The sequence below is a fragment of the Panthera tigris genome, chromosome C1, assembly GCF_018350195.1.
Source record: "Panthera tigris isolate Pti1 chromosome C1, P.tigris_Pti1_mat1.1, whole genome shotgun sequence".
In the NCBI taxonomy this organism is placed as follows: Eukaryota; Metazoa; Chordata; class Mammalia; order Carnivora; family Felidae; genus Panthera; species Panthera tigris.
In genome coordinates, this window is record NC_056667.1 from 201,539,261 (window position 1) to 201,650,776 (window position 111,516).

Below are 111,516 nucleotides of genomic sequence, written 5' to 3' on the forward strand. Positions count from 1 at the left end.
GTATTGGGCCATATTCTTCTTTTTACAGCCTGGCCGCATCTACTATGTAGAAGATGTTCAGTTAACACTTGTGCATTGGCCTGGATATCAAGTAGCAGCCAATTCTGGAAAGTTCTCTAACTCTCCAGTGAGTCCTCAACCCAGGAATCATTGACAAGGTCTACATGAGATCACTCTAGGAGAAAACAAAACAAAACAAAACAAAACAAAACAAAGCCAAAAACAAAACCAAAAAAAACAAAAAACAAAAAAACCCCAAAAAACAAAAAACAAATTTTGAGCCTGCAGAATTTCCTTTTCCTTTTTTTAAAAATTTGTTTTCCTTTTACCTTTTAACCCCAACTCCCCCAAATGTGTCAAAACTGTCAACAAGAGATTCCAATCTGTTCGTTATTTAACTATGCAAAGAATATTTTTGAACCCCACTACTGCTCCCGTACTCTAGTGCAAAAAAAGACACAATTTCTGTCCCGTGGAATTTACATGCTAGTGGGGGAGGTGAAATGTCAATCAAAAAATCAAACAAGTAAGTGCTGACTTGTATCTCTGACGAGTGTGATGAAGGATGTCACGAGATGCTGACAGGCAGGTCTGACCTACTCAGAGAAGTAGGTGGGGCAGCCTGTTTTCAGGACCTGGGGCGGGAGGAGGGGGAGGATTCAGGCCCAGAGGGGGAGTCTGTGAGTCCTTGAGGTGGTGAGTAGCCTTCGATCATCGAGCCTGTTTATAGGAAAGCGACAGAGGGACCACGGGCCGGGTAGCTTGTTTGCCGAAGAGTGCGTCACGCCTGGATGCAGCCGTCCGTCCGTCTCCCGGGTCCGGTCCAGGGATGACGTCGACCGGGTGCAAGCCCAAAATAGCCGGCTCCGCCCCCATCTCCCGGCAGCCCCTGCAGCAGCCCCCCGCCTCCCCGCCCCCTGGGTGACAGGCCGAGCCGGCCTCCTCTGGGTCTCTAGTAGTTTCCGAGCCGCTGACGCATGCTTGCGCGCACAGCTGGGCCGGGCGCGTCCTACGCAGCAGCCGCGAGCCCGGCGGCCGGTGCCAGACGGTTCCGGCGGGGGGCAGGGGCGGGGCGCTGCAGGAGGCCAGGGACTCCCGGCGGAGGAGGTGCGGGCGGGGGGCCCCGGGTCAGGCTGGGAGGCCCCGGTCCGGGCTGCTGGAGTCAGGGGGCTGCGATAGGGCTCCCGGGGCCTGGGCGCCGAGATAGCCCGTGGCACCGGCCTGCGGGGGGCCGATAAGGCAGCCCGAGGGAGCCTCGTCACCGGCCCCGAGCAGAACCCAGTGGGCTCCGCTTCCCGGCTGGGAGCTGTTCCCGCTCCCTCGGGGGGTCTCCAGCCCCAGGGAGGGGCCCTCGGTTCTTTCTGCCTGACTCCTCCTCCTCTCCTGCAGCCCCGAGGAGGAGAGGCCCATCTGACTACTGACGAGTTGCCATGGCATCCTACTACGATATCCTAGACGTGCCGCGAAGTGCGTCCGCTGATGACATCAAGAAGGCGTAAGTGCCTCCGCTGCGCATCAGAAAGTCTCTCACCGCCGCCCCCCCAAACCCCAACACCGCCATGGGGTCCTTCAGGAGCCTTGCCGCGAGAGAGCTAGGGCCTTAGAAAGGATTGGGGGAGGGTTCCCTCTATAGTGAGGAAGAAGACCCCTGGAAGAGTAGGGGAAAGCCCTTAGCAAGAAGTTCTGCTGGGAGCTGCATTGTGGGGCCCTCTCCAGTGGATCCCGCCTCCCCCCTCCCTCCTACCCCAGTCCCGGCCCCTGGGGGTCGGCTTTGTCAGGATACCTGCAGGATTCACAGGTCCAAGCCCTGTGACCAGGAGGGGCTCGTACCCTCCATGGCAACACATATTTCTAACTTCTGCAGCCCTAGTGCGCTCCAGGGAGGGGTTAGGACTGGGGCTTTCTCAGGCTTACATGATCATCTGCTGCTACTACAGCCCCTAGCACTGGCTGCAGAGGGGAGGGAGAGAGAGAGGGACTCCTTAAAACGTGGCAGCAGAGGCGGCCCCGGGCTGCCGGGGTGGACACTATCTGAGTGGGGAAAGGACGGTGGCGGACTAATGGGCGAAATGGGCCGTTCTGTTCCATGGTGGGAAGTGCTTGCTTTTGTCCTCTGACCCACCCCTCTGAAACCACTTCCTGCAGGTATCGGAAGAAGGCTCTACAGTGGCACCCAGACAAGAACCCGGATAATAAAGAATTTGCTGAGAGGAAGTTCAAGGAGGTGGCCGAGGCATATGAAGTGCTGTCAGACAGTAAGGGCCAGGGGCAGGGCACCCCCATTTCACGCCCCATCCTGCTGCTTCCCAAAGCCATGCTGCCACCTCCTGTCTCCTCTGTGCCTTTTCCAACCTGGCATCTAAGTGTCCCCCCGCCACCTCCCTGTGGGGACTCGGGGACTTTTTTCTTTTTTGCTTCAATTCAAGTGAGCACCTGCTACGTTCAAAGCACCCTTTTATTCTTTCCCTGATGCCCTGTGCTCAGTGTGTGCTCCCCAGGGTCTGATAGCTGCAGGATGGGTCTTGACAAAGGGAAGGGAGCAGGGCAGGTAACCTACGTGTGCCGAACCTCCTTTGTGCCAAGCACCGGTGGGTGTGATCTCCAGGAGTCCTCATAGCCATCCTGTGAGGCAGGATCTATCACCCCCACTCTACAGGCAAGGAAACTGAGGCTGAGAGAGGTGAAGTAATTTACGCCAGGTCACACAGAGCTGGAATATGAATCCAGGTCTGTCTTTTATTTATTTCTTCATTCAAAAAATATTCATTGAGTGTTTATGGTGCTGGGTCCTTGCTGGGTACTGGGGGACCATGGAGGACGAGCAGACACTGTTCTCGTCCTGATGGGTTTATTCCATTTTGGTCCAGAAGACCGACATTAACCAAGGAAGTACACAGACAAGAGTATTCTGAAGGAAAGTAGCAGGGTGATGTTGATAGGGATTAATGGGCACCATTTTTTGTTACAGTGGTCACAGAAGGTCTCTCTGAGGAGGTGACATTTAGGCTAAGCCCTGATTAATACCAACAGTAGTAATTATTAGCTAGCATTTATTGAACACTTACTGAGTTATCAGGCACTGTGCTAAGCAGTTTATGTGGATTATCTTATTTAATCCTTGCAATGACCCTGTGAGGTGGGTGCTGTTATTGTGTCCATTTTACAGATGAGAAGGAGCCACTGTGTGAAGAGCAGGCATTGCTAAAACCTATAGCCCGCGTCCCCTGTGTGCCCTGCTGCGTCCTTAGCGTCAGTCACTGGGCAGACCTCACAGGGTCCCAGTCTGGAAGGGGAGGCCATCATCCCAGAGGGAGGGAGAAATGATCTGGTCTCTTTTTCCAGAGCATAAGCGGGAGATCTACGACCGTTATGGCCGGGAAGGGCTGACTGGGGCAGGTAGGTGGAGTGGGGGTGGGGAGGGATGAACGCGGCTCATGGAAGAGAGAGGGAGGGCAGGTTATTGCAGTGGATGGTCTCTTGAGGCCCCTGGTCATGCCTTCAGTGGGGTCCCTTGGCTCAGGGTGAGATGCTTGCTCTGAGCCCCCTCCCCATCTTGCCTCTCCTCCAGGAGCTGGCCCATCTCGAGCGGAACCTGGTGGTGGTGGGCCCGGCTTCACCTTCACCTTCCGCAGCCCCGAGGAGGTCTTCCGGGAGTTCTTCGGGAGCGGAGACCCTTTTGCGGAGCTCTTTGGTGAGTGGGCTCGGGAGGCCTCTTACCGGCCCGGCTCCTGCTCTAGGCCTGTCGTCCATCAGCCGGGAGGCCCTGAGGCAGGAGGCTGAAGGGGAAGCAGAATTCCGCAGACAGAAGATTTTGTGGAGGTGGATCCAGTGACAGCTGGGACAGAACCTTACACAGGCCTGAACCCACAGAGACTCGCCTTATTAAATGATAGTAACAATAATACATTGTTAGGCTTGCACAATAGCAACCATGAAAGCAAGACTCAAAGCACCATGTGACAATAATAATGACATCACAAACAACAGATACCATTTTTTGAATGATTAACATGAACCCTGTGAGTTGGATCATTTTCTCTCCACTTACAGCTAAGAAAACAAAGGTACTTTCAGATAACTTGCTTGGAGTCACACAGCAAAGGGGACAGCCAGGACTCATAGCCAGGTCTGCCCGACTTCACACCATGCTTACCTGCCTATATGGAAGGAACTGGCTGTCCCCCCTTCCGCTTTCCCGTCCCTCCTTCCTTCCTTTATTTTTTACTGTGGACAGAATTTGCCAGGGGTCTTTTCCATATATGATATTAAAAAGAAATTTAATTTGTAAACAAGTCCAATCAAAAAAGAAAAACGATCAGAAAGGCTTATCAGGTTACATTTCTAGACTGACAGGGTTCACACAATTTGGGGGACAAGTCTCTTTGCCGATTAGTAATCTGCTTGCTCATTGCAGATGACCTGGGCCCCTTCTCAGAGCTTCAGAGCCGGGGTTCCCGACACTCGGGCCCCTTCTTCACCTTCTCTTCCTCCTTCCCTGGGCACTCGGGTAAGTGCTTTCCCTTCCCTGTTTTGCAAGCTCTGGGCCCTGGAACCCCTCATCCCGGCTCCCAGCTCATGCGTGAGAGAGAGGCTCAAGCCTCTCTCCTGCGTGTCTGGAGCCCTGCCTTCTGTCAGTTCTGCGGGGAGACCCCACAAAGGCTTCTGGCCCATGGTGACTGCGGCATGCCAGCTCCGTCCTCCCTCTGACAACCTCTCCGCCTCCTCCTTTGTCTCCATACCAGATTTCTCCTCCTCATCTTTCTCCTTCAGTCCTGGGGCTGGTGCTTTTCGCTCTGTTTCTACGTCTACCACCTTTGTCCAAGGACACCGCATCACGACACGCAGGTGAGGGCTCCTTTGGGACCATACTGGGCATAGGGGTGAGGGGGTGAGGGGTGAAGGGGGGCGGCATACAACTAGAATGTCAGCTTCTTGTGGGCAGAGTCTGTCCTGTCCACTGTGGCATCCCAGGGTGTGGAAGGCACCTGCGGGATTCGTGCATGCTTGCTGACCGAACTGGGCCGTCTCTCACAGAATCATGGAGAACGGGCAGGAACGGGTGGAAGTGGAAGAAGACGGGCAGCTGAAGTCAGTCACAATCAATGGTGAGGAGCGGCTCCGCCACCCAGTCCCTGGCAGGAAGCCCCAGCCCCAGCCCCAGGCCCCAGATCCCCCTTCCCAAACTGCTCCTCTCCAAACTCCTTTGGGGCAGGGAAGGAATGGCGGCCACATTCCAGACTGGCAAAATCAGAGAGGGGGGTCCTGGGAAAGGGGCTGGGGCAGGGAACCGAGGAGTCTCAGAGGGCCAGCTAATGACCATCGTCGTTAGTGGGCGCATGGTGTTTGTAGAACATTTGACTATTTTTTAAAAATGTTTATTTATTTTTGAGAGAGAGAGAGAGAGACAGAGAGAGAGAGGCAAGCGGATAGAGGATCTGAAGCAGGCTCTGCACTGACAGCAGAGAGCCTGATGCGGGGCTCAAGCTCACGAACTGTGAGACCACGACCTGAGTGGAAGTTGGACACTTAACCGACCGAGCCACCCAGGCATCCCAGCATGTTTTTAAAGTTATTTATGTATTTGTTTATTTACTTATTTATTTAGAGAGAGCAAGTGGGGCAGGGACAGAAAGAGAGGGAGAGAGAGAATCCCAAACAGGCTCCACAGTGTCCGTGCAGAGCCCAGTGTGGAGCCTGAACCCATGAACCATTTGATCATGACCCGAGCCGAAGTTGGACACTTAACCGACTGAGCCACCCAGGCGCCCCAACATTTGACAATTTTGAAAGGACTTGTGCACATAACATGACCTCTGTTGAGACAGCCAGGGGGAAAGCAGGGCTATTGGTACTCGCCCTACTTTTCTTTATTTTGTTTTGTTTTGTTTTCACCCTATTTTTCGTGGAAGGAGACTGAACCTCAGCATGGTTCAATGACCCTGACTCCCAAATAGCCCCAAGCCCCAGGCTTTGTCCTACCTAGTAAGGGGTAAAGCCAGGCGTGACACTCAGAACGCAGGATTCCTGGGGTGGAACTCTTCCCACAGGAATGGGTTGGTCACCACAGCTCTGCTTCCATAGCTCTGCGAGCCCCGTGTGCTAAGTATGCTTCAAGGGCTGTCTTATTTAGTCATCTGAACGATTTGACAATGCAGACAGTGTCATCATTTCCATTTTATAGATGAGGAAAGGGAGGTTTAGGGAGGTTGAGTAACTGGCCCCGGGCAAGGAGACTGTTCGGACCTGTTGGAGCTGAGTACCTGCCGGTGCGCATGATCACCATGCTAAGTGCCAAAACGCATGCGGGCCGGTTCCAAAGGAGGGGCTGGAAGTGGTCAGAGTTGCTGCTGCCTGAGGCAGCCTGGCAGGGTTCCCCTGGCCTGGGTCGCAAGCGGCTGTGATTCCTGCAGGTGTCCCAGACGACCTGGCACTGGGCTTGGAGCTGAGCCGGCGTGAGCAGCAACAGTCTGTCACCTCCAGGTCCGGGGGCACACAGGTCCGGCAGACCCCTGTCTCCCGCCCCTCTGACAGCGACCTCTCTGAGGATGATGAAGATCTGCAGCTCGCCATGGCCTACAGCCTGTCAGAGATGGAGGCAGCTGGGAAGAAACCGGCAGGTGGGCGGGGGGCGCAGCGTCGACGGCAGGGGCGGCCCAAGGCTCAGGACCAAGATCCCGGCATGGGGGGGGCTCCTGAGGCTGCCAGGGGGGACGCGACCAAACCCAGCCCGTCCCCGGAGGAGAAGGCCTCTCGCTGCCTCATCCTCTGATCACCAGGCCCAGACCGTCCTGATTCGGGGCCACCAGGGGTCCTGCTCACTGTTGGGAGCAGAGGGGCACGGCCTGGGTTGCCGGAGCCCTTCTCCAACTGCGTGCTCCCCCCGCAGGTCTCCCTCCCACGTCCACCCGCACTGCGGGGTGGACTCGGGATTTGCTCCGCTCAGCCTACAGCTGATAGGTCCCTGGCACAGCCCAGGGTGGGGGGGCCTCCGGGCAGTGGGAGGGCCTCCCAGGAGCCAGGATGCACTTATTCCTACTAGATGGGGAGTTTCTAAAGGGCATTAGTGGTGTGGGTCGGGCCTCTTGTGCCCAGGTCTTCTGCCACCTGTGTTGCTGATGACTTCAAGGAAGGAGGACTTGGCCTGGGGTTCTCTGAGCCGGAGTCGGCAGCTACACCGGGGAGTCTTCCTGTGCTCCCTGTCCAGCTGCAGACACCCCACCCTGGTTTCTGTGCAGCGTTGAGCTCTGACGTCTCTGTTGCTTCCCTTCTGGTGCTGCTGCTCCTCCCTCGCTCTCTTCTCTCTGCACTTCCCCGCGGGCCGCATCGCTTGCTTTCATGCCATCTGGCTAGGACTCCCTTCTTCCTTCCCCAAGAAAGCCTCAGTGTGACCAGGAAGATGCTGTGGCCGGTAGGGCCATAAGGTCTTCTGGGGAGGCTAGCTGGGTGGGGCGGGAGCCTCTCGTCCAGAATCGGAACTGGAGCCCACTCCTCCTCCCTTCCTCTTGCTGCCTCAGCCTGCCCCAGGGCCTCGGGACTAGGCAGAGGTGAGGCCGCTATCCCTGGAGAGGTGGGATAAGGCCAGGGTGCCCCAGGAGGGAGGCCTAGGAGGGGACTGTGCCCCGTCCTGCTTCACCATGCATCAGGGCTCAGGGAGGAGCCACAGGGCTAGCCCAGGTTTGCATGCTTGGCCCCATCCTCCACGGCTTGCTGCTCACCATCTCTCCTGTCACCCCGCCCCCGCTCTCTCTTCAGATGTGTTCTGAGCTGGATGTCCCGGATCCAGAGCTGCTGCACAGTTCCAACAGGACAGCGCCCTCCCCTGTGCACTAGGAGGGGACCCTCCATTCCTCTCTCTCGCCCATGCTGAGCGTAGAGCTGGGCCTGGGTGGTGGGTGGGGGGCCGGGTGGGGAGGCATCCATAGTCTTAGCCTGTGAATTCTTCCCTGGGTGTTTGGTGCTGTCTTTGGGGGACTACAAGTCCCAGAATGCAATGCACCCTGCCTCATTTCTGACAGATCATCTGGGGGAAGCGGTGCGTGGTTGTGGAGCTGTGCATCTTGGGACATGTAGTTCTAGCCCAGGTCGGCTTGTCACTTGCTGTGAGATGGGGAGATCTTGTCATCTGATTTGACTCTGGCCGGGGTGGCAGGAATGTGGATGAAGGGGTAATGGACCAAGCTTCGGTTCCCCTGACACCTCTTGCTGGCACCGGGCTTACAGCCTACAAATCAAAGCGCTGCGGCATCTGGAAGAGGCTCTTTCCCTGTGGGCAGTCCTGGGTTCCAAGGAATAAGCCCCAAGCCCGGGTAGGATCGACAAGCGGGCCATGACCCCAGAAGGCTGATAGATGGGTGTGGGCAGGCAGAGAGCTTGGAAGGGAAGGAGTGTGAGTGAGTGTGTGTGTGTGTGTGTGTGCACGCACACGCATGGCCAGGATTGGTGTGTGTGGCGCTCTGGGCATGTTGCTGCTTGTATGGCTTCTTTGGCCTCTGACCCTGCTGCCCATCCTTTTTCTCCCAACACAAACGAGCTGCCTCTCCTCCTCCCTGCCTGGGGAGCCCAGGGGCCAGGGAGGGGAGCGGTGGAGCCAGAGTGCTAACCCTGTGACATTGTATCTCAGAGACCTATCAAAGCCAGCTGGGCTGAGCTCAGACAGAGGGAGAAACACTGGAAGTCAATAAAGCTGTTTTGAGAGCTCAGTGCTGTGCTGTGTTCCTGTGTTCTTCCTTTCCAGGGTGGCCCCAAAGGGACCCTAGGGACCAGAGGGTAACATGCCGCCCCCCCTCCCCCCACCAACCCGCCCCATTGCCCAAACACCTAGAGGTCACAAGCCTTCCTAGCTGACAGCAGAAGTCCCTCTTTGACCAGGCTGCCCTTCCCCCGTACACTGTCGAATCTCCAGAAATGCTCACATTCTTCTGCCCTTGCACTTGTGGCCCTGTAAGTGGCTTTCCCCAGGCAGCTGTTGCTTCCCCTTAGCAGGGACCTGCCACCCAATGTGCTGCAGCACAGCCAGGACCAGACTAAGCTATAGCTGCAAGTATGTGGATGGCAGAAAGTAGCGAAACACGTCGTGATAACTTGCAATAACACACTCCTGAGGCCCATAGACTGAGCCCTGCCGGGTTCCCTTACCTCAAGGCCAGTGGCCAGTCTCAAAGGCCTGCCTTTCCCACATGGAGTGGCCCAAGTCCACCTCACCCAGAGTCCAGGCCCCCCAAACTCATCAGGGCCTAGGGAGGACAAAGCCAGGGATCTCCGCCTCCCTCCTCCCCAGACAACTTCGGTGATGCCCTTCCAGCCATGGCACAAGCAGCTTTCCCTTGTCAAGCAGAGCAGTGTGGCTCCCCAGCGACCCTCTCTCATCCCAGGAAAAGTGCATTGCTTCCTGTTCAGTTGCCAAAGGGCTTATGCTGTATTTTCCTCAAAGCAAGGAAGCCACCTGCCCTGAAGGAGGAATTTAAAACCCCTATCTCGAAAGAGCGAATCTGCTGGAAGTTTGACCAATAGCTGTTTTGCCCATTTCTATCTAGTCTTTGAGACTGGAGTTGAGCCTCAGCAGAGCACAGGTGAGGTGTAGGGGGCGCTGCGGTCTGCCTGCTGGTCCCTTTGCTCGCTGTGCAGGGCAGATATACGCCCGTGTTTCCTGTGAGGGGAGACAGCTTTGGCAAGGTTAAGAGGCCTTAATTCCCAAGTAGCTCCAGGCCCAAGGCTCTTTTTGCCTCATTTCTATGTCCACCACCTTTGTCCAAGGATGCCTCCTGACATGCAGGTGAGGGGTCCTCTGGAACGTACAGAGAGAAGGGTTGGGGGCAGGTGGAGAAAGGGAGAAAGTGCTCCCTGCCCCCAGGTGAATGCCTGTAGTGATGTCTCATAAGCCTGGTCTACAAGCTGCTATCCAGAGTTCAGCTACTTTTGCTTAAGTTGTGCTGGCACTTTGCCCGTACCACCTCACCCAGTCCTAACCTCAGTCCTGCACGACGTACATCTTCCTGAGGCTGAAGGGAACAAAGCAGCTGTTCTAGAATTAAGAGAGGCAGTAAAGAGGTTAAGCATGCCCGGGTTCGACTGCAAACTCCACTATATACAATTTGCATTTCCTTGGGAGAGTTTCCTTCAGGGCTAGTGACTGAAGATTCAACAAGCTGGCGTATGTGAGCGCCTTGGAGAGAGGCTGCCAGCCACATGGGAAGCACAGCACAGAGAACTGCTTCCTTCCTGGCCACCATTCAGGGCTTGAGAGCCAGGCTCTGCAGCCTGGCTCACCCATCACTATCCGCATCTCCTGCGAAATGCAGCAGGGCCCAGCTCCCCACTGAGGCCGGAGCCGGAGTCTGGAAGCAGAGCCTCCGGAAAAGCGTAGGAGTCCAGGTTGCAGCTGCACACACGACACACTAACTTTATTTCACGTTGATACAAAAGTAGATTTTTCTAGAAATGTTCTCTTGTGCCAGAGGGAGAGAGTTGAGTGGCACGTGGCAGGAGGGCGGGGGAGGAGGCCTGAGGGAAGCAGGGAGGGCGGGGGCCAGAGCAGGGGCGTCACAGAGGTAGGGGAGCAGGCAGCAGGGGCTGGGAAAGCAGGAAGGGCTGGGGGTGGCGGCCCTTCGCCCGGTTCTGTCCACACAGACATAGTGGGAGCTTCCAGAACAGGAGATGGGGCCAGGGAACTCAGGCAGAAGACTCTGGGTGGAATTGCTGCCCATGACTCTCCTCGGCTCCTGGCTGTCTGCCAGCTCCCCCCATGGGACATCTGGGCTCTGACATGTGAGAGGCTCCCACTCCCCCTTCCTGACACTCCTCTTGGATGGCTGGCCATCCCCAAGAGGGACCAAGGTCGTGGGGCTGGGGAGTGAGGAGTGGGTACACAGATGGATGCTCACATAGGCAAAGAGGGAGCAGAGGCTGGTTGCCCCCTGAGGGGCCCCAGGGGTCTCACTGGGGCAGCGCCTTGAGGATGGCGTTCACCTCCTCCGCCACAGCAGTCAGAGCAAATTCAAACTGGTCCTGGGGAAGGGCAGTGGGAGGATGGTGACGGGGAGCACCGACCTCTGCTTGTGCACCAGGGGCGCTTTTGGGAGGGGGTGCTGGGGAGGTCACTTGGGAGAAGGGGGATTCCTCCTGGGGAAGGCTGGCAGCTACGGTCAAGGCAAAGAGGAACAGTCACCTTAGAGCGGACGAGGCCGGGCCGTTGGTCACGGACATGCTCCAGGGTGGCAGCGATGTCAATCTCCTTTACTCCTGGAGGTGGGAGAGGAGGTTGTCCAGAGGAGGATAGGACCCAGAACGCCTGGAGCATCCTGGGTCGGGAGGCTTGGAGGATTGGGCAAAGCCTGGGGGTGTAACAACCTGTCCCTCCTAGAGCTCCTGTGAGCCTGGGTTCTGGAAAGTCTGATCAGGGGCTGGACTGCAGGTACCGTGGGGAAGGTCCTCACCTTTTGCCATGCGGTTCAGTACCATGTCAATGAGGATGTAAGTGCCAGTCCTCCCTGCACCGTCGCTGAAACAGGAGAGGATGACAGGCTCAGCTCAGGACCCGGCAGAAAAGGGGAAGGGGCAGAGGAGACGGGAGGCTTAAGGTGGCGAAGACACTGGTGGAGCCATTAGGGTCGGCTCGAGGACGGCGTAAGTGAGCTAAGGAGGCAGCAGTCATAGCCCCTTGGCCCTGGGAACTGGGACTTGAGTGCGGAGCCTGTGACCCATGGGGTGTCATTTGGGTAGTGGGCCAACCTAAGAGGAGATCCCCGGCTCAGTCTTAAGGTGAAGGCAGCAGGAGGGGATGGGACCGCCCCTTCCAGCCTCTGGCCAGGCTTTTGTTCAGCAAACTTTTTGTGTCAATGGCCAGACGGTACACGTTCTCCTTTGTGGGCCAAGTACAGTCTCTGTCATACATTCCTTTTTTTTTTTTTTCCCCTTCAACCATTTAAAAATGTGAACACCAGGGGCGCCTGTGTGGCTCAGTCGGTTAAGTGGCCGACTTTGGCTCAGGTCATGATCTTGCGGTCCGTGAGTTCGAGCCCCGCGTCGGGCTCTGTGCCGGCAGCTCAGAGCCTGGAGCCTGTTTCAGATTCTGTGTCTCCCTCTCTCTGACCCTCCCCCGTTCATGCTCTGTCTCTCTCTGTCTCAAAAATAAATGTTAAAAAAAAAATTAAAAAAAAAATGTGAACACCATAGTTAGCTCATGGGCCATTAAAACACACACACATACACACACACAGATAGTGGGACATCTGGGTGGCTCAGTCAGTTAAGTGTCCAACTCTTGGTTTTGGCTCAGGTGATGATCTCATGGTTCATGAGATCAAGCCCCGCATCGGGATCTGTGCTGACAGCGCAGAGCCTGCTTGCTATTCTCTCTCTCGCTCTCTCTCTCTCTCTCTCTCTCTGCCCCTCCCCCTCCAAATACATACATACACACATACATAAAACTAAAAAAAAAAAAACAAAAAACAAACAGATGGTATGTTGAACTTGGCCCATGGGCTTTAGTTTGCCAGCATCAAGGCAGGCAGCATGCATAGGAGATGTACCCGGGGACAGAGAGAGGGCAGGAATCATGAGTGCCCCCACCTCAGAGCCCTCTGGCCTGGGCTGTCCTGTCCCCTTTCCTCCCCACCTCTGCCCACAGCCCCTCTTCACGCACCTGCAGTGCACAATGATGGGGCAGGAGCGGCCCCGGTAGCACTTGTTCACTTTCCTGCAACAAGAAATGGGTGTGAGGGTGAGGGGTACCAGCACCCACCTGTGGGCCTCTCTTTCTTCCTTTTCTCCCCACATGCCCAGGGCAGAGGAGGGAAGAGGGCTGGAGAAATGAGTCAGGGCTGGAGGCAAAGAACCAGAGATGGTGTGGGTGGCACTGGGCTTGCCCTGTCACTTCATGAGCTAGGTGCCCACGCTGTGCCCCTGGAACAACAACTAATTTAACCTCTTTGAGCCTCAGGTTTCTTACCTGCGAAACGAGGGCGATAATAATAGTAACCTTCTTAGATTTCTCACCGTGATTACATGAGATAATTCGTGTACAGAATTAAGTGTAAGGTTTGACATACAGTAGGTGCTCGATAAATGCAGTACCGTTAATGATAATACATATTAATAGTGACCTCTGCCAGAAGTCCAGGGAGAACAGGCTTTCTGGTGACTTCAAGGGTGGCAATCTTGTCACATTCCTGCTCTGCCCCTCCTTTACCACTGTTCAGGTTGTTCCCCTCTCCACTCAGGCTCCTTGGAGTCCTTACTAGCAGTGAGGTCAGGCAGACCTAGGCACAAAGCTCTTTTGGCCAGGGGAGGACCACTTCTCAGCTCTGAACATTATGTTGCTGTCTGTCTCCCTGAATCAGCCTCATCTCAGCACAGGTGTTTTGTGGTTGGGTCGTATTTAGACTTGGGGTCCACTTGGACCCCAGACTCTTTTCTGCTACCCTGATTGCTGCTCTCTCAGGAGGGAACAGGGGGTTTGTCCCTTCCTCAGTGGTCCAGGCTAACCTGCCCTTGTCCCTTATGACTTTTCTGCTTTGAGAGTCACCTGCAGAAGCCTGATACCCCCAACGGGCCAGGGCTAGGGAGGATCTCCTTAGGGGATATTAGATTGTTTCAGGGGAAACTTGGAACTTAATGGCCTTCCCGTCTGATTCCCCCAGGCTTGTAAGGGCCAGGTGACTTCGAATGGTTTTACAGGAGTCCATATGGTTTTCTAGCAAATTGGCTCATGTGTTAGAGAGCTGGGGTTGAACAGAAGTTGCCGAAGTAGTTCCCAATCATTTAATAAGAATGACCATGAATTGCATCTAGAATTAATCGAGCCCTCGCTGTATGCCAGGCACGTAGATTTTTTTACAGACTTTATCCCATTGACTCGTGTAACAACTCCCTAAGTATGGGTCATCATCCTCATTTCACAGGTAAGGAAACAGGGAGATCAAGGAACTTGCTCAGGGTCACTTTTAGCACTTCAAAAAAATATATTTTGCCTTTCCTCTGGTGGACCTTCACTGAACCATACTGATTAAGCAGCAATTTGTTCTGGCTGTCTAATGCCAACTGAAACTGAGTTTACATAATTCTGGCCTGAAGCAAAGAAATGTAACCTTGTAACTTACCTGTGCAGTCTTAAAAAAACGGTCCATGCACATAAGGAGTTTTTAAATGAGGAAAACAGGAAATAGCTCTATTACCCCTGGCACTGCTTTTGAGACACCTGTGCCTCAGGCATCAGGGAGCCCAGGTAGAAACCATTATCCTGAGGCTCAGAAACTATCCTCAGCTTCCCACCCCTGCTCAGCACCTGCAGACCACAAGGGGGGGGGGAGGGGGGCAGCAGTGTGGGCGAGGCCCCACTAGGGGCAACACACTCCTTCCTCAGCCACCTGTCTGGGGAGTGGAAGACTGGATGCTGGAGGACTGGCCTGGTGGTGGTTTTGTTGTCAGAACTGGGTAAGTCCCCTAGTTAGCTTCCTGTCCCAGCCCCCACCGGCTCCACGGAGTCCCCAGGAATCCGGAGATCCTCTGCAAGGCCTTTGATGGTGTTTGTCTCCTCTGAGTCAACCCCCCCCTCCGCCAGCCCCCAGCTCTCCCAGCAGCCTTCAGGGGGCCCCTGGGCCCACAAGTCCTGATCGGATTGTCCTGTCCATGCAGCGGCCACACCTGCCAATGATCACTTTTGTGACTATGCAACTGGAGAGCGAATACTAGCTGCAGATCACAAAAATGACACTGGCAGCCGTGAGAGGGAGAGAGACAGAGGAGGAGGGGGGAAGAAGGACAGAGTGGGGAGACAGACAGAGGGAGGGTGAGAGAGAGATGGCAGGGAGGTGGAGAAAGGGAACGGAGGACAGAACAGGGGAGAGGTGCAGGGAGAGAGATGTGGAGATAAAAAAGTGGGACACACTCAGCCAGTGAGAGAGACCAAGAGATGAGGGGAGAGGCAGAGTGAGGAGACAGAGAAAGGAAAAGAAGGAAAGAGAGATGGGGAGAAAGAAAAACAGAAGCAAAGAAACAGCAAGTGATAAAGAAGGGGAGATGGGCAGGAGGGAGTGAGAGAGGAGAGGAGAGGGGACACACGGAATGTGCTGGAGCTCTGAAAGAGCAGCACAGGAGAGGCAAGGAGGCGGGCACCAAGTAGAGGGAGAGAGGGCGAGAGGGAGGGAGCTTGGACTAAGGTGAATCTGGGGGGAGGGGCGGGGGGGGGGTAATGGAGAAGGAGCCAGACCTGGGGAGGTAGGGAGAGAAAGGGGCGAGGGGGACACAGCCAGCAGAACGAGAGCGAGAGCGAGCAGAAACGGAGCAGGACCACAGGGGTGGAGGGATGTGCACAGACAGACAGAGCATCAGTCCGGGTTGGGGGGTCTGGATGGCGGCGGCTGGAGGTCAGAGGCGGAGGCTCCAGGTCAGGCTAGAGCGCCCCTCCCCCGCCCCCCCCCCCCCCGAACCCCCCGAACCCCTTGCTGCCGTGCGGACGGCTCTCTCGCCGGCTCCTCCGAGCCTCTCTTGGGGCCGCGCCTCCGCGCAGGCTCAGGACGCTCACCTGCGGAAGTCCAGCAGCGGCCGGGTGGACGCCGGAGTGCCCTCTGCCGGCCAGCTGAGGAAGTGGAACTGCGTGAGCGTGCGCGTCTCCTGGGTCTGCACGTTCTTCAGGTAGAAACTGCGCACCAGGAAGTCCTCGCACCAGATGTGCTCCGACACCAGGTTCACCTGCCCGCGAGGGAACCCAGGCCTGAGCACGGCAGGGCCCCTCCAAATCCTCCCGGCTTCCCAGGCCGGTTCAAATTCTAAATCCTCCAAGAAGCTTACCCGACTGCCTGCTCCAACTGTCCCAGCTGTCCCCAAGCCCCCTAGTCGTCTGCGTCTCTTATCTGCCGCTCAGGACAACCGGTGGTTTTTCCACCTAGACACAACTATTGCGGGCTTCTTGAGGTCAGAGCTTCTCCTTCCTCTTCCTCACAGAGTCTAGCAAAGTGTCTGTGCTACACACACCACAAAGCTTGATGGACTTCTATAGTTTTATTCTTTCTCTTTAACCATGAGCAACACCAATTTTTAAAAAGTTTAGAAAAGACTGCCGAGTGCTCATCTGATGATGGAATACCTACTCTCTGGGTTCAGGGCTCACCTGGTGATGAGAAGCTTCTAGTGTGCTCTTACTGACTCTTGTTTTACAGGAGGGGCACCTTCCATGTGCCAGGAACCTGTTCCTCTTTCCTCGCCTGGCTTTGCCTCTACCCAGTTCCCCCCCTACCTCGCCTCTCTCCTAAGGAAAAAGTTTGTGTCTGCCTTCTATGGGCAACCTATGTGACTGATGGTATTTCTTTCTTGGCTTTGGCTTCCGGGAAACTCAGAGCTAAGTGAGGCTCAATTAAAGTAGGTCTTAATGTTGGTCTTTGGTTTTATCTTCCCTGTCTCATATACTCTTGACTCTTAGTTGCTTACCTCAGTTTTGGTGGCTTTATGGGTTCGTTTCTGTACCTTTCACCTTCGGTCCCTATAAATGCTTTCTGGCCCTAGACTGGACACATACGTGTAGATGTACATGTATGTGTGAATGTGTGTGTGTGCATATGGATGTTTATATGCATATACGTTCATACATGTATGACTGGTTCTCCACCCACTCTCTCCATTCCCACTGTCCCCTGGCTATGGGGGCCTTGCTGACCTCATATACGTGGTAGAGGGAGGACCCCTCATCTGGCCAGTAGCGGTCACACTGCTTGACAGCATCCTCCACCAGTGGGGTCAGCATGACGATGACAGTGCAGCCACTCTCCCACACCATCTAGGGACAGAGACTCCACTCTAACGTCTCTGGGCCCCGGCTGGCCCCAGCTGCCCTCAAAGGCCACTGGTCCCTGGAGAAGCCCTCCTTCCAAGAACTTACCTGCCAGAAGTCTGCGATGGTATGGGACAGCGGGCCCTGTGTGGCTATGTAGGCTGGCATTCGAGGGTCGTGCTCAATCTGGGGCAGGGAAGACACATCATGAGCCAGAATGGGACATGCTCCTGGTGAGAGGCTTGGTCCAAGGGAGCAGGCCAGGATGTGGGTGAGCTTGAGAAACCCCCATTTCCAAGCCAGGATACCCGGCTTCACAATTCCAGGGCCTCAGGTAGGGTGGGTGGTGACCAGAGGTAATGGAGTTCATGCAGGCAGGATAAAAATGGGGCAGAGGAGGGGGCTGGAGCTGGGGCCACTTACAATGGGGCTGGCGTTGATGTAATCACTCCGAGAAGGGCTGCTCTCCACCTTCAGCTTGATGCGAGCGTGATCATCTGCACAGACCCCACGTCTCACCTCAGGTGCCCCTCGGTCATTGGGGTGCCGGTCCCTCTGCCACTTGACCTGAGCCAGGTAGCCAGCCCCTCCCCCAAGCCCTCCAGAGTTCCCAGCAGAGAGAGGGCTGGGCCAGGCTGGCCAGCAGGACTCACAGGGCAGAAAGTCAGGGTGGCGGTTCTTTTTGATGTTTCCCTCCCCCTGGGCGGTGGCACAGGTGTTGGGCTCTGCCTGGTAGGCACACAGGGCCTGCCACTCCTTGGCCAAGCGGTCCCGGTTCCGCAGATGGTCCTCCATGTACGCCTACGGGGATAGCACAGCCTGGCTCCGGCCCACACCCTCAGCCCTGCCTCTCCCACCATCCTGTCCCTTCACCGGCTCTGGGCCCGGGCCCAGTCCTGACCAGAATCATGTGCCCTGTGGAGATGTCCATGTTGGCCTGGGCGGGTTCCTCGCACCAGGATGGCGTGCTGCTGTGGGAGCTGGGGCTGGCCTGGGCCGCATCACTAAACTGGGAGGACACGCTGCTCACGCGAGAAGGTTCCGGCGGGCCCTCCGCCCGGTTGAACAGGGACTTTGTGGCCATGTGCTGGCGGCACAGGTCCTGCAGAAGAAAAATCAGGCAGGGTCCCAGGCCCCTTGAACCCTTTTCAGCAGAGTCCTGGGTTCAATTCTAGGCTTATCCTTGATTGATTTTATAGGAAATCCTTCTCCTGTGGGGTAGGCTTTTCTGCCCTGGACCTCATCCTTTTCAAGGGTGTTCTGTTTGGGGGGTGCCTGTGAGAACTTCAGATATTAGAGGGGAATCCCAGAACCCCAGAATTGTTGCATTGGGAAGAACTTTAGGAACCTTCTCCCAATTCCCATCCGTTCGAAATGCCCCCACAATACCCCAGCTTGGGCTTCTGTAGCCCCTGCCTGGATATTCCCAAGGATGTGTGCTCACTCCCCATCCAACACCCCACCCTCACCCCATGTGCGACCCAGACTCCCAAGCCCCTTCCATTTCCCTGTCATCAACCAGCTTTTGGGGCTGCACACCTGGTACTCAAAGGTAGTGTCACCATGGGCTCCCTCGGGCCCCAGGGCTGCCAGGCGCTCCTTGTCCCGCTGCCGTGCATGCTGCCGCACACACAAAGCCACTGCCAGAGCCACCAGCAGCCCGGCCACACCCGCCAGGGCCACCAGAGTGAGTAGCACGGAGCGCATGGGAGAGGTGCTGTGGGCCGGCCGGGGAAGGACTGCGGCCGCCTCCTCCCTCTGTGGGAACAAGGCTAGAATCAAGGGAAGTGGCGGCAGGGGAGAGGTAGGAGCCGTTCCTCAGCCCTGTCCTCCCCTGCCACACTCCCTGCTAGGGTGTCCCCTGGGGCAAAGCTGAGAGGGCAGGGCATGGTGGCACAGGCAGAAGGTTTCAAATAGACCCCAGGTCCTCCTTCTCAGTCCCCATCAGACCAGCTCAACCACACTGCACTGCCTGAAACTTACTGGATGACCCCCCACCCCCCACCCCAGGAGTTTTTGCATTTAAACAATGGATGTAGAGAAGTTTGGAGACACAGCTTGGAATCGAATAGTAGAATGGGAGGCATCAGTGTTGGATGCAGAATAGAAATCTATTTTGAGTTTAGGGGTGCCTGGGTGGCTCAGTTGGTTAAGCGTCTGACTCTTGATTTCAACTCAGGTCGTGATCTCATGGATTGTGAGATCGAGCCCAGTGTTGGGCTCAGTGCTGACAGCGTGGAGCCTGCTTGGGATTCTCTCTCCCTCTCTCTCTGCCCCTCCTCTGCTCACACTCTCTCTCAAAATATTAACTATAATTAAAATCTATAAATTATATGTTTTATAATTATATTTGAATTTAATGTCATTTATGCATAGGATCTTCCCTTAAAATTTAGAGATTTTGTTCCAGAAGGCTATGGACATCTCAGGTCGTTACTCCAAGCAGGAGTATGGAAGGCTGGTCCAGCAATAGGGGCTGGGGGTCGCGGGAAGAGCCGCCACTGGGGCCATCTGCTGGCCAGAAAGGAAACTGCAAGGGGGAGGGCTGCTTTGGCAAAGCCAGCGGGCCAGCCAGGTACAGGAGTTTCAGCTCTGGTTCTCCTGCCAAGTTTGCCCCCATCTCTTGCGGGCAACGTCAGCCCTCTGGGGTGTCAGCTGATTCTTCAGTTCTCATACCTGTCCCACTCCTGTCTGCAAGATCTGGAGCCCTGTCTGTGCTTCCAGTTCTGATTTCACCAGCCCTGCAGGGAAGATGTAGGTCAGACTCTCTCCAGCCACATGTGGTCCCCACCCCCTGTCATGCTATGCTAGGTGGCAGGCAGGGCCTGTGTGCGCTGGAAATATTTCAAGGTGGGGGCATCAGCCACAGGCCTAGGAATGTCCTACTAGGGCTGGGGCTGGGACCAGGCAGTATTTACCAGCTTGCTGGGTAACATCAGCCAAAGACAGGTTCTGTTCATTATGTCGGATGCGGAAGGTGAGGGCCGGTCCCACCACACTGCCAAACAGGAGCTATATTACTGCCTCACCCACCACAGACCCCAGACTGTAACAGAGAGGCCAACTCTGGCCCTCTCCCCATGAAAAAAGGAAGCTGAGGCTGAACAGAGATGCCCTATAGGGATGTTTGAGGCCCAAGAAATGCTGGAGGAGGCCAGCATCCAGTGTGTGTGTGTGTGTGTGTGTGTGTGTGTGTGTGTGTGTGGCAGGGGTGCCTGCCTTGGCCACTCACCAAGACTTCGTCTTCCCTTCCTTCCCTGAGTCCCACCAGCCACCTCTCCCCTCAAGCTACCTTCTAGATACCAGATACCAGCCCCACCTGATGTTGATGAAGCTGCCCGAGGACACGTGAACATGCTCAGCTAGGATCTCCAGCAGCTTCACTCCTGCAGCCAGACTCAGGGGCCTGGAGGCAGGGAGCGAGCAGAGAAAGGAAAGCGGGGATCCTTTTAGCCACTTCCTTGAAACAAGCCACCTCCAAGGATGCAGAGCAGCTCACTCCCCACTCCAACCCCCATCCAGTTCACATCTGGATTTCTGCTCTCTGTTTCCATCCAGGCAGGCCAACCCACCCCCTCCCCCTCCGGGAGGGTAGACTAGAAATCTTCCCCAGGCTGAAGCCCTTACTTCTGGTCAGTGACAATGTAGCCGTACTCCTCTGCTGATGGCTGAGCTGAGGGCGGCCTCACCACTGTGGGCTGGCTCTGGCCCAGGGAACTTTTCTTCTCCAGCAGGACCGGTGTGGCAGGGTGGCCAATAGCTTTGGGGGGCTCAGAGGATCCAGAGATCAGCACCTGCTGGGCTTTACTGGAAGTGGGGCTGGCAGTGGGGTATCCAGGAAGGGAGGGTGTGGGGGGCGGAGGCTCCACTGTGTGTCCACCCTGCACCTGCTTTTCCACTGTCTGTTTAGAAGAGAGGATAGAGGGGCACCTGGGTGGCTCAGTCGGTCAAGCGTCTGACTTTGGCTCAGGTCATGATCTCACAGTTTGTGAGTTCAAGCCCTGCATCAGGCTCTCTGCTGTCAGCACAGAGCCCGTTTAAGATCCTCTGTCCCCCCTCTCTCTCTGCCCACCCCTCTCTTTCTCCCTCAAAAACAAATAAGCATTAAAAAAAAAGAGAGAGGATAGAGGTATGATCTCTGGACAGTAGAGGGGATAGGGGAATGGGGGTCCACATCCCAACTCTGAGGTCCCTAAAGAGGACCTCTGGACTTGTTTCTTTCTACCCCCCAGGGCCCAGGGCAACACTGGGCACAGAGAGGTTACCCAGAAAAGTGACTCAGGTGGATGAATGGATGAATAAAGGATTGAATGAGTGCAGCGTGGTCAGTAATGGTCTGCAAGATGGGGCTGGAGTGGGGAGAGCCTCTGGAGTGAGGGAAGGTGGCGTTAGGAGAGAGGTGAACAGGCTGGTGATAGGTTTTAGACTTCTGTGTAGCCACAAAATCGCAGAAGTCCAACATGTGAGAGAGAGCTCTTCAGGCTACAGGGGGGCTAGGAGCATGCATGCTTGCAACTCCCCCTTCGCCTAGGGATCCTCAGAGCAGGGCCTGAAATGACTACAGTGAAAAAAAGCAGCGAGTCGAGAATTCCAGTTTCTAGACCCAGCTCTGCCATCAACCTAAAGTGAGATCTTAGGCAATGACTTGCAGTCCCTGGGCCTGGGTCCCCCCCTGCTCCCCGCCGCCCCAAATGAAGAGGTGTGGAGGACACAGATTTGGGTCCCGATGCTGAAGTTTAGATTTTGACAAGGGGGTTTGCTGGCAGGGGCTCTGTGGGCCAGGGAGGTGCCACAAACTCACTTTCTTGTTGTCAGCTCCGACATTTACAGCCCCTCCTGTAGAGACAGGAAAAACAAGACTTTGGGCAAAGGGTCAAGGCCAAGGCCAAGGTCCACACAACATGGGCGGGAGAGAGGGCCAGGGGCCCCGAGCCTGCTGTGGCCTCTTTTCCCTCAGTCAGTGACCCAGCCCTGTCTTTGGTCTGATCCTAAGCGTGGCCTCAAGCCTGTTTGCTTCTACCTTATAATTGTTTTCTCAGCTTCTCCCTGTGTTATTGGCTGCACCTCTCAAAACTATTCTTTATTCAGTCCTCCCCCTACCCATCAATTATTGGCTTCACCTTTGCATTGGCCTCTCCCTTCCTTAGAGGCTGTTATCATCCACCCACCTTCCTTGGTGCCTAGTGATCCCTGCTCATACCCCCTGTTGGCTTCTTCCATTACTCCCACCCTGCAGTTCTTTCCTGCTCTAACTCAGCTTACCACCCCACTCCCTTGCTTCCTGCTCTTGGCAGGCAATGACCCTGTGCTTGTGTCTCAAAAGAACTCCCTTCCCTGACCCTGACCCTGACCCTTCCTCTCTAGGCTGCTCCATGTGGTCTTGAGAGATGGGGGCAAGACGCCATCATGGAGCTGGTAGTTGCTAGTTTCTCTGCCTGGACACTCACCCAGATTTCGTCCTGAGCCCTTGGGCAGCAGCTGCAGCAGGGTTGAGAGGCTGGAGAGCTGCTCAGGGGTCAGCTGACGCAGCTCCACCCCATAGCCCGCCAGCACAGATGCCAGTCTCTGCAGAGTCACATCTGCTGGGAGCAAGACGCAGAGCTTATGGCGAGAGGGTGGTGGTGACATGAACTTGTGGGATGTGTTGGGGGTGGGGGAGGGAACTAGCACATTTAAGAGCTTCTTTTCAAACACCAGGAAACTGATGCCCTCCACCTTCCAGCCCTTGTCCACACTTTGGGGGGAAAGGCCTTCCTAGGGCCAAGACCAGACTTCAGGCCCACCATGGACATCGTGACTCTCCAGCTGAAGGGAGTTATGTCAGCTCCACCCCCTACAGTATCCCCACTGCCCACCTAGTGCCTGGCAGAGATTAGGTTGTCAGTGGACATTAATTAAATGTATGAATGACTTTAAGGGCAGATTAATGAATGCATGGATAGTTAGGAAGGAGACCCCGAATGCAGCGCCCACAGGAGGGGAATGGATGCTGAGAACTCCATTACCTGGCTGCTCTGCTGGAGAAGGAAGCTTCTCCCTGTGACCTTCTAGCCCTTCTTCCTCGTAGCCCTCTGAAGAATCCTTTGGCCGGCTGCTGCCCCCTTGCTCTGGCAGCCTCGGTGCCCTGGCCCTGCTGGGCACTGGCAGCTCCTGGGCCAGGTAGAAAAGCCCTGATTCCTGGAAAAGCTGACCAGGTGAAGGCCCTGGAGGGTCCCCGTAGGAGTGGTCAGAGTGAGCCCCAAACATGCCCTTGGAGGCAGTTCTGCTGAAGAGGGCAGAAGGTTCGGCCTTGGGTATGGGGCCGACACTGACCATCCCGGGTGAGCTCTCTGAGCCCCGAGAGCCATCGCGGGAGCCAAACTGTGGGGAAATCAGAGATCCAGGTGAGAGCAGATGTCAGGGCTCGGGGATAGGTGTTGGGGTGGGGCCGGTGTTTAAAGCTCACCTGATGAAACAGGTAGGGCTGCAGCAGGGCAGGTTCATAGCTCAGGGCAGGGTGGGGGGCCTGCGGGGGTAGCAGCAGATGCTCCAAGAGGGGGGGCAGCAGTTCAGCCTGCAGAGAGGACAGTGGAGAGCCCACCCCCCCACCACTGCCACCCACTGGAGGTTGAGGAAGCCGGTGCTGGGCAGCAGGGGTGGAGCCAGTAGGGATGCCCTGTAAAAGCAGCTCCCCAGCAGAACCAGGTCTCCTGGGCACCAAGCCAGATCTGGGGAAGAAAGCAAAGTGTATGTGTGTGTGTTGGTTGCACGGGGCAAGAGTGTACAGAGCATACAGGACACAGAGATGGTGGGACCAGACAGGCTCAGCAGTTTACAGTAAACCTGACCTCTTAAAAAAAAATGAAGTAGTCTCAGGGAAAGAGACAGTAGCATGGGGAAGGACCAGAGGGCCAAGCCTGGGTATAGATCATTGCCTCCCGGGTAAGCATGCCTGGGTCCCCGAAACACAGCGGCAGAGGTTAGGGAAGAGTGAGGCAGGGGATGGAAAAGGAGAGAACGGGTACAGGGGAAGGCAGCCAGGTACCTCTCTAGATAAACTGGGGCTACAGTTTGCCTCGTTTCCCCTATATTCATAGGCCCACACCTGGCCTTCAAACACTCAGTACTGTGCCCCTCGACTCTACCCTCCCACCCCACTCTGCCTTTTTTCTCCTGGTATCATCACTTGAGCCCCACGACCCTCATTTACTTTCCTCTGCTTTGCAGGGTCTGAACAATGCTTTCATAGGCCCTAACCACAAAAAGATGATGATCTTTCCACATATCATTCCACATAGCAATGAAATGGAACATTAAACAACTTCAGTACGACAAAACTCGTATTTGTCCCATGCTGACCCTTTGATGCTTCTTTTAAATTATGAAATGTCCAAGTTTTCAAAAATATTTTTTTGCTGTTTTGCTGGATCCCCGGGGATGAGCTCAGCTCCTACTAAGCATGTGAACACGCCAGATGACCACTCCTGAACCTCTTTTACTTGTGCCTTAGGCTGCTGACGTTGGTGGCCACTTCCCTCTGTCCATTAGGAAGACCACAGGCCCACCAGCCTTTCTGTGCTCGAGGTGTTGAGAAAAGATGCCTACCTGTCCCTTGGACGGGGCTCTGGGGGGCGAAGCCTGGGGATGCGCTCCATCTCCTGGGAGATCACATACTGGGTGAGGTCATCGTGCCAGGACAATCCTGCCAGGGGACAGGATAGGGTGAGGTTGGCTCGGGACAGTCTGAGCGCCCAGTAACGGTGAAAATCAAACCCGCACTCCCTACCCGGCAGTGTACTGAGTTTGGTAGAGCAGAGGGGCAGTGGAGGTGCTCCAGAGACTTGGTGGCTGATCTGAGCTGCCCTCTTCCCAGTCTCCGGTACAGATTTGGGAGTCAGACTGCCTCCAGTGAAACTAAGTTTGCCACTTACTCATTGTGTGACTTGGGGCAAATTGCTGAACCTGTCTGAGCCTCAATTCTCTCTTCTGTAAAATGGGGGTTTATACCTCCTAAGACTGTGATAATTAAAATAACCTAATGTAAAATGGTATGAACTGTACCTGTCACGTTGTGAAGTTTAAACAGCTTCTCTTATTATTGCCATCATTATCACTCCTATTCTTATTTTTGTTGACCCTGAACCTTGCTTTTCTTTATTTGTAAGGTGGGAAAAAGACATACTTCATGGGGCTGTTGTGAAGATCAAGTGCAATCAGGGAAATGAAAGTGCTCAGAAAACTCCAAAGCACTGCACACGTTTTAAACCTTCACCACCACCCCCGCCTCCACCACCACCATCAATTATCTTGTGCTGACGCAGATCTCCTGTCTGACTCTTGCCTTTCATGAAACTGCTTTCAGGAAAGGTCAGTCACCTATTCTAAAGGAATAATCTCCCACTCTCTACTCCCATTCCTTCTTCCTTGCTTCTGAATTAATAGTCTGCTCTTAACTCATATTCTAGGATCTACTAGCATCGATACTTGCCTTCTTGCCTATGAACATTAGATAGCTCATCCTATTTAGGGCCAATCCCTCCAAGTTAGGCACTAGATTTCATCCCCTACTATCTACTCAAGAACATCTTCTCTGCAATTTCCCCCTATTTCCTATATGATCATTTTTCTCTGCTCTCTACTGAATTATTCTCTTTAGCCTACAAACATGATGGAGCTCCTTTCAACTTAAAAAGTTACTGCATGACCCCACATTCCTCTCCAGCTCTCACTCCATTTCTTTCCTTTTCTTTGCAGCAAGACTCCTTGAAAATGTTATCTGTGCTGGCTGTATCCAATTCTTTTCCTCTCATTCCCTTTGAATCCACTCTATTCAGGATTTTATTCCCACCTATTCTACCAAAACTATTTTCATCAAAATCGCCAGTGACTTCTGCATATCTAAAGCCAGTGGCCAGTTCTCAGATCTCATCCCATTTCATCTGTCATCATTATTTGATACCATTGATGGCTCCTTCCTCTGCAATACACTTCCACTTGGCTTCTAGAACACGAGACATTCTTGTTTTTCCTCCTACCTCATTGGTTCCCCTTTCTCCGTCTCCTTTGTTGGTTCCTCTCCTTGTCCTGGTCCTCTTAATATTATAATTCTCTAGGCCTCTTCTTCATATACACTAAAGCCTTTGCTTATCTCATCTACATCATGGGTTTAATTGCAATTTATATCTCCACTCCGGAATACTCCATATTTCAAAACCCAACCTCATACTCTCAACTTCCCACTGTACTTGAATGAACGTCTTTTTTTTCATTTTTTATTTATTTTAGAGAGACAGAGAGAGAGTGAGAGTGAGAGAGAGAATCCTTAGCAGGCCCTGCACTCAGCACAGAGCCTGACATGGGGCTTGAGCCCGCAACCCTGGGATCATGACCTGAGCCGAAATTAAGAGTCAGATGATTAACTGACTGAGCCACCCAGGTGCCCCTTGAAAGAACATCTTAAATTCCTCCCTGCAACCACCTGGTCCATGCAACATTCATCTCTTACATGAGTCACTGTGGTAGCTTTTAATGATCTCCCTGCTTCTACCCTAGACTCCCTTTAGTCTATTCTCAACAACAGCAGGCATGGCCCTTTTAAGGTAGACGTGAGATTATGCACCTCTAGGCTCAAAACCTTGTGATGGGTTCCTCTTTTACTTAGAGTAAAGACAACAGTTTTCTTATAAGGCCCTACAATGATCTGCATCTCTTCCCCCAATACCTATCTGACTGCACCTTCCACTTTCCCTATCACTCCTCTATAGCCACACCATAAAGGTGTTCTCCATGATGTTCCTCAAACTCATGCTCCTGCTTTAGTAAAGGCTTTTGTTCTAGCTGTTTGATCAGCTTGAAACACTGCCCCCAGATAACCTTCTGGAAAACACCTCCACTGCCTTGATGTCTTTGTTCAAATTTCATAGTCTCAAAAAAGTCTACCTTGACTACCCAGGTTGATGCTGAAGCTTCCTACCCGACCATTTCTGACCTCTTTATCATGCTGTAATATTTGTAATTTTTTCCATGTCACTTATCACCTTAAAACATGCTATATGTTTTCTAATTTATATATTGCATTCCCTCCCTAAATTCCAAAATGTAAGCCCCAATACACACAGATCTTTGTCTGTTTTATTCCCTGATACATCCCAAGCACCTAAAACTAAGCTTATATGGTAAATCCTCAATAAATAGTTGTTGAACGAGTGAATTTTATGAGTGGAGTGATCTGGCCGAGCACTCCAGGATTCATGGTTCTGGAGCACTCAGTTCCAGGGACTGCTCTGGCCCTAGGGAGACGGATGCTGGTCTCTTCCAGTGGCTCCTTCTAGAAGCCTCCTCTAGACTCTTCCAAAGAGTCTGAGTGTGGACAGCCCGCCTCTATGGCTCCACTCCCCACTACTGTCTTGCTCCCTTCTCTAGCAAGGTCTGGGAAGGTGAGGCTCCAGAAGTAGGTGTGAAAAGAATGTTTCATAAAGAGAAACCCTTGAGTCAGGTGCACGCTCACTTCCCCACCCTATACAACCAAGTTTCCAAGGCCTCTCTTTCAGTGCAGCTAGACCTCACCTTGGGACATGAGCTGTCGGAGCACACTTTGTAAGCGCTGAAGAACTGGGGAGGTGACTTGCAAAAGGGGCCGGGCTTGCCCCACTCCCACCTGGCATTGTCCAAACAAGCCATCTAAGAGCACAAAAGTGGTGTCAGTAGGGGGCTTGGACAAGAGGCTTTCTAAAGTCCAGGTTGCAAATGGGCACTATCCTCTCCATCTCCTCTCTTGGCTTCAGAACCCTGCTCCTTCAGGCCCTTCCCACTTCTCCCCACGACTAGTACCACTTCCCACCCCCCCGACCTCCCCCACACTTCTTTCTTGTTGTGTTCCCCATCTTGTAAATCCTATGCCTGAGCCTCACTCACCCTGAATACAGACTTCAAGGTGAGAGCAGAGTCTGCGGTCAAACAGACAGCCTGTAGGGGGAAAGGTGAGCTGCTCAGACATCCACACACATAGAATGGTCAGAGGATGAACAGGCTGGGAAAGGGGGAAGGAGATGGGGTCCATTCTTTCATTCAAAGAAAGGATTGAAGCTGGGAGGAGAGTAGGGAAGAGGCCTAGAATTCTTAACAGAAGGAAGCACAGGATCTGACTTTGGATTTTAAGGATCTGAGAGCCTGGATAGTTTCCCTAAAAACCTCAGTTTGCTTAACTGGGTGATGGGGAGAAGCCTTCCAGGTGCATGGGGGTAGTAGAGGATCATATACTTCTACTCTCATAGAATTACTACGAGGACATTTTTGGCCAAATTCTGAGAAGGGACTTTCCTCCCCAAATCTCCCAAAGCATCCTAACTATGATAAGTTGGGACTCAGAAGTGATGGAAACCCTAGCACACCTTCCCTCCGTGTGGGAAAAGGGTAAGGGTGGGGTGTCTCTAGGGCAATGCTCCCCACACTGTTCCTGAGGTCAGCGGCCCCAGAGCCGCTGGCGCTGTCCACGGTGCTGAAGATCTGAGCCTGAGGCTGCCGAGGGCTAGCCTGGAAGCAGTTATGGGAGAGGGAGGGGAGCTAGGGTCAGGAATCTCCACAGACCTGACCCCTCCACCGTTCTAGACTTCATTTGCCACCCTACCAACCCACAGTACCACAGGAAGTACCCTGTATTGGCCTCCAAACCAGGTGGGGAAGGAGGGCGTCAGTGAGGCTGCGCCCCTTCCCCCACGCGCCCCACCACCCCACCCTCCCCCGGCCCATGAGTCAGCGCTGACTGTCTCTGTCCGCTCAGATGTGAGTCAGCATCAGCCTGGCTGTGGGGAGGGGGACAGGAAAGGACCCCTCTCCCTTCACCCTCTTTTGCCGCCTCCCCTAGCTGTCTTCCTCTTATTGGAGATTCGATCGCAGCAATCTGCCTCTCTGGGCTTAAAGAGAAACCCTGGTCCCTCCTTGGGTCTGATCCTCTTCTGGGAGCTGGGATCCCGATGCTCTTGACCCTGATTCCTACCGCCCGAACATCAGCGCTGCCTCTTCCCACCCCTATCCCCTACCCCCAATCCCTGAGCGCCAGTCACCACTTCTTTGGCGCCTCGGCGCGACTTGCTTCTCTCGTGGTCTTGTAGCCCGTCTCTAAATCCTTCTGTCCATATGCACCCCCATTCCTCCTCCCAAACCCGCAATCTTTCCCGGAGTCTGTTTCTCTTAGGTCCCGCCCCCGTATTCCCAGCCCCACCTCCAGCCCTACGCCCCTTTCCTCTCAGTCGCCCTCTCATCTTCCCCATCTCACAGTGCTTCCCCCTACCCTACTCCAGACATCACACATTCTACCTGAGCTTCCTACCTTCTCCCCACCCCCCACCGAGTTTTGCTCCCGGCACCATACTTCCCCCGCCCTCCCCCCCCCCCCCCCATTTCCTCCTGACCGTGGGCACTAATGGCGCTGCAGCCTCCCGGGCGGCTGCTCAGCAGCAGGAGGCAGACGAGCACCCGGAGACCCCCGGATCCCCCGGGACCCCCAGGCCGCCGCGGGCGCCGCATCCTTCGGGGCTCGGCGCGCTCGCTCCCCTGCCACAACCGCAGCAACGCCGGCCGGAGCCAGCCAGAGGGGCCGAGGCGGGGCCTGCCACTCCCCACCCACCTACGAGGCGGGGTCTAGACGCCCCTCTCGCGGCAACTCCGCCAACCCTGGGCGGGTGGTGACGACATCTCCACCCCCGGCTCTTACGCTTACTTGCGTCAGGCGTGGCGTAAGAGCTCTGCCTTAGAGGGGTGCCGACCCGCCCCACGTCTCCTCTGCCAAATAGTAGGTGCTTCACTAGAATTCCCACTTGGCCCCACCCCCTTTTGACCTTTGCTTCTCCCCAAGGACTACCGCCTCTATCACCCAGTCCCAGGGTTGGAGAAAAAGGTTAAGTTAGGTGGGGACCAGGAAATACATGTGAGTCGGTTAGTATAAATCCTAAAATGAGCATAAAAGTGAGTAGAATAGGTACTGTTACGCGTCTCAATTAATGGTACTGGTATCCTTAACAGCAGGGATGGTTATATGTGTGTGCCTGGATTCCGGTTCTAGCAATGCCACCTACTGCGAGTATAACTTTGGGCAAGCTGCTTAACCTCTCTGCGCCCAAGTTTCCTGACGTGTAAAAAAAGAGGTGCCAATAATTCTTACCTCGCAAGGTGGTTGTGAGGATTACACGAGTTAACGCATGTGGGTCACTTAGAACAAGGACTGCACTGGCATATACTAAACGCATGACGCATATTCTCTTTAGTTATTAGCCCTGACTCCCCTTTCTTTCTCCTTTCTTCCTTTCTTTCTTTCTCTACCTGCAAAATATATCTCCTATCTACTCCTTTCCTCCCTACTCACTACTTTATCTAAGTCACGGTGCTTTTTCATCACTAATATTATTGTAATCATCTAACTAGTCTCTTGTTTTCACTCTTCTCGCCCAATAAGGTAGGGAGTGAGCTTTCTAAAGTTCAGATTGGATCACTTTATTCTCTTACTTTTCAGGGAAAATTTTCCAAAATACAAGAAAAGATAGTGGTGCATAGTAAATACTCAATATACACATCATCTAGACTTAACAGTGACTGCTGTTTTGCCAGATGTGTTTCTTTTTAGTATTTAAGAGTCAATGATAGACATCATATTTCCCTTATAAATATCTCATTATGTATCTCCAGGAAATAAGGGTATTTCCCACATAATCCAAATGCCTTTATGACATCTAACAGAATTTACAGTAATTCTCTAATATCATTTAATGCTCAGTTTATATTCAAAAATTCAAATTGTTTCCAAAAAATGCCTTTTTCCATCTGTTTTGTTCAAAATAGGAGTCAAAGACCACCATTGCATTTGGTTTGTCTCTTAATTCTCTTTAAATTAACACAGACACGCCCCTCCCCCATTTTTGACTATGTCTTGTTGGATAGACCCGGTTAGTTTTTATTTACAACTCCCCGCCTTCTATATTTGTCTGATTGTTTCCTCATGATAGATCTCCCTGTATTTGCCCTGTATCTATCCTGTGTATCCCCTGCATTTACTGTAAACTAGAAGTTATATCTAATGTCTTGATTGGATCAGGTTAATTTTTTAAACATTTTTAACTTATTTTGAGAGAGAGGGTGGGAGCAGGAAAGGGGCAGAGAAAGAGGGAGAGAGAGAATCCCAAGTAGGCTCTGTGCTGTCAGCATAGAGCCCAATGCAGGGGCTGGAGATCAGGAACCATGAGATCATGATCTGAGCCAAAATCAGGAGTCTATGACTTAACCAACTGGGCCACCTGGGCGCCCCTACCCTGAAATACAATTCCAACTGGAAATACAATTCCAGCTGGAAATGTAGCATACATTCTTATTTTTTTGGTTTACCAATTTGGAGCATAATGAATTTTGGGTGTAGTAGCTACCTTCGACAGTGACAAATAAATTTTTAAGAAACATCCTAATGACTTTTCTTGTTTGAGCATTACTATGGGAAGTATGGGTTTTCATACAGTCAATGAGCATCAATCAATTGCAGTAATCATTCTTTTTTTATATTCAAATTGCCCCAGAATAAGTAAATGAAAGCTCCTTTAAACTGGTTTGGTGTCTTTTTGAAACATCCCACTAATAACTGAAAGTTCTCTTACTTTCTATCATTCCAAGATGTACCAAGTTCATGTTTTTTATTCCCTGCCCTAGACGTGAAAGCAGCCATTCTTCCAAAGATACTTGGTAGCTTTTAATAAGGACCGATTTTAGAGACCACAATCTGGCTGGGTATTTTTTAATGTTTTTATTTATTTATTTATTTATTTATTTATTTATTTAGAGAGCAGGAGAGGGGCAAAGAGAGAGAAGGAGAGAGAGAATCTCAACCAAGCTCCATGCTGGGCATGGATTCCGGGCTCAATATCACGACCGAGAGATCATGACCTGGAGCCGAAATCAAGAGTTAGACGCATAACCGACTGAGCCACACGGGGTGGCTGGAGCCTGGGAGCCACCCAGGCTCCCCCACGATCTGGGTTTCCAGGGTGATAATGGAGGAGTGCCTGGGTGGCTCAGTCCGTTAAGAGTCCAACTTCAGCTCAGGTCATGATCTCATGGTTTGTGCTGATAGCTCAGAGCTTGGAGCCTGCTTGGATTTTGTGTCTCTATCTCTCTCTCTGCCCCTCCCCTGCTTGCACTCTGTCTCTCTCTCTCTCAAAAATAAATAAACATTGAAAAAAAGGGTGATAATGGAAACTGAAGTGATATTGCTTTTAGGCCCTTTCAGTGCACAGAGCTAGAATATTAAGATACATGCACACACAAACCCACAGTCACACATACTGATATTTCCAATTTAAAAAGTTTTTTATTTGAGAGAGAGAGAGAGAGAGAGAGAAGAGAGCGAGAATCTCAAGGAGGCTCCACACTAATCAAGGAGCCTGATGCAGGACTTCATCTAACGACCCTGGGATCATGACCTAAGCCAAAATCCAGAGTCAGGTGCACAACTGACTGAGCCACCCAGGCACCCCAACCAATTAAAATTTAACTGTGATTTTTATTGCACTCTTGATTTTGTACTGGTATCTCTTTATTCTCACACTGAAAACTTTGGTTTCTTATAGCATTAATATAATCACTTATATGTGTAATCTTTACAATATACATACAATAATTTACAAATAATAATATAAACATTACTCAACTAATAAAACTATAAGGACATCTAAGATGTGTGGTAGTTTATTTTGTCCTTGGATTATAACCCCTCGGGGTATACCATCAAAATACTGCTTCCTAAAGTCACTTGAAATAGTTCTTTGTGTAGTCATTTTTAGCAATTTGATATACAGTTTGGTTTGTTTCAGTTTGTTTTCAATTTTAGGGTTTTTTTTTACTTTATATATAATTTTAGTTTTTGAATATGTAAAATATTTACATTTTTCAGCAATCAAAACTATATAATAAAATATACTCGGGGAATTCTCCTCACCTTCCACAATTCCTCCTGCCATCTTTATCACTTCACTCATTTATTTCCTTTTTAAAAACTTTGTAAATTGTGAAATAAAACAAACAGAAAAATACATAAAGCCAAAATGAACAACTTAACAAATTGTCACAAAATGAACACCCATGTAACCCAAGTCAAGAAATAGAACATTTCTAGCACCCTAAAAACCTTGTGTTTCCCAGTCATTACTCTTCCAAAGGTAGCCATTATTCATTCTCTTTTTGACCATGTTTCTTTGCTTTTATTTACAATTTTAACCTAAGAATGCATAGTTGGGTCATGAAAGTATAAAGAAAAGTAAATATACATAGATTTTGGATTATCCCCAGTCTTGGGTTATCATGAATAGTGTGACTGTGTATATACCATTGTACATGCTTCCTGTTGCATGTATGTGCCAGGGGGAATGGACAGCCTGTAACAACCTCACAGGGAGGAAGCTGGGGAAAAAGAACTTTTATTCTCACTCTCCTTATTCCCTCCCTCTGATCTCTCCTAGTATTCCCATTGTCCTAACCAGAATCCAGGGGAAGAGGGAGCTCATTGAAATAGTACATACAGGTTAGCCTCCTGAGACAGAAAATAGGGTGAAGGTAGAGAGTATATCCTAGTAGCAAACTTTAAGTATCAGCTCACTTGATCCCCTTTTCTCTCTCTCCCTCCCCCTCTCTCTTTTTGAGAAATCATCTGAAGTATAATTGTTACTCTTTTAGAGGTAACCCATCTTTGATTGTCAACAGTTTTAATGCGTTGTGATTTGAGAGACATTTCTTTCCATTTATTCACCCTGAGATTCAGTTTCTTGAATACCTGGCCTGATGTCTTTCATCAATTTTGAGGCATTCTCAGACATTATCATCTTAAAAATTTTTTTTAATGTTTTTATTTATTTATTTATTTATTTATTTATTTATTTTTTCAACGCTTTTTATTTATTTTTGGGACAGAGAGAGACAGAGCATGAACGGGGGAGGGGCAGAGAGAGAGGGAGACACAGAATCAGAAACAGGCTCCAGGCTCCGAGCCATCAGCCCAGAGCCTGACGCGGGGCTCGAAATCACAGACCGAGAGATCGTGACCTGGCTGAAGTCGGATGCTTAACCGACGGCGCCACCCAGGCGCCCCTGTTCTTATTTATTTTTGAGGCAGAGACAGAGCATGAGCAGGGGAGGGGCAGAGAGAGGGGGAGACACAGAATCCGAAGCAGGATCCAGGCTCCGAGCTGTCAGCACAGAGCCTGATGCAGGGCTCGAACTCATGGACTGTGAGATCATGACCTGAGCTGAAGTCGGACACTCAACCAACTGAGCCACCCAGGCACCCCGACATTGTCATCTTAAATATTGATTCTACCCCATTTCCTTGTTCCCTTCCTTCTGGAACTCCAAGTCAATGTGTGTTAGACTGTCATGTAGTATCTTTTATGGTTCTACCACATCTTTTGTATCTTCCATTCTTTTGTCTATACTTCATTCTGGATATTTTCTTTTGAACTACAGTCCAGTTTATTAATTTTCTCTTCACGTGTGTACAGTCTAATGCTTTGAACTTGTCCAGAAACTATGGTACACTCAGTCAAAGTAAATCTGAAGAGTTTAATGAAAGAACTACCTATAAAGGTATGGACAGGTAAAGAAATGTAGACCTTTGTCAACTCACAGCCAGACAGTGATTGGAGTCAATCACTGTGGCTAATATAGTGATACCCATATCTGTCTATTGGTTCAGTGGCATGAGGAACCCAAAGTGACTGAGTGGTAGTCTCAGCTTCCAGTTCAACTATGACTATGACTATGACTATGACTATGACTATGGGAAAACATTCCTCTCTTGGGCACTAGGACCTGAAAACTCATTATTCAGAAGATGGGAAGCACAGGTTCCTTCAGATATTTTTAGGTATAATAGTGAGGGGGCCACTCTGACCTTTACTTCTTAGTCCCAAAACTCTTGGGGATGGATAAAACAATCATTCCATAAGTTCACTAATGGTGAGTGAACATTATCAGAAGTATTGAGGACAGAAAAGGCAAATCCATATCCAGAATATAATTCACTGCCATTTTTCCTTTTTCTTTTTAAAAACTGTTTATTTGTTTATTTTTAAGAAAGAGAGAGAGAGGGGGAGAGAGAGAGAGAGAGAGAGAGAGAGCAAACAGGGGAGGGGAAAGAGAAGGAGCAGAGAGAGAGAGGGAGAGAGAGCATCCTAAGCAGGCTCCTCTCTGTCAGCTCAGAGCCTGATGTGGGGCTTGAATCTACGAACCAAGAGATCATGACCTGAGCTGAAATCAAGAGTTGGACACTTAACTGACTGAGCCACCCAGGCACCCCTCTTTTTCCTTCCTTCATTCCTTCCTTCCTTCCTTCCTCCTTCCTTCCATTTTTTCTTCTTTCTTTCTTTCTTCTTTCTTTCTTTCTTTCTTTCTTTCTTTCTTTCTTTCTTCTTGACAGAAAGAGAGTATGAGTGGGGGAGAGGGACAGAGGGAGAGAGAGAGAGAGAGAGAGAGAGAGAGAGAGAGAGAGAATCTTAAGCATACTTCATGATCCTGGGATCATGACCTGAGCTGAAATCAAGAGTTGAATGCTCAACCAACTAAACCACCCAGGTGTTCCTCACTGCCTTTTTTCATGGTGAAAGAGGTTCAAAATAAAAATCTGTCACCAGGTGTGCCATTTTGGGAGCTCAACATTATCCTTTGCTGTAAGCAAATTGGTATTCAGGTGGGCTGTAACCGTACCATTCAGGAGGAGGAAATTCATGTTGGTAAGCCCATGCATTTCCTGCCCCACATCCATTGATATGTGGACCCATTAAGAAAGCACCAGGGGGCCTGGGGAAAGAGGATGAATGTTATCCACAGAATTGGTCATTTCATAACCTCATTACTGACAATCTTTCCTACAGTCTACTTCTTCTCATGATTATTTACACAGGAAACCACGACTGTCTGTCTTCACACTGTTCCTCCCAAGTGAACCCTCTCAGACTTTCTGGTCACAGATTTTCATATCTTGTTCTATTCAAATCCCAGATCAGCTAACCAACCTGTTATTCATGAATACTGTTATCAGTATAGACGAATACTTCAATTTTTTTCCTCTTCAATTCTGAGTGGACCACCAGATCTACCAACAAAACTTCCCACAGAAAGGATTGCTCTTCACCAATGTAATTCACAGACACTTCTGAATTGTGCTGTCATGTAGCACCCTTCCATTTCTAACTGTTGACTGCATTTTGTGCAAACATGTATAAATTGTCTCTGTGCTTTCCCCCCACTCTATTAGGCAGTCATAGAGAATTCCCCAGAAGGCTGTAATAAGGTTGTGGGAAAGGCAGTGAAGCAAGGAATCTGGGCTATCTTTTCATGTAACTTGTTTAATCCATATCTTCTTGGGCCCAGTCGTGTATACACCATTTCTATTTAACAGTAAAACGCTGTGATGAACCTCCAATTTTATGGTTTACTGGATCAGATAATACCCAATGCATAATTACTGGTTGTCCCATGGCCAGGTGTTCAGTATTCCAGGGCCTGGTAAGAAACTAAGCTGCTTTTCAAATGGAGAATAGCTGATGGCCTAAAAGGGCACAGCTTTCCTTTAAAATCCTAGGGATCTACATTATAATAATCTTACTGGGGCTTGCCAGAAGATTCACGTGATGTCTCCGTCTACTACAGACACTTCCGTTGCTCCTGAGGCCACTGGTCATAATTATCAAGTGAAAGGACTACTTGCATTGCCACTCGGAATTCCTGCAGAATGTTCCCTTGTTTCAGGCCATACGAAAGCCTGATGGGTTAGAGTTGAAATGTGTTTTCTGTTGCCTCAAATGCCAAAGAGGCCCATTCTTCCACAAAGAGTATTGTCTCTTTTTTATTGCAAGAGTCTCACTTTAGAGAGGGCATCTCGACATGCCACAGACAATTGGACCCTAGAAACTTCATTAATGTGGCAGGACTCTGAGCTTTCTTGAGGTCCTTCTTCCATGCATGTGTCTTATGACATCTAGGGTTCATGCTACCTTCTGCTCATCATATTCAGTTGCCACAATATCATCAAAATAATGGACCAGTGTGATTTCCTGTTTCCTCTGACATGTTGGATTGTCCGGAGGGCTCCTCATGCTTTTTGTGTTGATTTGTGGTTTTGAGGATGTGTTTGTAACCTGTAATGAGCACTGGCTTCAGGTCAGAATTAAACAAAATTCTTATTTGCATTACCAGAAACCCCAGCATTATGAAATATATCTGGGAACTGGCTGTCCTACAACTGGAGGGCTGTTGGACTTTTTTGAGTTTCTTTACCTAGTCTCTTCTTGTGGAATCAAAACTGAAGAGTGCCCATGGAGTATTCTCACTGAAAGTTCAATCACTTACAAGCCAGCATATTTAAATATCACTGGTTACCTCCCAATATCATGCTATAATCAAAGAAGATTTTAATTCACTTTGGTGCAGAATGAGATAAAGAATAATAGTACTACATATGGAGAAACATCCCAAGGGCCAGTGGGACAGGAAAAGTCAATATCACCTTGAATGGAAAATGTGGAGACTCATCCACGACTGTCTTTTGGGTATAGTTTTCCCCTTTTGGACCACATAAATTTTATCCTTCCCTGTTAAGGGTAGGAATTAAACTATAAATTCTAGATGGTGAGGTAACCTTATTGGCCTTGGCACAGTGACTGTCTGTGGTTTGCACTGCCTATTAGAAGCTGCACTAGTGCCCAAGGATATCATCTTTTACCAATTCATAAACGATATCTTTAAATGAAGAACTTGCTCCAATGTCTGCATTTGTGAACTCATTGGGTAGGGGAAAAAAAGAGCTTCTCTAGATTTTAAATTTATAATAAAGGCCTATTTAAAAGGCAAAACAACAACAACAAATTATAGACCAGTGTGATTTTCTGTGGGCCATCAAGTAAAAAATATCTCTCCAAGCCACACTTTTAAAGAGAACAGACTTGCCTTGTTTCTTCTTTACTTTTTAAAACGTGTGACTACTAGAAAATTATATTTTTAGTTTTATTTTTTTTGAAAAATTTAAATTGCGTATATAATTATAAATTATATTTCTACCAGACAACACTGACTTAGGAAATTCATCCTTTTCCATTCTTATCAGAGAAGACAGCTGGGAGAAGTTGGCATTCACATGACAGAGATAATAGTATATCCTAAAACGGTCTTTCTTGAGCTCAAAGAGTTTATAGATATTCTTTTTGTTTGTTTTTGAGAGAGAATGAATGGGGGAGGGTCAGAGAGAGAGGGAGACACAGAATCCGAAGCTGGCTCCAGGCTCTGAGCTGTCAGCACAGAGCCCAACGCAGGCTCGAACTCACAGACCATGAGATCATGACCTGAGCCGAAGTCGGACGCTTAACTGAGCCGCCCAGGTGCCCCAAGTTTGTAGATATTCTTAATTTAAGATATCAAATGTACCGTCTTTTCCTTTATTTATTGCACTTTTGTTTCCTCCTTAAGAAGTCATTTCCAACTATTAGGACATGAAGTTATTCTTGTGCTATCCTCTAAATGCTTTATCTACAAAGTTTTGCAGAATAGAAGTTCAGAGAAGTGAAATAAAACCACCAAATGGCTTTAAGCTATAGAATAAGTTTCATTATTTAATTGTTCACATTGACCTATAATACACCTGGATTCTATTTGTGTGTACATTTTAAGTTAAAGTGACAAAGGTGAATTTTTCTTGCAAGGGTACTCCATTGTTTCTGAACTATTTATTGAAAATATTACCTTCTGTCTGCAGGGCCACCTTTATTATAAATAGAGTATCCACATTGTTGTGGACCTATTTCTGGGCACTTTGTTTCATAGATCTACCTGTATATCCTCACATCAACACCACACTTCCTTAATTACTATAGCTTCTTCATACTAAGTATTGATAGCAGGGAGAGCAAATCATCCATTTCAGAAACATCTTTTCTCCTATTCACTTCTTACATTTTTTACTTTGAGAGGCTCCTAGTTATTGTTTTTTATTATTGAAGTATAACATATCCAATAAAGTATATAAACTTATGTTTATTGCCATATGATTATTAGTATATGCACACATATACTTAGAGAAATCAAATACTGATACCTGCCCACTTGTTTACACTTGTGAGTATCCAGTGAGTGTGAGAATATTTGAGAAGCATAAAGCTCTGCAAATAGGATATTCTGGTGTTCAGTTGGGCTGAACCTAGTTGGTCAGATTACCCACTCCCTTTTAAGATTTTCAGGTGTCAGGAGGAAACTGGCAGGAGCCATCAAAATGTTTAACGTGTGCACACTTTGGTTATAGCACTTCTCTGTTGATTCTTGGGAGCAGGGTGATTGGGAGATGGCTGGCAGGAGTGGTAATGCTGGAGATGGAGACCCTCATAAAACAGCAGGGTCCAGGCCTGTCTGACATGGAAGGATATGCAACTAGACCACACAGTGCAGGCAGGCGTGGGTGGGGAAGGCTGCATTCCAGCTGTGGTCCCACCTCCACTTTCTCCACTTCAGGAATGGTCATTGGAGGGAAGACAAGACAGCATTCCACCAGCACCAAGGAGCTGTGCTCTTTTTCACTGCACCCTTGTTCTGGTCCACCCCTACTCTTCCACTTCAGAGGCTCTGGCTGTGTCCAGACCCCACCCCCCCACCTCAAGACAAATCACAGAAAGAGTTTGCACAAAAGTCCACTTTAATGATCCACATTTGGGTCATCCTAGAACTGCCCCTCTGGAGGGCAGAGGGCACTGGGGCAGAGAGGCTTCATATGAGGTCTCAATCAGCAACAAGGTTGTGGCCCACAGTGGGGGGTGGCTCAAAGAAGTCCTAAAACAAGAAGAAACAAAGGATTGGAATCAGTATGTGGGAAGGTGGCCTCTTCCTCACCTACTTTCCCTCACAAAATGCTTCAATAACAGCCTGATTTGAGTAAGCTACAATTACTCAGCCCACCCATTGTCTGTCCTTCTGGCTCCCACAAAGAGTTCTCCAGCTCTCCCATGCTTTTCCCTGGGGCTCTGGGCTGGGGAAGAATGGCAGTACCTTGTTTGCATTTACAGAAACACCATGGCAACCATCCTTTGCAAATGGATCTGTCACCTAGCTCTGGATGCCTTGACCCAGCAACCAATCCAGACTTAGGAAGACCAGCTGCTCTCTGATGGAATGGGGACTGGTTTCCTAGGAGAGTATGCAGGGCTGGAAGCTCCCTGTGGTGCAGGCTTCTTGCAGGCTCTCAGTTTCTATGCTTGCTCTTCTCACAGCCTATACCCCAACATCACAAGAGTGGCCTTTTGAAATCATGTATCACATTATGATTGTTTAGGGCTTCCTTAAAACTTCCCAGTTAACTTGCCACTACATTTAAAATAAAATCCATGAGTCCCTATATGGCCAGTCCTGGGCTTACTTCTCCAACCTAATCTTCTGCCACTGACTTTTCCACCTGTTCCTTTAACCTGAATGGTATACTTGCTTCAGGACATTTGTCACTGCTCTCTGCCTGGGATGACCATCCTTTATACCTTCCTCTGGCTGCCACCTTCTTGTAATTTAGGTCTTAGTCCAAAAAAAAAAAAAAAAAGACTTTTGTTAATGTGGAGGAGTTGGACATTGGGAACAGCCCAATTCTCACTGCAGTCCCTGAGAGGAAGGGCAGGGGATGTGCCCCTGTGAAATGTCTGGGAATCAGGAGCCCTGGGTCCAGTCTTGGCTTTGCCATGAACCTACTATGTAACTGTGAGTAAATCCCTTGACCAGCCTGGGCCCCAATGTCTTATCTATAAAGATAGATGGGAGTGCTAGATGGGTGTTTTTAATCTGGATTCTGAAGAGTTTAAGCATCTCAAAGAGATAACCCAGAGCCTTGCCCAGGTGACTTGCCCAGGCCACAGGGTAGAGCAAGGAGGGGAAGGAGTGCTGAATGTGAAGGCCTCTGGACTACCTCTCCCATTTATCCAAAGGAGCCTTGCTATCCCTTGCTGTATGCAAAGGAGTATATGGAGAGAAAAAAAGGACTTTTTAATTGTTTTTAATTTGGCAATTTTAGGGGTGCCTGGCTGGCTTAGTCAATAGAGCATGCGACTCTTGATCTCAGGTTCATGAATTTGAGCTCTGCATTGGGCATAGAACTCACTATAAATAGATAGATAGATAGATAGATAGATAGACAGATAAACTTGGCAATAAACTTTGCAATTTTCAATGCTTATTTTATTTTGTTTTTTAATGTTTATTTATTTTTGAGAGATGAGAAAGAGAGAGAAAGAGTGAGAGCACAGTGAGGGAGGGGCAGAGAGAGACACAGAGAGACAGAGGATTGATCTGAAGCAGGCTCTGTTGTGACAGCAGTGAGCCCTACATGGGGCTTGAACTTAATGAACTACGAGATCATGACCTGAGTCAAATTCAGGCCCTTAACTGACTGAGACACCCAGGTGCCCCTCAATGCCTATTTTAGACTCAATGCCTATGCACAAACTATAGATAATTTCTTCTTTAGAGGCTTCCACATCTGCCCTCCCAACCTCTCATACTGATACCCCCAGGTGTTTCTGTGAGAGAGAAGGAGGGTGGGGGTACCTTTCGATTGGGAAAGGAAAGACCTTCAGCTTATCTGTTCACACCTCAATATTCATTCCCTTCATAGCTGCCTCCCTCATTTCAACAGGTTCTTGGTGATTCCAAACTCCTGAGAAAGTCAATCCCTTACCTTGACAGGGTTGGTCACCTCTCGTTTCAGGGTCTTCAGATCCACTTTGGAGGTAAAACATTGATCCCTGTTCACTTTGGCCATTGGGCTCTGGGAGGGGGGAAGCCAGAAATCAAGAAGAAGGCAGAAAAGGATGACAGGGCTCCAGAAGGGAAAGGGCAGGATCCAAAGTCAGGGATTTAAAATGCTTGAGAAGACACATAAGTCTTACCTTGGGGAATAGGAGTCAAAGTTTCTCCTCTTGCTTGCCCCTAGAAGAGACAGGGATGACAGATGGGAGGTAGGCCTGCTAACATCCATCTCTCCCTTTGCAGATATCACTAATGGCTAATGGAGCTGTTTTTTGTGGAGCCTAGACAAAACATCCAGATCATTCTCATAGTCCTGCCAGCAGCTCTTACCTGCAGTTTTAATATCTGTTCTCTCCCTGCTGTCTGTCTGCTAGATGTGTGGATCAACCATAGGCCTTTCATACCTTATCCCAGTGGTTTTGGTGGGAAAGGTTGCCTATCCATGCCTCAGATATGGATCTTGGGGGTAGAATCTGCTGATGTGCCCCATCTTCTGGGTCATCACACCCTGGGTGATGTCATCCTTCCAGAACAAACCTGCAGGGTGAAAGGATGTGGTGAATTGACACCTGGGACACTGACAGCTCAGAGCCTGAAGCCTGCTTTGATTCTGTGTCTCCCTCTGTCTCTGCCCCTCCCCTGCTTGTGCTGTGTCTCTCTCTCTCAAAAATAAATAAACATTAAATTTAGAAAAAAAAAGTTGCTTAGCATAGTGCCTGGTGTGCAATAAATTTTCAACTAGGATTATATTCTGTTTGCTGGTTCATTTGATGCTATTGTGAGGATTAAAAGAGATTAGGGATGTAAAGAGTGCTTAGAAAACTCTTAGGAAGCGATTCCCAAACTTTAGTGTGCATCGGAACTTCCTTGTTAAAACACAAATTACTGTTTCCCACCCCCAGAGTTCTTGATTCAGTAGATCTGGGGTGAAGCTCAAGAATTAGCATTTCTAACAAGTTCTTTGGTGGTGCTGATGCTCCTGGTCCTGGGATGCACTTTGAGAACAGCTGCTCTAAGGCATTACACGCATATTAGACATCAGCAGTAGTACCAATCATATGAATTCAAGGTAGATTTCCTATCTGACCCTCCCCCATTCATTAAATTCTGCTCTAAGGAAGCATCAGCCATCTGTCTCCAAGGGACTTTCCACTCCCTTTCATTCCTCCTCTCTACTAGTCATCCATTTGCTCTGCTTCCTACTCAGAGGCTGAGGGTGTGTGTGTGTTCTGGCTGAGAACTTAAGGATTCCTGGCTATGGAAAAACTCAGATAGCACTATGGGTTGGAGCTCATCAGAAGGAGTTGGATGCTGGCTTCTTCTAGAAGCCTCTGCTGGGTTCTTCCAGGGTGATCAAGGTCAAACAGTCCACCTATCCACCCCCATTGCAGTCATACCCCCTTCTCCATGAGGTGAGCATGACAGGAAAGTTTCAAGTAGAGAAATCTGACAAAGAAAGCCCATCCACAGATCAAACAGCCCCTCACTCACCCACCCCAATTTTCTGATCAGGCTCCAGCCTCTCTTCCCAGCCCGTACTCACTTAGGGGCACAATCTGCTGGAGTACAACTTACAAGTGCTGGAAGACTACAGAGACAAATCCCTTGGAGGGGCCAGAGCTGCCCCACTCCCACTTGGCCCTGACCATCTAAGGGCAGAATGGTGGAATCAGCAAGAGAGCTTGGCCAGAAGCTTTTTAAATCCCAGTTGAAGAAAAGCAGCTGTCTTTCACTATCACCCCTGGGTTCCCTGGTCTCTGTTCCTCTCACCAGACCCTTCTTCCTTACAAATCCTCCTTCTTTTCATTTTTCCCTCCCCCCCCCCATCACCACCTGCCCTGTTCTTCAGCACCTGCACCTCATTCTCCCTTGATGCCATTTTCCAGGTAAGAGCTTGCAAGCAAAGCAGCCTGTGGAGGATGAACTAAGAAGACACTCAGAAAGCTACACACCTGGAATGGATAATCAGGTGATAAGTGGGGCATGGGAAGCAGGTGAGCTGCATCTCAAAGAAGGCCTGAAATCCTGGAGGGGATTAGAACGGAGGCCTGGAATCCTTAGAGGAAGGAAGTATTGGTAAGTACAGGATTTGTGTGTCTGGATCCTTGTCCAGAAAACCAGTTTGTCTAACTGCATAGGAGAAGGACAGGGTGTGGGGGAGAACAATCCCTAATGCTATAACACTTTCATTATTCCGGGTAGACGGGGTAGAGTTGGCAAAGTCCATTTTTTTTTATGTAATGGAATTACCATGAGTCATTACGGACAGGCATTAAAAAGGAATTGTCCTCTGGAATCAAATGGATCCCCATACCAATTCCCTGCCTTTAGGAAGGAGTAGAACCTCCAGCAGCCTACTGAGAAAGATAAGAACTTCTTCTGGAAGGGGAGATCATTGTCTGAGGCATTGATCCCAGGACTGATAGGAAAACTGGTGACCTGGACACCCTCTGCCAGAACCCACAAAGCACCTGGCGCTGTCCGTGGTGCTGAGGGGGTGGCCGAAACCTGGCTAGGAAGAGGCGTCTGAGCGGCAAAGAGGGCGAGGCATCCCTACAAGAACGTCCCCCCCGCCGCCCCCCGCCCCTCCACCACCACCACACACACACTCCTCCAGTCAACCGCCACCAGGCCTCCTCCCACAGTTCTTCACGAGTCCTCCGCATTGGCCTCTAAATCCAAGAATCGGGCGGGGAAAGTTGGCGTCAGACTAGGAGTTTGCGCCCTCTTCCCCACGCTCTTGGCACTGGAATCCTCGAGTCTGCGCAGTCAGTCTCTGGCTGGTCAGACGTGAGTCAGCGCTGGTCTCCCCCGAGGGCGCTGAGTGGAGGGAGAGGAAGAAGGATGGGCCTTTTCCCCTCCATTCTCTTTTACCCAGCCTAGCCTTCTCCTTCTTATCAGAAATTAGATCGCAGACGCCAGGCTCTGAGGGCTTATGATGAATCCCTGGCTCGTTTCTCGGCTCAGCTTTCCCTCTGGAGTCAGGACGCCCGTACCCGTGGGTCCCTGCTCCTATTGTCCAGAGATCCTGCCTATCCCTCAGCTCCTGGCATCTCTCTTCCTTGGTCCCTTGGTGCGTCTTCTCCTGTACCGGCATAGGCGGGGCTTACTTCCCTCTGCCCACTTATTTTCCCGTTCTCCTTCACAATCTTCCCTGAGTTCGCTTCTCTTAGGTCCAGATCCCACATGCGGAGCCCCACCCCAAGGCTGCGTCTCTTTCTACGAGACGCTCCCACATTTGTCTCTTTTCACGTTCTCAGACACATACTCATACTTTTCCTCCTAAGTTCCTAACCTTGAGGCCCCCGACCCACTTCTCTCAGGATCGCTCTCTGGCCTGCCCTTCCCCACCCCCTCCCCCAGGTTTCCTCCTGACCGTGGCCACTAATGTCGCTGCAGCCCCCTGGGCGGCTGTTCAGCAGCACGAAGCAGAGGAGTAGCGGAAGCCCCCCAGAACCCCTAGGCCACAGTAGGTGCTGCATTCTCCCGGGATCAGCGCGTTCACTCCCCTCCTAAGTTGCAGAGAAAGTAGAGACAGCAGCAGGAGGGGCTAAACTGGACTGTAGCTTCCCACTCGCAGCGAGGGTTGGATCTGCACAACCCTCCCTTGGCAGCTTGGCCAATCGCGGGCGGACCCTGTTCCCTGCGGACGTGTAGCCAACTCCTCCCCTTGTTTGTTTGTTTGTTTTTTTACCGCCCCCAGAACCATCCTAACTCATCCCCAGTTTCCTATATAACCACAATACCAGACATCTGTGGTAGGCTAAATAATGGTCCCTAAATATGTCCATGTCAGAGTCTCTTGGAGCCTCTGAATGTTATATGGTAAAAGGGACTTTGCAGTGTGATTAACCTTAGAAGGTGATTAACCTCAGATGAGATTATCTTTGGATTTTCCAGGTGTGCCCTGTATAATTACAAGAGTCTTTGTAAGAGAGGAGAGTCAGTAGTGGGAGATGTGACATTGGGAGAGGTTTGGATAGATGTCAGGAAGAAGCCACAAGCCAAGGAATGCAAACAGCCTCTAGAAGCTGAAAAAGGCGGGAAAATGGATTCTTCCTTTAAGACTCCCGAAGGAACACAGCCCTGCTGACATCTTGATTTTAGACTTCTGACTTCCAGACAGTGAGTTTAACAAATTTGTGTAGTTTTAAGCCACTAAGTTTGAAGTGATTTGTTATAGCAGCAATTGGATAAGAACATAACAACTAAACGTGTTTATAATTCCCTAATACTCACAGTTCTCTGGTACTTCTAGATACAACTCATTTATCAGATAAATGGTTTGTGAATATTTTCTCCAACTCTGAGCATTTCATTTTAATTTTCTTACTGTGTCTTTTGAAGAGCAAAATATTTTCATTTTGAGGAAGTACAATTTATTAATTTTATCTTTTTATGGCAAATGCTTTCTGCTTCTTAAAAATGTTTCACAACCCAAACCTACCAAGATTTTTCTCCTGTTTTCTTCACAACATTTGGTTGTACTCCTTCATCGAGTCAGTCAGAAAGCATTTCCTCTTTTGCTATTCTGTGAAAGGCTTTGTACATGATTGATATTACTTCTTCAAGCATTTGGGCTCAGAGTTTCTTTGTGAGAAAGTTTTATTACAATTTAATTTCTTCAACTATTCAAGATACCCTATTTCTTTTCATGTCTGTTTTGGAAACTTAAATTTTTCAAGAAATTTGTCCATGACATTTAAGTTATCACATATTATTTCCCTTTATTTTCTTTGGGTCTCATTTCATTTATTTTTCGAACTTCCTGAGTTGATAGTTTATCATTGATTTACATGTTTTCTTTTTTTTTTAATTTTTAAAAATGTTTTATTTATTTTTGAGACAGAGAGAGACAGAGCATGAGCAGGGGAAGGGCAGAGAGAGGGAGCGAGGCACAGAATTTGAAGCGGGCTCCAGGCTCTCAGCTGTCAGCACAGTGGCCAATGGCGGGGCTCGAACTCATGAACCAGGAGATCATGACCTGAGCGGAAGTCGCACGCTCAACCGACTGAGCCACCCAGGTGCCCCACATGTTTTCTTCTGCACAGTAAATGCATGTACAGCTACACATTTCCCTCTAAGCATGACTTTTTTGTGTTTTAATTATCAAGTGGTTAATATTTTCTAATTTTTCTTGTAACTTCTTAGACCCATGGATCATTTGGAAGGATGTTGCAATTAGGGACTTTTTAGGTTTTTTTTCTTTATTTATATTTTCTTTATTTTTTTATTAATTTTTTTTAATGTTCACATATTTTTGAGGAAGAGAGAGAGAGAGAGAGAGACAGAATGTGAGCAGGGGAGGGGCAGAGAGAGGGAGACAGAGCTGTCACAGCTGCGACAGCTGTGTGTTGTCAGCACAGAGTCTGATGCCGGGCTTGAACTCGCAAACCATGAGATCATGACCTGAGCCGAAGTCTGTCGTCCAACTGACTGAGCCACCCAGGCTCCCCTGTCATTATATTTAAAGTATATGTCTTATAAACAAGATATAGTTTGATTCTGTTTTGTTTTGTTGTGTTTGTAAATCCAGACTGGCAATCTCCATCTTTTGATTGGATTGTTTAATAGTTCCTTACATTTAATGTAATTATTGATATGTTTGGGATTAGTTCTGCTACCTTGTTATTTGTTTTTTATTTGTCTTACCCATTTTTCCATTGTTTCTCCTCTCCTTTCTTTTGGAATAATCAAGTAATTTTTAGTATTCAACTTTATTGACTTTTTAGCTATTCATCTTTATATTGTATTGTTTTTTAAAGTTTATTTATTTATTTTGAGAGAGAGAGAAAGAGAGTGAGCAGGGGAGGGGCAGAGAGAAAGGGAGAGAGAAACCCAAGCAGGCTCTGCACTGTCAGCACAGAGCCTGAAGTGTGGCTTGAACTCATGAACTATGAGAAGCCTAGTTAAAGCGGGAGCATTTTAGTTCTGTTCTTAATCCTAGGCTGTATCCCTTAGTGCTGTGACATTGTGCTTACACGTAGAATTTGGTCCTTTTGGGATTTTACTGAAAACCCCAAGGCGTTTACCAAGACCTTCTACTTTCATGGGTCCTGAACCCCACATTTGGTCTCCTTAACACACTGTGGCAGCTTCCAAAATCCCTGCTCAGATATTTGACTTTTCCACTAGATTCCTTGAAATTTCTTCCTGAACATGTGCCATTTAAAAGGTAGCTAAGGGGGCGCCTGGGTGGCTCAGTCGGTTAAGCGGCCGACTTCGGCTCAGGTCATGATCTCACGGTCCGTGAGTTCGAGCCCCGCGTCAGGCTCTGTGCTGACAGCTCAGAGCCTAGAGCCTGTTTCAGATTCTGTGTCTCCCTCTCTCTGACCCTCCCCTGTTCATGCTCTGTCTCTCTCTGTCTCAAAAATAAATAAACGTTAAAAAAAAATTTTAAAGGTAGCTAAGTATTTGAAGGAAATTTGTATGTGGATTTTGGGGTTCACCTCTCTGTAGCTCACTCAGTTCTCAGATTTCTTCCTCGTTTCCAGCTGCTCTGTCATTTCTGTGTTCCAGCCTGTGTTTCAGAGGCCCGTCAGACTGCCACTTTCCTGCCCATGCTCTATTTCCCTATGTGCTATAGGGAAACATGAAGTGTCCTTAGGAGGAAAGCCTGTTAAATGTGGGACTCACCTGTGGACTCTGTTTTTTTTCAAGGATTATATTCCCTCTAGTTTTTCTTGCTTTTGGTTGGTCTCCATGCTTTCAAACGCTTATTTTTATATTTCGTCTCGAGTACATATGTTCAATGTTAGAGACTAACACAAACTATTTTGTCATACCAGGAGCTGGAAGTTTATGTGGTTATCACGGACTTGGGTTATACATGATATTTGAAAATTATTTACAGAAATAATTTGAGGCCTAAGAGCAAATGAGTATGAATCTGCTTTGAGAAATATAATGCTGTAGGAAAACAGAACATACTGGTCTTTGGGTGGGTTGAACAGAGGTCACTCAGCTTTTCTCCCTTCTAAGATTTCAAACTACCAGGGAAATTGGAGGCGGCCTTAATGCTGGGAGTAGTAACCTCAGAAAACAAAGCAGGTTCTCAGGCCTATTGGACCTGGAGTTCAAAGGAGGAAGTTCCTTTTCCAAGGGGAAAATAACCACCAGAAAGGGTGGTGGGTGGGTGAGGAATGACTGCAGTTCAGGTGTGGTTCTACTCTACCTTGCAGTCATGTTATGAATGATGACTAGAAGGAGAAAGGAACCAAAAGCCAGGCCGCCACCCCCACCACGAATATCTTCTCTATTCTGGCCCTCCATATTTTCCTTCAGAGGCTCTGGTTGGAGCCCACAGAAAAGTTTTGATGAAAACGCACTTTAAAAATCCCAAAACGGGTTGTCCTAGACCTGCCCTTCTAGATGCCAATGCAGGGTGTAGGGATGGGGATACCTTAATCAGCTACAAAGTTTTGCTCAGAGGAGGAAGAAGTTTAAAAAGCTCTAAAGTGGAAGGAAACATGGGATTTGCAATTTGTGTGGATATATGCTGGAGGACTCCCCCATCTACAGCATAAAACATCTCCCCCCTCCCAATAAATAATAAGCTCTAATAGTAGTCCTGATTTGGGCAAGTCCTAAGGCATAGTGACTTAGCAACTGCCTGACAGCTGGCCTCCCCTTGGGTCCAGTATCTGATCTTCTCTTCCCTCCCCTCATTTCCCCATAGCTTTAGAGTTACTCAAAGACCCTGACTTGGAGAAGAGCGGCAGATTCTTTTATGCATACTTTAGCACCATGGCAACCAGTTCTCATTGTGGGGATTAGTCATTTAGGGCTGCTGATGTCACCACAGCGACCAATCCAGGCAGATGAAGCATGGTTACCATGGTGACAGGAGGCCGGAGCTGTTTCCTTGGAGACCATAAGGGTCTGGATTCTGCCTGAAGTTCAGGCTGTCTCTGGGTAGAGTACATGGCCAGCTAGAGATACTCAGCTCTATGCAATGCCCAGTCCAAGCTACCAGTGTCCTCCTGGACAAAAACAATACTTCTTAACAGGCCTGTCTTTTCCACTCTTGTCCTCTATCAATACGTTATCCAGCAGTAGTAGGGTGGTCTTTTAAAATTGTACATCACATCATTCTATTCATTTCCTTAAAATCCCTAGTGATTTTCTTCTGTCCTTTGTTTTTTTTTTTAAGTTTATTTATTTATTTGTGGTGGCAGGAAGGGGAGGAGGCAGAGGGACAGGGAGAAAGAGAATCCCTGAAGGCCGAGTCTGCCTTCAGTGCAGAACCCAGCTTGAGACTCAATCCCATAAACTGTGAGATTATGACCTCAGCTGAAATCAAGAGTTCAACGCTTAACCAACTGAGCCACCCAGGAGACCGTCTTTTGCCCTTTGTATAAGATCTAGACTCTTTACTACTAGCTGAAAAGCCCCAAATGGTCAGTTTTGGGTCTACTTCTCCAACTGCATTTCTTACCACTAGCTGTTCTGTTTGTTCCTCTAATGTGCTATTTTAGAACCAAAAATATCCAATAACCAAAATAAAAACTTGCTGGATGGGCTCAATAACAGAATAGGAATACAGAAGAAAGTATCTGTTAACTTGAAGATGGACCAATAGAAGTGATCCAATCAGAACAACAGAGACAAAAACATTGGAGAAAAAAGTAAACAGAGCCTCAGCGACCTGTGGGACAATACTAAAAGTCTAACATTCATGTCATTGGAGTCCCAGAAGGAGAAGGGTAGTAAATTAAAAATATTTGAAGAAATAATGGCTGAAAACTTCCCAAATTTGTCATAAGCCACAAACCTACAGATCCAATAAGTTCAGTGAACTTCAAATGAAACCAGTAACCAAGGGGTTAATGGGGCAGATAAGCACAGCTGCAACTTTTTAGCCCAAATCTGCTTGTTCTCAGAATGCTGTCCACCACCATGGTTCTATAAGATGATACAAGGATATTCTGACACCATGATAACCAAGTGTTGATTTAGTTTTGCAAAGACTCAAGGTTTAACCAAGAAGCTGGCCAGAGCCAGTCAGGATTAGCGGCCACCTCTTTGAAATGAGAGAGCAAAATGAAATTAATTGTCTCGTACTTAGTAACTTCCTTTATTATTTTTCTTTTCCAAGTTTTTATTTAAATCCCAGCTAGTTAACATACAATGAATATTAGTTTAAGGTGTAGGATTTAGTGACTCATCACTTACATACAACACCCAGTGCTCATTGCAAGTGTCCTCTTTAATCCCCATCGTCTATTTAAACCATCCCCCCTACCACCTCCCCTCCAGTGACCCACAGTTTATTCACTATAGTTAAAACTCTGTTTTCTGGTTTGCCTCTGTCTTCCCCCCCGCCCCCAATGTTCAACTGTTTTGTTTCTTAAATTCCATATATGAGTTAAATCATATGGTATTTATCTTTCTCTGACTGACTTATTTCACTTTGTACAATATTCTCTAACTTCCTTTATTTTTGAGTCATGAAGCCTTTCTCTCCTTTACCCAGACCCCTTTCCACTTGCCTTTAAAAATCCCTGACCCTTGGGGCACCTGAGTGGCTCAGTTGGTCAAACGTCTGACTTCAGCTCGGGTCATGGTCTTGCAGTCTGTGAGTTTGAGCCCCACATCAGGCTATGTGCTGACAGCTCAGATCCTGGAGTCTGCTTCGGATTCGTGTCTTCCTCTCTCTCTGCCCCTCCCATACTCACACTCTGTCTCTCTCTCTGTCAAAAATAAAATTTAAAAACATAAAAAAATTTTTTTTTTAAATCCCTGGTCCTTCCCCTCTGAGGAGGCAAATTTGACTATGCCCTTTCATCTCTTAATTTGGCTGCCTCTTGAATAAACCCTTTCCTTGCTACAAACTTGATGTCTCAGTGATTGGCCTTTACCTGCATCAGGCAGATGAACTGGAGTTTGTTTACACAAACAAGATAAGCTTGAAAAAATCCATGCCTTGACACATCATAATCAAACTTCTAAAAACTAAAAACAAAGACAAAATCTGGAAAAAAGCCAGAGAAAAACAACTCATCACTTATAGGAGAACAATAATCCAAATGATTGTGGATTTTTCATTATGATCTATGGGGGACAGAAGGAAATGGAATGACATTTTAAAAGTAGTGAAAGAGGGGCGCCTGGGTGGCGCAGTCGGTTAAGCGTCCGACTTCAGCCAGGTCACGATCTCGCGGTCCGTGAGTTCGAGCCCCGCGTCGGGCTCTGGGCTGATGGCTCGGAGCCTGGAGCCTGTTTCCGATTCTGTGTCTCCCTCTCTCTCTGCCCCTCCCCCGTTCATGCTCTGTCTCTCTCTGTCCCAAAAATAAATAAATAAAAAAAAAACGTTGAAAAAAAAAAATTAAAAGTAGTGAAAGAAAAGAGCTGTCAACCCAGTATTCTATACCAAGCAAAATATACTTCAGGAACGAAGGTGAAACAAAGATGGAGAAAAACTAATTTGTAGCCAGCAGACCTGCTCTAAAGAATTGCTAAAGGAAATTCTTCAGATAAAAAGGAAATGATTTCAGAAGGAAATCCAGAACATCAAGAATGGAGACAGTAATCAAAATGGGAACTATCTGGGTAAATATATTCTTCTCCTTTTGAATTACTTGCAATATGTTTGATGGTTCAAAGCAAAAGTTATTAACAGTGTCTGATAGAGTTTCAAATGTATGTGGATGTAACTGATTCTAATCGACAGCTGCAACATAAAAGCCAGAGAGGGAAGGAACATATGCTAGTAAGATCTCTGCATTTGGCTCAAAATGGTAAGATCATAAGCAGACTGTGAAAAGTTAAATGTGTATACTCAGATCCTTAGAGCAACCACTTGAAAAGTATAGAAAGATAATGAAAAATACAATTGCTAAATTAAAATAGAATATTGAAAAGTGTTTCAATAACCCCAAATAAGGAAGGAAAGAATGCACACAATTATGGAGGCTGAGAAATCCCATGGTTTGCTGTCTGCAAGCAGAGAACCAGGAAACCTGGTGGTGTAATTTAGTTTGAGTCCCAAGACTTGAGAACCAGGTGAGCTGATGATATGAGTTCCAATCTGAGTCCTGATGTCCAGGGGCAGGAGAAGACATATGTCCTAGCTCAAGCAGAGAGCAGAGTCATCCTCCCTCCACCTTTTTGTTCTGTTTGGGTCCTCCATAGATTGGATGATGCCCACCCGTGTTAATGAGGACATCTTCTTTGCTCAATCTACTAATTCAAATGCTGTTCTCTTTCAGAGACATCCTCATAGATGCACTCAGATATAATGTTTTACCATCTATCTAAGAACCCCTTTGCCAGTCAAATTGACACATAAAATTAACCATCACAATGGGCAACTGGGAATGAACCCTGTTGGGGACCCCTGAGGATCTGTGTAGAACTTGTCTCAGATTTACCCCACCAGGGATGGATCTGCAGGAATATATATCTACTAAACTCAATCCTTAACTGCCTCTGGGAGTGTTAATTCCCAGACATCTCAGAGTTGTCTTGAGCACAGGTAGGCAAGTTTCTCTAGCATTCCAGAATACCCACAGGACAAGAAGTAGAGTGTCAGCTTGAGGTGAGAAGCTGTCAGCTTGTATAGATACTGTCTACCTGCAGTTCACAGATGAACTCAGAGATGGGGCAGGGGATATGAAGCAGGGCATCTGCATGGTGTGCTACACAGGTGTTCAATAAATATCTATTGCATGAATATGTTATATGTATGTCTTACTTCCCTAAGCTTCAGTTGCCTTGAGGCAGGAACCATGAATTGTGGTGGCCAGACACAGTGAATGTATGATGAGGAAAAGTAGGGTAGGTGGTAGGGGTCAATCTAGCTAATAAAAACTAGGTATAGGGGTGCCTGGCTATCTCAGTTGGTTAAGCATCTGACTTCAGCTCAGGTCATGATCTCAGAGTTTGTGGGTTCGAGCCCTGCATCGGGCTTCGTGCTAACAGCATGCAGCCTGCTTGGCATTCTCTCTCTTTCTCTCTCTCGGCCCCTCCCCTGATCATGTTCTCTCTCTTTCACTCTCAAAATAAATAAATAAAGTCAAAAAAAAACTAGGCATAGATAAATATGTTGAGTATTATGTTTAGTTATGTCCTTAGATGCACAGATGCAGGGGATAGGACATGCATTGGAAGCATGAGTAAGCCTGTATTGCCAGAGGAGGGTGTCTTAGTTTCCCTGGGTTCTGTAAGTAAGCAGATCCAATGGTCTGAATGTTTGTGTGCCCCCAAAATTAATATGTTGAAATCCTAACCCTCAAGGTGATAAGAAAGTATTTGGAAGTGGGGCCTTTGTGAAGTGATTAGGTCTTAAGGATGGACCTCTCATGAATGGGATTAGTACCCTTATAAAAGAAATCCCAGACAGATCTGTCCCTCTTCCACCATGTGAGTACACAGTGAAAGACATTGTCTGTGAACCAGGAAGCAGGTCTTCACCAGACACCGATTCTGCCAGCTCCTCATTGGCTTCCCAGCCTCTAGAACTGTGAGAGGGGCACCTGGATGGCTCAGTCGGTTGAGCATCCAACTTTGGCTCAGGTCATGATCTCATGCTTAATGAGTTTGAGCCTTTCATCGGGCTCTCTGCTATGATGAGAGAGAGAGAGAGAGAGAGAGAAGTTAAATGTATATACTCAGATCCCCAGAGCAATCACTTAAAAAGTACAGAAAGATAATAAAAAACACAATTGTTACATTAAAATAGAATACTGGAAAGTGTTTCAATAACCCCAAATAAGGATGGAAAGGATGCACACAATATGGAGGCTAAGAAATACCTAACATTCCAGAGGTATTTTTGAAACCTTAACCCTCAAGGGCTTAAGGAAAAGAAAGAAAGAAAAGAAAGAAAGAAAGAAAGAAAGAAAGAAAGAAAGAAAGAAAGAAAGAAAGAAAATTCATTTATTACATTATTTATAAACATTAAAAAATTAAATTTAAACATTTAAAAAATTAAAACTGTGAGAAATGAATTTCTGTTGTTGATAAACCACACAGTTTACAGTATTTTGTTACAGCAGCCTGAACACACTAAGACAGTAGGATTGGCACCTTCCCCTGTGTTCCCATTTGTGAGGATCAAATGAGCTAGGCACTGTGAGAAATACAAAGCTTGAGGCATGAGATGTCTGGAGTTCGGTTGGATTGAGCGACGGTGGCTGGTCCCCCTCTCCCCAGGGCAAAGTGACCACAGGGTATCAGAGCGTTAAATGTGCAAAGCATTTAGTCACAGAATTCTGTGTGGGTTCTTGGGTTTGGGGCTGGCGTAACTGCTCTGTAGGGGACCCCAATGCTCAGATGGTGCCATGAACCTCAAAGGCAGACCAAGGTCCCAGGCCTTGCAGACCCAAGGTCTGGAAGGAAGATTTTCCTTCCATGAATGGAAGATACATTTGAAGATACATTTGAAGATACATTTGATACACCAAGAAGATACATTTGAAGGCTGCGGGTGGGGATGGCTGTGAGTCCATCTGCCTTAGAAGTAATCCGTAGGGGGAGGAAGGGATCAGAACCCATGCACTGGGTGCAACCAGGGCTGTGTTCTCTGAACCCCATACCCCAACTTTTCCTGTGTTCCGATCCTAGCTCTCTCACCTCAGAGACTCCTGTCAGGTTCAAACCCTCCCCATCCTGCCTCCAGACAAGTCTGTAGGAAGAGTTTGCTTGAAAATCAGCTTTAATGATCCAGATCCAAATTTGGGTCAGCCTGAAAATGCCCTTCTTCTTCTTCTTCTTTTTTTTTATTTTTTATTTTATTTTATTTTTAAATGTTTTTATTTATTTTTTAGAGAGAGAGAGAGAGAGACTGAGCATGAGCAGGGGAGGGGCAGAGAGAAAGGGAGACACAGAATCCGAAGCAGGCTCCAGGCTCTGAGTTGTCAGCAGAGAGCCCAATGCAGGGCTTGAACTCACAAACCGTGAGATTATGACCTGAGCCGAAGTCAGATGCTTAACCAACTGAGCCATCCAGGTGCCCCTTCTTTTTTTTTTTTTTTTAAGTTTATTTATTTTGAGAGAGAGAGACAGCATGAGCAGGGCAGGGGCAGAGAGAAAGGGAGAGAGAGAATCCCAAGCAGGCTCCACACTGTCAGCACAGAGCCCCACATGGGGCTCAAACCCACGAACCATGAGATCATGGCCTGAGCTGAAATCAAGAGTCAGGGGCTTAACCGACTGAGCCGCCCAGGTGCCCCCTGAAATTGCCCTTCTTGAGAGCACCAGGAAGGTGTGGGGGATGGAAGTTTTCCCCCTCAGGTCTTAATCAGCTGCGAGGTTGTGACTTGTGACTCAGACTAGGGAATAGCTCAAAGACATCCTAAAATGGGAAGAAACAAGGAATTTTTAATGAATATACTGACTTCCGTCCCCATCCCTCCCCACCAAATTCGGAGCAAGTCTCCATAGCAGTCTTAGTGTGAATAAGCCTTGAGACAAGGGACTCAGGCACTGTCAGACTACAGGCCTTTCCCTGGTCCCTATCTCTAATTCTATCTCCTTCAAGGGACTTTCCATTAGACACAGGGCTGGTTGGTCCCCTGAGCCTGAAGGAGAATGGCAGTTCCTTGTTTGCACACTTGATAGAACCATGGCAACCAGTCCCCATCACAGGGTCAGTCACAGGACCAGAGATGTGGTCCAGCAACCAATCCAAGCTAAGGAGGCCTGGCTGCCATGGTGACAGAGATGGGGACCAGTTTTTTTGAAAGGGGTAAAAGGCTAGAGCACTTCTGAGGTGCAGGCTGCCTCTGGATGGAGTCCAGCTAAGAGGTTCCCAGCAACGCTGCCCTGATCTTCGTCTAAGGTACCACCAGATCCCACCTGGACAACTCAGTAGCCCCAGACAGTTCTACTTGGTTCTACTCTTGTCCATTTTATAATCCATTTTCCAGCAGCGTCACTATGTCTTTATAGAATGTTAATCATATCGCCTTTCTCTTGCTGATGATTTCCCACTACACTTTGAACAAAACCCAAACCCGTCTATAGACCTGAGTAGTCCTGGGCCTATTCTGCTGCCATAAGCCTTTCTGTTTGTTCTCCTAAGGAGCCCTGCAATCTCACCTGAGGGCAGTTGTATTTGTAATTCTCTCTGCCTTGGGGATTCTTCCTCCAGATCTTCCCCCGGCTGCTTCCAGGATGTCTTTTAGGTCAAAGTTCTAATGTCACCTCCTCAGGCTATCCTCAGTGTGGAGAAGTCTCATGTGTCAAGCAGCCCAATCTCTATGGGGGCCCCGGAGAGGAAGGGTGGGGCTGCGGTGGGGGAAGGTTAGTGGGGGGACCTGGTCTGGCCCTGCTCTATGCCTGCCCACTCAGTTTCTCAGCTGTAAAGATGGATGGATAACTAAGAGGTGGGCAGTTTTCTACCTGGGCTCCAGAGAGCTCAAGGGTCCAAGGGGATGCCCGAGAACCTTCCCAGGTGACTTCCTCCACACCACTGAGAAGAGCAAGGGGGAGGCTGAATGTGAGGCGCTCTGGGTACTCCTCTCCCATTTAAGGATCTTCATATCTATGTTTATATGTGTATGTATAAATGTGTGTGTGTGTGTGTGTGTGTGTGTGTGTGTGTATACCGAAAGAGAGAGAGAGGGAGAAATGTATACAGATATACGGCTATGGATGGATGGGCAAGGTGAGGATTTAGAGTAATGTCATACGCAAGATTTTCTTAGAAAACCAGGGAGCCCATATATATTTTTTAAGTTGTGAAACCTCTCAAGTAGATTTCTGCAGGCCCTTCAAGCTCTGTGACTGTGCTTGATCTTACAAAGCAAGAGTCCACTGCAGGCCCCCAGCCCCTTGCAATCCCTAGTTGCTGAAATCGGTGAAAAGCTGTCTGTGAGAGAGAAAGTGGGGGCGCCCTCCAGTGGGCAAAGGGAGAATTTCCCCTCAATCCAGCAACCGCTGGCATTTTTCGTATATTGTCTTTGATCCACACAGCAACACCAGAAGGGTCGTCTTTATTACCATTCCCATTTTACAGATGTGGAAGAAGGGACTTGAAGAGCCTAGGTAATGTGTCCAAGGTCACGGCTGGGCAGTGGCAGGGTGAAGATTGGGCTGGCTCTGTTCTTTTCCATCCTCCAGGCCCTCTCTTCCAGAAGGTTCTCCATCAGTCTCAGTGAAATCATTCCTTATCAACCAATGTCTATCCCCTCCTTCACCCTGTCACCCTCTGTAAACAGGCCCTTGGTGGGCTCAGAGTTCCTGGACAAGGGCAGGCCCTCACCTGCAGTGGGGCCTTGCTGTGGTTGGTCATCTCTTGCTTGGTTCAGGACCTCCAAAACCATTCTAGAGTTCAAGCATTGTTCCTTGTTCACCTTGGTCACTGGGCTCTGAGGGGAAGGAAAACAGGAGTCAAGGGTGAAGAGAAAATGGCGAAAAGGCCCAGAGGAAAAGAGATGATATCCAAATGAAGAATTTCAAAATCCCCGAGGGACTCTCACCTTAGGGAACAACAATTAGAGTTTCCCTTTGCACCTGTCTCTAGAAGGTGAAGACCAAGCCAGGGATAACACATAGTAGCCATGCGTCCCAATTCCCTCCCTTTGTGGACATCACTAAGGTATCATGGGATTGCTTCTGGCTGAAACCAGACAGGCTCTCTCTTCATTCTACTCGCTGGGCTTCTGACAGCTCCTACTGGCATCCCTGACACTCCTTCCCTTCCCAGTTGCTCTGTCTACCAGACACGTGCAGTGTGGACAGACCACAGGCCTCACACACCTCAGCATGGTGGTTTTGGTGGGAAAGGCTGTCTACCCATCCCTCATGTAGGTCTCTGAGGCGTGGAGCCTGGGCATGTGCTCCATCTTCTGGGTCTTTACATCTTGAGTGACATCATCCTTCCAGAACAGTCCTGCAGAAAGAAAGGGAGGAGCGTGAGTTGACATTTGGGACAGTTGGATTGGCCTACCCCAGAAACCAGAGAGCAACTGGAATTTCTGCTTTCCATAAAGTACGTAAGGGCCACGGGGCACTGGAGGGATCCAGAGACGGTCTGGGGTACAGGGCTTTGCCTTCTGCCCACCTCGGCACTGGAATCCCTGCTCTTACTGGTTCTGTGACCCCTAACTTAACTTAATTAACTGGGAACTTAATTAAATTGGCCGAGCTTCAGTTTTCTCATCCATGAAATGATGAACCATTGTTGAGAGAATTACAGGAGGTAATCCATGTAAGTTTCTTAGCACAGTGCTTGGTGAGCGATAAGTAGCCAAATGTGAATTTAACAATCGTGCTGTTATGAGGACCAAATGGAAGTGGAGGGCATACGCAGTGTTTCTAAAACTCTAAGGCATTGCTCGCACATCATACGCTATGATCATTAATAGCAGTGATTCGAACTCCAAGCAGATCTCCCTTCTGAACCCTGCAATCATGAAACCCTGCTTTCAAGGAGGATCAGAAACGTTTCCCCTCCCATTCTGCACCCCCATCTGTCATGCTTCTATTTGCCATACACTCTGAGCTGTCTACTCCCCCAATTCAAAATCTGGAATATGTGTACGGGAGGGAGAGGTTCTGACTGGGGACCCCATGATTCCTGGCCTTGAGCACTCGGATAGCACAGGGCAGGGGGGCATAGGGCTAGTCCCAAGGAGATGGATGTTGAACTCTTCCCGGGACTTCTCATTGCCTCTACTGTGCTCCTCTAAAGAAGGTAAGTAAGGGGTGCCTGGGTGGCTCAGTCAGTTGAGTGTCTGACTTTGGCTCAGGTCATGATCTTACGGTTTGGTTTGTGAGTTCGAGCCCAACATTGGTGGGGCAGGACCCGATGCACTGACATCTGTCAGCACAGAGCCCACTTCGGATCCTCTGTCTCTCCCCACCCCCACCTCCCCACTTGCGCACGCTCTCTCTCAAAAATAACAAATATTTTTTAAAAATAAAGAGAAGACAAGTGACAACAGCTTCCCCACAAAGGCTGGGAGACCACCACCCATCTTGCTCAGGGTCTGAGCAGGTGAGGCTCCAGAGGTGAGGATGAAGAGAAAAGTTCAGGCAGAGAAATCTGTGGAAGGAGCTTTTAATGTCAAGGTGGGGATCCCACAGCCCAGCCTCTCTCTTCCAGCTCTTCTGGTCTCACCTTGAGGCATGAGCCACTGAAGCACATCTTGCCAGTATCGGAAGACCAGCTTGACGACTCCTTGCCGGGACCTGGGTGGCTGCATGCCCACCTGGGGCTGTCCCTCTAAGGGTACAGAATGGCATTAGCAGGGAGCTTGGCCGAAAGCCTTCAAGAGGGCCTGGTTGCAGAAGAGCAGTACCCTCTCCACCATCAAGCTCAGATCCCTCCCCCTCCTTCCCAGTTATCAGCTCTCCCTCCATCACACCTTTTCCTCTTTACCCTCTGGGTCTCACTCACCCTTGGCACAGACTTCCAGGTAAGAGCAGAGTCTTCGGGCAAAGAGACAGCCTGTGGATGGACAGGTGAGCAGAGCCTCAGAGGGCTACAAAACTTGGACAGACAGGCGGACAGCGTAGGGATGGGGGAAGAAGTTTGCTTCCTGGGTGGAGAGCTGGAAAGACTTCCAGAATCCTTGGAAGTATAAAGCCTGGGGGCTGGGTTCAGACTGTTAAGCCTTGGGATCCCAGGTTCTTATCCTGAAAGCCACAGTATACCCAGCTACACAATGTGAGGAATAACTTTTCTACCATACAGACCCCTCCTCAGTCCAGGTAGATGGGGTAGGAGCGGGGGGAAGTCCAGGAGATGAAAGGGTTCAGGCATCTGCACAGGGCCTGACTCCCCTCCGCGCCCTTCCAGCACTCTGCAGAGCCCCAGGCCCGCGGGAAGCCCTCTGCATTGGTCTCCAAGTTCAAGGACGCGGAGGACAAGTGGAGAGGGAGGCACACGGCTGTGGGGAAGGCTAGGCGTCCTCCCGCAGATCCCCGCCCCCCCCCCCCAACCTACCTCCCCAGGGAGGAGGGTAAGCCCAGGCACCTGGCTCCAGTCAGGCCTCATCCCGAGGTCAAGACTGGATGCCTGCGGCCAGGCTCCTTCCGTCTACCCCTCAGCGCTGGGTACCTCCACCCTAGCCCTCCGCGTGCTTTTCCTCCCGTGGCTTCGTGGCCGGGATCTGTCACCTCCATTCCTCCTGCTGCACCCCTAATCTCCCCTGGGGCCCACTTCTCTTCCGTCCTACCGCCACCTTCCGATTTTTAACCGCCCCCCCCCTCCCGTCCCCGCCCGTGCTTGCTGACTTTACCCACCCGACACGGTTCGCCCTGCTTCGTGCACCAACCGCTCCCGCAGCCCCCACTTCCCAGACCTTCCCCCAGCTTTCCTCCTGACCGTGGGGACTAATGGCGTCCCAGCCCCCAGGGCAGCTGCTCAACAGCAGGAAGCAAAGCATCAGACGCATCCCCGCAGGTCCCCGGGCCCCCCGCGCCCGCCGCGCCCGCTGCTGCATGGTTGCTCTGGCGCGCCGGCTCCACCGCTCCAACCGCCGCGGCCAAGGCCAGACCCCAGCGACAACTGCGAGCGCCCCTCTCCGGCAGCTCGGCCAATGGCAGCGGCTGGTGACGAGGCCCCCAACCCGGCTCTTCCCCGTCTTGGCAACAGAGTTCTGCTATTAACAGTTGAATATTCATGTTTTCTGCCCATTTCTTCACTGGATTATTTGTTTTTCGGGTGTGGAGTTTGGTGAGCTCTTTATAGATTTTGGATACTAGCCCTTGTCGGATATGTCATTTGCAAATATCTTTTCCCATTGGTTGCCTTTTAGTTTTGTTGATTGTTTCCTTTGCAGTGCAGAAGCTTTTTATCTTGATGAGGTCCCAATAATTCAATTTTGCTTTTAATTCCCTTGCCTTTGGAGATGTGTCAAGTAAGAAATTGCTGCGGCTGAGGTCAGAGAGGTTTTTTCCTGCTTTCTCCTCTAGGGTTTTGATAGTTTCCTGTCTCGCATTCAGGTCCTTTATCCATTTTGAGTTTATTTTTGTGAATGGTGTAAGAAAGTGGTCTAATTTCATTCTTCTGCACGTTGCTGTCCAGTTCTCCCAGCACCATTTGTTAAAGAGACTGTCTTTTTTCCATTGGATAGTCTTTCCTGCTTTGTCAAAGATTAGTTGGCAATACTTTTGTGGGTCTAATTCTGGGGTTTCTATTCTATCCCATTTGTCTATGTATCTGTTTTTGTGCCAAAACCATGCTGTCTTGATGATTACAGCTTTGTAGTGGAGGCTAAAGTCTGGGATTGTGATGCCTCCTGCTTTGGTCTTCTTCAAAATTACTTTGGCTATTCGGGGCCTTTTGTGGTTCCATATGAATTTTAAGATTGCTTGTTCTAGTTTCAAGAAGAATGCTGGTGCAATTTTGATTGGGATTGCATTGAATGTGTAGATAGCTTTGGGTAGTATTGACATTTTAACAATATTTATTCTTCCATTCCATTAGCATGGAATGTTTTTCCATTTCTTTATATCTTCTTCAATTTCCTTCATAAGCTTTCTATAGTTTTCGGCATACAGATCTTTTATGTCTTTGGTTAGGTTTATTCCTAGGTATTTTATGATTCTGGGTGCATTTATGAATGGGATCAGTTTCTTCATTTGTCTTTCTGTTGCTTCATTATTAGTGTATAAGAATGCAACTGATTTCTGTACATTGATTTTGTATCCCATGACTTTGCTGAATTCATGTATCAGTTCTAGCAGACTTTTGGTGGAGTCTGTCGGGTTTTCCATGTATAATATCATGTCATCTGCAAAAAGTGAAAGCTTGATATCAGCTTTGCAAATTTTGATGCCTTTGATTTCCTTTTGTTGTCTGATTGCTGATGCTAGAACTTCCAACACTATGTTAAACAATAGCGGTGAGAGTGGACATCCCTGTCGTGTTCCTGATCTCCGGGGGAAAGCTCTCAGTTTTTCCCCATTGAGAATGATATCAGCTGTGGGTTTCTCATAAATGGCTTTTATGATGTTTAAGTATGTTCCTTCTGTCCCGACTTTCTCAAGGGTTTTTATTCAGAAATAATGCTGAATTTTGTCAAATGCCTTTTCTGCATCAATTGACAGGATCATATGGTTCTTTTCTTTTTTTTTTTCTTTTATTAATGTGATGTATCACATTGATTGATTTGCGAATGTTGAACCAGCCTTGCAGCGCAGGAATGAATCCCACTTGATCATGGTGAATAATTCTTTTTATATGCTGTTGAATTTGATTTGCTAGTATCTTATTGAGAATTTTTGCATCCATATTCATCAGGGATATTGGCCTCTGGTTCTCTTTTTTTGCTGGGTCTCTGTCTGGTTTAGGAATCAAAGTAATGCTGGCTTCATAGAATGAGTCTGGAAGTTTTCCTTCCCTTTCTATTTTTTGGAACAGCTTGAGAAGGATAGGTATTATCTCTGCTTTAAATGTCTGGTAGAATTCCCCAGGGAAGCCATCTGGTCCTGGACTCTTATTTGTTGGGAGATCTTTGATAACTGATTCAATTTCTTCGCTGGTTATGGGTTTGTTCAAGTTTTCTATTTCTTCCTGTTTGAGTTTGGGAAGTGTGTGGGTGCTTAGGAATTTGTCCATTTCTTCCAGGTTGTCCAGTTTGTTGGCATATAATTTTTCATAGTATTCCCTGATAATTGCTTGTATTTTTGAGGGATTAATTGTAATAATTCTATTTTCATTCATGATTTTATCTAGTTGGGTCATCTCCCTTTTCTTTTTGAGAAGCCTGGCTAGAGGTTTATCAATTTTGTTTATTTTTTCAAAAAACCAACTCTTGCTTTCATTGATCTGCTCTACAGTTTTTTTAGATTCCATATTGTTTATTTCTGCTCTGATCTTTATTATTTCTCTTCTTCTCCTGGGTTTGGGGTGTCTTTGCTGTTCTGCATCTGTTTCCTTTAGGTGTGCTGTTGGATTTTGTATTTGGGATTTTTCTTGTTTCTTGAGATAGGCCTGAATAGACACTTCTCTAAGGAAGACATCCAGATGGCCAATAGGCACATGAAAAGATGCTCAACGTCACTCCTCATCAGGGAAATACAAATCAAAACCACACTCAGATACCACCTCACGCCAGTCAGAGTGGCCAAAATGAACAAATCAGGAGACTATAGATGCTGGCGAGGATGTGGAGAAAATGGGAACCCTCTTGTACTGTTGGTGGGAATGCACACTGGTGCAGCCACTCTGGAAAACAGTGTGGAGGTTCCTCAAAAAATTAAAAACAGATCTACCCTGTGATCCAGCAATAGCACTGCTAGGAATTGACCCAAGGGATAGAGGAGTGCTGATGCATAGGGGCACTTGTACCCCAACGTTCATAGCAGCACTTTCAACAATAGCCAAATTATGGAAAGAGCCTAAATGTCCATCCACTGATGAATGGATAAAGAAATTGTGGTTTATATACACAATGGAATACTACTTGGCAAGGAGAAAGAATTAAATCTGGCCTTTTGTAGCAATGTGGATGGAACTGGAGAGTGTTGTGCTAAGTGAAATAAGTCATACAGAGAAAGACAGATACCACATGTTTTCACTCTTATGTGGATCCTGAGAAACTTAACAGAAGACCATGAGGGAGGGGAAGGGAAAAAAAAAGAGAGGAAGGGAGCCAAATCATAAGAGACTCTTAAAAACTGAGAATAAACTGAGGGTTGATGGGAGGTGGGAGGGAGGGGAAAGTGGGTGATGGGCATTGAGGAGGGCACCTGCTGGGATGAGCACTGGGTGTTGTATGGAAACCAATGTGACAATAAATTTCGTATTTAAAAAAAAAGAAAGCAGGAAGAGAAAACTAATTCATCACCTACAAAGGATCCTTCCTAAAATGAAGACCTGATTTCCCTTGGGGTGCCTGGGTGGCTCAGTAGGTTGGGCACTGAGTTCAGCTCAGGTCAGGGTCTCATGGCTTGTGGATTTGAGCCCCATATCAGGCTCTGCACTGACAGTGTGGAGCCTGCTTGGGATTTTCTCTCTTTCCCTCTCTCTGTGCCCCTCCCCCACTACCAATTTCTCTCAAAAATAAAGAACTTAAAAAAAGTTATTAAAAAAACACTAAAAACAAACAAACAAACAAACAAACAAAAAAACACAGTTGAATAGCTGAATATACTTGACCCTTCCTCTAGAATCTCTTCTGGACACTCCCATCCTCCCATCCTCCCATCCTCCCATCCTCCCCCCCCCCCCCAGAAGCACAACCTCCATCTCCTTGTCTCCAAGTGTTAAAGATGTGGGGAGGGGGCAGGGGGTGCTGGAAATCCTGTGTAATTGCAAATCTGTAACCAGCACCTGGGCATAGTTCTTGAGAAGTAGGGTCCCCTACGTGGGTACTTCGTAAGGTGGTGTGCTGGAGTAAGATCGCCTAGGGTCAAATCCAAGTATGGGCAGTAGCCCTTTAACTTCTCTGGGCTCTAGTTCATCTCTAAGAGGAAGGTGATAATAGTATCTAGCTCACAGTCTTCCTAGAAGGATTAATTAGTTTAATATCCCGTGAAGCATTTAGAAGTATGACCGGACTGGCACATAGTAAGTACTCAATTAACATTAGCCACGACTGTTCTCCCATTCTGCCTTTCTGTCATTGCTCCATGCCACCACCATTGTCCAAACCACCATCATCTCCTACCTGCTACTGAGATTGCATCTCATCTGGTTGCTTGGGGTAACTGATAGATTATGGTGTGTTCCAGAAGCCTAGAAGAGGGTCTGGCACAGTCACTTGCAGGTGCTCAATAAATATATGTTTGAATATGTGTTGTTCCACTCTTGCCTCCCGATAATCTCTTTTATAAGCACCCGGAGGAGCTTTCTAAAATAGAAATTGAAGGATGTTTCTCCATTGCTTACCCCTCTTCCATGGCTCTCCTACGCTTTAGATGAACTGCTGAACCGCCTATAAGGTGTGCATGACCTAGTCCCATCTTCCTATCCAATCTATTTCCTTCTCTCCTCTTCCTCTCGGTGTTCCAGCCACACCAGCTTCCCCTCCGTTTGTGAACCCCTGAGCTCTTCTCACAGACTGTTTCCTCCTCTGCCGCCCTTATGGTCGTCTCTTTGTTTCGGTATAAACACCACCCTTTCAGAGATGCGTTTCACCGCTTCACTTTCCTCACAACACTTACCACAATTTATAATGACTTGTTCCTTCGTTTACTTGTTTATTTTTTAAGTTTATTTTTTATTTATTTTTGAGAGAGACAGAGACCACGTGAGTGGGGGAGGGGCAGAGAGAGAAGGAGAGAAAGAATCCCAAGCAGGCTCTGCGCTGTCAGCACAGAGCCTGATCTGGGGTCTGAACTCATGAAACTGTGAGATCATGACCTGAGCCAAAACCAAAAGTTGGATGCTTAACCGACCGAGCCATCCAGGTGCCCCTACTTGTTTATTTCTGCCTCTTCACTGGACTGTAAGTTGCTGGGGAGAGGGGGAGGAGGGACCTGTCTGTTTCATTTACTGTCACACCCCCAGTGTCTAGCTCCAGACCTATCTCAGAGTGGATGCTCAATACATATTTGTTGAACAAATGAAAGAGGCTCTGGGTCCAGAGACAGGTATGAAACCTCTTTGCCTCAGTGTTCTTATCTGTTAGATGGGCATCCTATGAAGAAGACTGTGAGAATGAAATGGTGACAATGGATGAGAACAGCATCATGCTATACAAACACATTGGGCATTGAATTCTGCTCCACCTCAGCTTCAGCCTCCCTGGGATTCTCAGATCACAGCCCAAGCCCGATGGCTGGGCGGAAAACTTTGAAACCCAGAAGGGGAGGTCTGGTAGAGTATTAGGAGCAGAACCCAGGAGTCCTGCTTCACAGCTCATCGGGAGATGGGATGAGAGAGCCCAGCTAGTCCCAGAGCACAGAAGCTGCTCATCCTGATTGGGAGAGAGGGAGCCCCAAGGCAGCCTCACCAAAGCCGGGCTAAGGCTGGACTCAGCCTTGGAGGCTCCCCAGTAGCTTTTGTCTAGGGGTTACTTTGGGGTGAGGGTGGGGGGGGAGGCAATGAGTGAGGCATGGGCTTCCATTACTGTGCCTCCTCTTGGGTATCCAGGGAAGGAGATATTATCATTGTGTTGAAGTCTGCAAGACCTGGACCACAACCCTTGGTCAGGCAACAGTGTCTTCCCTCCAGGACATAATCATCCTTTGTGGGAATCTCCTGGAAAATGAGGCTGTGCACTAAAGGAGCAAAGGAAGGGCAGTCTCCAATCCCTGGAAGCTGAATTCCGTGGAGAGCAGCGCCCCCTGGGGGATGCAGGGGGAGCAGCGCCCCCTGGGGGATGCAGGGGAGGGGGATTTTCCTGGAAAGCGGGACTGACCTCCTCTATTCTCTGCCCAGGGCCAGTCCTGAGCTTCTCAGGTGTATTAGGCAAGAAGGGAACATTTCTTTACATCTAATAACCCAACCATCTTAGAGGCAACTCTTCTATTTAGAATGCATCTAATGCCACCTTTTGTGTTTGGAGGACTTTATGATTTTTTCCCCCACTTTTTGATGAGTATATTTAAGTGATGATTGTGAAAAGTGATACAGATAAACACAAGTGGTTAAGATATAAAGGTGAGGCTCAACAATTAGAGTGTGAACAATCATGTCATACTCTCCAGGCCACAGAACACTGCCAGTACCCCAGAAATACCTCCTTGTCCTTTCCAGATTTCAGCCCTTCTTCTCCCCACAGTTAATCACTCTCTGACTTTGTGGGCATAACTCCCTTCCTTATCTTTGTTGTGCAACGTAAGTGAGTACACATTTCTAAAGAGTAGTTTTTAGAAATGTAATTATACAGTGTACTAGCTTCCTAGGGCTCCTGCAACCAATCACATGCTTGGTGGCTTAAAACAAAAAGGTATTCTCTCCAGGTGCCTCGGTGGCTCAGTTGGTTAAGTGTCCAACTTTTTTTTTTTAATTTTTTTTAACGTTTATTTTTGAGACAGAGAGAGAGCATGAACGGGGGAGGGTCAGAGAGAGGGAGACATAGAATCTGAAACAGGCTCCAGGCTCTGAGCTGTCAGCACAGAGCCCGACGCGGGGCTCGAACTCACGGACCGTGAAATCATGACCTGAGCCGAAGTTGGCCGCTCAACCGACTGAGCCACCCAGGCGCCCCAAGTGTCCAACTTTTGACTTCAGCTCAGGTCATGATCTCACAGTTCCTGGGTTTGAGCCCTGTGTTGGGATCTGTGTTGATGGTACAGAGCCTGCTTGGGATTCTCTCTCTCTCTCTCTCTCTCTCTCTCTCTCTCTCTCTCTCTTTCTCTCCCTCTCTCGAAATCAATAAACTTAAAAAATGTTATCGAAAATGTATTGTGTCACACTTCTGGAGGTCAGAAGTCCAAAATCAAGGTATTGGCAGGGCAGTGCTTCCTCCAAAGGCTCTAGGGAGGATCCTTGTTTGCTGGACTAGCTTCTGGGGACTCGAGTTCTTTGGCTTGTGACAGCGTCTCCGCCTCCATCCCTGTGTCTGTGTCCACATCTCCCTCTCTTTTCTCTTATAAAGACACTAGTCATTGGATTTAGAGCCCACCTGAAATCCACAATTTCATCTTGAGATCTTTAACTAATTACATCTGTAAGACCCTCTTTCCAAATTAGTACAGGGAGGCAGCAATTTTGGAGATATGCTATTCAAGTCACTAAATGACAATATATATTATTTTGTGTTGGCTGCTTTTGTTCAACATTATATTTTATTTTTTAAAGTAATCTCGATGCCCAATGTGGGGCTTGAACTCACGATCCCGAGATCAAGAGTCGCATGCTCTACTGATTGAGCCAGCCAGGTACCCCAACATTATATTTTCAAGACTGACCCATATCATTTTTTAATAAATGTTTATTTTTGAGAGAGAGAGAGAGAGCAGAGGGAGAAGCAAAGAGACAGGGGGACAGAGGATCCGAAGCTGGGTCTGTGCTGACAACACAGATTTGAGCCCCGTAAACTCACAAGCCGTGAGATCATGACCTGAGTAAAGTTGCAGGCTTAACTGTGCCACCCAGGTGCCCCAACTTACCCGTATCATTGAATGAAACAGTATTGTATTCATTTTCATTGCGGTTGTAGTCTTCCATTGTGTGATAACATTACATTACAGTTCAGAGTAGGGCATACTATAAAGCCAAGAAACCTCTAGCTCCAGGGATCCTTGTCTTCCCAGACCACTTCCAAGGTTCTGGGAGGAGCCTTAGCAATGTGTTCACATGATCGAATGTTTGTGTATGGTTTGTAAAAATTAATTTGTTGTACTATATATTCATATTCTAGTTACACATTTTTCTTGCCTGATTGCCCTGGGTAGAAGCTCTAGTATAATGCTGACTAAAACTGGTGAGCGTAGACATCCTTGTCTTGTTTCTGATCCTTAGGGGGATAGCTTTCAGTCTTTCATCATTGAGTATGATGTTTATCTGTTGGTTTTTCATGGATACCCTTTATCAAAGTAAGGAAGTTCCCTTCTATTTCTGGGCGTTAAATGTTTTTTTTTAATCATGAAAGAATGTTGGATTTTGTCAAATGCTTTTTCTGCATCTGAGACGATCATGTGGTTCTTGCCCTTTATTCTATTAATGTGGCATATTACATTGATCGGTTTTCGTAAGTTGAACCAAGCCTGCCTTCCTGGGATAAGTCCCACTGTGTCATGGTGTATAGTCCTTTTTACTTGCTGCTGGATTCAGTTTGGTATTCTGTTGAGAATTTTTGTATCTAAATTCATAAAGAGTGAATTTCTTTCCTTTTCATGTGATGTCTTTGGTGTTGATATCAGGGTAATGACTGATGTTCTCTCATTTTTTGGAAGAGTTTGTGAACAATTGGTGTTACTTCTTCCTTAAATGTCTTCGTTCTTGTGAGATATTTGCTTTCGTACTAAATTCTTATTTGTAATTTTGTATGCTTCTACTCAAAGAGGGTCCCCAAATTGTATGTTTCAGCCCCCACAAACCTGTGACCTCTACCAGAGTCTACTGTGTTGTGTATGGACCTTGGGTTGTTTCTGGTTTGGGAATCTTGTGAACAGTTGCTGTGAATACTCTTGTACATCTCCTGGTGCACACGCAGATGCTTTTGATGCCAGCAGGCTAGGTCCAGGGACCAGCCAAGAGGGTCCCTAGCTGTGTGGAGGATACAAATCAAATGCAAGCCCGCAGGAGGTGAAAGCAGAATTCACTGTAGAGAGTGTAGGTATAGACAAAGTGTCTGGGAGATCTCAGTAAGGAAAGGAGAGAAAGTCTCCCCTTTGCTTAGGATCTGGGGTTTTTATTGAGGATTGAGGTCTGGAGTATGTGTCCTCTCAGGCTTCCAGGAACCAGGTAGAACAAAGGGCCCAGGTGTTCTTAGTGTTGAGATGTCTATCATTGGTGGTCTGGAATACACATACGATAGCTTCCTCCGGTCATTTTCATCTGGCCTTTCCTTAGCTGTTATCTATTCTAAAGAAATCATCACCTCTTTGTTCCCTTCCAAGGAGGACATATGCGTTTTGCATTTCAAGGCATAAAGTGGGTGTGCATGATTTCATCTTGAGATCTTTAACTAATTACATCTGCAAGACCCGCTTTCCAAATTAGGACACATTCTAAGGTTCCAGGGAGGCACCGATTTTGGGGATATGCCATTCAAGTCACTAAATTACGATATATATTATTTTGTGCTGACTGCTTTTGTTCAACATTATATTTTATTTTTTAAAGTAATCTCGATACCCAATGTGGGGCTCGAACTCATGATCCCGAGATCAAGAGTCGCATGCTCTACTGATTGAGCCAGCCAGGTACCCCAACATTATATTTTCAAGACTGACTCATATCATTTTTTAAAAATGTTTATTTTTGAGAGAGAGAGAGCAGGGGGAGGGGCAAAGAGACAGGGGGACAGAGGATCTGAAGCTGGATCTGTGCTGACAGCAGAGAGCCCAGTGCGGGGCTCAAACTCATAATAGCAGGAAAAGAAGATTTTTATGGAGCCCTTTGGCTTCCAGTCTCATTCTTACTGAGGGTGTCTGCTGGAGTGAAATAGCTGGGCCAGTGAGGATAATGCCAAACTGACGTCCTGAACTGTTGTCAACTTACATTCCCACTAACATTGTACAACTGTTCCCATAGGTCCACATCCTCACCAACACTTGGTATTGTCAGATTTTAAAATTTTATCTATCATAATGGGTGTGTAGCAAGGTCTTATCACGGTTTTAATTTATATTAGATTAAACCATATGAAATGACCATTTTTCAGTCAAAATGGTCAAACACAAACAATGTCATGATTCAGCCAAGTTCCTCTGATGACTGACGAAGTAGGGCATGTTTTCATATATTTAATGGCCATTTAGATTCCCTCATTTATGAAGTGCCTGTTTAAGTAATTTGCCCATTCTTTTAGATGTCTGACTTTTCTTATTGACTGTAGGTCTTATATACTCTGAATATGAGCTCTATGTCAATTACATGTGTTACAAACAACCTTTCTAATCCTTTTAGAGAGGTCTTAATTTCCAAGAGGCCAAATATGTCAATACTTTCCTCTATGTTTAGTGTTCTTTGTATCCTACTTAAATCTTCTCCTAACCAAGGTCATATTCTCCTCTAATATTTTCTAAAAGCTTTATGATCTTGCCATCTACATTTAGATTCAAAATCCATTTGTAATTGATTTTGCGTGTTGTGGGAGGTAGGGCTCCAACTTAATTTTTCCATATGGATATCCAATTTCCATAGCACAATTTATTGAAAAGATCATCTCAATTGCCCCTTTCCTCATAAATCAAGTAACAGCTATTCACTTGTCTTTATTGGTTCTATTGGTCAGTCGACCCTTGAAACAATAATATACTCTCTTAATCACTACAGTTTTGCAATCAGCTTTAACTGAAAAGGTGATTGTCTTCTTCAAGTATGTTAGCAATTTCCATATATATTATAGAATCAATTTGTCAACTTCCACAAAATAAGAAAAGCAGGGAGGAGCAAACCCGTTAACATTGTTATCAGGATTGCACTGAATCTATCAATTTGGGGGATAACCAGTATTTTAAAAATATTTTCACATCCACAAATAATACCTATCTTGCAAATTATTTGGACCTCCTTTCATAGAATTCTTTTCTGTAGAAATCATGCATACTTTTTAAAAAAATGTTTATTTTTGAGAGAGAGACAGAGCACAAGTGGGGGAGGGACAGAGAGAGAGAGAGGGAGACACAGAATCTAAAGGGGGCTCCAGGCTCTGAGCTGTCAGCACGGAGCCTGATGCGGGGCTTGAACCCACGAACCGTGAGACCATGACCTGAGCCGAAGTCGGATGCTTAACCGACTGAGCCACCCAGGGACCCCCATGCTCACTTTTTATATTTATTCATAGGTACTTGATTATTACGCTTTGTAGAAGTTGTTCTAAAATTTTCATTTTCAAACTATTCGTTGCTGGCCTAAAGAAATAATTTCTGTATATTGATTTTTCAGCCAGCTACCTTGATAAACTCTATTAATTCAAATAAATAATATAGCTTTTGAATTTTCTATGTAACAAATCATATCAAAAGGAACTTTACTCCTCCCCTTTCAGTGTTTCCTTTATCCTTTGTCTTCACCATATCACCCAAACTAAGGATTAACAGTGCAGTGTTAACTAAAAATGGAAAACCAAGCATCCTTGTCTTATTCTCCCTCTCCAAGGAATTCTGTTTAGGCTCTCCCAGCAGCAGACCTGAGACCAGGATCCAAGTGCAAGGAGTTTATTTGGAAGGTGGAGGTAAACACTGGCAGGGGCGTGGAGGTGTGAGACAAGGAAGGGAGGGTGGACGATAAAGGGGTATGTTATCAAACTTAATTCTGGAGCTTGGTTCTGCTGCAGAGTCCCATGCTACCCATGTCCAAGTGATCTCCCAGGATGTGAGGGAGCTGGAGTTTTCTTCTAGCCTTGGCCTTCTGGTTGGAGCTGTTCTGGGGTGGGGAGAATTCATTCCCTGGCACTTCCAAAGGTCATGAATGGAAAACTGTAGTCGAGCAGCAAAAGCCAGCCCCCAGGCAAAGGAGTGTAGCTGTAAGCAGTTGGAAGTTGGGACAAGTCTACTGAAGTGATCAAAGTGAGGGACAGAGGGGGGGTTGCTAACGGTGTCTTCTACCAACGCCTTCCGTGTTTTACTATGACAAACAGCACTGGCAGTCCCCATAGGAGACCAGCAGCTGCCTAAGTCCAGAACACGTCCTCCAAAAATCACCCAGTTCATCCAAAAGAAGGAAATAAAAATACTCGTATCTCGGGGCGCCTGGGTGGCCCAGTCGGTTAAGCGTCCGACTCTTGATTCAGGTCATGATCTCAGTTTCTTGAGTACGAGCTCCATGTGGGGCTCTGCACTGACAGCACAGAACCTGCTTAGGATTCCCTCTGACCCTCCCCTGCTCACACTGTCTCTCTGAAAAAAACTTAAAAAAAAAACAACCACCAAACTACTTGTATTTCACGGTTACAGCATACTGAGAAAATACTAGACTTCGGTGATAAAGGGCTGCCACCTGGTCTCAGCGATTCTGAGATCCTATGATCACATCAACACCAGGGAACTCAGTTCCAAAGCAGCGTTCTACCGTCAACCCGGCCTCCAAAGGACTGGGCTCGGCCAGCGAGAGGCTTGTATTGGTGACCGTGCCACATGCCAGGGTCTGTCACCAGCACACTTAGCGCTAACAAATACGACTGCTGGCGCTTAGGAAAAAAGCCACAAGATAGGCAAACTTAAGACAAAGAAGGGGAATGAACAAATACAAGGAAAGGAGCAGGAGGAGGAGGAGGAGGAAGAGGAAGAAGAGGAAGAAAAAGAGGAAAAAAGGAAACAGGAAAAGAGAGGAGAGATAAATGATGGAGGGAAATTACTAACTAGAGGAAAAACATTTAATTTAAGAGATTGATTATAAAAATTCATAAGAGGCTGAGAGGAGCGGAGAGGGGGACAGCCTGGGCTGCCCAGGGCAGCTCTGGGGTCCCATGCTGAGCGTGGAGCCCCACAGCACGGAGATGGGCTCCTGGACTCTTGCGGTAATGGAAGATCATTGAGGCTGCTTCCCAGAAGGGAGGAGTAGGGATGGGAGAAGAACCTTCCAATTGTGGACCCACCTACCTGTCACCCACTTCAGGCACGGGCTTAAGGAAAAGAGATTCGAGATCAGGCCTCCAGCTCCCAGGAGCTGCGCCCCCACCCCCACCTGCCCCCTACCTCCCCCTCTGTTCTGCTTCTAGTGGCTCAAGCCAGATTCAACTCCCACGCCTCCAGCCTTCAAATGAGCACAACAGAATGCATCTGAGTGAAAAATCCACTTTAATAATCCAGCTTCAGCTCAGCTGACAACTTCTCAAGTGCAAGAGAAGTCTTTCCAAGAGGCCTCAATCCACTAAGAGGTTACGGCTCAGAGAAGGGAACAGCTCAAAGAAGCCCTAAAATGGAGAGCAACAAGGGATTTGGAATCAGTGCAGACCAGATGGGGGGGGCCCTGCTCCCGCCAACACAGGCCCAGCCAGAGAGACACAGGTCCTTGACCCACACATGACAACTGCCCCCGTCTTCCCATCTCTCGTCCCCACTCTATCCTCTCATTATCCTCTGGGGGCTGATCGGGGCCCCTGTGTCTCAAGAAGAATGGGCACCCTTCCTTTCCTACAGGGTAGCATGGAGCCCCAGAAACCAATCCAGGCACCAGAGGAGGAGCCCAGCCACCATGATGATGGATGAGGTGGGAGTCACCTTGAAGAGGGTGAGGGTCTGGAGCACTCCTGAGGTGCAGGCGGTCTCCCGGATGGAGTGCATGGCCAGCTGGGGGCTGCCTAAATCCAGTACTCGCAGCCCCAGCCGAGAAGCCAAGATAGGTCCAATGGTGGTTCCACAGGGAGAGTCATTCCGCACCATGAGATCCTACAGAGAGGAGGACAGGTTCATGAACAACAGGTAGTGTCTGCTCATTAAGCCCAAACAGGAAGTCATCTTAGAACTGCAGGACTGAAAGGGGCCCTGGCAGAGGGCCCACTTCTGCCCCCTCAGAGAGTAGATGTGACCAGAATAAAGATAGCCTACATTAAATGGCAAGCCCAAAGGACAGTATATTCTGAATTGGTCCTACTCTCTCCATCTGAACTACTGCCACCCTAATTCCAGCCACCTTCCCTTCCATTACGATTCCTTCCTCCACATAGCAGGCAGGGGAATTAAAAAAACAAAATGTACCCTTTATATCAACCTCTTGCTTAGCACACACTCACTTCCTGTACCCATACACACACAAAGAACAATCACTCTGTAGTTTTAGTGTTTTTAGAAATATTGCTATTGGCATTCTGAGTTTCTTTACATTCTGATAAAATTAAATTAAATAAGAAGGGGCACGTGGTCAGTTCAGTCAGTTAAACATCCGACTTTGGCTCAGGTCATGCATGATCTCATGGTTTGTGAGTTCGAGCCCCGCATCGGGCTGTCTGCTGGGAGCAGAGCCTGTTTCTGATCCTCTGTTCCCCCCTCTTCTCTCTGCCCCTTCCCTGCTCACACTGTCTCTCTCAAAAATAAACAAACATTTAAAAAAATAAATAAGAAAATCATAGGGGCGCCTGGGTGGCGCAGTCGGTTAAGCGTCCGACTTCAGCCAGGTCACGATCTCGCGGTCCGTGAGTTCGAGCCCCGCGTCAGGCTCTGGGCTGATGGCTCGGAGCCTGGAGCCTGCTTCCGATTCTGTGTCTCCCTCTCTCTCTGCCCCTCCCCCATTCATGCTCTGTCTCTCTCTGTCCCAAAAATAAATAAAAAACGTTGGAAAAAAAAAAAAAAAAGAAAATCATAATATGTTCAAAATTAAGATTTTTAGTATAAGGGAAAACAGGATTATAAAATCAGATAAATTAAGCAGTAACTATTACTTCTTACACAAGTATAGTATTAATTCATGGTTTGCAAAAAATATGTATATCTTTCTAACTATGTCTACAGAAATGACCCCAAAGCACCCCCCCCCCCCCCACTCCTCAAGAACAATGGACACTCATGGTGCCAGACAATGGTCTCTAAAACCATCATCCATGTCTGGGGAGAGAAATGAACAAGATGAGCCTGCAATTTCTTGTTATGCAAAAAGCAAGACAACTTTCGAGAGTCCTGTCAAAGGACACATGTCAACAGGGTTCCCACTGGTCAAAGTTATGATAATCCGAGGGTGAAAGTAAATGGCTACAGGGGCGCCTGGGTGGCTCGGTCGGTTAAGCGTCTGACTTTGGCTCAGGTCATGATCTCACGGTCCGTGAGTTCGAGCCCCGTGTCAGGCTCTGTGCTGACTACTCAGAGCCTGGAGCCTGTTTCAGATTCTATGTCTCCCTCTCTCTCTGCCCCTCCCCTGTTCACGCTCTGTCTCTCTCTGTCTCAAAAATAAACGTTAAAAAAAATTTGAAAAAAAAAAAAAAAAAGAAAGTAAATGGCTACAGTGCTTCCGGTCACAACGAACCAATGAAACCCTTGATTTAATGACACAAACGGAAAAGGAAAAAAGCCCCTTATCTGTCACCATGTAAGGTGGCTATTAACACAGCTCACCTTGAAAACTGATTAGTAAAGGGAAAGAATTAGCATTTATCCCATCTTTCCACCAGAAACCCTATTGCATGATAACCAAATAGCCCTGGCTGACGGGGAGAAAAGTTCTGCTTCCCAGAACAGCAGCTAATCTATGCAGAAGGGATTATGCGTAGAAAAGGGATGAATTGGGGGAATGAATTTAGTGATTTCAGCAAGGATTATTGACTGGTGTCAAAACCATCATGTGTCTGGTTGTCAGGGATCTCATCACTTGCACAGGGTACTGTCCAGCCAAAGGAGGAAAACCCCATATGACAGAGGGGAAGGAGGGCACCCCAACGCACTGCATCACTAAGGGTGGGGCGCCCAGATAACACAAGTATGATGCAACATGAGGGACCCACCAGTCATGACTTCTGGCTAAAAATGTGTCATCTGCTAAGTCTTTAGGTATGAATTCCAATCGACAGGAAATGCAGGACCTACAGGCACCAGCTAAACACCACCAAGAGGAAGCAATCAGACAAATTCAGCAAGTGGGAAATCCTGTGGGATGATGAGCCTTGTTTCTTCAACAATATTTTATTTTTTTAAGTCAATGTTATTTTAAAAGGGGGGTGGTGAGGGCTGCACTACGTTATGAGACATTTAAGCAACATATCAACCAGATATAATGCGGTCCTGAACTGGATACTAAGGTGGGACAAATGTCTGTAAAGAATATTTGGGGGAAAGGTGCCAGGGTGGCTCAATTGGTTAAGTCTCCGACTTCAGCTCAGGTCATGATCTCATGAGTTTGTGAGTCTGAGCCCTACATCGGGCTCTGCACTGACAGTGTGGAGCCTGCTTGGGATTCTCTCTGCCCCTCCCCCACTTGAGCTCCCTCTCCCTCTCTCAAAACAAAGAATATTTTGGGGATAACTAGGGAAAACTGAAAATGATCTGGAGGTGACTGGCTGGTTCAGTTGGTAGAGCATGTGACTCTTTATCTTGGGGTCGTGAATTTATTATTTTTTTAATTAAAAATTTTTTAGTGTTTTTTTATTTATTTTTGAGAGACAGAACATGAGCAGGGGAGGGGCAGAGAGAGAGGAAGACACAGAATCTGAAGCAGGCTCCAGGCTCTGAACTGTTAGCACAGATCTTGAAGTGGGGCTCGAACCCACGAACTGTGAGATCATGACCTGAGCTGAGGTCAGACGCTTAACCGATTGAGCCACCCAGGGGCCCCTCGGGGTCGTGAATTTAAGCACACTGGGTGTAAAGCTTACTTTTAAAAAAATGATCTGTGCATTAGATACAAATTTATTGAAACAAAAATTTACTGAAATGAAAAGGTAAAGAATACGGAGTGAAGAGAAAACAAGAAATATATCCAATACGATTCCATTTTGTAAAAAAAAATGTTTTAAGTATACGCATAGAAAAAAATCTAGAAGAATATACACAAATCTCTGTGGATTAACATTTTGTTTCTTTTTGTATTTCCTAATTTTCTGAAGGACACATGTCCTGCTTCTGCCGTAAGTTATTAAAGAAAATTCCTCCAATGTCGTCTCACTGCCTTAGAAGAAAATGCAAACCCCCTTCCATGGCCTAGAAGGCCCTATAGAGCTGGCCTGGGCAGGCCTCTCTCCTTGCAACTCTGGCTCTCACCCCAGCTCTATCACTGGCGCTCTGTCTCTTCTTGACAGACCAAGCTCGCTCCTGTCCCCGCCTCCCCCCAGGGCCTTTGCACTCATTCCCTTTGGCTGGGATGCTCTTCCTGCAGACTCACCCACGCCTCTTTCTGGTAGTTAAGTCCCAGCTCAAAGTGTCACCTCCTCAAAGAGGCTTCCCTAAGAGTGGAACTACTCAGGTCTAGAGGGGACAGGGTGGGGCTGTGCGGCAGAGAGAGCCCTGAGCCGGGAGACAGGATGCCAGGGTCCTGAGTCACCAGGACCTGCTCGCTGCTTGTCACTGGATCACCTGGGCCCGAGGCCCTTAAATCTCTGCTTCTACCTATTTCTGTCGAGATGGGCCACTGCTGAGGCAAGAATGCCGAGGCTGTTAGAGTTCCAGTCTCCCCAGCCCTGAACTTGCCTTATGGAAGCCCCCAGGGTATGTCAGAGAGACACAGGGGGCTGGATGGGAAAAAGGCAGGACTGACCCACCATGTGCCTCGAGCACTCTGTACCTTCAGTTCTGACAGAAATCCAGGAGAGGCATCGTTATCAGCCCCATTTTACAGGTGTGGAAACTGAGGCTCAGAGAAATGAGGAGACTGGCCCTCAGCGGCAGGACCAGCCCCACAGCAGAGCCAGCACTCATCCCAGCTCCGCCTACATCCAAAACCCACTCTTCTCACTCGACTGGAAGCCCATCCACTACAGGTTGGCTACCAGGCCCCCCTCCACTGGGGGGGCCCATCTGCTTATGTCCCCCAACCCCACTCCCTCCATCACATCTTCCCAGGCAGGGCCTGGCCTCACCTGCAGGGGCACCCCAACATTACTGGCCACCTCTCGGATCAGGGCCTCTGAAACCGCATTCGAGGCGTAGCGCTGCTTGCTGTTGACCTTGATCACCGGGCCCTGGAGAGAGGGACACCAGGAAATGAGGGCGAGCCACACATGAGTGATGGGCCCAGAACCAGCCAGGCCTCCCAAGTCCCTAAGGAGAAACAGGACTACCTCACCTTGTGGAATAAGGGCCGGTGGTTCTCCTCATGCTTGTCCCTGCAAGAGGCGGATTAAGGGCCAGGGATGGCAAACAGGAAGTGGGCCTGGCATCACCACCACCTACCCCGTGGAAACATCACTAATGCATCCCAGCATTCTTCCCCACCCAGCCTGGCAGGACCTAGGAGGCATATCAGTGTTCCAGGCGGCCTCTAGCAACAGAGGGAAAGAAGTTCACAGAGTCTCTTCAACGTACCTGGGAGGGGCATCACATGACTTTGGCCAATTTGGGCCTTGGAGCAGTCAAGAGGAAGCCGTCACTGACCTTTCCCCCAGAAGGAGGAAGGAGGGGAAGGGGGAGGGGCTGGGGCCCAGCGTTAGGTTACCCGCGGGCCGCCAGCTGTGAGGACTACGAGCCTGGCCCGGCGGACTCACAGGTAGTTGGGGTGCACGGCGTGGGCCATGTCTGCGCTGATCATGTAGGACTTGGGGATGGCTTCCTCGAAGGCCGTCAGGTGCTGGGATGAGGCCGAGATCCGGCGCAGCACCAGCTCTGTCAGCAGCGACTGTGCCCCCTGGGCGCTCTCGGACCCCACCTGGTGAGAGCAGAGACTGGCTCTGGGACCGGGGGCCTCAGGCAGAGGCCAAGGAGAGGGGCCCAACACCCCAGACCGGCCCGGGACCCAACTGATTCAGTGGCTGAGGACTGTGGGATGTTGTCAGCAATGTCCCCAACACCGTGCCACCGAAAACCTGATGGTGGGCTGGGGCCAAACTAACCCTGAGTCGTCTCTGGGGCAGCAACAGCACTTTCTGCGGGCTTCCTACATTGCCCCCCCCCACCCTTCTTCCTTCCCCTGACCCTCATGTCAGGGCCTCCTCGCAGATGCCCTCTCACACTGGCCAATCTTCTTTTATGCATGTGACAGAGGCGGCTAACTACCCGTGCTAGCTTGTACAACAGAACACCCCAACTGCAGCTAAGCATACAACTACTCAGGTAGAGAGGACATTCCCAGCTTCCCCTGCAGCTAAACGTGGCCATGCCAAGTCCTATGAACACAGACAGTGAGGAACGGCACCTTTGGGTGGTGCCTTAAATGAGCGTACACTCTCCCTGTGCCCTTTCCTCTCCTCCTAACTCAGTACAGACACGATGGCAGGAGCTAGGACAGCCACCCTGGATCCTGAGATGGAAGCCGAGTGCTCAGGATGGCAGAGACCTGTCCTGAACTGCTCACTCTGACCCGTGCAATTATGTGCGAGAGAACAACCCATCTGTTCAGGCTCTGTTGCGTTGTCTAAGACTGCACCTGACACAGGCACGCAGAGTAAAGGACCCGCCATGTGCTGAGCCCTGGGACTAACAGATGAAAGGGCAGGGTCCCTGTCCTCGAGACGCTCACCATGTGGCACACACAGAGACAGAGGAGGTATGGTCTCACTACTGAAAGCAGATATATGCTGAGCCAGGGGGACCAGGCGCTAAGAGAGCACAGGCAGTATCTTCCCACCTTTGTGGCTTCCGGAATAGCCCTGGCTTATGGTGGGTACCTGACACGAGCTGGCTGCAGAAAGCTTCACAGAGGGGACCCTCCACAGAACCCTCTATGTACCTCTTCATTGTCGTAGAGAGCAATCATGCGCACGTGGGGCTCCGCGGCCAGAGAGGCAGGAGATGCACAGGAGTCGATCAAAGCCTGTTTGGGGGGCGGGGGGGCGGTATCAAGAGCATCCTCCTCATCCCCCCTTCTTCCATAACCCTCCCCACCAACACCTCGGAGGTTCACACTCCCCGCCTGCCTTCTGTCATCACGGCCGGAGGGAAGTGGGCTGGGGCTTTCACAGGCTTTCATCTCTTGGGGCGCTGCCCAGCATGCGGGAGACCTTTTCAACTGGGCTGGGAGAACCACCCTTTGGGTGTTCTCCTCCCCTACCTTCCTATGCAAAAGGCAGGAGGATGAATAAGCTGGAGGGGAAGAGCTGAGAATCCTGGAAAGTCAAAAGAACCACACAGAGCGTGTAAACTAATTGGCCTCAGTGAAAAGATCAAGGTCCAAAGAGGTGACCAGGTGACCCGGACTCCATCGAGGTGATGCAGCTGGCTGGCTGCAGAAGCTAATACAGGTCCCAGGTCTAGCTCTGGTCTCAAGTTACAGCCCAAAGCCTGTCTCCAAGAACAGGATGGGGAGGGAGGGAGAGGTATGACAAGGGACAGGGCAAGAGGAAAGAAAGAAATAGAACTGACAGGCACCTGAGTGGCTCAGTCGTTAACCATCTGACTTTGGCTCAGGTCGTGATCTCACAGTTTGTGAGTTTGAGTCCCATATCGGGTGAGCACAAGTCCTGCCTTGGGTGAGCCCTGCTTCTCTCTCTCTCCCCCTGTCTCTCTCTGCCCCTCGTGGGATTCTCTTTCTCTCTCTCTGCCCCTTGCTCACTTGTGCCCTCTTTCCCTCTCTCTCTCTCAAAAAAAAAAAAAAAGGAAATAGAAGTAACTAGGATAGAAAGGTGGGGACATCAAGGTGACTGGGAGGAAGACAGACTGCCCCACTGAGACCCCAAGGCACAGACAGAAGGCTGGGTGGGACTCAGCCTGGAGGGCAGGGGGAGCAGAGGGAGGCGGAGGACATTGCCTTATGAGATACTAAGGCCTCTCCCTTGGAGCAGAGGCTAACACAGGGGAGAAGCAGACGGAGCAGGGCGAGGAGGAGACACCATGGTGCCCTGGCCGGCCTCTCAGCCTTCCCCCACCTCAGCCCCTGCCCATGGCCCAGCCAGCACCCGCAGACCGGGGAGGTGGCCAGCGGCCCTCTTCTGACCTGCTAGGACCTGAGGCAGTCCTCCCCACCCCCACTGCTGCTCCTCCTGGTGATGTGCTGCCTGGGGTGCCGCCGCCACTCACCTGCAGGGCACAGAAGCAGCTGTGCAGGTTGTCCAGCCGAGGGGCAAAGATGAACTCCTCGTAGGCACCGCCCAGGACCTAGAAATACAGGACAGTCAGCCTGCCCTTCGACCCCTCACCCCAACTCACCTGCTTCTCCCTGCTCCCCAACGCCGGAGTGTGAGCGAGCCTCCCTGGCTCTGTGCGCGGCCCCTCCCTGCCCCCTGGCTTAGGGCACTGTGATCCTGCCGTGTAGGGCTGAGTGGACGATGGGGAACAGGGTCGGGCAGGAGCTGAGGGATGGGAGGGTGATGTCTATAGTTCCTACCAGTTCCTGTGAGACTAGAAAAGGGAGACGCTGAATGGTCACAAGACAAGCTAAGGAAATAAACAAGAGACCAGCCCGGAAACAGTGCACATTCAAACAGGCCCAAACATCCAAAGACTTCACAGTCTCCTACTGTGGGCAACTCAGAGGGGCACGAGGGCAGGCTCCAGAGAAAGGGGTGGGGGAGCACAGCCAGGCCTTCTGCCCTCAGAGGTGTAGGGCCGGTATGGGTCAAAGTACGAGTGACCACCTGCAGCAGAAACCCCTAAGGAGCGTGTGGAAGGAATGATTTCCAGGCCCCATCGCAGATGTCCAGGTAGGCAGTTCTGGAGCAGGAAAGTGCCCTTTTGAGAACCACTGGCCTGGAGGCAGAGGGGCATGATGACTACTGGAAAGAACAGGGATGAGATGGGAGTAACTGGGGGACCGGCCGACACGGTGAGTGCTTCAGGGCGCACAGAGGCAGGCTAGGATCCCGGCGATCCCCACCCATGAGTTCCGGCAACCATTCCTCACCGCGGGCTGGGTGTCAGCAAGGCAGAGCTCCATCTCCAAGATATCCTCAGGGCTCAGTCCCAGATGGGCACAGAGAAGGGACATGAGGACCGAGTGGTGCCGGTCATCCTGCACGGCAAAAGGACGTTAGGAGAAGGTCTGCTCTTCCCCTCCTCCCCCTTCTCAGAGAATCAGTCCCTGCCCCACTCCTTCCCATGAGCAGGGGACTCTCTTACCGCAGCACTGAGAGGTCCAGGCTCAGGAGTCCCCTTCTCCAGCTCCTCCTGAACGGCTGTGGCAAGAATGGGGACTCTGTGTGGAGTCACAAGAGGGAAGTGTGGGGAGGGCTGGAGGCATGGCATCCCTGAGCTCCAGCATCTCCCAGTGGGAACTGCCCTTGCCCTGATTCTCAGCTTGCTTTCCAAGTGGCAGAGCAATGAGGGACCTCAGATAGCATCAGCTGGGTCCCAACAGTAGAACCTGGCTGTGGCCACCATTAGGTAGGTAGTGGTGTCCTAGATCCCACCGGGCCCCTTCCCTCACCTGGTGCCACAGCCCTCGCACCAGACTCACAAGTGCATCTCCATGTTGGGCCCGAAGTTCTCGTTGACATTTCGCTGCAGATGGATGGCCAGGTGTGGGATGCGGAGAATGGGCCGGTCCACGTGCACCAGGCGCTGCTCCAGGCGGCCTGAGGCAGGGCACTGTGGCCCACCAGGCCAGGTCAGCCCAGGGCACCTCCCAATCACCGTTGGTTAAAACCCCAGACTGACCAACATGGTCCTCAGACCAGACTGCCCCGCCACCCCTTCCCTGGGGGGCTCTCCACAGGTACCCTAAGGGAAGGTCACAGTCAATCTTCAGGCAGCTGAAGGTGAGAACCTCCCAGGTCCCACCCCAGTTCCCACCTTGACAATGACTCGTCCGGCCAAGGTCAGGTCCCGGTCAAACCAGGTGCTCCAGATCCCGCCACCATAGGTCTCCACACCAACCTGCTGGAATCCCACCTGGCTGCGGCGGGACCGCCGTTTCACCTGCGTGTGAAGGTGGGGAAGTGAGAGAAGGCTGAACGACAGGATGTGGAGAGGAGACAGACTGATCGAGAGCTAGTTAACACAGAGCGAATACTGCCGCAGAGAAGGACCCAAAGTGTGGAGGAAGGGGACGACAAGTTTCAGGAATAGACTCCCCAACCTGTACCTCTCCACTTCCTTTTGACCTGTCCCCCCAAACCCCGCCCCCGCAGCCCCAGTTCCTCACCCGCAGGCAGGGGCTGTCCGTGTGGGCCCCAATGAGGCTGAATCCGTTGCCAGGAACATACTGGCCTCCCACAGCAAAAGCGATGATGGTGGAGGAGTTCCTGGTCAAGAAGTACTGGGGGGGGGGGGGGTGAAGGGGTGCGGAGATTGAGTTGGATTAGCTAGCCAGCTGGCACAAAGGACTTTGAGCCCCAGCCTAGGAACATGCTTCTCTGCCCCCACCCCACCCCAAGTACCTTGCTCTCTGGCTTGATATCCCAGCTCTCCGTCTCTTTGAGTTCATGGAAGCCAGCCTGGAGGAGGCGGCTGCGGCACTCAGCCACAGCTATAGCGAAAGAAGGCTTTCAGAGCGATGGAAGCGGGTAAGGGGGCACACCGGCCCCACCCTCCTCCCCTGTCCTGGTCACTTACCGTGGAAAGGAGAAGGGCTCCGGTTCACGAACTTGAGGAGTTCCCGGGCCGCGGCCTGCACTGCCTCTTTGCGGGCTCTGCCGGTCATGACCACCTAGGGGAGGGGAGGTGCTCAGACTCCTAGAGGTTTGGGACCCTAGAGTTATATCATCCAGGCCCGGGAACCACCTCCTTCCCCAGCCCCATTCTCCCTAAGTGACCGCTGCGAGGTTCAGACCTCTGCTTCCGCCCCTTTCGCTACGGACAGACGCAGATGCCGGGCCAAACCTGTCTCAGCAGAAAGCTCCAGCCCTCCAGCCAAAGTATCACAACCCCAAGGGTGCTCCCCGCCCAGCTCCTCCCAGACGGCCCGCCCCCAATACGAGCTTTAGCCCGGCCCCCTAAATCCTACCCCCACGTGCCCGCCCACCGGGGAAATCCCGGTCGGTTCCAAGCTCTCAGCTCCCAAACGGGCCCCTAAACTCCGGGCGGGCCTGCACCAAGGAGCCAAAGCCCTATTCTCTGGGGAATACCACCCCCCCGTCCCCTCCACCCCCACAGTCTATAGCAGGCCACCCTTTTCCAACCCCAGGAAGACCAGGTCACGGAGGCCGGGCTTTCGGTTTCGCTTTGGGTCGGGCACGGCCCTCACCTCAGAGCGCTGCTGACCTCAGTCCCGAACGGGATCGGAGGGGATCTGAGCTGCAGCTGGGCGGGCCGGAGACACCTACCTGCATAACCCGACGCGTGGGCCGGTGTCCGCTAGCCTGGCTCCGGCTCTCTGCCCGCCCCGCCCCTCGCTAGCCCCCGCCTCCGGGCCCGCCCCTGCCGCGCCGTTTGCTCTGCCGCGCCGTTTGCTCCGCCCCGAGATAGGCCGCGCCGCCAGCCCCGCCCCGCCGTCCGCGGTGGGGGCGGGGGCCCTCTGCTGCCCGGGAGGTGCTAGAGCAGCCTCCGAGTAACGCGCCTCGTCGCCTGTCCCAGGTCAGAGAATCTGAGAAAAAACTCGCCCCTGCCGGCTCACCTGGTCCGACGAGTACGGTACAAAGTGCTCTCTCTCACCGCAGGCACCCTTGTGGTAATAAAAGCAACATGGCTAGTGTTCATGGAGGGTTCACGATAAGCTTTAGCTTTCCAGTAAGGCTTAACGTGTTACCTCGTTTAATCTTCACTATTGCTTCGTCAACTTTGTACTTTTACTGTCCCCGTTTTACACATGAACGAAACGAAATACGGAGGCAAGTACCCTATCCAGGGCAGTAAATGGCAGAGGTGGGGTTTGAGCCCAATTAATTTGATTCCAGGGGCCTGGAGCAAGCTACTCTCAGATCGTTTCTCGGCCTTTTTCTATGCACCTTGGTGAGTGTAACGTTACACGGCAAGTCCCCGAGGCCCAGGGAAGTTAATGACTTGCCTAAGATCGCACAACTGTTTGGATGCATCTGGAATGACTCATACCTGCACTCTTTCCACTTCTTAAGAGGACAAAATAAACTCCACATGTTCTTGGAGGCAATCCCAGTTTTCACATGTCAAGAGTGGTAAGCCACAATTTAAAAAACCAAGGTGCCCACCTAGTCATAGATTCTGATCAGGACTGTTGGTGGCCCCTAGGTACAAAACAGGGCCCAGCACTCAGCGGTGTTAACACTCTAGGGATTACAGGTGAGCAAGCTGCCCTTTATATACTGGGGTAGGAATGGGCCAGGGGAGTGGTCAGAAAGGCCCCGCAGCCTTCAATTCACAGAAGTAGGTATTGCGGGGGAGTGTTCCAAGAATATACGGGTGGTGGGGTAAATTCATGGCATTCCCTGTTTATTGAAATGTATAGTTTTTGTGCTGAGAGTGTCATGGAAAGAACATTCTTTTCCTCTGAGAGCCAGAGGCTGGTTAGTGGGGGACACATTCACGGACAGTGACAAGGACTGAAACGGGTGCAATGTATAAGGGAAGGAGATTTAACAAAAAATTTTTGATGCTCTTCTGAGTACAAAAAAAAAGTACATGCTAATGTGAGAAATTCAAATAACACCAAAATGGGTAACTTAGAAAGTGAAAGTAAACATTTTGATAAATTGAACATCTATTCTCGATAAAAAAAAACAACACCTAAATGAAATCCTCTTAAGAAACCAGAAAGAGGGGGGCGCCTGCGGGGCATTGGGCGTCTGACTTCCCCTCAGGTCATGATCTCGAGGTCCGGTCCGTGGGTTCGAGCCCTGCCTCCGGCTCTAGGCTGACAGCTCAGAGCCTGGAGCCTGGTTTGGATTCTGGTATTCTGTGTCTCCTTCTCTCTCTGCCCCTCCACTGCTTGTGCTCCGTCTCTCTCTCTCTCAAAAATAAATAAGCTTAAAAAAAAGAAAGAAAGAAAGCAGAAAGGAAGGATAAAGACTATCTACCAGAAATCTACAGTAGAAATTAGTGGGGAAATACAGAAGTGCTCCTGTTCAAGTCAGAAGTAAGACACTGGTGAGCTATTACTGCTCGTAGTCAACGTGGATCTGCAGTGAAAGCCAGTGCCACAAAGCAAAATAAACAACTATAAATGTGGAAAAGTAAATTTTCTCTTTATTTATAGATTATTTGATTACCTAGAACCTCCAAGAAAATAAGCTGATAAGCTATTTGAGCGGGTAGCAGGAGTGGCCTGATTTTGAAAATCATCAGCTTTCCTGTGCAATAATCAACTAGAAAATATACTAGTAAAAGGGTCCTATTTACAAGAACAAGAAATACTATTAAATTCCTAAGAATGAGTATGAGATACTCAGTCTCACTGTAATCTGGGAAATGCAAGCTGAAAGTGAGGTGCCATTTTTGATTTGTCATATTAGCAAAAGTGAAAAAAACTGGTAAAGTCAAGTGTTGGAGAAGACTTGGGGTAACGCATGCCTTTATACCCAATTTCTGTGGTGTAAACTCTCCCGGTGACTCGTTCCAAGCTGCCAGCATGAACTGAATGTGGAGTTGGGAAGAGATGCACGAAAGCAGGGCATTGTATAGATTTGTACCATACAGATATAATGGACATAAATAAACTCAAGAGCAGAGATTGAGGGGGGCCTGGCTGGGTCCGTCAGAGGAGCATGTGACTCTTGATCTTGGGGTCATGAGTTCAAGCCCCATGTTGGGTGTAGAGATTGCTTACATAAATAAATAAATAAACTTTAAAAAAGGAGCATAGATTGATAATAAAATAGCTAAGAAGGTGATGATTTTTGAGTATTTATTATATGTTTGCAATATAATTTATTAAGAGTGCATAATTGAATTTTTTAATGATTTCTATGTTTAACGGCAGGATCACAAAACTCCTGGACATTTGATAATCATTTCTCACGAGCTGATCCAAGTCAGCTCTAGCACACAACTTCTCTCAGACTCTATGTCTTTGTTCCTCACAGTGTGATTTTTGACCAGCAGCATCTACAATTCTAGGGAACTTTCTAGAAATGCAGAATGACAGGGCTCACCCCAAACCTATCAAATCATAATCTGCATGTTAACAAGATCCCTAGCTAATCTGTATGCGAATTCAAGTTTGAGACACGTTGTTTTAGACCGCTGTGTGGTAGTAAAAAGCAATGAGGTCAGGGGTGCCTGGGTGGCTCAGTCGGTAAGTGCCCGACTTCGGCTCAGGTCATGATCTCACGATTCATGGGGGTCATGATCTCACGATTCGTGGGTTCGAGCCCCGCATCGGGCTCTGTGCTGACAGCTCGGAGCCTGGAGCCTGTTTCTGATTCTGTGTCTCCCTCTCTCTCTGCCCCTCCCCGGCTCATGCTGTCTGTCTCTGTCTCTCAAAAATAAATAAATGTAAAAAAATAAAAAATTAAAAAACGCAATGAGGTCATGCTTTTCATGTATTATCATAGAAAAAAAATTCTGAATATACTGAATGGAAAAAAGGCGATTTCCAGAACAACACTTACACGGCAAGAGCATTTAGGTAAAATTCACATAATGAGCTAAATGTCTAGATTTTATATGCATATACATGTAAGTGCGTGGAAACAGGTTTGGAGGGAGAATGGAATGGCATTAGTTAGGAAATGGGAGGGTCAAGGGGGGGACCTTAGCGATCCAAAAAAAGTTTCTGAGAATCATTCTTGCCCTCAGCCTGCTGAGAAAATCTTCCCGACCAGTCCTTAGCTGATGTTTACAATGCTACCATCATTCATTTCTGTTTGGCTGAACAACTTTTATCTTACTTTATTATTTTTTTAAATGTCTATTTATTTTTGAGAGAGAGAAAGAGAGCATGAGCAGGGGAGGAGCAGAGAGAATGGAAGACACAAAATCTGAAGCAGGCTCTGACAGCTGACAGACAGCTGACAGCTCAGAGCCTGACCCGGGGCTTGAACCCACCAATGATGAGGTCATGACCTGAGTCCCACGAATGAAGAGGTCATGACTTGAGCCCAAGTCAGATGCTTAACCGACTAAACCACCCAGGTGCCCCATTGGCTGAACAACTTTTAAAGAGCAAATACCTGGAAGTTATCATAGCAATTAGTCACACACACTTCAGCGTGTGTTCATTGGTTATATGTATCCTTTCTGACCCCTCTGTTTGTGAGAGAAGCTTTCTAAGTAGTAATTTGTCACATAATTGTTAAGACTGCTTTGAGATACAGAAGACCAAAGCAATGTAAGGGAGAAAAGGCGTGGTGTGTGTGTGTGTGTGTGTGTGTGTGTGTGTGTGTGTGTCTGTACTGTCCCTGTCTGCTAAAATGATCTTGATTTCCTGATTCTAAGACAGACCTGGGTGTCTCATTGATATCTTGGTTGTTTAAATGTATGAATAATTTGCTTCTGGGCATAATGATAGGAGCATACATAGGACACAGTACAATATGTCCTCTCACAGTGTTGTTGGAAGGACATTTTCGTTTCCAGCACAAGTCTTCTGCTCAAGTTCTGTTTTCCATGCAGGACTCAACGGATTAAGAACTACAAATCCCAGGATGCCTTGAGGTGATCTTCGGTAAGATTGAAATTTTCAACCAATTACGTTCTAGGAGGGAGGCTTTAAAAAGTAGTTTGTATGGTTAAAAAGAATGCAGCACCTCTATAGGTACTGATAGGGAACAATTTCCAAGATATACTAAGGGAAAAAACAAGGTGCAGAATAGCAGTTATGGTATGTTCTGTTTGTGTATAAACACACACACATACATACACGCATTCTTATATGTTTAAAAGCAGTCACAAGAAAATAGTGACTCTGGGAAAGAGAAATTTTGGCTAAGGGTCTGTGGTAGGAGGAATGTTTCTTTTTTCTTATAAATCCTTTTGTATGTTTTGAATTTTTTTCTACATACACATATTACCCACTTTTAAAACGAAATAAGTAAATTTAAAAAACAGATGGAAAGATGATCTTTAAGTACTTTTTGTGAACATCTTGTTTTCTTCTGTACCCTGATTGAGTTAGTGAGCAATTTGTTAGTTAACACTTAACCCTAAAATCTTCAGTTTAAAAATGCCCATGTAATCGCCTCTGTGGCTTAGTCGGTTAAGCATCTGACTTCGACTCAGGTCATGATCTCGCAGTCTGTGAGTTCAAGCCCCGTGTCGGGCTCTGTGCTGACAGCTCAGAGCATGGAGCCTGCTTCAGATTCTGTCTCCTTCTCTCTCCTCACCTCCCCCACTCACACTCTGTCTCTCTCTCTCTCAAAAATAAACATTTAAAAATTTTTAAAAATACCCATGTAGGGGCGCCTGGGTGGCTCAGTCGGTTAAGCGGCTGACTTCGGCTCAGGTCATGATCTCACAGTCTGTGAGTTCGAGCCCCGCATCGGGCTCTGTGCTGATGGCTCAGAGCCTGGAGCCTGCTTCAGATTCTGTGTCTCCCTCTCTCTCTGACCCTCCCCTGTTCATGCTCTCTCTCTGTCTCAAAAATAAATGTTAAAAAAAAAATTAAAAAAAAAACATGTAAAACTGTATTACTTCTTTTTATTTTTTAAAAATTTTTAATGTTTATTTTTGAGAGAGAGTGAGACAGAGCGTGAATGGGGAAGGGCCAGAGAGAGGGAGACACAGAATCTGAAGCAGGTTCCAGGCTCTGAGGTCAGCACAGAGCCCGACGCAGGGCTGGAACCACGAACCGTGAGAACATGACCTGAGCTGAGGTCGGACACCCAACTGACTGAGCCACCCAGGCACCCCTGTATTACTTCTGATATAGAAATTGTGTCTACATTTGGAAGGAGGTGTGGATAGAATGTTTCTTTTGATGTTGATGATATTTAAACAAAAAATAAGGGCAACTGGGTGGCTCGGTTGGTTTAAGTGTCCTAAGCATCTGACTCCTGATCTCGGCTCAGGTCATGATCTCACATGTGATCATGTTGAGTTTGAGCCCCACATCGGGTTCCAGCATAATTCACTCAGTTGTCTTAATCATGCCTGTGCCCTGCCACTGCATTTGCTTACTTGCCTGGCAAACACCCAGCCCTGACTGCACCGAGATCACCTGCTCCATGTCTGCATCTGGCACCTTGTAGAGATACAATAAATACCCAATGAATGAGATTTAAAAAAAAATTGTTCGTTGTTAAAATTGGCCCCCAGAGAATACTCCCCAGCATTTAAAAGGAACAAAGTATTGAAAACTGCAACAACTTGATTGGATCTCATGGATGTTATGCTAAGCGGGGAAAAAAATGACAAAATTATAGGCATGGAGAGGGAATTAGTGGTTGCCAAGGGACAGGCGTGATTCTAAAGGGGTAGCACAAGGAACATCTTTGTGGTGGCAGAATGGTCCTGTATCTTGATTAGGGCAGTGGTTGCATGCCTCTACACATGTGATAAAATGAGGGTTGCCAGCTAACATACAGGACACCCAATTAAATTTGCATTTCAGATAAACAATAATTTCTTAGTATAAGTATGTCCCAAATGTTGCATGGGATATACTTACACTAAAAAAAAAAAAAAATAACCAAGTATCCTTTATCTTTATTTGTCAAATCTGGCACTCCTAGGTAATAGGGCATAGAAATATACACACACCTTTTGCCAATGTCACTTGCCTGATTGTGATATTATCCTGTCGTTATGTAAGATGTGACCATTGAGGGAAGTGGGTTAAAGGTACACAGGCCCTCTCTGTACTATTTTAGCAACCTCCTGTGAATGATAATTATTTCAAAATTAAAAAGTTTTTTAAATGGCCCTCGAAAGAAAACCAACGGCTCTTGTGGGTAATAAAAACAGAGCTAGAGGAAGCACAGGCTATTAACCAGCCAAGAAGTTTTATGGAGCATTGTAAAACTGGCACTTCACAAAGGTCTTAAGATGTATCCCCTTTCAAATGTCAATGATCTCATGTAGTTATTGACGGTATAACAAAGTGGTTGTGCACGGGGGCTTGGGATTACACATACCTGGGTTTAAGTTCTGGCCCCTCCATTGATTAGCTGTGAGCCTTGTTTGCCTGAAGTGCTGGAACCAGCTCACACCCCTATGTCTTTCCAACTCCACATTCAGTGACATCGGGCTGGTAGCTTGAAACCAACCCGGGAGTATTTACACTACCGAGATTGACAAACACTATGAATCAGGGCTTCTTTTTTTTTCTTTTTTTTTCTTTTTTTTAGTTTCAAAGGGCTTATTAACCATTTACCATCATACCATAGACTTTGAGCCTCAGTTTACGCATCTGTAAAATGTGGAAAGGCATCCGTGATGACTGCCTGATGTCAGGAAGAGTAAATGAGATCCTTAAATGAGACCCATCATGTTATGAGGGCTAAAGAGTGCCTGTAGGGTGCTTATCATTAAGTGTGTCGAATCGGCAGTGAACACTATATGTTACTATTTGTTCTTGTTTCTTTCATATTAAGCTGTGAGCAACTTGAGGGCACGGTTATGCCTTCCTTATCTTGATATCTTTAGCGACGGGCTCAGGGCCTGAAACACAGCAAGTGCTAAATAAATGTTCGCTAAATTAAGGAGTAAATGGCATATAATAGCGACTCAAGGTTCTATACCTCCAGAAAATGTGCATTTTATCAGAGGCTTTTTGGGGCACACTTCTTGATCTTGAAACATGGAGATGTTCAGGCCCCGCGGCGGGCTTGCAGGGAGGGTTGGGGAGCACCCATACCCCCCAGGATGATGTCTGCTTTTGCAGGCCCGGCTCTGGCCACCAAGGCAGCGATCCTGGCATATACCCCCAGGTGACAGGGACAGGCTCTCACCTCTCCTTCCTCCCGGAGCCAAGATGGGGCATTTCTGGCTCTGAGCCTGTCTGACTAGAGGTCATTTAATCCTCGCTGGATTTGTCCCGTTTATTTTAGTGAACAGGGCTGTTTACTTTCTGTTTGTATTTCTAGGGGTGGCTTGCTCATTTTGCTTCCCTTTTATTTACTTTTTGCAAGCACTTGGGTTTGAGTAAATATGTCTATAAAGTTCCAGGGACTGGGTTATTCTGTGTCTGGTATTTTAATGGCTTTTAAACAGTGTCTGCTCAGGTAAGCATTTTATAGATGGATCGAAAAGATAGAGAATTCTTTTCTCAGTGGCCTCTGATTCCTTCCAAGCTGACAGCCAGCCACTAGCAGCCTATGAATCATGGCTTTTCATCAGTAATAAAAATATCAAAACCAACACCCATCTTGGACGGAGAAACTGACCCAGGCTGGTCAGCTGGACTGGGGAACTATAGTAGGTATTTAAACACCAGGGCAGTGCTTAGGGTAAAAATTACCTAGGGTGTTTTTGAAAATGCAGATTCATGAGCAGCTTTGGAAGGTTTGGGCTGAGGCTCAGGAATGTGTGTTTTTATCTCGTGCTGCAAATTCTATCCTTAGATCACCCTGAGAAACACAGTTCAGATTCTCAAAAATACTGCGGCCGACGGGGGAGCTGCCCTTAAGCTCAGTGCCTTGTGGGCCCACACAGAGAGAAACTCGGGGACCAGACAGGGATGTTTGTAATGATCCCATCAACAATTAGCACCCTCCGCCTCCAAAGCTAGCCAGGAGAGGATGAGGAGTATTATTCTGATAAGCCTCTTGCTCAAGGTCTAATTTGTCAGCAACTCGAGGGTAGGGGCCATATCTCCCGCATCTTATCACCCCCCACAATGCCTAGGACAATGCTCGGCTTACAGATTGGCGATCTGCTCTGGCTGGGACTCTCCCACCCAAGACAGACCTAGAAGGCAGGCCTGGTTACCTCAGGGTAGCTTGGGAGCCAGTTGTTGGCAATGGACGAGGCAGAGAGGCTGATCGCCATGGTCACCTGCTCACCTCCTCCTGAGCCGGGCCAGGTCTGTCAGAGGCTGGATAGAGACCTGGGGGGGGGGGGCAGCGGGAGTCCCTACTGCCTCTTCTGCCAGCTCCTCCCCTCGCCTCTGCCCCTCTGCAGCAATTCACTGGGTCCTCAGTCCCTGTCCCCATAGGGCCCATTGTGACATCATCAATGCAAGTTGAAACAGTAATGCCCTCACAGCGCCAAGCCTCAGGCTAGCCAAGAGCGCCCGATGTCTAAACAATGACTCCTGACCTGGGCGTGGGAGGGTCCTGCGTCCCAAGAAGCTACAAACAGACTTTCTTCTCTGCTTGAGGGATTCCGCTCTCATTCTCTCTCTGGGCCCCTTTGTTTCCCCTCCCAGGTCAGTGTGCTTAATTATTTCATTTTCACGTGTTTACTTGTTTATCCCATTTCCCGACCAGAAAGTCAGCTCCAGCAGGGCTTGGCCCACATCTGCTTTTCACTGCTGAATCCCTGGTGCTAAGCACAGTGCCTGATACGTAGCAAATGCTCAACAAACACTTTGGGGGTGCACGAATGCATGAATGAGAGGCTTCGCTGGCTCCAGCCGTCCGTCCATTTATTCACTCGACAGGCACGCTTTGTACATCTGTCGCGGATCTGGCTCTTGTCAACCCAAATAACTCCTTTTCTGCCCCAAGGAGCTCCCAGCCTGGTGGTGGGATGCTGGAGACGCATCCTTTGTGCAACGTGCCCTGACGAGGGCTATATCCAAGGTCTGCGGAGATGGGGTTGCAGGCAGGATCACGCTGTGGCAATGACAGGCACTTAAGCCAGAGAAATGGTATATGGTCTGGCAGGATTTCCCCAGCCTGAGTCAGGGGGCCCTAACTGCCCTGAGGCGTCTGCCTCTGCCTCTGCTGACAACCACGGCTGCTTGTTTCTGCTAATATTGCAGCAGGGTGCATCTATAGAAGCGATCTATAAAACACCATTTACAGCCATAACTAAACCACAAAAATCAATCCCCAACGCTCACTCCCATCAACAAACATGCTTGGAGGGCCCCTCCTGGGGGGGGGGGGCGCACAGCTTTAACGTGCCACAGGAGATACAGGGATGAATGAAGTGAAAGCTCTGACCCAGGGGGCTTCTAATCTCCCTGGGGAGACAGGACATGTGGGGAGGGGTGATTAGCCACACGTAATAAAAGTGTGTACGCACGACCCCGTAGAGTAGCCACCGGCCACGTGTGGCTGCTGACCGCTTGAAGTGGGGCTAGTCTGAATTGAGAGATGCAACACACAGAAAGCAATATACACATCAGCTTATGAAAAAATATATAATCTCAATTTTAAAATATTGATTACATGTTGAAACGGTAACATTTTGGAAGAGCTGGGTTAAAATACTATATTATTAAAATTAATCTCACCTGTTTCTTTTACCTTTTATTTATTTAAAAACATTTTTTTTAAAGGGGTCCCTGGGTGGCTCAGTCAGTTGAGCATCTGACTCTTGATTTCGGCTCAGGCCGTGATCCCAGGGTCGTGGGACCAAGCCCCGTGTGGGGCTCTGTGCTAAACGCGGAGCCTGCTTGGGATTCTCTTTCTCTCTCTCTCTCTAATATAAATACAATGAAAAGAAATTAGAAACATGTTTTTAATGTCTATTTATTTTAAGTGACGGAGAGAGTGCAAGCAGGGGAAGGGGCAGAGAGAGAGGGAGAGAGAGAGTCCCAAGCAAGCTCCGTGCTGTCAGTGTGGAGCCGGACGTGGGGCTTGATCTCACGACCGTGAGATCATGACCCGAACCAATATCGAGTGGGTGCTCAACTGACTGAGCCATCCAGACGCCCCTCTTACATTTTAAAAACGTGGCTGCTACAGGGTGTTAGTGCTCAGTTGGTTGAGCTTCTAACTCTTGGTATTGGCTCAGGTTATGATCTCACAGTCGTGAGATCAAACCCCACATCTGGCTCCACACTGACCGCATGGAGCTTGCTTGAGACTCTCTCTGTCTCTCTCTCTGCCCCTTCCCCTACTTGTACTCTCTCTCGCTCGCTTGCTCAAAATACATACATAAATATAAAAAAAATAAAAATGTGACTGCTAGAACTTTTAAAATGATACCTGTGTGGCTCTCATTACATTTCTATTAGGCTGGTCTAGGAGTGGAGGGGACCCAGTGGTGGACGGGTAGCCTGTGCTAAGACAGCTGGGAAGAATTCTGAGGAAACAATTAGGAACAATTAGGAGCAAGCAAGAGGGTGGGAAGGGATGGGAAGACATTTGAGAAGCTTGATCACAAAGGAAGGAGGGAGGATGACAGCTCAGGGAGGCAACAGAGTCCTAGGAACAATGCACACATCACCCGGGCTCTTCCTCCCCCTCCTGTCATCTTCCCAAAAGACGAACCTTGGGTGCCTCCAGTCACCCTCCCATGCATTAACTCTAGAATAAGGCTCTTTTCTCTCAACCCTGGGCAATACACAGTTGGCCACACGTGGCCAGTGATCTGGGTTTGGATGCTGAGTATCAGGTAAGTAAAATCCCTATTCACACCGTCCATTGCAAGAGTGGCCCCCATTACCCCTCCCTGATTCCCAGCACAGGGAATCTGGGCCCTGGGCAGAGGGCAGTGATGGGGGAAGGGAGAGAAGACCAGGGACACGGAGGCAGGTGGAGCTGGGGGTTTGGTCCATGTTTGAGATGGGGAGGATTTCTCAGAGGAGCAGTGTGGCCCAGGAGGGGGAAGTCAGCCCCCAAACCTGGCCAGGCAAAGCTTCCATTATGGACCTATTTCATCTGGGGAAATCAGGCAGTCTGGATCGGATATTCCTGCCTCTTCCCTCCCACTCAGCCACATAGAGAAGCTGTAAACACTCAAATGCAAGGATTAACTCTGCATGTGGTGTCTGGGACATTGTGAACAACTCTTGGGGGCTGTGTTTGTGTCTGTGTTAGATTGATCTTTTTAACCCCAGCACCTAGGACGTGAAGCTTGGTACACAGCCAGTGTTCAGTAAATACTGAAATATAAAGGAATGAAGGGAGGGAGGGAAGAAGGAAGGGTGCATGAGTGAAAAAATGACAAATCTGTGAACGCACAGAAGCAGATACTTGGAATGGGCTATACTCGGTCTATGCCAGATTTCTGGATGTGGGTAGCAGGAAGGTTTTCTCAAGGGCAAGATACCAGTGTCCCAGTTAGAGGAGAACTGATGCCCAGCACAAAGCATCCCACCATCCTACCTCCCTGCCACAGGGCTCTGGGCCCACAAGTTTTGAGAGACAGTGTATGTCCAGGCTCTAGCCCTTCCTGGGCTAAAGCTCTGTCCCTGGTGTCTTATCCTATTAAGTACTTCTTTAAAGCCCCTTAAAGCCTCTGTAAAAGGAAAGATAATGTGAAGAATTCCAGAAGGGTTGGATAAGCCTGGCTGGGGGGTGGGGGTGGGGGCTGAGTTCATTCCTGGGACAGCAAAGGAAGAGCGCCCCAAGCTCATCAGGGAGCCTGCAGTTTTCCCTTATGGCCACTGGAGGGCACTTCGATCCTGAAATACCAGCTCTTCACCGCCTGTCTTCGGAGAGAACCGTTTTTTAAAATCCTCCCAATAATGGTCGTTCTCCTGTGTTGAATATCCAACACAGTGCCAACACCTTAAAATATATATATTATCTCACTTAATACTCACTGTAATTGTGAGTCATCTTGGCTGTGTAGGAAAAACCGAGGCTTAACGAAGCAAAAGAATTTACTTAAGTTGGATCAGCTAAATATCATTTGGGGGGCGCCTGGATGGCTCAGGTCATGATCTCACCGTTCGTGGCTTCGAGCCCCGCGTCCGGCTCTGTGCTGACAGCTCGGAGCCTGGAGCCTGCTTCGGATTCTGTGTCTCCCTCCCTCTCTGCTCCCCCCCTGCTCACACGCTGTCTGTCCCTCAAAAATAAGTAAAGATTAAAAAAAAATAAATATCATTTGGGAGTAAGAACTTGAATCCAAGCCCTTATCACCAACGATAATCAACAAATGTACAGGGGTGCCCAGCTGGCTCTGCGGGTAGTGCATGAGTCCCCAGACTCTTGATCCCTGGGTTGGGAGCTCAAGCCCCACTGTGGGTGTAGAGGTTACTTTAAACAGAAATGAATGCACATGAAGCAGCAAAGGGGGCTGGCTGAATAGGAGCGTAGAGAAGAATATGTTCTTCTCAACACAAATATTGTTACTGAACAATTTATACATATACAGAATTGGAAGATGGCTTACAATTTGTACATTTCATATGGTAATGTTTTTTTTCCCCCTGAAATGATGTTATTAAATAAATGGAGTGTTTCACAGTTCATGGGTGTCTTGAAGGAAATGGTCATTGTAATATAAGGCAGAAAAAGATAATTTTCATTTCATACTTAAATAGCACTTTACAACCTACCCAGAACTGCTTTAAGCACTTTATTTACATAAAGTAACTCAATTAATCCTCAGAGCCACCCTCTGAGGTATGCACTGTTATGATCCCCATTTACAGACGAGGAAATAGGAGTCTCAGAGAGGGAAGCAATCTGCCCAAGGGCAGTAAGAGGCAGAGCTGGGATTAGGGACGCTGGCAGTCTGGAATCTGTACAGAATCTATAGTCTGGAATTTGGGAAATTAGGCTGGAGCTGGCCTGGAGAGGGGAGGGCTAAGAGTCCCTTGGGAAGGAATGCACTAGGGAGGTGAGGGTATTCCAGGCAAAGGGGAGAGCATTAGCAAAGGCCTAGAGGTGGGAAAGTGAGGTGAAGAGTCAGGCTAGTCTGAGGCCGGTGGCCCTGTGTGGAAGCCAGATGGCAGAGGCCTGCGCAGTCAGAGCTTCCCTGGGCCTCCTAGAGGTGGGAAGAAGAGAAGCACTGCAGGGGTGCCTGGATGGAGTGGGGGTGCTCCAGTGCGGGGTAGAGCTGAGGCCACCCTGCCCCCACCCCTCTCCAGGGACCGGCGTTGGGGAAGTGCAGTCTGTGCTCAGGAAACGGTTGGATTGGATTACAGGGAAGATTAAAGGAGCTAAATTGGGCCTGGGGCTGGGGGAGGTGTCTGAGAAGGGGACTGCAAAGGGCCAGCAGCTGGCTGGCCCCAAGAGGCTGCTGGGAGCTAAGGGTGGGGGCAGGGATCCCACACCAGGCAGGAAGTCCTTCTGACCCCAGTAACCGGAATGTGGGGTCACCAAGCAAGGGCATCCTTACTCAGATGGAGCTGGGGGAGGGTGGGGGCAGAGACCCAGAGACCAGAGGGGTGGGGTGGAGAGACCATGGCGGGGGCAGAGACAGACCTGAAGGTTGAGGGTTGAGGAGGGGTAGGAGGAATGGCCTGGAGAGGAGGGAGAGGGGGCAGAGACCAGAGAAGGGGAAGAAGCCGGGCTTGGAGACAGTCTGAGCCCCATCCTGAGAGGGTATACGGCACTCCAAGCCTTGTGGCTGGGAAGAGGGAGGCATTGTTGCTTGTAGGGTGTTGGTGGAGAGCTCCTGGCACAAAACTGAGGAGTACCCTCCCACAGTCCCAGCGCCCCCCTCCTCTCCTCCTAACCTCCCCCCACCCCATGCCTGATTGGCAGCACCAGCTGTGGCCCCTCCCAGCTCCCAGGGCAGGTGGTCAGTGGTCTATTCTGGTGCCAGGGTGGCTGGGGAGCTTGGGGAAGGGCAGAGGGAGAGCCTGGCCCATGTCTTCAAGGCTCGATGGGGAAGGGGCATAAGGGGGGCTTCTTGGGACAGTTAGGGGATAGGGTTCTGACTGCTCTGGGTACGGAGAAAAAACTCCAGTGCTCTGTTTCCAACAAATTGTCTCTCGGGATCTTTAAAGTTGGGAAGGGGGGTGTATCTGAGACATCTCTAGGTGGCTCTGGGGCCTGAGAGCTGTGGCAGTGGGAGTCCCCAGCAGCTGACCTTGGACCCCAGGATCCAGCCCAGCCCCCAGTCCCAGTCCTCCAGGCAGCCTCTCGAGGACAGAATGGGGCATGCTTCTGCCTGAGGCCAGCTCCCAGGCCAGCTGGGGGCAGTCTGGGGCCAGGGTGCATTCAGGGGATCCTCTCCAGCTGGCAGGGGAGCCCTAGTGCCTGGCTGGCCTGAGGGTGGCACTGGGCAGAGTGACCCCCACCAGCCTCTTTAATCCCTGGATGGAATATCCTCAGTGCTCCCAGGTCCCATGGGATGGAGGCCAGACCCCATATGCTGATGGGGTTTGACTCCCTAAAACCTGCCCCCTCCAAGCCCAGTCCCCTTCCTGGAGGGCAGTGGGGTTGGGGAGAGGAGCAAGGTGGAAGGTTGAGAAGGACTTGCCCACTACTAGACAAGGAACTTTTCAGTGGAGATCCCTGGATGGGGCTGAGTTAAAAAAAGGAAGGACCTAGAGCTGAGGCTACCAAGTCAGTCTGTGGCAAGGCCTTAGAGACGCAGAGAAATGAGCTGGGTTTCTAGGAGCTATCAACTTAAGGTTCAACCCAGACTTTGTTTTTACTTGCTATGCAACCTTAGAGAACTTCCCTAACCTCTCTGAGTCTAGTGTCCATAACTGCAAAATGAGGATAATGGTTACTTCCCCATGTTGTAAGGATTAGAGATATGGTGATTTTATACGGCAGGTGTCCAGAATACTATGCCTAGTATACAGTAGGTGCTCCATAACTGGTAGTTTTGTTGGGCATGGTATTCTGGACACCTGCCATATAAAAATCTATCTCTAATCCTCACAACACTGGGAAGTAACTATTATCCTCGTTTTACAGATGAGTAAACTGAGGCTCAGAAGGGTGAAGTAACTCACTCAAGAGCGATAGATCCAATTTGACCCCAAGCAGCGGTCCAACAGTTGCTTCCCAAATCCCACCCCCCCCCACCCCTTACCCATACCTCTGTAGGGTCAGATGGAATTTAAGCCACTGGCTGGCTCTCTGGACAGGTGTGAGAAGATAGAAAGATGAAAGACAAGGGCTACAAAAACACTGAGGGTTCGAGAAGGGCTATCTTCTGGAACCCACGACTCACTTCCACTGTGTACTTGGATGGTTTGAAGAATAAAGCACCCCACTCAGCCGCTAGAACAGCTCAGAGTGCTGTGGTGGACTGTGGTCTGGACTGGCAGAGAAGGCCCTAGGGTCTGAGTGGACCCCAAGATGACTGTGACTCAGCTGGCTAGAGGAAGAGGAGGATGATCCTATAAGGCTATAGATAGCAACTGTGCATAGTGGCCATGTGAGGTCATTGCCAGCCTGCTCAGGCCCTGTTTAAAGCACTCCACAGCCTCAGAGTGATGTAGGAAACCTGGAAAGGGCCCAGGACAGCAGAGATATGACCAAACTGGAGGGGCTGAAACCAAAAAAGCCTGTGAGGAAAGATGAAAGGAATGGGGACGAATCAAGGAAGGAGAGGCAGAGTGATGGCACTAAGAACCTGCCAGAAATCCAGGGAAGAGAGGAAGCTGCCTTTTCTATCTGGTCAAATTCTAAGAAAGAAGGGGCTTGCATTTCAGCAGAGGGATTAGAGTCAGGCCTTGAGAGGCTATCCAGGGTGTGAATCCTTGGGCAGGTGAAGGAGCCTGTGAAATCTTGCATGGAGGTCGGAGCAGGGCGGAGTGCCATCGGACCCCATCTCAGGGGCTCTCGACTTCCCTCTGACACCCTTCACCCCACTTCTCAGACCCCTTACCCTCTTCCACCCAGATACACCCTAGTGTGGTCAAAGAGCGTTTCTCTTCTTCTGCTTGGGGGTTTCCGCAGGGGGGGCGGGAGGGGTGCATGGCTGTGTGGGGACAGACAGCTCCTCTGCCTCGGTTCTCTGTCTCTTCAGGAAATGGCTCAGGACCCGGCGCCATTTGGAGAAGTTTAGAGGCATCCCCTCCAAACTGCTGGTAATCGTGCTGAGGAGAGATATGTGTGGGGACAGCTGGGAGAGCCGGCAGGACACAGGGCTGTGTTGTTTTGTTGGGCGGGACCCCCCCCCCTCCCCAGGGAGAGGGAAGACAGGAGCACCTACAGGTTGCAAAGAACAGGAGGGTAGGGAGAACGTATGTCTAAGGAGGATGTTGATCCCATTTCTGCTGGCTGGTGTAGCCACGTCTCATCATGGGATTGGGGCCATTCTGTGGCTGTGCCAGGGAGCTGGGTTCCGATTGATGGTGAGTCTGAGAGGCTCCCAACAGGGCTGCCCCGGGGAGGCACCCAAGCCTTGATTCAGAAGAAAAAGGCCTCTCTCACTCCTCTCCTTGAGGCAGAGTAGGGAGGGATGTCCAGGATATTTCACTTTAAGCAAGGAGAAACTGACACCCAGAGAAAGGACATAACAGTCTGGTCACACAGCTTATCTGGATCTGGCAGGCCTCTGGCCTCCCAACTCCCAGCCATAGGCTGCTCTCTGCACATCAGAAAGCCTTCTGGGGGGGACCTTCTTCTAATGCTACTGAAGCCCCTTCTCCTTCCCTGGATTTGACTTTGGTCCCCTTCCTCTGCTTCTCCATCTCCTACCCATGCAAGTGACACCTGAGGGGACAGGATGCTCCGGGTCCACAAGGCAGTTTCACCTCTGCCATCTCAGTGGCCCCTCCCCTTGAAGCTCAGCCTCACCCCGCATTCTCTCCCCAGCCTGCAAAGTGTCCTATTTGGTAGAAGTTGGGGGCTGGGAGGAGGTGAGATTGGCCTCAGACTTCTCCTACTTTGGCAGAAAACCCTCAGCGTTCCATGTCTGTAAAAGGAGCCGTGGGGCAGGCAGGGGGTTGGAGCTGGGCTGTGGGGCCTCCCCGGGGAAGGGGCTGGGTCAGCGGTGTGGGGGTGATGAGGAGGAGGTGGAGGAGGGATTTATGAGAATGGAGGTGGGAGTGCCCCCCACCCCCCATCATGAAGCCAGGGGCTCAGAAAACAGTCTGGGATCACATGGAGACTGGCCTGAAGGTCTTAAGCCAGTGAGAGGCAGAGGGAGGCAGATGAGGGCTGGGGGGCTGGCCCAGCCTGGGGAAGGGCAGTATGAGAGAGAGGAGTTGCAGGGAGAATCCTGACGCCACCGTCCTGCTGGGCCCCCAACTCAACCTCCCCCTGGTGATATCAGGAAGAAACAATTGCCTCTGGACATTCCTTCCCTTTTACAGTCACTCCAGGCTCCTCAGCAGCCTGTAGAAGGTTAAGCAGCCACTAGAGCTGAGAGGAATGGGCAGGGGGGGTGGGGAGGTGCCGTAGGGAAGGGGGCTGTTGCCCAGGGAGAGCTCTGGGAGCGTTGAGGCAAGGAGGCACCAGAGAGCAAGGGCTCAGCCCTCAGCCGGGGACCACTCACCACTCCCTGTTCCCACTCCCTCGGCCCAGGGATTCAGGATATCAGAGGCTGAGGGGACCTCAGAGGTGACCTGGCCTGATCCCCTTTCACACTTCTGACTGACAGAGCCAGAGAGCAAATGGGACTTGTCCAGGTCACCCAAATGATTAGTTGGTGAACCCCCAGGATGAAGACCCATATCTTAGCCTCTGGCTGACCACCCCACACCCACACCCACACCCCCATGCTTGAGCTTACTACCTCCCTACCAAGCGGAAAGCTGAGGCAAGAGCCAGGGTTCCAGAGTTCACACCTGCCACACTGTCCCCAAGGCTCTCGTGCAATGGCTGCCTCCTGGCCCAACCCAGCTCTGGGTAGAAGCCCCATGTGTTCAGCTGGAAAACAGAAAGAGGGGGAGGATGGGTCCTGGAGAAAGGGGCAAAGGGAAAGCCTTGAAGGGGGGGCACGTCAGTGGGTGGAGGAGGGGTGCAATGTGGGGAGACATCAACACTGTCTCCCACCTGGGATCCTGGGCCAGACTTGGGGTATGAGGTGCTCCCAGACAGGGCAAGGTGGAAGAGTGGCTCCTGGTCCTTTTCTGCCCTCTTTCAGTTTTTCCTCAATCCAAATGCCCCAGGCTGGTCAGGTCAGCACCCCCACTCCAGCCACCCACCAAGGCCAGCCACCTGACCCCTCATCTGTGCCATCTATGGGATCTGGGAGGTTCTATGGGCAGTTCCAGGGAACCCTTTGTGAGGTTCAGAGATCTGCCTCGGTATCTATAGGCCCTCCAGACACTAGGTTGGCGTCCACAAGCCCTCCAGGCACCGAGCTTAGAGGAAGGCAGGGGACAGCAAATGCAGAGGTCTGGCGGCTGGAAAGAGCCTGGCAGGGTCGTTCAACTGGTGTCATCCAACCAGTGTCACCCAACAGAAAAGAGGATGGTGTGGTTGAAGTAAGGTGTGCCCAAAGGAAAAGTGAATGAGCTGAGGTTGGCAAGGTGAGCAGGGCCGGTCCTATGGAGGCTTGGAGGCCATGATGACTCTGGGTTTTGCTGGTTTGTTAGCTCAGGGAAGGGAGAGAAACTGAAAATGGTGAAACAGGCAGAGTCTCCAAGAGGAAGGTGTACTGCCCCCAAGTATTTGATCTGTGAAAGTGGAGCTCTTTTCACTCTGCTGGGCTCCCTGGTCAGAGTAAGAGCATAGCAGAGACACATCATGCAGGTTCAAATATAAGGGAACGTTTTCATATATATGTGTGTGTATATGTGTGTGTGTGAGTGTGCGTGCATATTACATATACATATACATATGTATTGGTATTGGAAATGGGAAGGTCCCCTAAGACAGACCATTTCATTCAGTGTTTTTCAGTATATATATTTTCAATATAATTTCAGTATTTTATATATATATATATATATATATATATATATATATATATTTTTTTTTTTTTTTTTTAAGTTAAGCTCCATGTCCAATGTAGGGCTTGTAGGAAATGTTTTCTAACAGCACAGCTGTCCATTGTCCATGACGGAGATGTGTGGTACCCAATGACTCTTAGTGGAATGGAATGGGCTGCCTAAAGACATCAAGTTCCCAGGCAGTGAAGGGATTCAAGCAGGACCCATGCCTGCTAGAGACACCAGAGAGATTTCAACCTTAATTGAGAAGTAAGGACATTGGACTGGCTGACCTCGTGACTTTTGAAGTCACCTCCAACCTCAAGCTCCCAAGACTCTCCAAGGTCAGGGTAATCTGGGAGGATTTCAAGCAAAAGCAGGACTGACTTTTTTCTTTAATTGGGTTGACAAAATGTATTGATAGCAACCAGTGTACAAGACATTGTACCACATACACAAGTTTATAAATCGTCCCCTTTTTTTCCTGAAAAACACTGAATGAAATGGTCTGTCTTAGGGGACCTTCACATTTCCAATACCAATTAGCTCAAAGTAAGACTGTGACCATAAAATAATCTATTTTTTTAAAATATCTTATCAAAATTTATAAATTCAAAAGTGTGTCCCCAGGATGTTCACAGCAGCATTGTTTATCATAGCAAAAGAATGGAGACAATATAAATGCCCATAAATAAAAAATTGGCTAAATAAATTATGGCAAGCTCAAACAGTGAAATACAAATGAGGATATTAAGAAGAATGACTCAAAATGTCCCAATAAAGAAAAGAGCAGGCCCAGATAGATGGCTTCACTGATGAGTTCTACCAAACATTTCAGAATTAACACCAGTACTTCTCAAACTCTTCCAAAAATTTGAAGAGGAGGGCATACTTCCTAACTCATTGTATGAGGCCAGCATTTCCCTGATACCAAAGCCAGACAAAGGCACCAAAAAAATGAAACTACAGACCTATATCCCTTATGAATATTGATATAAATTCTAGAGGCTCCTGGGTGGCTCAGTTGTTAAGTGACCAACTTCTGCTCAGGTAATGATCTCACAGTTGGTGAGTTTGAGGCCCCCTTGGGCTCTGTGCTGACAGCTCAGAGCCTGGAGCCTGCTTCAGATTCTGTGTTTGCCTCTCTCTCTGCCCCTCCCCTGCTTGCACTCTGTCTTTCTAGCTCTCTCAAAAATAAATAAACATAAAAAAATTTTAACAAAACACTAGCAAACTAATTCAGCAGCATATTAAAAGGATTATATACCATGACCAAGTGGGATTTATTTCTGGGTTGCAAGGATGTTCAACATATGAAAATCAATCAGTTTAATATGCCACATTTACAGAATGAAGGGCAAACCCCACATGATCAATTTCATTTATAATAGCATCAAAAGAATAAGATACTTAGGAATAAACATAATGGTGGAGGCATAAGACTTGTTCATTGAAAACTATAAAACATTACTGACATAAAGAAGACACAGATAAATGGAAAGGCATCCTATATTCATGGATTGTAAGACTTAATATTGTTAAGCTGTCAATACTGCCCAAAGTGACCAACAGATTCAATGCAATTCCTATCAAAATCCCACAAATATGTTTTGAAGAAATGGGAAAATCCATCCTAAAATTCGTATGGAATCTCAAGGGACCCCAAATAGCCAAAACATATTGAAAAAGAACAAAGTTGAAGGCTTCACATTTTCTGATTTCTTTTTTTTAATTACAAAATTTTTTAATGCTTATTTATTTTTGAGAGAGAGAGAGAGAGAGAGGACATGAGCAGGGTAGAAGCAGAGAGAGAGAGGGAGACACAGAATCGGAAGCAGGCTCCAGGCTCTGAGCTGTCTGCACAGAGCCTGAAGCAGGGCTCAAACTCACAAACTGTGAGATCAAGATCTGAGGGGAAGTTGGAAGTTTAACCGACTGAGCCACCCAGGTGCTCCTCCTGATTTCAAAACTTATCACAAAGCTACAGTAATCAAAGCAGTGTGGTATTGTCAAAGGACAGAGAGATCGGCCAGTGGAGTAGAACAGAGAGCCCAGAAATAAATCCTCACACACATAGGTTGAAATGGTTTTTAGCAAGGGTGCCAAGACCATTCATTGGAGAAAAGACAGTCTTCAACAAATGGTGCTGGGAAAGCTGGATTTTCACATGTAGAAGAACAAAGTTGGACCCTTACCTCACACCACACACAAACATGAGCTCAAAATGCATCAAGGACATAAAACTGTAAAACTCTTAGAAGAAAACATGAGCGGTAGAATTCATGACATCAAATCTGGCAGTGATTTCTTGACTATGACACCAAAAGCACAGGGAATAAAAGAAAAAATAGATAAATTGGATTTCATCAATATGAAAACCTTTTGTGCATCAAAGGGTATGATCAACAGAGTGAAAAGGCAACCAACCCACAGAATGGGACCTCTTGAATTTTGTGCCAAGTAGATTACACATCCAGATAAATTATTATTCTTTTTAGTGTGTCCCAGTCTAAATAGTTCCCTGGGGAGGCTAAACTCTTACTCCTGAGGTGCTGCCCAGTTCAGAACGTGTTTTGGAGCACTCCTCTTTAACCTGCTGTCCAAGACTTGGAGTGTTGTTTTGCTGCACTCCATGGTAGCAAATTCTTGGGGTTGGAACTGAAGTTTGGAAACAGCCCCAAGTGGTTCAGAGCCAAGTCTGGTAGATGTTGATTTTGAGTGGAGAATAGGTGACATAATTTATTTGTTTGTTTTCTACTTCATTTCACCAAGGAACTGAGATCTCGGGCTGGTCTGAAGGGCAATTTCCTTATGTGGTCTGGAGACTGTTCACAGAGAGGACTCCCAAAAATGTTCTGTCCTCCCTAGGAAATGGGTGCACAGTCTCCTACAATAGATTAGTCAGGAATGTTTGGCTACAAGTGAGAGGAGCCAGCACCAAGTGCCTTAAGTGAAAAAAAAAAGGAAAAGTTTATTGGCCCCAAAGTCAGGAAGGACACTGGGGGAGCTCACAACATTGAGGGAAGAGCTGCAGAACCAGGGCCCCAGGGGTTGGAATTTAGGACTTTTTGCCTGGCACTCTCCTCTCGAGGTGTCTCTGCTTCTCCTTGAATGTTGACCTCCCTTTCCTCCTAGTGCAGAAAGACCCCAATGGGCAAAAAACATCGTTGCCACAGCCTCCAGTTTAGTAATCAATGTTCCAGCTATAAATTCCAGGGAAGGTCTCTGATTGGCCCTTCTCAGGTCCAGGTCACCCGTTGAGCCAATCATTGCAGTCAGAGAGATACAGTTTATAATACCGGCTGGGAACTGAGTCACCTGTCCACCCATCATGTGCAGTGTGTGTGTGTGTGTGTGTGTGTGTGTGTGTGTGTGTGTAAGTGTGTGTAAGTGTGTAGCATTTGTTACCAAAATAAGAGAATGAGAAATAAAGCTTGCAGGCTAGTTTGAATTACAACAAGGACGGTTGTTGCCTAGGATATGCTAAGGATCCACATGGTCTCTAAAATTCTCCAGGAGCCTACAGTCTAGTTTGGGAGACAAGACACAAAAATAACCAGAACTCAACAGCTTGCACTGACTCCAGGCCTGGATAAGAATATCTGGAACTCCCCACCCACCTCATAGGCCTGTCTCCTGGATAAAAATTAGATACTTGGTGTAGAAAGACTTTGAAAAGACAGCAGTAACAAAGCCCTTTACAGTTCACCTGGCACATTCACATCCATTCTGGGGGCAAAGCACAGCTCTGGAGTTCGACTGCCTCAGCTCCCTGCAGTATCCCTGGGAATAATACTAGTTCCTACTTTATAGGATTGTTGGAGGATTGGGGGTCATGGGTGGGGAGTGCTCAGCACAGCGGGTGCTTAGTATGTGTAAGGTATTATTTGCATGCTGTTACCCAAGCCTCTTCAAACCCCTGTGGGGTAGATATGGCAAGGCTGACCATTTCCACTTTATTTGACTTGTGTGACTATTTCCACTTTATAGTGGAGACACAAAGAAGAAGGACTTGCCTGCTAGTAATTTGGCCCCCTGGTGACGGCAGAGCTAAGCCAGGACCAGCACCCTAATTCCAAAGTTTGCATTCTGAGAGGGTCAGATCTAAGAGAGGCCTGGAAAGTGCCAGGTGGAGATGTAGGGAGACAGCCAGTGCTCGTGGAGAAGTCCTCAGAGGTCAGCCAGTACCTTGTACACTGCGGACGGGGAGCTATGAAGGACTGGACAGGTCCTCTGTGGGACTCCATTCTTGCTGGGGGCTTGGAGCCTTATGGGGGTGGGAAGTGACTGGGGCTTCTCTCCCCAAACCTCCCTCCGCCATCTGACACCCATGCCTCCTCAGGTACGGGCCCCCATCCCCCAGAGCGCCTCTCCCGTGCACTTGCTTCCCGGATTGATGCATTCTCCTCTATAAATACCAGCTCTGGTATGTCAGGGCTGGCAGCTGTTGCTGCCAGAGAGATGGCTGGGTTGACATGTGGCTCCTGACAAAATACAAACCCCTGGTGTACGTGGGTGTGGGTGATGTGAGTAGGGGGATGAATCAGAGTATGGGTGGGGGTGGGCACAAGGGGGCAGAAGCCAGGCGAAGTTGGTGTGTGGGGGTGAGAATACACAGCAACTGGAAACTGAGAGGGCACTAGACTCTTTCTGGAAATCACCCTGTTGTTTATAAACTTGAGGCTCCGCCCTACCCCCCCCCCAGGAGGGGTGGGGGAAGGGCCTAGACTAGCCCAGAGGGAAACTGAGGCTCACGACTAGAACCCTGGTACCAGTGTAGATTCAGGAGCAGGCGGGATCTGGCCAGGACTGTTCTTTGCCCCCCAGGATCCTCTCCCACCCTGCCTGCCTGGAGACCCTCTTCCTCTATGCCCGGCTGGTGGACTGTGTTGCCTGAGCCCTGCCGAAACTCCGTCCCTTCTAGAAAATCTTTGCAGGGGAGGGAGGATGTGGTTTTGAGCCTTTCTTGGGAATAGGTCTTGTCCCTTCAGGAAATGACTCAAAGTCTCTCCTTAGAGCAAAAGGGACACCCTCAAACCAAGTGGAACCCTCTCTCCTACTCTCTCCCCTGACTCCCGTCCCCCTCCCCAGGCACCCAAGGGCTGAAAGAGGCCTGTCAAGGGGTTCTGGACATGCTTGCTGCCCCCGGTGAAGGGGTTGGCAGGCCTGCCCATCTTCTGCCCTCCTAGGTCCTCCAGCCTGCCCCACACCTCTTGCGGGCCCCTTCCCACCAGCTGAGGGGCGCAGGCCTCCTGCGGGGGAGCCGGCCTCCCCGCCCCCACGCCAGCGGCCGCCCTTCCTGGCAGGACAGCGGGATCCTGCAGCTGTCAGGGGAGGGGCGGCGGGGGCTGATGTCAGGAGGGATACAAATAGTGCGGACGGCTAAGGGGCCCTATCTCCCCTCGACGCATCCACTCTCCGGCCGGCCGCCGCCGCCCGCCGCCTCCTCCGTGCCGCCCAGCCTCGCCCGCGCCGTCACCATGAGCCAGGCCTACTCGTCCAGCCAGCTCACGTCCTCCTACCACCGCAGGTTCGGTGGGGCCTCGGGCTTCCCGCTCGGCTCCCCGCTGAGCTCGCCGGTGTTCCCGCGCGGGAGCTTCGGCACCAAGGGCTCCTCGAGCTCGGTGACGTCCCGCGTGTACCAGGTGTCGCGCACGTCGGGCGGGGCCGGGGGCCTGGGGTCGCTGCGGGCCAGCCGGCTGGGGACGGCCCGCGTGCCCTCCTCCTCCTCCTACGGCGCGGGCGAGCTGCTGGACTTCTCGCTGGCCGACGCCGTGAACCAGGAGTTCCTGACCACGCGCACCAACGAGAAGGTGGAGCTGCAGGAACTCAACGACCGCTTCGCCAACTACATCGAGAAGGTGCGCTTCCTGGAGCAGCAGAACGCGGCGCTCGCCGCCGAGGTGAACCGGCTCAAGGGCCGCGAGCCGACCCGGGTGGCCGAGATCTACGAGGAGGAGCTGCGGGAGCTGCGGCGCCAGGTGGAGGTGCTCACCAACCAGCGCGCCCGCGTCGACGTCGAGCGCGACAATTTGCTGGACGACCTGCAGCGGCTCAAGGCCAAGTGAGGTCCCGGCGCTCCCGGAACCCCTTCTCCATGGGCTGGGCGCGGGAGGCGAGGCTTGGGGGCTGGGGCGCAGCCGTCAGCACCTGCCTGCCCCCAGGGCGCCAGGGACTCCTCTCCTCACCACTCCCGGGAGAGAGCCATCTACGGTGTCCTCCGAGGAGAGATGGACCGCAGGTCTCTCCCTCGTGCTCTCACTCTGCAAAGGAGGAGTTTTCTTGGGGACCTCCTGGGGGTGCAAGTGGGAGACCTGGGCCCTGAGGACAGCCTCCTTAAGAGCATCTTAAGATGCTGGGGTGGTGTTGACGGGGGACAGGCAGAGGAGTGGAGGGAGGAGGTCGGGGTTCAGTCAGAGGGAGAGGAGAGGTTGATAGGAGACAAGGAGGATGGGGCCGGCTGGGACAGGCAGGGGCTGGGGAATCCAAGTGGTAGCTCTCAGCTCATCTGTAAGGGGGCCCAGGGGAAGTGGGTAGACAGCAGATCTTGGTCCTTGTCCCTAGCTGAGGCTGTGCCATTTCACAGAGGGAATGGATAAGCTAGAGGAAAAGGGGGGGAGGAGCTAGCTGCAGCCCCCAGAAAACTTGGAGGACTTGGTGGTGGGCTTCATCAGGCTTCCCATCTGAACAGGGAACAAGAACAGAGCAAGTGTTAGTAGGTCCTGCTTCTGACAGCTTAAGTGAGCAGAATCACTGTCCTGCCACTGGGACACAGACAATAATTGAGTGCCTACATGGGCCAGGCTGGGGCTGGGAACCAGGAACATAGCAGTGGATAAAATAGACACAGTTCCTAATCCCAGGGAGGTCACAATCTGGTGGGGACATAGACTTCCGGGGTGTGGCTCTGGGGAAGAAGTTGGACCACTTCCTGTCCCCTCCCTGGGTGGGCGGGGCCTCTTGTCTCTACCCTCTAGCCAGGCCTCCTGACACTGTGGGAGCCCCACTCCCTGGGCAGCCCCCACTCAGGCATCTCCACTGCCAGTTTTATCCCCACGGACTGTCACTTCCTGTCTGTCTGTTCTGGCCAGGTTGCAAGAGGAGATTCAGCTGAAAGAAGAAGCAGAGAACAATTTGGCTGCCTTCCGAGCGGTGAGCCCTCTTTGGTCCCCCAGTGGAGCCTTACCCTTCTCACCCCATGTGACCCCTGGTCTCCCTCTGCCCTGCCTGGGTTATCAGTGACCCTGTCCCTCTTGCTTGATCACTCCCAGGACGTGGATGCCGCTACTCTAGCTCGAATTGACCTGGAGCGCAGGATTGAATCTCTCAACGAGGAAATTGCGTTCCTTAAGAAAGTGCATGAGGAGGTATGCCCTCGGCCTTCATCTTCAGGGTCTTTAGACCCTGGTGAGGGCAGCTGGAAGGGATGGGGGGCAGTGCAAGGCTCTGGGAACGGGGCTGTGAGGGTGCTGTGTGGGTGAGTCTTGGTAAAGCACTGAAACCCAGCTGCACCCTGCAGGAGATCCGAGAGCTACAGGCCCAACTTCAGGAACAACAAGTACAGGTAGAGATGGACATGTCCAAGCCAGAC

General features: G+C 49.2%; 5 protein-coding genes across 16 annotated transcripts in view; 2 read left to right on the plus strand and 3 right to left on the minus strand.

Moving 5' to 3' along the window:
• Positions 1-646: 646 nt before the first annotated feature.
• Positions 647-8,699, plus strand: DNAJB2 (DnaJ heat shock protein family (Hsp40) member B2). Of its 7 annotated transcripts, XM_042995380.1 has the most exons (11): positions 938-1,107; positions 1,390-1,495; positions 2,146-2,255; positions 3,343-3,396; positions 3,569-3,691; positions 4,415-4,507; positions 4,743-4,845; positions 5,035-5,105; positions 6,411-6,617; positions 7,351-7,408; positions 7,753-8,699. In XM_042995380.1, the coding sequence occupies exons 2-10, from the start codon at positions 1,431-1,433 to the stop codon at positions 7,386-7,388; spliced, it is 864 nt and encodes a 287-aa protein (XP_042851314.1). In that variant the 5' UTR covers positions 938-1,107; positions 1,390-1,430; the 3' UTR covers positions 7,389-7,408; positions 7,753-8,699. The 7 variants fall into 7 exon arrangements, 5 of the variants coding, with proteins under 5 accessions (XP_042851312.1, XP_042851310.1, XP_042851314.1 ...); XR_006220941.1 differs by having other exon boundaries at positions 937-1,107; positions 6,411-7,544; XR_006220942.1 differs by having other exon boundaries at positions 937-1,107; positions 6,411-7,408.
• A 1,762-nt stretch (positions 8,700-10,461) lies between these two features.
• Positions 10,462-29,290, minus strand: PTPRN (protein tyrosine phosphatase receptor type N). 2 transcript variants are annotated; one of them, XM_042997655.1, is made up of 23 exons: positions 29,152-29,290; positions 27,656-27,706; positions 27,308-27,421; positions 24,347-24,443; positions 23,208-23,469; positions 22,768-23,122; positions 22,210-22,341; positions 21,564-21,598; positions 20,390-20,664; positions 20,082-20,168; positions 19,681-19,760; positions 19,439-19,503; positions 18,302-18,520; positions 17,664-17,864; positions 17,416-17,563; positions 17,186-17,259; positions 16,871-16,948; positions 16,649-16,768; positions 15,521-15,687; positions 12,641-12,694; positions 11,433-11,497; positions 11,165-11,238; positions 10,462-11,004 (listed from the first exon to the last, which is right to left on the minus strand). In XM_042997655.1, the coding sequence occupies exons 1-23, from the start codon at positions 29,264-29,266 to the stop codon at positions 10,933-10,935; spliced, it is 2,940 nt and encodes a 979-aa protein (XP_042853589.1). In that variant the 5' UTR covers positions 29,267-29,290; the 3' UTR covers positions 10,462-10,932. The 2 variants fall into 2 exon arrangements, with proteins under 2 accessions (XP_042853589.1, XP_042853588.1); XM_042997654.1 differs by lacking the exon at positions 20,082-20,168 and having other exon boundaries at positions 29,152-29,266.
• Positions 29,291-39,511: 10,221 nt separating this feature from the next.
• Positions 39,512-57,773, minus strand: RESP18 (regulated endocrine specific protein 18). The gene is given in 7 exon segments (XM_042993923.1): positions 39,512-39,580; positions 41,466-41,553; positions 41,941-42,073; positions 43,080-43,140; positions 43,142-43,185; positions 44,913-45,150; positions 57,744-57,773. Coding segments are annotated over 7 exon segments (645 nt in total). The 3' UTR covers positions 39,512-39,529.
• Positions 57,774-73,773: 16,000 nt separating this feature from the next.
• LOC102965804 (aspartyl aminopeptidase) lies at positions 73,774-93,376 on the minus strand. 5 transcript variants are annotated; one of them, XM_042995383.1, is made up of 16 exons: positions 93,221-93,376; positions 85,056-85,103; positions 84,056-84,149; positions 83,881-83,969; positions 83,646-83,759; positions 83,294-83,419; positions 82,959-83,089; positions 82,622-82,697; positions 82,407-82,514; positions 81,584-81,661; positions 80,298-80,381; positions 79,117-79,277; positions 78,699-78,738; positions 78,493-78,594; positions 74,216-74,383; positions 73,774-73,908 (listed from the first exon to the last, which is right to left on the minus strand). In XM_042995383.1, the coding sequence occupies exons 1-16, from the start codon at positions 93,278-93,280 to the stop codon at positions 73,858-73,860; spliced, it is 1,530 nt and encodes a 509-aa protein (XP_042851317.1). In that variant the 5' UTR covers positions 93,281-93,376; the 3' UTR covers positions 73,774-73,857. The 5 variants fall into 5 exon arrangements, with proteins under 5 accessions (XP_042851317.1, XP_042851316.1, XP_042851318.1 ...); XM_042995382.1 differs by having other exon boundaries at positions 93,295-93,369; XM_042995384.1 differs by lacking the exon at positions 85,056-85,103.
• A 15,936-nt stretch (positions 93,377-109,312) lies between these two features.
• Positions 109,313-111,516, plus strand: part of DES (desmin) — a 7,260-nt gene continuing 5,056 nt past the window's right edge. The window contains exons 1-4 of the mRNA XM_007086222.2: positions 109,313-109,989; positions 111,017-111,077; positions 111,197-111,292; positions 111,445-111,516. The exon at positions 111,445-111,516 is cut by the window's right edge and continues 90 nt beyond it. Of these exons, the coding sequence (XP_007086284.2) occupies positions 109,406-109,989; positions 111,017-111,077; positions 111,197-111,292; positions 111,445-111,516 (813 nt within the window). The 5' untranslated portion in view covers positions 109,313-109,405. The remainder of the gene's footprint in view (positions 109,990-111,016; positions 111,078-111,196; positions 111,293-111,444) is intronic.

Coding starts and splice junctions, on each gene's coding strand:
- PTPRN (XM_042997655.1), bottom strand. CDS start 29,266: ATGCGGCGCCCGCGGCGGCCTGGGGGTCCCGGGGGATCCGGGGGTCTC. Junction 23,470..24,346: donor GAGCCCCGTCCAAGGGACAG/GTAGGCATCTTT, acceptor TTTCTTCCCCAG/ATCTGGCTTGGTGCCCAGGA. Junction 17,865..18,301: donor ACACTACCTTTGAGTACCAG/GTGTGCAGCCCC, acceptor TTTCTTCTGCAG/GACCTGTGCCGCCAGCACAT.
- DNAJB2 (XM_042995378.1), top strand. CDS start 1,431: ATGGCATCCTACTACGATATCCTAGACGTGCCGCGAAGTGCGTCCGCT. Junction 2,256..3,342: donor ATATGAAGTGCTGTCAGACA/GTAAGGGCCAGG, acceptor CTCTTTTTCCAG/AGCATAAGCGGGAGATCTAC. Junction 4,846..5,034: donor CACCGCATCACGACACGCAG/GTGAGGGCTCCT, acceptor CGTCTCTCACAG/AATCATGGAGAACGGGCAGG.
- LOC102965804 (XM_042995383.1), bottom strand. CDS start 93,280: ATGGCGATCAGCCTCTCTGCCTCGTCCATTGCCAACAACTGGCTCCCA. Junction 83,760..83,880: donor ATATCAAGCCAGAGAGCAAG/GTACTTGGGGTG, acceptor CCCCCCCCCCAG/TACTTCTTGACCAGGAACTC. Junction 82,515..82,621: donor CTGGACCTCTCAGTGCTGCG/GTAAGAGAGTCC, acceptor TTTGCCGTGCAG/GATGACCGGCACCACTCGGT.